At 39.1% G+C, this 121,270-nt stretch overlaps 2 protein-coding genes and 1 long non-coding RNA gene across 3 annotated transcripts; all 3 read right to left on the reverse strand.

Moving 5' to 3' along the window:
• Window positions 1-8,070: 8,070 nt before the first annotated feature.
• On the reverse strand, window positions 8,071-21,650 carry LOC128318913 (receptor-type tyrosine-protein phosphatase eta). The gene is made up of 4 exons (XM_053237085.1): window positions 21,497-21,650; window positions 20,770-21,030; window positions 20,421-20,681; window positions 8,071-9,042 (listed from the first exon to the last, which is right to left on the reverse strand). The coding sequence occupies exons 1-4, from the start codon at window positions 21,630-21,632 to the stop codon at window positions 8,720-8,722; spliced, it is 981 nt and encodes a 326-aa protein (XP_053093060.1). The 5' UTR covers window positions 21,633-21,650; the 3' UTR covers window positions 8,071-8,719.
• Window positions 21,651-21,795: 145 nt separating this feature from the next.
• On the reverse strand, window positions 21,796-112,962 carry LOC128318745 (receptor-type tyrosine-protein phosphatase eta-like). Its single transcript, XM_053236575.1, has 16 exons — window positions 112,255-112,962; window positions 104,545-104,581; window positions 102,776-103,036; window positions 101,996-102,256; window positions 94,758-95,024; window positions 93,135-93,395; window positions 91,498-91,758; window positions 87,076-87,336; window positions 28,812-29,072; window positions 27,258-27,518; window positions 25,654-25,914; window positions 24,085-24,336; window positions 23,526-23,786; window positions 22,922-23,182; window positions 22,573-22,833; window positions 21,796-22,106 (listed from the first exon to the last, which is right to left on the reverse strand). Exons 1-16 carry the CDS (start codon window positions 112,306-112,308, stop codon window positions 21,796-21,798), a joined length of 3,792 nt encoding a protein of 1,263 aa, XP_053092550.1. The 5' UTR covers window positions 112,309-112,962.
• On the reverse strand, window positions 31,727-43,879 carry LOC128318914 (uncharacterized). Its single transcript, XR_008302341.1, has 3 exons — window positions 43,682-43,879; window positions 32,796-32,832; window positions 31,727-31,850 (listed from the first exon to the last, which is right to left on the reverse strand). It is a non-coding gene; the product is annotated as an uncharacterized LOC128318914 (long non-coding RNA).
• Window positions 112,963-121,270: the final 8,308 nt, after the last annotated feature.

Raw genomic sequence — 121,270 nt, forward strand, 5'->3', positions numbered from 1 at the left:
ATTAACATTTCTAGTTAATGATCTGGTGAGTTTTCAAGTTCCCTTGCAAAACCTCACATGACAGCATGAAAAAGGAAGAAGCATTAGAATAAGTTTTGTTCTATATTTCCTGGTGGTTTTGGTGGTGAAAGGAAGTTAATTTTAGATGTGTTAACACCCTGACGCAGCTTAATATTACATGCTAAAAATGGCTCTGTAAAAACCAACCCAACCTATTAGACAGAACACACACAGGATCAATTTTACCTTATCTGATGGGTATTATTATTATTATTATTATTATTATTATATTTGGGTCATTATTTTGCTTACTGTAATGCTTCTAAAAATGTGGTTTAATAATGGCTAAATAGTATATAATAAAATATATAGTAGTACATTCTATATGCATATGCAAACTGTACATGCTAAATCAGTAAATAAATAAATAAATAAATTCTGTAACACAGACAAAAGAAACCTTTATTATGAATAAACTGATTTTAAAAACATTGAAACATGAATGAATGTAATAAGATCATTTTTCATGATATGAATTCTGAATATAAATCATAATTCTGAAATAATTTCACATCAGCTTATATTAGCCATATAGATAGTACATTGAGGTCTTGTGAAAAGAACTTAAAAACTTAATAATTCCTGTCAAAATCAGTAGTCAGGTGACCGTGAATGTGAGAGTGTCCATAATGGCTGTGACTTGCCGTCCTTGGCAGCCATGGTTGTAGGCTGTACTCTGGGAGTTGTAGTTTAACTATGATTCTGGTGTTGACCTGACACATTAGCTCATGTTAGATGGTCATAATGCTCAGCTAATATACTTACTAGTGTATTTAGAGAGGAATTTTTATATTTAATGATTAACTAGATTTATATTTTCATAATCAGTGTGTTTCTGACTGGCTGCAGTTGAGAAGATGATGATTCTAACTTTAAGTTTTGAGTCCCAGAGATGTATACAGTGCATTCAGAGAAACAATTTGGCATTAGGTTGTTGCCAGATACCATAGCATTCTGACTGGCTATTCAAAACAAATAATGAAAATTAGAAATAATACAGGGCTGCTTTCAGATGTCAGTAAGGATCTTCTGGCAGAACCTGCATTTCCACTGAGTTCCAATATTTGCATGTTATATTAACATTGTGGTTACAACATTTGATTATGAAAGCACTTAAATGGTCCGTGTGATACATTATGTAGAATAAATAACCAATAATATACTGCAATGATAATATTGATCCATGGTTCCATACGATGCAATACAATATTAATATTATGCAATAGAATTAAATAATTAATAATATACTGCAATAATCATTCATCCATTAAACATGTGCTGGCAGCAACGTCTATTACAACTATGTTTGTTATAAAATGTATTATTATTATTGTATTACTTTACTGCAATACTTTGAGCACTAGTAAAAACATCTATTATTAAAGCAAGTATTTCAGTCTGAAGGAATTTAGCATTACTGGTTACTAGGAACTGGTATTACAGACATGTTAAAAGGAAGAGGAAGTATTTAATGCTGTGGCCCAGGAAGTGCCTGTCAGGATATAAAAAAAAAATAATCATGAATCCCAAAAACAATTGTGGTATGTTAACTAGCCAAAAACAACTATCTAAACAAACAAACAAATGAATAATACAAACAGCTCTTATATGACACGTTTAAGCTTTTAAGCCCTAGAACAAACCAGAAGTGTTTTAATTGAACACATGCCCTAACCTATGATAGCTGCTTTTACAGTTATATTTTCACAACACGTTGTAGACAACTAAACATTTTAAACATTACTACTGCGAGCAGAAGTAAATTTACTGATGCCAACCTGCCATATACTGCTGTTTTTCACTCACTCTTTCAACAGGTTCCTGCCCTGTGCCATCTGGATAATTCGTGTATGTACTCTATATGCTGTATCTGATTGTGTATTTACTTACATGCAAGCAATCTTGTGAAAAGAAGTTAAAAACTACTCTCATAACTCCTGTCAGGTTACCTCATGTTAGCTGGATGGCTAGCACAAGTTGGGTTGTGAACATTACTGAACGCTTTAAAATCATTTAAGAACTCCTGTTAGATTAGCTCATGTAAGCTGTAACCAAGTGGTGTCAGCAATGAAGATTATAATTATTTATATAATAAAAACCTTTCAGTAAAATACTGTCAGGTTTTCAGGTACGGACGAAAGAGCAGGTATACAGAGCTTTATTGAACATAACAACCAAGGCAAATATGTTAACCAGAATCAAGGTCAAGGCGCAGGCAAGGGTCAGGAGATCAACAGTCATCATGGACTAGGGCAGAAAAGAGCAAGTCGAGAAAACCAGAAACGAGATCAGAAACCAGAAAGACAATCAATACACAAAGGCTTGGTATTGACCGGTGTAACACCACAGAGCACATACTTCGCAAAGTGAAGGTGCAGTGAGGGTGCTTATATGAGTGTGTAGGTAATAGAGTCCAGGTCTGAGCAAATCAGTAGTCAGGTGCCCGTGAATGTGAGAGTGACTTGCCGTCCTTGGAGGCCATGGTTGTAGGCTGTACTCTGGGAGTTGTAGTTTAACTACGATTCCGGCGTTGACCTGACACATTAGCTCATGTTAGATGGTCATAATGCTCAGCTAATATACTTAGCTATCTAAAGATGAGAAAACCTGACAGCATTTCTAAAATGATTTACAACATATTCATATACACCAGTAGTATGTCTACAATCTTTACTTCTAACATTAGCAAGCTAAATTTTACATTTTAGCAAGGCACACTGTATAAAGCACCTAGCTAAGCTAAAGCCAACTAGGCAAACAATTATGGAACAGTATTTTGTTTTCTAAACATTATGTTGTTGTCTATAAAGAAACGTCTTTCTAGTTAAACAAAAGAGAGTATACCAATATTTTGACCATTTTGGCACTGGATCTGGATCTTTGCTCTCAGTAAGAACGAGTCAGGGAAACACTACTTATTGGCTCATTCAAAGATTCAATAGGCTGAACACAGGCTCAAGCCAGTGTTTGGGTATAAAATAACCTAGTGTATTTAGAGAGGAATTTTTATATTTAATTATTAACTAGATTTATATTTTCATAATCAACGTGTTTCTCACTGCAGTTCCACTGAGTTCCAATATTTGCATGTTATATTAACATTGTAGTTACAACATTTGATTATGAAAGCACTTAAATGGTCCGTGTGATACATTATGTAGAATAAATAACCAATAATATACTGCAGTGATAATATTGATCCATGGTTCCATATGATGCAATAGAATATTAATATTATGCAATAGAATTAAATAATTAATAATATACTGCAATAATCATTCATCCATTAAACATGTGCTGGCAGCAACGTCTATTACAACTATGTTTGTTATAAAATGTATTATTATTATTGTATTACTTTAGGGCAACACTTTCAGCACTAGTAAAAACATCTATTATTAAAGCAGGTATTTCAGTCTGAAGTAGTTTAGCATTACTGGTTATATGCTGTATTTGATTGTGTATTTACTTACATGCAAGCATTCACACATCACAAAACATGACTCTACCTATAGAAAGTGCTGTCTTACAGACTTTGTGGTATTTCATAGAAGGACTGAGATATACACTACTTAGCCACTCATTAGAAATAATTATACATTAATAGAGATGGAGAGCATGCCTGGTTGTTTATACAGACTATTTCTTTTTCCTTTTTCAAACTTCCAAGAAATATTTTGCTGGGGAAAAATGAATAGTTTGTCCTGCTGCCTAGTGCATTACTTAGTCTGTGGTCTTGTATAGCTGAGTTTTCATCCAGCACTTTTCCTGGTGAAACATAAAGCAAGAATTTGACATTCTTGAACATTGTAGATTGCAGTACAGTCAGGCAGAGTGTTTAAGAGTGAAAACTGCAGGCGTAGTTTATCAGCAGTAGTAGCAGTGAAACGGCCTGTCTTTTGACTGACAGCAGGAATTGGTTGCTTCTGTAATGATAAAGTGTGTGTGCAACTTAGTCTTAAAGCCTTAATGTATGCTCTTTAACTAAAACCTGCCCTTTGATCAAACTCATGAAGAAGGTCAATAAAAATGACATAAGTTATATATTAATAGAAGACTATATTACAGTCACTGAATTGATTTCTAACTTGTTGCCAAAATATGTAGATTATAATTTACAGCTGCCTGTAGGATATTCAGTTTTGCTAGATATGTGCGCATAATGAATTCCACTTGGTGTATACACTATTAAAAAATAAATAACACCATTAAATAAAGCTAAAAGAAAAGCAGGTGATAATCAAGAAAAATCGGTGAGACGTATTATTATTATTTATGGTCTTAACAAATGAAAAATGAAAAAGTAGTAGCAACTGTAATAACCTTGTAATAAGATCTTGCCTATAGAAACATTTGATGTAATTAAAATGTGTGCGTCATTGCCTAGAGTTACAGACATTACTTCTTACAATAAGACGAATAGTAAGTTTATTATTTTATAATGTTCCCATACACATGTACATCATCCACAACTTTTAATGTCAGCTAATCAAGGCAACAGACATCCACAGAGGACCAGTGAAGAATAATTTTGAGTAATGAAGTGACAATAAAAACTTTTTTTTTTTTTTAAAATGTAAGGAATAAGAAATCATCTGCAAAAGCTCACTATTTGTAAATATGGCTGAAGTTTACTTTTTTTACTCCTTGAAGCAAACATTTCCTCTCTCTCTCTGTTTGTTTTTTTTCTCTCTACAATATTATTTTGAAAACTCTCTTGTTAGTGTCTTGTTAGTGTTAAAGATTGGCGGCTTTGAACATGACCAATCGTAGTGAAGCATTTTCCCAAACCACGCCTACATCATGACCACGCTGTCAGACTCTCAGTTACGCAAAAGTACATAATGTGGAGCTGATCACACAAGAACTGCAATATAAAGTCCTCACATGCAATTTAAAACACGTCATATACAATCACATACAGTTTAAAATCCTCTTAAGAGTACAGGTTTGTAATTTGTTTGGTTTTTAGTGTGATGTTGCTATCTGTCTGTCCTCATGCAGACATAAATGCTATCTCAGGGTTCTTTAAGTTTTCTGTTCGTCTTCCTCAAGTGGCAACATCTCTCCAGCAGATGGCGGTAGATGGAGATTTGCACTGATTAGTAGGAGCATGCCTGAGATCTGAGGCCCTGTGCACACTGGAAAATCATGCTAGAGTGTTAAATATGGTCATTTATACTTCCCGCCTCTCCAGTGGTAATTATGAGTATGTCGTGTTCATGTGCTTTGTTGTCGGAAAGAACATGAAACACGACGCCAGGTTCATTCGCACATACTTCTTTTTTCTTTTGCTTTTAGTTTGACACCATAACACATATTACTCAATTGGGCACTATGTCAAAGCTTATCTAAACACCTTCGTCTGAAAGTAAGATTTACAGCATGAAATTTCTTATTACGCTCAGACTAATAGACTACACTCCTAATATGCCTTTCAGAGGGCATGTAGTGCCATATGTACAGCAAAACTATAAAATACAAATGCAAACATAACTAAAACAAAGAAGTCACACTCACATTCAGTCTTGTGATGCCTACCTGTGCAAATGGAAAGGCCAACCAACCTCCCTTCTGTTTTATTATCAGCAGCAACAGCTGACACTGTAAATGTGTAATTTGTTCTAGGTTTTAGGTCAGTGATGTTAAAGGCAGTTGCAGGAGATATTGTACTGCTCTTTATCCAAGTCACTCTAAAGAAAGAGCTCTCCCCTAATGGTTTAGCCCAGTCCAGAAATACAGATGTTGTTGTGATTTCAGAGGCTATGAGATTCCAGATGATGTCTGGCTCTATTGGAAGAGTTGTGTGTTACAGAAGAAAATAATAAATTCACAGTAGAAAAATAGGAATAATTTCTGAATATTAAACTCCAGGAGGTTATAGGAAGCCCCACTGGTATAGGCAATCTGAATCACACTCCATTCTATTTTAAAGTAATATCTGTCCTATGTACAAATTGTGTGATTTCAGAAGCAATAAAATTATGAACATTAAATGACCCTGCTTACTGCTGTCTGCCAGCTTGTCCTCATCCCCCATCAAAACACGGTACAGGTGTGCAAATCATCAAAGTTGTTAAAAGGTAATAGTAATTTAAAATTCCATGTGAAATATTCAAAATCATAATAAGGTTAGATGTTGAATGTTATTTCACTGCTTTTTAATTTTATATGTATTGTTTACAGTTTATTTGAATTTATAAGAAGAATTAATATGCAGGCTTTATCCTTGACTCCAAAGGTTACAGCCTGTGTTTTCCCTACATTTAACGCTATTTAAATATTGTGAATGTTTCTTTTGTTTCAATGGTGAAATCCATCTAACTGTTAATTTCTATTTCTATTAGCAGCTTTGCTTCAAGAGAATTCATGAAGTACACTCACTGTATTAGGAACACCTGTACATATGCATATTCATGCAGTTGTCCAATCAGCCAATCATGTGGCAGCAGCACAATGCAAAAAATCATGCAGATACAGGTCAAGAGCTTCAGGTAATGTTCACATCAAACATCACAATGAGGAAAAATTGTGATCTCTGTGACTTTGATCGTGGCATAGTTGTTGATACCAGAAGGGCTGGTTTGATTATTTCGTAAATTGCTGAGCTCCTGGGAATTTCACACACAACGGTCTCTAGAGTTTACACAGAAAGGTGCAAAAAACAAAAAACATCCTGTGTGCTAAGGGTCTACACACTGTTTGAACTGATAGGAAGTCTATTGTAACTCAAATAATCACTCTTTACAACCACGGTAAGCAGAAAAGCATCCCAGCATGCACAAAACTTCGAACCTTGACGTGGATGAGCTACAACAGCTGAAGACCACATCAGGTTACCACATCAGGTTACACTCATGTCAGCCAAGAACAAGAATCTGAGACCATCATGGGCACAGACTCATTGAAACTGGACAGTTGACGACTGGAAAAAAGACCAGGTGATTTTTTTTTTCAGTCTTCACCTGTCCAGTGCTCATGATAGCCTGAGATTTCTGTTTGGAACCCCATGCAACCCAATATGGTCTTCTGCTGTTGTAGCCCATCCACCTCAAGGTTCAATGTTTTGTGTATGCTGGGATGCTTTTCTGCTCAACACAGTTGTTAAGAGTGATTATTTGAGTTACTATATAGTTCCTGGCAGCTCAAACGAATCTGGTCGTTTTCCTCTGACCTCTCTTATCAACAAGGCATTTCCACCCACAGAACCGTCACTCACTCAATGTTTTTTGTTTTTCGCACCATTCATCTATATATGATTCTGTATATTATATTTTGTATTTGGGGCCTTTGAGAGTGCCAGCTTTTGTTCAGTATTTTGTGAAATAATTTGATTAAAATTGAACAATGCTTTCAAAATACTGATGTTTTAATTGGAGGTGGGCTAGAAGGATGGAGTTTAGACATAGGGACTGGCAAAGGAAAATGTCGCATACATTGGTAATGGTTTTATAAATTTTTTGTCTGATATAAAGAAATTGTATGATTTAAAAAAATATGTTGAATAATACAATTGTTTAATGTATTCATCAAAAAATAGTTAAACAGCCTCTGAGCATTTGTATCTACACCTACCAACACCTGCCTGTCCCCTACTGCTCTGCTTATGCTATTTCCAATGGCACAGTTGATTTGCAACACCATATTTACATACTAAACTACCCTGTAATTTCCTTCTGTTTTATTATCAGCAGCAATTGCAAAAACTTTGAACATGTACTGCACTCCAGAAGTCAGATTATTTATGTGTACAGTCAGGTCTATTTGGACAATGGCAGAGTTTTTGTGATTTTGCCTTTATACACCACCACAATGGATTTGAAATAAAACAATCAAGATGTGATCGAAGTGTAGACTTTCAGCTTTATTTTAAGAGGTTCCACAAAAATATGGCATTTACCATCTAGGAATTACAGCCATTTTCGACAAAGTACCTCCATTTTCAGGGGCTCAATAGTATTTGGACAAAGTGACATAATTGTAAATATAACCATAATTTTAATACCTGGATGAAAATCCTTTGCAGTCAATGACTGCCTGAAGTCTGGAGCCCATGTTCTCAAAACTCAAATTCTGAGTTTCCTCCCTGGAGATGCTTTGCCAGGCCTTCACTGCAGCCACCTTCAGTTGCTGCTTGTTTGTGGTCTTTCTGCCTTCAGTATTGTCTTCAGTAAGTGGAAAGCATGCTCTATTGGGTTGAGATAAGGTGACTGACTTGGCCATTGAAGAATATTCCATTTCTTTGCCTTCAAAAAGTCTTGAGTTGCTTTCGCAGTGTGTTTAGGGTCATTATCCACCTGCACTGTGAAGCGGGATCCTATCAGTTTTGTAGCATTTGGCTGAATGTGAGCAGAGACTATAGCCCTATACACCTAAGAATTCATCTTGCTACTTCTGTCAGCAGTCACATCAGCAATAAACACCAGTCAGCCCGTTCCATTGGCAGCTATACATGCCCATGCCATAACACTGCCTCCACCATGTTCGACACATGATGTGGTATACTTTGGATCATGAGCTGTTCCTTTCTTTCACCATACTTTTCTCTTCCCATCATTCTGGTACAAGTTAATCTTGGTTTGACAATGATACGCCTACCTTCTCCAGAGTATTCTTGACTTCTCTTGATGTTGTGAACTCTAACCCTAACCCTAACTCATTACTGCTCAGAAATTCCTTTTGTCATCAAATGAGAATACAAGATAATTCTCTGAAACATACTTGTATAGACTGAAACACCAATTGCTTCTCCTTCTGTTTTATTATCTGCAGCAACAGCAGATATCAGGATGGTGTAATTGACTCCAGGATGGAGATTAGTAATGTTAAAGAAAGTGTTTGAGGTTGTTGAATTCAAACTGATGCTGTCATTGCTCCACTGTACTTTAAAGAAAGATCTTTCTCCTCTTGGTTTAGTCCAGTTCAGAAACAATGAGCTTGTTGTAATTTCAATCACAATCAGGTCACTAGCAACATCAGGTTCTGTGAGTACAGGTTAGAGGCTATTGTGTTAGGAAAATACATTAATCTACACAAAACAAACATTTAATAGTAACTTAGCAATGGTATACTTATAAAATCTTATATGACATCCGGCTCTGTGAATACAGGTTCGATTACATAATGGGAGATTTTCCCTATTCAATCAGTCCAGTACAATAATATTGAGCTTGTAACTGTTGTGAGATTGTTAACACAGTCTCTGAATTTCTCTGTTGAAAGGCACTTAGTTAAAAAAATTCACACAATTGCTGATATCATCAACTAATAATCCGTAAGCTTAAGCAACACTCTAATAACAAAACAATACAGAACTTGTGAATGCTGAGATCTGAGTTGGTTCTCCTCTAGTTTCACCATCTGCAGCAACTGCAGTAACAGTGAATGTGTAGCTCACTCCAGCAGTCAGACCAGTGACAGTGTAAGACGTGTATGAAGTGATATTGCTGTTATTCACACTGCCATCAGTCCAGTTTACTATAAAGTAGGACCAGTTCCCATGTGGCTCATCCCAGGTAAGAGACACAGATGATGTGGCTTTGGTAGAGACAATGAGACTGGTGACAACATCTGGCTCTACAAATCATAGACAGACAGACATACACACACGCACAAGTGGCAATTACTGACATCTGTATTTTAATAGCACAAACATTGTTTCAAGAAATGTGTCTAAATGTATGTATATAATTCTGAATCATAAAAACTCTGCTGAAACAAAATTAAGGCCCACATATACAGAGACACAGAAAATTATAATTACATAGAGACGTGTACTACTCATTTTGAGAATTTTGAGTAGGTTCAGATGTAATGAATAAAGTTCTTGCTGTCAGTGGTACAGGACTTACTTGTGAATACTGAGATTGGAGTTGGGGCTCCTGCAGTTTGTCCATCTGCAGCAACTGCAGTAACAGTGAATGTGTAGTTCACTCCAGCAGTCAGACCAGTGACAGTGTAAGACGTGTCTGAAGTGTTCTTGCTGTTATTCACACTGCCATCAGTCCATTTTACTGTAAAGTAGGACCAGCTCCCATGTGGCACATTCCAAGTTAGAGACACAGTTGATGTGGTTTTGTTAGAAACAGTGAGACTGGTGACAGCATCTGGCTCTGCAAACGACACACACACACAACTCCACAAATGTGTTAAATATTGACATCTATATATTTTAATATCTTAAACATTGTTTACAAAATGTGTCTAAATCCAGGTGTATACAATTCTGAATTATTGAAACTCGGGGTGATAATTACTGAAACATTACTAAGGCTCACACATACAGAGACAAAGAAAGATATAATTACAGAGAGAAAATGTACTATTCATTTTGAACAGTACTGTATTTTGAGTAGGTTCAAGTGTTCAGTCAGTACAATCTAATCTAAAATTTAATCTAATCAGTCTAATATATACTGCTGTCTTTATCAGCAATACAGGACTTACTTGTGAATGCTGAGATTTGAGCTGGTGCTCCTGCAGTTTGTCCATCTGTAGCAACTGCAGTAACAGTGAATGTGTAGTTCACTCCAGCAGTCAGACCAAAGACAGTGTAAGACGTGTCTGAAGTGTTCCTGCTGTTCTTCACACTGCCATCAGTCCATGTTACTATAAAGAAGGACCTGTTCCCATGTGGCTCATTCCAGTTTAGAGACACAGATGATGTGGTTTTGATAGAGACAGTGAGATTGGTGACAGCATTTGGCTCTGCAAATCACAGAAAGACACACACATACACACACACCAACACAAATGTGTTAATTATTGACATCTATATATTTTAATATCCTAAACATTGTTTCAAGAAATGCATCTAAATCTAGGTGTGTACAATTCTGAATTATTAAAACTCTGGTTCATGATTACTAAAACACTACTAAGGCCCACACATACAGAGACAAAGAGAGATATAATTACAGAGATGTAATTATTCGTTTTGCACTGTAGTGTATTTTGAGCAGGTTCAGGTGTTCGGTCAGTCCAATATGATCTAATATTCAATCTATTCATTCTATTATATAAGGCTGTCTTTATCAGCAATAAAGGACTTACTTGTGAATGCTGAGATTGGAGTTGGGGCTTCTGCAGTTTGTCCATCTGCAGCAACTGCAATAACAGTGAATGTGTGGTTCACTCCAGCAGTCAGACCAGTGACAGTGTAAGACGTGTCTGAAGTGTTCCTGCTGTTATTCACACTGCCATCAGTCCATTTTACTGTAAAGTAGGACCTGTTCCCACGTGGCTCATTCCAGGTTAGAGACACAGATGATGTGGTTTTGTTAGAGACAGTGAGGTTGATGTCACCATCTGGACCCGTAAGCCACACACACATACACACACATACAGATGTGATAATTAGTGACAATAATAATTGTAATATCTTAAACATTGTTTCAAATGGTCAAAAATGGCACATTCAGTTTTGGCAGAAAGAGAAAAAAGGACAAAGTTTTCTCCCTAAAAGATTAAATATCCCTACAACAAAGTGTCAGATCTCTTTACAAATAATGTTAATGATGACAATTAGAAAGCGATTAAATACGCTGTTTTCTTTTTTTTTTGACCAGCACCCTCCTGCCCTCTCCTGCTCAACACTTAGAGTACCGTCAACAGTGAAAATGTTAGCCATGTGGATATTAAACAACCAATTAGTAAAAGGATTATGCTCAAATGTACTGTTATGTTTTTGTTTTTGTACTGTTTACTGCATACTACTACAGAATCACTTAAAAATCCACCATTCAGATGAGTTTTCTCGATGGCCACATTTCCAACTGCACAGCTAATAATATTATGCCCTCCCATACACTCCTTCAACCAGAAATGGTGTGGGAATGCTCGTTATGGAAAATTATGAGCAGGGAAAAAAATCAATATCACACAAGCCCAGTGCCAATAATTCTGGAGTTGACTGTATATCCATTTATTTTAAATGCAACAATGTCAGCAGTACAGGACTTACTTGTGAATGCTGAGATATCAGCTGGTGCTCCTGCAGTTTGTCTATCTGCAGCAACTGCAGTAACAGTGAATGTGTAGTTCACTCCAGAAGTCAGATCAGTGACAGTGTAAGACGTGTCTGAAGTGTTCCTGCTGTTATTCACACTGCCACCAGTCCATTTTACTGTAAAGTAGGACCAGCACCCATGTGGCTCATTCCAGGTTAGAGACACAGATGATATGGTTTTGGTAGAGGCAGTGAGATTGATGACAGAATCTGGCTCTGCAAATCATACACACACAGACACAGACCCACAGACACACACAAACACACACACACACAGTATACACACAAATTAGAGTCCTGTAAAAATTGGATCAATAACGGCTGAAACAGTGTGGCAACTTAAAACATATATATATATATATATATATATATATATATATATATATATACATATACATACAGACAAAGAGATATAAACATATAAAAAAGAGAAACATACATTCACTTTATTAATAACACCTGTACACCTGCTCATTTATGCAGTTATCCAGTCAGCAATCATCATGTGGCAGCAGCACAATAACACATATAATAACACAGTAACATATAATCATGCAGATACAGGTCAAGAGCTTCAGTTACTGTTCACATCAAACACCAGAATGGGGAAAAATGTGATCTCTGTGACTTTAACTGTGGCATGCTTGTTGGTGCCTTCTATACTCAGACCAACCCATCTGACAAGTCACAGAGATCACACTTTTTCTTCATTCTGAGGTTTGATGTGAACATTACCTGAAGCTCTTGACCTGTATCTGCATGATTTTTTTGCACTTGAGCCAGAGCAATAACCCAAGAGTTGCTCTTATGGATTCTTGGACAGTGCATATGCATGTATGTTGAACCATGAATCTGCAAGAGATATGCATGGGTACTTACTCTACTACTTATTCTACTTACATTACTCTAGTTTTGCCGCCTCTTATAGTCCTCATGCCACACCCCTGACACCTCATAAATCATTTTCTAGGTCTGCCACTGTGTACGATGACAATAAAGAAATTCTATTCTATTTATTCTATATATATATAGAATAGAGGGCATAAACTAATGTGCTTTGCAATAGGGTGTGACTTGCAAAATTTGCTGACACATGCCATATAAAAAGATGCACACACAGCCATACTATTCTCTCCAGTTTCTTACAGTCCAGGTTCATGCATATTCACTATTTCTGCCACCCCACTTCAAAATAAATAGGCTTCATTCCACAAATACAAACTACATACAACAGACTTTGTTATTTTATCTGTAACAAGAACAAACAAGTCAGTTGTGGTCACACAGAAAGCTTTTACGAAGCATCTTTTAGCTCCAAACATGCTTATATTTTAAATAGTGTTTAAATCAGCACCAACTAGGAGACACTAATACTCACATACAGTAGATTCCAAAAATATACAATGTGCTGATAACATTATCTGCAGTACAGGACTTACTTGTGAATGCTGAGATTGGAGTTGGTGCTCCTGTAGTTTGTCCATCTGCAGCAACTGCAGTAACAGTGAATGTGTAGTTCACTCCAGCAGTCAGACCAGTGACAGTGTAAGACGTGTCTGAAGTGTTCTTGCTGTTATTCACACTGCCATCAGTCCATTTTACTGTAAAGAAGGACCTGTTCCCACGTGGCACATTCCAGGTCAGAGACAAAGATGATGTGGTTTTGTTAGAGACAGTGAGACTGGAGACAGCATCTGGCTCTGCAAACCACACACACACACACACACACACACACACAAAACCCCACAAATGTGTTAAATATTGACATCTATATATTTTAATATCTTAAACATTGTTTAAAAAATCACATCCCATCTTCATAACTACTTTCTTTGTTTGGAATGATTACACATTTGGTTTACATTAAAAAAAGAACACAACCTGTGATTATTCACCTCTATTATTAAAACTATTGTATAACAATGTTATGTGAAGGACAGGACTTACTTGTGAATGCTGAGGTTTGAGTTGGTTCTCCACTAGTTTCACCATCTGCAGCAACTGCAGTAACAGTGAATGTGTGGTTCACTCCAGAAGTCAGATCAGTGACAGTGTAAGACGTGTCTGAAGTGTTATTGCTGTTATTCACACTGCCATCAGTCCATTTTACTGTAAAGTAGGACCAGCACCCATGTGGCTCATTCCAGGTTAGAGACACAGATGATATGGTTTTGGTAGAGGCAGTGAGATTGATGACAGTATCTGGCTCTGCAAACCACAGACCCACACAGACACAGACCCACACAAACACACACACACAGTATACACACAAATTAGAGTCCCGTAAAAATTGGATCAATAACGGCTGAAACAGTGTGGCAACTTAAAACATATATATATATATATATATATATATATATATATATATATATATATATATATATACATATACATACAGACAAAGAGATATAAACATATAAAAAAGAGAAACATACATTCACTTTATTAGTAACACCTGTACACCTGCTCATTTATGCAGTTATCCAGTCAGCAATCATCATGTGGCAGCAGCACAATAACACATATAATAACACAGTAACACATATAATCATGCAGATACAGGTCAAGAGCTTCAGTTACTGTTCACATCAAACACCAGAATGGGGAAAAATGTGATCTCTGTGACTTTAACTGTGGCATGGTTGTTGGTGCCTACTATACTCAGACCAACCCATCTGACAAGTCACAGAGATCACACTTTTTCTTCATTCTGAGGTTTGATGTGAACATTACCTGAAGTCCTTGACCTGTATCTGCATGATTTTTTGCACTTGAGCCAGAGCAATAACCCAAGAGTTGCTCTTATGGATTCTTGGACAGTGCATATGCATGTATGTTGAACCATGAATCTGCAAGAGATATGCATGGGTACTTACTCTACTACTTATTCTACTTACATTACTCTAGTTTTGCCGCCTCTTATAGTCCTCATGCCACGCCCCTGACACCCCATAAATCATTTTCTAGGTCTGCCACTGTGTACGATGACAATAAAGAAGTTCTATTCTATTCTATTCTATTCTATTCTATTCTAAAATGCAACACTATCAACATCTTTCAAGAGAATATGCAAAAAATGATCATAAAAAATAAATATTAAATATATAAAAAAAATAATAATTTGACTAGCATTTTCCCTGCACAAGCCAGGTAACTGTTATAAAAAATATTTAGCACATAAAAATACCATTAACAAAAATCAAAGGTAGAAATAATACAGTCAACAATCTGGAACAGGTGAAACTTTGCAAGGAATTTACATGATCATAAAAAGACCAAAGATCATTGCTATAAAATGTTCTTTAAAATAAACATAAAATTGCATAAAGATAAAATTGTGTAAAGATAAAATTGCATCACTTAAGAATACATTTTTACATATGTTTACAAATATTGGGCTCTATTTTTGTGCCAACGCAAGAAAAAATTACTGGTTGTATATATATATATATAAATATATATATATATATATATATATATATATATATATATATATATACACATAAACTAAACTAATGTGCTTTGCAATAGGGTGTGACTTGCAAAATTTGCTGACACATGCCATATAAAAAGATGCACACACAGCCATACAATTCTCTCCAGTTTCTTACAGTCCAGGTTCATGCATATTCACTATTTTTGCCACCCCACTTCAAAATAAATAGGCTTCTTTCCACAAATACAAACTACATACAACAGACTTTGTTATTTTATCTGTAACAAGAACAAACAAGTCAGTTGTGGTCACATAGAAAGCTTTTACGAAGCATCTTTTAGCTCCAAACATGCTTCTATTTAACTAGTGTTTAAATCAGCACCAACTAGGAGACACTAATACTCACATACAGTAGATTCCAAAAATATACAATGTGCCGATAACATTATCTGCAGTACAGGACTTACTTGTGAATGCTGAGATTGGAGATGGTGCTCCTGCAGTTTGTCCATCTGCAGCAACTGCAGTAACAGTGAATGTGTAGCTCACTCCAGCAGTCAGACCAGTGACAGTGTAAGACGTGTCTGAAGTGTTCCTGCTGTTACCATCAGTCCATTTTACTGTAAAGTGGGACTCGGTTCCACGTGGCTCATTATTCATGTCTATCATTTTAATAACAAACGTTGTTTACATGTGTCTGAATATACAGTATGTATTATATAACATATATATATATATATATATATATATACAGTTGAGGTCAAAAGTTTACATCCCCCTTTCAGAATCTGCAAAATGTTTATTATTTTACCAAAATAAGAGGGATCATACAAAATGCATGTTATTGTTTATTTAGTGCTGACCTGAATAAGATATTTCACATAAAAGATCTTTACATATAGTCCACAAGAGAAAATAATAGTTGAATTTATAAAAATGACTCCGTTCAAAAGTTTACATACCCTTGATTCTTAATACTGTGTTGTTACCTGAATGATCCACAGCTGTGTTTTTTTGTTTACTGATAGTTGTTCATGAGTCCCTTGTTTGTCCTGAACAGTTAAACTGCCTGCTGTTCTTCAGAAAAATCCTTCAGGTCCCACAAATTCTTTCGTGTTCCAGCATTTTTTGTGTATTTGAACCCTTTCCAACAATGACTGTATGACTTTGAGATCCATCTTTTCACACTGAGGACAACTGAGGGACTCATATGCAACTATTACAGAAGGTTCAAACGCTCACTGATGCTCCAGAAGGAAAAAACATGCATTAAGAGCCGGGGGGTGAAAACTTTTGAACAGAGTGGAGATGTGTACATTTTTCTTATTTTGCCTAAATATCGTATTTTTTCATTTAGTATTGTCCTTCAGAGGCTACAGAAGATAGTTACATGTTTCCCAGAAGACAAAATAAGTTAAATTTACCCTGATCTTCAAATTCAAAAAGTTTGAATTTCCATCAAAAAAAAAAGGCTGGAAAACCAAAGAATTTGTGGGACCTGAAGGATTTTTCTGAAGAACAGCAGGCAGTTTAACTGTTCAGGACAAACAAGGGACTCATGAACAACTATCAGTAAACAAAAAAAACACAGCTGTGGATCATTCAGGTAACAACACAGTATTAAGAATCAAGAGTATTTAAACTTTTGAACGGAGTCATTTTTATAAATTCAACTATTATTTTCTCTTGTGAACTATATGTAAACATCTTTTATGTGAAATATCTTATTCAGGTCAGCACTAAATAAACAATAACATGCATTTTGTATGATCCCTCTTATTTTGGTAAAATAATAAACATTTTGCAGATTCTGAAAGGGGGATGTAAACTTTTGACCTTGGTCTATATATATATATATATATATATATATATATATATATATATATATATATAAAACATTACAGTACACTGTATAACAGCACTCTTGCATATGCAATATTGCTTAAATATAATAATTTCTGCTCACTTTTAAAGATGGGTAAAAAAATTCTGGAGTTGACTGTATAACTATTTGACTCACAAAAAGAAGAAAACCCATGATTTTCATTTCTTATTTATTAAAAATATTGTATATTAATGTTATCAGCAGTTCAAGACGTACTTGTGATTGATGAGGTTTGAGTTGTTGCTCTTATAGTTTGTCCAGCTGAAGTGACTGTAGACTGTAGACCAGTGACTGCGGTAGACAAAGTGTATGAAATACTACTGGTGGTAGTTGAAGCTGAAGTTACTGTACAGGTGGTGTTTGGGATGAAGTCCCACGTTAGAGACACAGATGACATATTTTCATCACTAATGTTAAGATTCATGAAATATGCATTTAAACATTTAATAACAATGGCATTTACTTTACTATAGCCAGCCACATTCTCAGCTCGTACGGACGCTATTTGGCTTGTGTTTCCATTAATATCACCAAAAGGGGAAAAAAAAGGGGTCTGCATACTAATATTATAAAACTAATGAATTTGATGTTAAATAGGGCCAAATTCTCAAATTCTGAAAAGACACAAAAACAAGTGATCTCCTTGCATCCACGCAAGTCACACTGTCATTACGCACACATGAAATGCCAGAAGCAAAGAAAGTAGATCTTAATAAATAAACATTTTCTAGCATGAGCATATGCTAGTAAACGTTCATCTAGAGAGATTGCTTTGTGACAGTAGATAGCGCTGTTGAGCTTCATCAGGCTGCACCTGACGTGTGAGAATCAAGAAGCAGGAACATGTTTTAAATATGACTAATATTTTCTCCTCCTGGTACGTTATCTGCTTCCTTCACATTCCACAGTGTTCAATTTTATCCTCTACTTTAAGTTTACGTAGAGGCATACTATTGCAATCAAACCGTTTGAATAAATAGCCCTGGATAATCAGAGTGACTTGGTTGTCTTCTGACCAAAGATGCTCCACCACAAAATACTTTATTTTGTTAGGGTTTTGCTGGGAATCGAACCCGGGTCGCTGGCGTAGTAATCCAGCAAACCCCTACTAGGCCACCAGGGGAATGACAGTGTACAGAAGTGAGGCGAAAGTAGAGTAAAGGAAACAGTTTATTAATTAAGATCCAAAATCCAAGGCAAAAAATAACAAAAGTATAATCCAAACACTCAGAAGATACAAGGAAAAAATTTTTTTTTAAAAATCCAAAAGTGCACAGTCCAAGAAACCAAAAATCAGAAAAGAAGAGGCAAAATCCAAACGCTCAGAAGATCCAACAACGGCAAATTCAAAGTCCAAAAAGTTCACAAGAAAGCAAAGTACCAAAACAACACAAAGACATAGGTAAGGAACACGGAACAGAGGTTACTAGTCTTAAACATCACAGCACAAAGACTCCGTGACTAGAGGCCAAACTGAGGGGGTATAAATACACAAACAAATCAAGGGGGCAAACTGAAAACAGGTGTAAGTAATGAGGACTAGGCGGGGCACAAGGCACATGGAAAAACAAAAGCACATGGCTGTCAAAACAAAACACAAAACACAGAAGCAATAGCGGCCTCTAGAGGCCAAGATAGTCCAAGTCCTAACATATTTATAGTCTCCCATGATGTTTGTCTGACAGGAATACATCTCACTTATTTCCTGGCCCACTTTCCACTGAATGATGACTACAGCCCTCTGTCTCACACTGCAAAACTGATCTTACTGGCCTGATAGCTGTAGCTATCCTGGTCTGATTTCAAAGGAAACCTAAAAAAATAACTTCCTCCTCTTTCACATAAAATCCAATTGTATATATACAACAGACTTTGTTATTTTATCTGTAACAAGAACAAACAAATCAGTTGTGGTCACACAGAAAGCTTTTACGAAGCATCTTTTAGCTGCACACATGCTTCTATTTTAACTAGTGTTTAAATCAGCACCAACTAGGAGACACTAATACTCACATACAGTAGATTCCAAAAATATACAATGTGCCGGTAACATTATCTGCAGTACAGGACTTACTTGTGAATGCTGATATTTCAGCTGGGGCTCCTGCAGTTTGTCCATCTGTAGCAACTGCAGTAACAGTGAATGCGTAGTTCACTCCAGCAGTCAGACCAGTGACAGTGTAAGACGTGTTTGAAGTGTTACTGCTGTTATTCACACTGCCATCAGTCCATTTTACTGTAAAGTGGGACCAGTTCCCATGTGGCTTATTCCAGGTTAGAGACACGGATGATATGGTTTTGTTAGAGACAGTGAGATTGGTGACAGCATTTGGCTCTGCAAATCATAGACACACACACACCAGAACGGCTGGTTTGAGTATTTCATAAACTGCTGAGCTCCTGGGAATTTCACACACAATGGTCTCTAGAGTTTACACAGAATGGTGCAAAAAACAAAAAACATCCTGTGTGCTAGGGGTCTACACACTGTTTGAATTGATAGGAAGTCTATTGTAATTCAAAAAATCACTCTTTACAACCGTGGTGAGCAGAAAAGCATCCCAGCATGCACAAAACTTCGAACTTTGAGGTGGATGAGCAGGTTACACTCATGTCAGCCAAGAACAAGAATCTGAGGCCATCATGGGCACAGACTCATCAAAACTGGACAGGTGAAGACTGGAAAAAGACCAGGTGATTTTTTTTTTCAGTCGTCACCTGTCCAGTTTCGATGAGCCAGTGCCCATGATAGCCTGAGACTTCTGTTTGGAACCCCGTGGAACCCAATATGGTCTTCTGCTGTTTTAGCCCATCCACCTCAAGGTTCAATGTTTTGTGTATGCTGGGATGCTTTTCTGCTCAACACAGTTGTTAAGACTGATTATTTGAGTTAACAAATCTGGCCAGTGGACAGTAACCTGAACACAGCATGGAACTGTGGACACCATGCAATGCTACCTGCTGCACCACCATGCAGCCCTAATACCAAATTACTAATCATATTCACTCTATATTTCTAACTTATGTCTTACTTGTGTAGGCAGAAATGCAGATGTAATTTCCTTCTGTTTTATCATCTGCAGCAACTGCAAACACTTTGAACATGTACTGCACTCCAGGAGTCAGATTAGTTATGTCAATCATGGTGCGATCAGTAGTCTCATTGATTGGCGTACTGAAATTCTCATATTGGATTACATAATGGGAGATTTTCCCCATTGCCTCAGTCCAGTTCAGTAATATAGAGGAGGTTGTAACGTTAACTACTGTGAGATTGCTAACAGTGTCAGGCTCTGTGAAGGCAAAATAAGAGCATTAACATAAACATTGTTCAAAATATCCTTTTGTCATCAAATGAGAACACAATTCTCTGAAACATACTTGTATAGACTGAAACACCAATTGCTTCTCCTTCTGTTTTATCATCTGCAGCAACAGCAGATATCAGGATGGTGTAATTGACTCCAGGATGGAGATTAGTAATGTCAAAGAAATTGTTTGAGGTTGCTGAACTCAAACTGATGCTGTCATTGCTCCACTGTACTTTAAAGAAAGCTCTTTCTCCTCTTGGTCCAGTCCAGTTCAGAAACAGTGAGCTTGTTGTAATTTCAATCACATTCAGGTCACTAGCAACATCAGGTTCTGTGAGTACAGGTTAGAGGCTATTGTGTCAGTAAGTGACAAAAATCTACATGAAACAAACAGTTAATAATAAATTTCATGCATTCAGTCTTCTTCATTAAGTACTTTATCCTGGACAGGATTGGAGCTGAAGCTTATGCCAGGGAAAAAATGTGTACAAGACGGGAATACACTCTAGATTGGATGCCAGTCAATTGTAGACCACCATGCACACATTCACACACAGGGGCAATTTAAATTAGCCTGTCAACCACACAGCATGATTTAGGGAGATGGGAGGAAACAGGAAAACTTGGAAATAACCACGCAGATACATGGAGAACATGTATAGAAACTCTAAACAGACAGTAACCTGAACACAGCATGGAACTGTGGACACCATGCAATGCTACCTGCTGCACCACCATGCAGCCCTAATACCAAATTACTTATCATATTCACTCTATATTTCTAACTTATGTCTTACTTGTGTAGGCAGAAATGCAGCTGTAATTTCCTTCTGTTTTATCATCTGCAGCAACTGCAAACACTTTGAACATGTACTGCACTCCAGGAGTCAGATTAGTTATGTCAATCATGGTGCGTTCAGTAGACGTATTCATTGGCGTACTGAAATTCTCATATTGGATTACATAATGGGAGATTTTCCCCATTGCCTCAGTCCAGTTCAGTAATATAGAGGAGGTTATAACGTTAACTACTGTGAGATTGCTAACAGTGTCAGGCTCTGTGAAGGCAAAATAAGACCATTAACATAAACATTGTTCAAAATTTCCTTTTGTCATCAAAAGAGAACACAATTCTCTGAAACATACTTGTATAGACTGAAACACCGAGTGCTTCTCCTTCTGTTATATTATCTGCAGCAACAGCAGATATCAGGATGGTGTAATTGACTCCAGGATGGAGATTAGTAATGTCAAAGAAATTGTTTGAGGTTGCTGAACTCAAACTGATGCTGTCATTGCTCCACTGTACTTTAAAGAAAGCTCTTTCTCCTCTTGGTCCAGTCCAGTTCAGAAACAGTGAGCTTGTTGTAATTTCAATCACATTCAGGTCACTAGCAACATCAGGTTCTGTGAGTACAGGTTAGAGGCTCTTGTGTCAGTAAGTGACAAAAATCCACATGAAACAAACAGTTAATAATAAATTTCATGCATTCAGTCTTCTTCATTAAGTACTTTATCCTGGACAGGATTGGAGCTGAAGCTTATGCCAGGGAAAAAATGTGTACAAGACGGGAATACACTCTAGATTGGATGCCAGTCAATTGTAGACCACCATGCACACATTCACACACAGGGGCAATTTAAATTAGCCTGTCAACCACACAGCATGATTTAGGGAGATGGGAAGAAACAGGAAAACTTGGAAATAACCACGCAGATACATGGAGAACATGTATAGAAACTCTAAACAGACAGTAACCTGAACACAGCATGGAACTGTGGACACCATGCAATGCTACCTGCTGCACCACCATGCAGCCCTAATACCAAATTACTAATCATATTCACTCTATATTTCTAACTTATGTCTTACTTGTGTAGGCAGAAATGCAGCTGTAATTTCCTTCTGTTTTATCATCTGCAGCAACTGCAAACACTTTGAACATGTACTGCACTCCAGGAGTCAGATTAGTTATGTCAATCATGGTGCGTTCAGTAGACGTATTCATTGGCGTACTGAAATTCTCATATTGGATTACATAATGGGAGATTTTCCCCATTGCCTCAGTCCAGTTCAGTAATATAGAGGAGGTTGTAACGTTAACTACTGTGAGATTGCTAACAGTGTCAGGCTCTGTGAAGGCAAAAGAAGACCATTAACATAAACATTGTTCAAAATTTCCTTTTGTCATCAAAAGAGAACACAATTCTCTGAAACATACTTGTATAGACTGAAACACCAAGTGCTTCTCCTTCTGTTATATTATCTGCAGCAACAGCAGATATCAGGATGGTGTAATTGACTCCAGGATGGAGATTAGTAATGTCAAAGAAATTGTTTGAGGTTGCTGAACTCAAACTGATGCTGTCATTGCTCCACTGTACTTTAAAGAAAGCTCTTTCTCCTCTTGGTCCAGTCCAATTCAGAAACAGTGAGCTTGTTGTAATTTCGATCACATTCAGGTCACTAGCAACATCAGGTTCTGTGAGTACAGGTTAGAGGCTATTGTGTTAGGAAAATACATTAATCTACACAAATCAAACATTTAATAGTAACTTAGCAATGGTATACTTATAAAATCTTATATGACTTCAGGCTCTGTGTGTACAGGTTCAATTACATAATGGGAGATTTTCCCTATTCACTCAGTCCAGTACAATAATATTGAGGTTGTAACTGTTGTGAGATTGTTAACAGTATCAGTCTCTGAATTTCTCTGTTGAAAGTCACTTAATTCAAAAAAAAGTCACACAAATGCTGATATCATCAACCAGTAATCCTTAAGCCTATGCAACACTCTTATTCCAAAAAAGTACAGGACTTACTTGTGAATGCTGAGATCTGAGTTGGTTCTCCTCTAGTTTCACCATCTGCAGCAACTGCAGTAACAGTGAATGTATAGCTCACTCCAGCAGTCAGACCAGTGACAGTGTAAGACGTGTTTGAAGTGGTACTGCTGTTATTCACACTGCCATCAGTCCAGTTTACTATAAAGTAGGACCTGGCTCCATTTGGCACATCCCAGGTAAGAGACACAGATGATGTGGTTTTGGTAGAGACAATGAGACTGGTGACAACATCTGGTTCTGCAAATCATAGACACACACACACACACACACACACACACACACTCACAATTGGCAATTACTGACATCTGTATTTTAATAGCACAAATATTGTTTCAAGAAATGTGTCTAAATGTATGTACGTAATTCTGAATCATTAAAACTCTGCTGTATAACTGCTAAAACAAAATTAAGGCCCACATATACAGACACACAGAAAATTATAATTATAGAGAGACGTGTACTACTCATTTTGAGAATTTTGAGTCGGTTCAGATGTAATGAATAAAGTTCTTGCTGTCAGTAGTACAGGACTTACTTGTGAATGCTGAGATTAGAGTTGGGGCTCCTGCAGTTTGTCCATCTGCAGCAACTGCAGTAACAGTGAATGTGTAGTTCACTCCAGCAGTCAGACCAGTGACAGTGTAAGACGTGTCTGAAGTGTTCCTGCTGTTACCATCAGTCCATTTTACTGTAAAGTAGGACCTGTTCCCACGCGGCTCATTCCAAGTTAGAGATACGGATGATGTGGTTTTGTTAGAGATAGTGAGATTGGTTACAACACCTGGATCTGTGAACCACACACACACACACACACACACACACACACACATATTTTGTGTTCATTTTAGGAATGCATTTTTGAAGGAAAAAAAAAACCATTTGACTCAGGATACGAAAGTGAAAGTGAAGTGACGTGTGGCCAAGTATGGTGACCCATACTCGGAATTCGTGCTCTGCATTTAATTGCACACACATATTATGAATGTTTGGCAGCCAGGATGTTGATTCCACTATTCCACTATCTACTACAACTGAAAGCCAAAAATTCATCATTCATTGAAAGAAGAGCACTTTATATGATATTATATTATATCTGACATCAACATCTACCATGGAATTATACAGTCTATTTCATCCTACTATGTCTTTGATCAGTACTGTATAAAGCATTATGACCTAATTTCTCCCTCCGCTGATTATACTGCAAATAGACTATTTTCCATCACGCTGCAACAGGCTACAGATGTTTAAAGCAAAACTCTGTACAGTGAAAAACAGTACACCTAACAGTAGAATCTAACAGATGGCTTCCATCAAGCATGCATGATATTAACATGTGCAGAAAAAATGTTTATATTTAAGGCATCATGAAATAGCACTGGACACTACTGTTATTATCATGGCATAAGATCACTGCACAGGCAAGACAACAGGTACAAGGTCAAGACTGAATGGCACAAAGGCATATTTCCACTGAAACCCCTTCTGTGGTGTTTTTCATCATGCTTCACATAACAGATACACTTCCATTTATATTCACACCAGCTCTGTGAGACGTGATTTATTCACATAAAATGACAGTCTCTTGATTCTGCTGTGTGTAGGTTCTTATTTCTTTTTTACTTGTGCATAGGAGTAAACCAAAATTTCAGAAATTCATTCAGAGATCACACAGGGGTTGGATGCAACTACAGGTTTATTAAAAGAAAGGAAGCATCAGGTCAGGATGGGAGCAGTGGTGAATGCTTTTTGAAGTCTTTGAAAAGCTTGTTCACAGTGTGAATACCAGGCTAGTCTACATGTGTTAATTATTGACATCTATATATTTTAATATCTTAAACATTGTTTCGAGAAATGCATCTAAATCTAGGTGTATACAATTCTGAATTATTAAAACTCTGGGTGACGATTACTAAAACATTACTAAGGCCCACACATACAGAGACGAAGAGAGATATAATTACACAGAGAGAAATGTATTACTCTTTTTGCACAGTAGTGTATTTTGAGCAGGTTCAGGTGTTCGGTCAGTCCAATATAATCTAATATTCAATCTATTCATTCTATTATATAAGGCTGTCTTTATCAGCAATAAAGGATTTACTTGTGAATGCTGAGATTGGAGTTGGGGCTCCTGCAGTCTGTCCATCTGCAGCAACTGCAGTAACAGTGAATGTGTAGCTCACTCCAGCAGTCAGACCAGTGACAGTGTAAGACGTGTCTGAAGTGTTCTTGCTGTTATTCACACTGCCATCAGTCCATTTTACTGTAAAGTACGACCTGTTCCCACGTGGCTCATTCCAGGTTAGAGACACAGATGATGTGGTTTTGTTAGAGACAGTGAGACTGGTGACAGCATCTGGCTCTGTGAATCATACATATGGTAATTACTATCATTAAAATTAAAGACATAATAATTATCTATTATGGCTTTGATTCCAACCATTCAGGAGACACATCTGATTCCACTTGTTTAATCAGCTGATCATGGTCTTTAATTGACCATCAGGTACAGCTCCTGTTTGGTTGGAACAAAAACCCCGCAGCCACACTGGCCCTTTGCAGATAAAACTGAACTCTGCTGGCAAAGCTGCACATGTCACAGACCACACCATTTATTTTAGATGACACTTCAGAATGATTGACACCTTTCAAGAAAATGGGTAAAAATCATTGTATAAACTAAACATTACAATAATTCAAAATTTTCACTCTAACAAGTGGTGAAGCGAATTATCTTTCCACTAATGAAAATTATTCTCTTAAAAACCTTCTTTTTTAAATAATAGTATTTTCTCACAAAATTACTGATACCTCTAAAAGAAGAATTTAAATAAAGGCAAACAAATTATACAAATTGTCATCCTTGAAAAATCATGTTTCTTAATTTAAAACCTGTAAAACCCTTCTGTCAACCACTATCATGGAAAACCACAAAGTTTAATTTATTGCTGTGGTCAACTCTTATAGACCACCTGCATAACAACACTGTTTAGAAGGGTTGCATCAGTGAAGGCCTTTCCTACGAGCAACCCGCAAAATGCACTGCCTGAACTGCACCTATATTACTGGATAATACCAGTTCTGAACAGGACCAGTAAGCACTAGGGTATATTAGCCCAAAATCTGGTTGCTTTGGCCATCAGGTTAAGCTTTCAGGACGTTATAATGACATTAAACATGTATTTTCTAAATCAACACAGACACAAAAGTCACATTTTTCACTGGCCATCTCAGTTTTTGAATTCGAACCCTGTTAAAAAGCCACAGTGTGCATTAAAGACGACAGACCTGAGAATATAAAGAATATAAAAAATGTTTAAAATATAATGGTGCTTGAAATGTTTTTCATGGAGTAGAGTTCCCTCCAAGAACCCTCTGTAAGTGTTCAAGTGTCTCCGAACTTCATAAAATATTAATTGTAGGGTGCTGACAAATTTGAAATTAGTGTTTCCCAGAAAAAAGCACTATTTAATAAAAAAAAAAAAAATCAAGTCTGAAAAAACACGACACAGTATCCATATAAGTTTAAAATAAAAATTTCCTTCATTGCATGTTAGTCCTTTTTGCTTTTTTAATTTTCCAAATGAGTTCCAATTATTCTGTATTTACTCTATATCCATTTATTTTATATGCAAAAAGAAGAAAACCACTGAATAATCATTTCTGTTTTTAAAACAGAATAATAATGTGAAATACAGGATTTACTTGTGAATGCTGAGATTGGAGTTGGTGCTCCTTCAGTTTGGTTATCTGCAGCAACTGCAGTAACAGTGAATGTGTAGCTCACTCCAGCAGTCAGACCAGTGACATTGTAAGACGTATCTGAAGTGTTCCTGCTGTTATTCACACTGCCATCAGTCCATTTTACTGTAAAGAAGGACCTGTTCCCATGTGGCTCATTCCAGGTTAGAGACACAGATGATGTGGTTTTGTTAGAGACAGTGAGACTGGTGACAGCATCTGGCTCTGCAAACCACAGACACACACACACAAAACCCCACAAATGTGTTAAATATTGACATCTATATATTTTCATATCTTAAACATTGCTTCAAAAAATGTGTCTAAGGTGTATCCAGGTGTATACAATTCTGAATTCTTCTGAGTTTAAACAGGGTGCAATTCCCCCGCAGGAAGCAGGCTAGATACATGAAACACACCTACTGCTTCGGCTGACATATGTGCTTTAAACGATACTTAGGTTGAGCTTTTGAAAACAGTTTTTACCTTAACTGGGGTCAAGCAATAGCAAATGAGAGCCTACCTAACTAACACCTACTCCAATGTCCAGCATGTGCACCTAACTAACACCTACTCCAATGTCCAGCATGTGCACCATGCCTCTCTCATTCCACTCAGAGATGTCACACACCTCTCGACTAAATACATGTGAACACATTCTTGTTGCCCCATGGGCACACTCGAAGAGGAGGCCTCTCCATCTCCTGTGAGATGGCTCTGTCTATGCCTTAGGAAGAAAAAAAATATTTTGCAAAACTCCCACTCAGCAGCTAGATTGGAGACTAGCAACTGAGTCTGAGGACTAGCCGGAAGCTAGCTAACTCGTTAGCCAATTTGAGGTTGTTGTTTGAAACTGAGAAAATATGCTGTTTGGAGGCAACAAAATTCTGCATCCCCTAAAGAAGAATCGTTTATGGTGGAGAAACATCTCTACACAACCAAGTTAGGTTAAAACCTGGGGATCGGGTTTGAGTTGTGGACTGTTCCACTAAGTCCCCAAAGCAGCCGTGTAAACAGAGAGCATTCTCTGTAAAAGCGTGAGGGCTTGATGATGGTGCATTAGCCATTAAATAGGGGATAGTGGTCACTACCTGACTCATGTGTCCCCACTGTCGGGTGTATTGAAATAAGGCTTGCTGAGAACTACACAATAAGTGTGTCCCAAAGTGAGATACCAAAATGAATGATTTAAAAACCTGTCTTTTTCAATATACACAAAATACTAAAACTAAAAACAAAGCTTTTTTGTTTGAAAAGTATTGGGTTACAATAAAACTATATTACAGCTGTATTTTGTTATTAATTCTATATCTTTCACATAAATGTCAACTCAAAACAACACCAACTGCATGTGTTATTCTTTTCATATATTAATTTTCTCCCATTTTCAAGATAGGAGCCAATAAATGATCATTTTGAATAGTAATGTATTTTGAGCAGGTTCAGATGTTCACTCATCTACAATTCAGTCTAATCTGTCTAATGAATAAGGCTGTCTGTCAGCAGTACAGGACTTACTTGTGAATGCTGAGATTTGAGCTGGTGCTCCTGCAGTTTGTTTATCTGCAGCAACTGCAGTAACAGTGAATGTGTAGTTCACTCCAGCAGTCAGACCAGTGACAGTGTAAGACGTGTCTGAAGTGTTCCTGCTGTTATTCACACTGCCATCAGTCCATTTTACTGTAAAGTAGGACCAGTTCCCATGTGGCTCATTCCAGGTTAGAGACACAGATGATGTGGTTTCGTTAGAGGCAGTGAGACTGGTGACAGCATCTGGCTCTGTGAATCATACACACAGACACAGACCCACAGACCCACAGACACACACACACACACACACACACACACACAGAGTATACACACAAATTAGAGTTCCTTAAAGCTCTGATCAGTAACTGCTGAACAGTGTGGCAACTTAGATATAAAGAGATATAAACATATAAAAGAGAGAAACATACATTCACTTTATTAGTAACACCTGTACACCTGCTCATTTATGCAGTTATCCAGTCAGCAATCATCATGTGGCAGCAGCACAATAACACATATAATAACACAGTAACATATAATCATGCAGATACAGGTCAAGAGCTTCAGTTACTGTTCACATCAAACACCAGAATGGGGAAAAATGTGATCTCTGTGACTTTAACTGTGGCATGCTTGTTGGTGCCTTCTATACTCAGACCAACCCATCTGACAAGTCACAGAGATCACACTTTTTCTTCATTCTGAGGTTTGATGTGAACATTACCTGAAGCTCTTGACCTGTATCTGCATGATTTTTTGCACTTGAGCCAAAGCAATAATCCAAGAGTTGCTCTTATGGATTCTTGGACAGTGCATATGCATGTATGTTGAACCATGAATCTGCAAGAGATATGCATGGGTACTTACTCTACTACTTATTCTACTTACATTACTCTAGTTTTGCCGCCTCTTATAGTCCTCATGCCACGCCCCTGACACCCCATAAATCATTTTCTAGGTCTGCCACTGTGTACGATGACAATAAAGAAGTTCTATTCTATTCTATTCTATTCTATTCTAAAATGCAACACTATCAACATCTTTCAAGAGAATATGCAAAAAATGATCATAAAAAATAAATATTAAATATATTAAAAAAATAATAATTTGACTAGCATTTTTCCCTGCACAAGCCAGGTAACTGTTATAAAAAATATTTAGCACATAAAAATACCATTAACAAAAATCAAAGGTAGAAATAATACAGTCAACAATCTGGAACAGGTGAAACTTTGCAAGGAATTTACATGATCATAAAAAGACCAAAGATCATTGCTATAAAATGTTCTTTAAAATAAACATAAAATTGCATAAAGATAAAATTGTGTAAAGATAAAATTGCATCACTTAAGAATACATTTTATGTTTAATAATATTGGGCTCTATTTTCGTGCCAATGCAAGAATAAATTGCTGGTTGTATTTTTTTTTTGGTCATAAACTAATGTGCTGTGCAATAGGGCGTGACTTGCAAAATTTGCTGACACATGCCATATAAAAAGATGCACACACAGCCATACAATTCTCTCCAGTTTCTTACAGTTCAGGTTCATGCATATTCAGTATGTTTGTCACCCCACTTCAAAATAAATAGGCTTCTTTCCACAAATACAAACTACATACAACAGACTTTGTTATTTTATCTGTAACAAGAACAAACAAGTCAGTTGTGGTCACACAGAAAGCTTTTACGAAGCATCTTTTAGCTGCACACATGCTTCTATTTAACTAGTGTTTAAATCAGCACCGACTAGGAGACACTAATACTCACATACAGTAGATTCCAAAAATATACAATGTGCCGATAACATTATCTGCAGTACAGGACTTACTGAGGATGGACACTAAAATGGACACATTCCTAGGAAAGCCTAGGAAATTTTCTGTTGCTAACTCACAAGAAACTAACAAGAGGTATGACACAGTGTGCTATACACCAAGTTCTGTCCTTTGTTCAGTAAAGTTGTTAGTTTCAGTCCACTAATTTCATTGGACAAGCGCCGTTCCAAGACTGCTGATATTCAGTATAACAGGACTGGGATCACTGCATCACTCCGTTCGTCTGTGTTCGCTATGTACAATTCCTAATCTAGCAATAATTTGTTACATTTAAACTGTTACTACTAAGAACTGTCAGTCAATCTGTGTGTTACATAGCAACATGCAACTCTCTATCCAGCTGTGGCTTCTATTGGAACTATTTAATAAACAAAATATTTGGCCATATGGTGTCTGAACTGTTAGTTACTTGATATTAATTTCTTATTAATAGAACCATAAAATAAAACATATATATAAAATAAAAAATGTATACAGTACTGTGAAAAAAGTCTTAGGCACATGCAAAGAAGTGCTGTAGAGCAAAGAGGCCATCAAAAATAATGAAATTAAACGTTTCTACAAACAGTAAACATTAATAAATGAAACAAAGTCAGTATTTGGTGTGACGATCCTTTGCTTAAAAAAATAGTAGTCTCAGGTACAATTTGTGCAGTTTTATAAGGAAATAGCTGGCAAGTGTAACTGAGCATCTTGCAGAGGCAGCCGCAGTTCTTTGAATGTCACACTTGCTTCTTATTTTTGCAGCAACACCCAGCAGGCTTCATTATGTTTTTTGCCTGAAAATGGTGTCTTACATAATATGCTGCTCTCTTTACTGACATACATTTTTCTGTAAAATTTAATTTTGTGCTGGAAAACTAATGTTTGGAAATCTAAAATGTTTTTGTGCTGACTCGATAATGTAGAAGTCTGCCTAAGACCTCTGCACAGTACTACATATATATATATATATATATATATATATATATATATATATATAAAACATTACAGTACACTGTATAACATTTTTTTCATATTGTATATTAATGTTATCAGCACTTCAAGACGTACTTGTGATTTTTTTTTGATGAGGTTTGAGTTGTTGCTCTTATAGTTTGTCCAGCTGAAGTGACTGTAGACTGTAGACCAGTGACTGCGGTAGACAAAGTGTATGAAATACTACTGGTGGTAGTTGAAGCTGAAGTTACTGTACAGGTGGTGTTTGGGATGAAGTCCCACGTTAGAGACACAGATGACATATTTTCATCACTAATGTTAAGATTCATGAAATATGCATTTAAACATTTAATAACAATGGCATTTACTTTACTATAGCCAGCCACATTCTCAGCTCGTACGGACGCTATTTGGCTTGTGTTTCCATTAATATCACCAAAAGGGGAAAAAAGAAGGGGTCTGCATACTAATATTATAAAACTAATGAATTTGATGTTAAATAGGGCCAAATTCTCAAATTCTGAAAAGACACAAAAACAAGTGATCTCCTTGCATCCACGCAAGTCACTCTGTCATTACACACACATGAAATGCCAGAACCAAAGAAAGTAGATCTTAATAAATAAACATTTTCTAGCATGAGCATATGCTAGTAAACGTTCATCTAGAGAGATTGCTTTGTGACAGTAGATAGCGCTGTTGAGCTTCATCAGGCTGCACCTGACGTGTGAGAATCAAGAAGCAGGAACATGTTTTAAATATGACTAATATTTTCTCCTCCTGGTACGTTATCTGCTTCCTTCACATTCCACAGTGTTCAATCTTATCCTCTACTTTAAGTTTACGTAGAGGCATACTATTGTAATCAAACCGTTTGAATAAATAGCCCTGGATAATCAGAGTGACTTGCTTACCTTCTGATCAAAGATACTCCACCACAAAATACTTTATTTATAGTATCCCATGATGTTCGTCTGACAGGAATACATCTCACTTATTTCCTGGCCCACTTTCCACTGAATGATGACTACAGCCCTCTGTCTCACACTGCAAAACTGATCTTACTGGCCTGATAGCTGTAGCTATCCTGGTCTGATTTCAAAGGAAATCTAAAAAAATAACTTCCTCCTCTTTCAAATAAAATCCAATGGTATATGAAGGAAATCAAAGGTTAACAATATTCCAATTTACTTACCTGTACCTGCACTTTCCCCTCCTGTAGCAATTATGCTCTGGAAGAGAGAAAAAAAGGTCAACATAATGATCCAGAACACCAATGAGTGTAATCAAAAGGCAGTAAGCTTTAATTTAGTCTGAACTTAATATCTCAATATTTAAAGTAAACATGTAACATGTGAACTGCAGGACGTTACCCAGAGGCCTGAATGTTACATAAATAACAGTTCACCTCACGTTAGCAATTGTTTTGGACTGTTTAGTATGCAGCAGGAGTATAGATATTTAGACACTGTCGTTTACTGGAAACCAACTCATACAGATCAGTATTTGTTATTTGATTCCCGCCATCCACTGAAACACTGAGTGAATAGAATATTAAACCACCAGGATGAAAATGTGTCCATCAGCGTAGAGTCCAAGGTCAAAGAGTAAAAAACATCTGAGAAAAGCCCTAACACCTTTTACACCATGTTAGCAGTAACAGTAACATTCAACATTTACGTCTCTATTTATTATAATTGTGGCACACATGTTTAAACAAACACAGTGTTTTATAATTTTGGTATTTTCGTAAGAATCTTGATGCAGAGCAACACAAATGGAACAAAAGGGTTGGGTTTGAATGAATACATTATTAAGAGGTGTGGTTAAGCAAGCGGCTGCGATCAAATCAAGAAGTGTGCAGTGCAGCACAATGATGTTTTTTAATAACATCCTGTAGGATTATGATATAATTTATACATTTCATTTAAAATCTTAGTCGTAGAAATAACCAGCTAGCTGACATAATATACAACAAATGTGTCTTCAGTATTATCTGTCACTATATTTTATGGCAATATCTTAGTGGTAGTGTAATAGCACAAAGACTTCAGATAGATATATCAGGCTAAAGTGCAGATCTGGGGGCGAAAAAGAAAATAAAGCCATTAGAAAGCCATTTCTATACCATAAATTCTATAAAATACAATATTCCTCCTACATTGTGCAGTCTGGACCTACAAAAACCAGGATATGAGCTAGATTTAATACTTTATTTCCAAAACTTACAAACAACACATTTTCACTTTTGTGGTTTTAATAATGAAACTGCATATGTGCTAATTATGTCTGACCTCATTACAAGCAAACACATCTTTAATGATTTGAAAGATGAGTTTATCTTCAAAGCTCTATCTTTGCAATGTCTGTTTTTTTAAACAAACCACTGTGTTCCAGGAGAATTAAAGACCCATGACCAAGAGCTTTATCTAGATAATCTGCTTCATGCCATCTTCTACAGAGAAAAACAATTTCACACTTACAGTTTTATATATATGTAAGCATATGTATAGTTATTGAATCTTCCAAATATTTTGAGATCATTGAGAGACTAAACATAAAGCATCGAATGAAGATTGAAAGCACGAAACAATCTGGGAAAGGTGATACGAACTCTTGTGAGGCGCAAATTCGACTAAGTATGTTGTTTCATATCTTAAGAGCATTGATACTGCTTGTGGTTATGTAAATTAACTGGGTGTTTTAATGGAGTGACATTTTTTGAATGGAGCTGAATTTATTTCTATGGAATTTGTGTGACTCTGAGCACAAGTAAAAAATGCACTAGGATGGTTGAGTGATAGTTCTTACAGTGCATCTTTATAAACACTGGTTAAAAAAGCTCATGTGTGACTAAAAGAGTCTTCAGGGAAGCTTTTCATTGTACATTGTACAATGTTAACTGGAAAGTTGAGGACTTTCCTTTATTCGCTACCATTTTTAACCATTAAAATAATTCAGTAACCAAAAGTATTTGGATTAAGCAGCCTATTCATATTAAATGGGGTGAAATAGTGAACTGCCACAACACTGAGGTGTAAGAAAAGGGATTCTAGGCCTGCATCTGCTCTAAGAGGGGTTATGGAGGCCCGCATGTGGACCAACATAAGTTCGAAACTCAGACTGCACTGGCCAAATTTGAATGCCACACGCTTTTCCGCCATTCCACTTACTTCACCACAGCACATTTATTTGTGACCACAAAAGTACCAACATAAAACCTAGGTTTGCACCCAATTAAAATAGAAAACCCTCAGCATTAACCAGCAACACTTACACTTGTAACTAGAGCCTTAAAACCAAACTTACAATTCTGTAATTCTGGGGACAGAAATGCCAAAAATGATGACAGGGCAAAGGAAAAAGAGAATAATCTGTGTGATCACAACAAAGTGTTTCTAAAGGGTTTTCTGTCATCTGTACCAAGCATGTTGGTGTGTTATGCTGTGTCTGTGATTTTGGTTACTGTTTGCACTGTAAATAGCTTTTGTTTTCTAGGTTCTAGCTTTCCTTGCCTTGCTGTGCCTGGCATTTGCTTAGCCCTATCTCCTAGGAACAATGGTTTTTGTAGTGCTAGCTAGTTAGAACTAGCATATTACACTTTAAGTGTATTCAGCATAATAAATATGTTCATTAGAGTAACATAATTAACTGTACCCAGACGCTCCATTTTATAACTATCACACAAAGAATAGAAAGGCTTAGGAGCCCCATAATGACATTGTGTATTTGTAAAATTATCTATTGTTCTATTTAAGAAGAAATTAAAACTAGCTCTTAAAGTTAGCTGTATGCTAAATTAACATTGTGCAATGTTCTTGCTTTGGACAATCCTCTAACAGGCATACACTCACTGTCCACTTTAATAGGAACACCTGTAACCTGCTCATTCATCCAATTACCAAATCAGCCAATCATATGGCAGCAGCACAATGCATAAAATCAGATACAGGTCAAGAGCTTCCGTTAATGTTCAGATCAAACATCAGAATGAGGCAAAAATGTGATCTCGATGACTTTAACTGTGGCATGGTTGTTGGTGCTAGATGAGCAGTTTATGCATTTTAAAAACTGCTGATTTCCTCCCACATACAACAGTCTCTAAAGTTTACACAGAATAGTGTGAAAAATGAAAAACATTCAGCAAGCCCAAGTTCTGTAGGTGAAAATACCTTGTTGAGAGAGGTCAGAGGAGATTGGTCAGACTGGTTCCAGCTGACAGGAAGGTTATGGTAACTCAAGTAACCACTCTTTACAAATATGAGGTGGATGGGAAGGTTCCACTCCTGTCAGCCAAGAACAGGAATCTGAGGCTACAGTGGGTGCAGACTCACCAAAACTGGAGAGTTTGGCTATGTTTATCCAATCTTCAACTGTCCAGTTTGGATGAGCCTATCCCTAGTGTAGCCACAGATTCCTGTTCTTGGCTGACAGGAGTGGAACCTGACGTGGTCTTTTGAAGTTTTATTAGCCTGACAGATTGCATGACAGATTAGCTAGCATAGTTTGCATGTTTAGGGGGAAAATACCAACAAAGATTGTATTATTTGAACACTAAAACACTTTATTTACAGATTAGGCATATAGTGTCTTATTAGTGATTTTATAGACAATGCACTTGGTATTGCATTCATGTGCCACATAATGTCAGAAAAATGTGGATATTGTCTACTTTATTTTTGACCTTGAGGGCTGGGTTAAAAAAGGATCAAACCTCCTTTACTCTTCTATCTACACACCCTTCTACTGACACTACAATAATCACTTTTATGCAATCATCAAAATTCTGCAATGCAATGCACTTTTAGTTTTCTCACTCGCCCTTACACACTCACAGACGCACACACTTGTCAATTAGGAAGTTAGCATAGAGTAGTTACAGTATGAACTGTAACGACTATGATTGTTGTCTTCAGTAAATGTTTTTGTACTGTCATGGTGTCACTTCTATTTTTACAACATTACTGGGCAGGGGTGACAAAGTGCTATCGATATCATCATCATCACGTTTATAACACCGCTGACTCCATTGTTACGCCGTTGACTATAAAAACTTTTTTTTTAGCAGAATGTTTCAACTCGGCTTCAGTTTTTCACCAAAGTGCTTTCAACAAAAAAGCAGGGGTGGACAAATAATGAGTTCATTAGTAAGCAATAATAATAAGCACACAATAATAAGCACACCAGGAAAGTAAAAGCTCCAGCGCACTGCCCAGGTTTGCTTGCCCAGAAACTGACAAGATCGGTATCTAATGTAACATATGGGGAACTAGTTTGCTAGTTAATTGAATTAATACAGACTAAGGGAAACAAATGAATTCCCGGGGAAACAATGAAACAATGATTGTGTAGCCACAATCCTTATATTCTCCTGATAAAGTTTTTGATTTAGCACATCATGTTTACAACTTTGACAAAAAGTCAGCAAGTTGTTGACAAATATATTTTGACTATAAGCTATGATTTTCTCTCCACGCATAGCAAGTAAAATATTATTTGAATCTGGCTAGTACATTTATTCTGATTAAATGAGAAATGATCTACTGACCTGTTTTTAAACAGAGGCCAAAGTATCAAATTAAAACTTTTGTTTTGCAAAAGCATTTTTCTTTTTTTCTGACTGTTGAGCCTGCTTGTCTGCCAGACAACTATGAATAAAAACCAGACACAAAATCTGCTTGATTTGTCCATCTCAAAAAGAGACAAACGGTTGTCAATCAACACAAGTCAAGTAATGGATTAACTCCTTGCATCTTCCAGGAAATAAGGAGTTGGCGGTAGATGGACCTTTCTATGAGATAATAACCTTAAACATACATCCAAGTGAATACAGAAATGCTGGCATGGACACAAAATCAATGGTATGCAATGGCCATCTCAGTTTCTCAATTTAAAAGTGTGTGTTCTGAATTGAAGTGGAAGTCCAGGCATGAACCCAAGAATATACAGGAGCTTTAAAAGTTCTGTCTCTAGTGTTCTCTAACCTTATCAGATATTACAGGCAGAGGCTCAGTGCTGTTATTCCCTCCAGGGTGCTGATAATTTTAAAACTATTGTTTTTCAGAAATGGTAGCACTACTTATGTTTGTTAAAATATGGTGTTACATTAAAACTATACATCATACCCAATCATTTAAATTCAAAATATCACTCAGGTGTTATTCATTTTATACATAAATTATTGCTAGTGCATTGTGAAAATATCTTCTTGATATGATTCTTGCCATATAGCCCCTAACTTGTTATAACAAAAAAATCCCTCCCTTTTTTATTTGGGATGGGTAATGCATAACACATTACCCAGATGAGTGAACAGCCACTTCCTCAATTCCTGGCATGTGTTCACCACTGTGCATCGATGCAAATGTCTCTAAAAAAAGATCTTACTGTGTTTGTCAAACATGTCAAACATTGGATTTTGGTACTTACAACAAGGACAAATAATAATCTTTAATGTTTCTTAGGAATCCTAGCATATATATAAAATTTGCTCGGCCAAGCTTTTAAATGCTCACATTGTTTTGCAAATGCTGGTCTCCTGTCAGGTGAGAAACTAAGTGTTGTAGAATGGTGGTAGTTTACACCTACTAACTAGTTCTTATGCCAACACTCCATTTAAAGGTTCCTCACGGCTTCTTTGAACAGGTAAGAGTTCTTAGCATCTTCTTTGATATGGAAACGGTTGCAGGGTTCTTTAAGAAAAACACAAAATCTTTAAGGCTTGCCTAGAGGGACCACCAAAGAACCATTCAGTTCAGGATGTAACCTAAAAGTTGCAATTAAGAATAGCCAATTCACCTTTTGACCCTGGAGCTGACAGGCAGCAATACTACCCTGCAACACAGTGCCCCTTTAAAAGCTTTAATACATTCGACCAAAAAAAAAATAATAAAAAATTGGGAAGGTGCTAGATTGTCAGTAAAGTGAATGTAATTAATACAGTCACATTCCCAAACTGTCTGTCTCATCATTCTGTCAAAAGCAGAATGGTTCGGCCTACACAAATGCATCTGCCCTTCTCACGTTACGTTTTTGTATAGTGTGGCCAGAAAGATGAGAGAGGGAACATCATACAATTCCTTAAAAATTAGTCAACAATGGCTAAACTGTCTTTAATCTCCACAAGGTTGCACATTCTAAACAGCGAACCGGTTACAACCAAGGACTCTGACACATACTCCCAAAACAACCCATTACTGTGTATCTGAAATTTGTTCCAACTTCCTGGAAGAATTCAATACAGGTAAAACAAAGGCATGCCATTCTGTTCCACTTTGTTTATGGATAATCAAAAAGCTTCCTGGAGGAATCTACTCCACTGCTTTTGTTCGTCTCTCAGAAGCATGCAACACTCCCAGCAATGCACATACTGAACCTGTCAAACCTGTATACAATACAGTATAGCGGTGGCTCAAATATAAATGGAAACTGACACTGATATCAGCTTACTTATCGTTGTTTATCCAGTCCAAACTTAAAACATATTTACAGCGCCTTGCATACATATGCATACCTTGCATATCCATACTGAAATCCAGAATGGGATGTTCAACAAGCACATATGGGTGTGATGGTCAGGTGTCCACAAACTTTTGGCCATATAGTGTATATTTTAACAAAACATGTGTCACAATTATTGGCACCCCTGCATTTAGTACTACATATAACCTTCATTTGGCAACATAAAAGTACTGAGTCTTTTAAATATAATACTTGATGAGATCAGATACAGAATCTCTCCAGATCCTCCATGGAACTAGGTCCGCTCTTGTGGGCTCACCTTTTCAGCTCAACCCCACAGGTTTTCAATGGGATTTAGGTCAGGGGACTGGGATGGCCTTGTCAATGGATTGATCCTGTGGTGACTGAACCATTTTCCTTGGCAGCCAGATGTACATTTAAAATCTCCTTGTATTTCTTGAAGTCTATCATTTCTTACAAGGTTCCCAGTGCCTTTAGAGGAAAAGCAGCCCTACATCATGACAGATCCTCTACCAAAATTAACACCTTGAATGTAGGTTGTCAAAAACTCTATTTTTGTCTCATCTGAGCACAGAACTCCATTCCAGTAGTGTCTAGCAAACTCCAGGAACATTTGGCGATAGATGAAAGAAAAGGCACGTGCCATTAAAACCGACTGTTGGCATGGAGTTTATGCTGTCTAATTGTAGATTTGGAGACTTAGTGACCCAAAAAATGCTACAATATTCTGCCACTCTCTAACTGTGATCCTAGGAGAAATTTTCACCCCTCTAACCATCCTCATCATCTATTGGGGGCAAAATACACTTACAACCTCTTCTAAGGCAGATTCATTACAACTGTCATCAATGACTTAACAGTAGGTGTGAGATTTTTTAGATGTGTAGTTAACTTTACTGGCATTGCCTGATTTATGAAGGTCATACTTTAGCTGCATTTCATTTCGGTATTCTTTGATGATAAAGGGACTAACTGCATCACCTCATATTTATACCCCAGGGAAACACTTATGAGTTCCTAGACACTCAGGTGAACTTACAAAAGTAAAATAAAAGTGGAAACATGCTTCAGTTATATTTTGTTCATTAGAATTCCTAGGGACTCCAATAACTGTGACATAATTTTAAATATATTTTTGATATTTCCTTTCTTAGAATAAACTTACTTTAAGTAAAGGATATATTTATTTCATGCTTTCAGTGTAAGATTTGGCTAATTAACCATGTTTTTAACAATCACTTTTTCATAAACTTTATGAAGAGCACTAATAATTCTGGAGCTGAATGTATGTCACTATGTCTTAAACTATGTCAGCAACTTCAAGCCCTCTTTAACTTATATTTATGAACTTAACTTCTAAGAGAGATTTCAACGGTCCCCTGCTCACGTGTTTTCAGAAAAACATTTTTGGGACTCCAAACAATGAGGAAGTAAATGCCATCTCAACAAAACATGAAGGTTAGGCTACTTAAACCCACAGTACTACAAGACTCTTCACAAGTTTCTGATTCACAAGTTTTAAGTTTTGCTCTTTGCTCATCAGTTTTTCTGTCCAAGCAATGTTATTTCCAATATGTGTATCAGTTTAATTTAAATTCAAATTCTTTTAATGCAAAACCTCTTTAAAATTCAAAACTACTGCACAGTAGTGTAAAGAGTTTCATAGTATTGCCTTTAAAATAACCACATTGTAATTCTAAATTACAATTCTAAAAATGTAATTCTGATTTGGTCTCAGACATAGGCACTGTAAGTAAAGAAAGTGTGCCATTTATATTCATGTGGTGAGACTAAGCGCTACATAGCCATCAGTGTTTTAGTATATGCAAATAGCGTAAAAATAGGTATGGTCAGTTTCACATACAGAGAAGTAAATGAAGAGGCCCAACTCATAAGCTTCCTCATGTTACTGTAAACAGCATTGTTACTGGTTTAGTCATATAGACATTAGGCAAATAGTGAAATAGTGATACATTGATACATTTCTGAGAATGCATGTTGACTTAAAGATATAACCATAAGCACACATTTCCCTACATTAATGACATTGGATTCCATGTAAAACAACCTTTCACAGAGTTTTATGCAAAGCAGTGCAGCATTCTGTCCAACTTCAAATGGCCACATCAGGCAAATGCTAAAATGGAAATGGCAAGACTGCTTTGACTTCATCCTTCAAGAACAGATCAAACATGCATGCATCAAGACTAAACTACTGAAATTAGGCCCTGGCTGGTCTTCCTGTATGTGCCATTAAGTCCTAGCATCTGATACAGAAGGCCAGGTCACACCACTGCTGTGTTCAATTCACTTGCTTCTTGTCGGTGCCCAGATTTAAAACACTAATACTTGCTATCAAAACTAGAAATGCCCAGGGGATTCGTCTAATGCAGATTTTAGACCATCCTTTTGAATTAGCACCTGAACTGGCACTTAACATGCATATTAGAAATAACAGAAAGAGAACAAGTAAGTAAAAAACACATCATATTGTTCATTCGGTCATGCATTCAGGTCTAGTAAGCACTTAATCTTAATTAGCACTTAATTTGCGTATTTAAACACTTTACTGTACTAGTTCTGACTCCTGTTCCTAACATTGCCTTGTTAGTATCTTCTTAAGACTGAAGCTGATTTGCACTTGCATAAGCCTGTGTTTTCCAAGTAGACAAGCAAGTCAACAAAATAGCAAGTCTGCCAAGTAAATGTAAAGTGAGTCCTTGGAATTATAAGGGCATATCTGATTTTTCTGACAATAAAAGAGTTATTGTTTTGTTATTTACGAGACATGTGAGAAGTTTTACATCAAAAATTTGCTTTGAAGTTGAAAATCTTACCTGCTTTGACCTCATGAGAATCCAAAAATCAGATAATTGGCTCATGTAAATGAATTTAATGTTAAATGTAAATGTAAATGAATCAACATACCACATGATTTTGCTGCAATGGAAGGAATAGGTGTATTGAATTTGCTATATTAATAAAAGTGTTTCCATTGTATATAGTTCACAAGTAAAACAGAGCTAAAATTGAGGAAATATTCAGTTACACAAAGCATAATGATATTTGTCCTTCACCTGTCACCCATTAAAGGCCAACAAAGGCAACAATTTTTGCAGTCTTTTTACACCCACAAATGCACTTTGACATACTAAAGCCATTAACTTACAGGTCTCAGTGCATGCGCCTCTATCCAGCTAAGTGCCGAACAATCAAGCAGGAAAAGAATAAAAAGAAAAATGTAGACTTGAGATTTTATCACATATCCCAGTGACCCCAAATCATCTGTTCAGAGAGGTGCAGTGAAGGGCACTTCTTTCTCCTGAACTGACACAGTTTTGCTGGTTGTTCTTACATGTTTCAGAAGACACCTTTATCTAAAGTAACTGACAAAAAAAACAGGATACAAAGAAGGCATAGAGATGAGGGGCTGAGAGGTAAGGGCCCATTTGAACTCTTCTGATCATTAGATCAGAACCTAAAGCTGAAGCTACAACTGCTTTCTACGGCTTACTTACTTGACCGCTGCTACTTTACAGAAAACGCAAAAAGAAAATGTGTAGTTCTATGTGTTACTGTATCTTAGTTAGTTCAATGATGATGATGATGAATGTCAGGAAGGAGACCTATTCCAAACTTCTCCTTCAGTGGCAGGACATTCTTATTATGTTCTTGTTCAGAGTACCTATGTGACAAGAAATTCTTTTAGCTGACTATTTTGGCATAAAGTTATCCAATGATTACTCATATATTTACTTCGAGCAGGCCTTAATCCATGCTGCAAAAATCCTAGAGGCATACACCAACCACATACACGCAAATTCATGAAACACTTTCCCACCACAACTGATAACTCCAGTTATCATAATTTCAGGAACTCTATTCCTTTCAGTGCTTGCAGACTAAACAACCAAAAGAGTCATTTTGATTAAAAAGAATTATTTAACAAGAACGCCTGTACAACACAATCTGATGTTACTGGGAAATGATCATATACTCATTTGCAAGGTCAGGGATCGAAAAGCAACCGCTGAATTAAAATGTTTCAGTTCCCTTATTTCGAAGTGCATTTATATAACCTTCAACATTGGCCTATAATGACATGACCACTTCATATAACACTTTACAAGCCCTGAACCTAGCGTTTTACAAGTTCTATACATAGCAAAGCCTTTTAAAGTCATCAGCTTACAGCTGGGCTAAGCTGATGACTATTAGCTAGGGCCAAGCTAATAAGTACAGTTTCTGAAGCTGTTGCATTTACGTTCACTCCAAACTTTGGGTTACTTCACATGAAAACTGCTAACATCACTATGAGTTATTTGATTTGTTACGACTTAGTATGTATTGTATATGTTTGTGTTAAACATTTGATGGTTTTAAAACCTTAATATCAAGTGTACTGCTTTAACAACAGTGATTCGCATACTTTTCCAGTTACTTTTCCAAGCCTGGAACCTTTAACTCATCCAGAAACCCTGATGGAGTTCACACTAATCCAGCGCTCTACGTCGAGACGTCACTGTTCACTAGTCCTACATGGTCAAACCTTTACCCAAAAAAATAGCATCAGAAGTATTCAAAAATACTGATACCTACCTGAATAAGCAGACACAGGCTCAGGACAGTCGCAGGGAATAGTATTCTTAACAAGTGCTGTGTCATGATGCCTGTTCGGGTCCAGCTGAGCGGTGAAGCCTCATATGTCCTGTTAAAAGTTTGCTCGCGCAAGCCCAGCCCTCTCTCTGTGAGCACGCTCCGCCTTGAACGCGAGACAGTTCGAGTTGTGGTAATGCTTTAAAAGTTCACTACAGAAAGAAAAGAAAAGCAAAGAAAAGCAAAACTCGCCAAAGACCGTCTAGGAGGGTGTGAGATATCTCAGTAAGGTACAGTGAGGTAAACGAAGAGAGTTTTTGAATTTACAGTACTAGGTGGAGCAGCCATCGGGCACTAGCAGTCACTATTGATGGCCTAGTGCACTAGTTCTGCCTCTTCACTAGGCCTCCAGAGCTCACACCACAATCAGCGCACTCTCTCTCTCTCTCTCTCTCTCTCTCTCTCTCTAAACTTCACCACGAACAGTGTCTGTGGCTTTCTCACAGCTAAAAAGGAAGTTAGGGGAAAAAAAAAACATTCTTTTGAAAGCCCACCAAAAAGTGCACCACGAATTACCTATATTTCAGTGCTGTGTTTTTAATTTCATCCATATAGCATCTGATGGTTTAGTAAAGTCAGATGGGTTTTTAAACCAGCTAGCACCAGTGTTCACGGAGATATTCAACCTCTCCCTGGAACAGTAGACAATCCCCACATGCTTCAAGCAGTCCATTACTGTTCCTGTCCCGAAGAAACCCTAGCCTGCCTGTCTCAATGACTATCGCCCAGTAGCCCTGACCTCAGTTGTGATGAAGGGTTTTGAAAGACTGGTCAGAGACTTCATCACTTCTTCATTACCTGACACACTGGACCCACAACAGTTTGCATACCGTCCCAATCGCTCTACAGAGGATGCCATGCACTACCTCCTCCATACAACCCTGAGCCATCTGGACACTGGGAAGGGGAATTATGTGAAAATGCTCTTTGTTGACTACAGCTTGGCATTTAACACGATAATTCCCTCCAAACTCACCATCAAGTTGGAGGACCTGGGACTGAGCCTGTCTCTGTGTCAGTGGATCTCCAAGTTCCTCACAGACAGGACACAAGCAGTAACAGTGGGCAAACATGTTTCATCCTCCCTCACTCTCAGCACTGGAGCCCCACAGGGTTGTGTTCTGAGCCCCCCTGCTGTACTCATTGTACACATATGACTGCGTAGCCACTTCCAGCTCTACCACCATTGTTAAGTTTGCTGACGACACTGTTGTGGTGGGCCTGATCTCCGACAACAATGAGAAGGCCTACCTGGAGGAGATAACAAGCCTGGAGCATTGGTGCCAGGAGAACAATCTCCTCCTGAACATCAGCAAGACCAAAAAGCTGATTGTGGACTTCAGCATGAAGCAGGAGAGGAGCTACCAACCCCTCACGATCAACGGAACCCCAGTGGAGAGAGTGGATAGTTTCCGGTACCTTGGTGTTCACATCACGCAGGATCTGTCATGGTCTTGCCATGTTAACACCCTGGTGAAGAAGGCCTGGCAGCGTCTATTGAGAGACTTTCGACTGCCCTCTAAGGTGCTAAGGAGCTTTTATACCTGCACCATCGAGAGCATCCTGACAGGAAGCATCACTGCCTGCTTTGGGAACAGCATCCAGCAGGAGATGAGGGTTCTACAGAGGTGGTGTGTTCAGCTGAGCGTACCATCCATACTGAGCTCCCTGACCTACACTCTATCTATAGCAAGCGGTGCTGGAACAAGGCCAGGAAAATTGTGAAAGACCTCAACCAACCAAACAATGGACTCTTCTCTCTGTTGCGGTCAGGGAAACGCTTCCGCTCCCTAAAGGCCAATACAGAAAGGATGAGGAGGAGTTTTTGTGATTTTGCCTTTATACACCACCACAATGGATTTGAAATAAAACAATCAAGATGTGATCAAAGTGTAGACTTTAATTTTTATTTTAAGAGGTTCCACAAAAATATGGTATTTACCACTTAGGAATTACAGCCATTTTAAGCAAAGTACTTCCATTTTCAGGGGCACATACGTATTTGGACAATTGACTGACAAGAAGTTAATTGACCAGGTGTGGTCCATTCCCTCGTTACTTCAAGACAATTGAAGCAGATAAAAGGTCTGGAGTTGATATTAGGTATTGAGTTGGCATTTGGCAGCTGTTCGACTGGAGCTACCAATATGAAGTCCAAGGAGATCTCAATGCAATTGAAGGAGGCCATCATTAGGCTGAAAAAACAACATAAATCTATAAGAGAGACAGCAAAAACCTTAGGTGTGGCCAAATCAACAGCTGGGTACATTCTTAAAAAGAAAGAAAGCACTGGTGAGCTCAACAACATCGAAAGGCCTGGAAGACCACGGAAGAAAACTAAAGTGGATGATTGCAGAATCCTTTCCTTGGTGAAGAAAAACCCCTTCACAACATCAACAGAAGTCAAGAATACTCTGGAGAAGGTATGAATGTAAATACAGAGGGTTTACAACAAGGTGCAAACCACTGGTAACATTCAAGAACAGGAAAGCCAGATAAGACTTTGCCAGAAAACATCTAAAAAAGCCTCCTGTGTTCTGGAATAAGATTCTTTGGACTGCCGAAACCAAGATTAACTTGTACTGGAATGATGGGAAGTATGGTGAAAGAAAGGAACAGCTCATGATCCACAGTATACCACATCATATGTTAAACATGGTGGAGGAAGTGTTATGGCATGGGCATGTATGGCTGCCAATGGAACGAGCTGACTGGTGTTTATTGATGATGTGACTGCTGACAGAAGTAGCAAGATGAATTCTTAGGTGTATAGGGCTATACTCTCTGCTCACATTCAGCCAAATGCTACAAAACTGATAGGACGCCGCTTCACAGTGCAGGTGGATAATGACCCTAAACATACTGTGAAAGCAACTCAAGACTTTTTGAAGGCAAAGAAATGGAATATTCTTCAATGGCCAAGTCAGTCACCTTATCTCAACCCAATAGAGCATGCTTTTCACTTACTGAAGACAATACTGAAGGCAGAAAGACCCACAAACAAGCAGCAACTGAAGGTGGCTGCAGTGAAGGGCGGGCAAAGCATCTCCAGGGAGGAAACTCAGAATTTGAGTTTTGAGAACATGGGCTCCAGACTTCAGGCAGTCATTGACTGCAAAGGATTTTCATCCAGGTACTAAAATTATGGTTATGTGTACAATTATGTCACTTTGTCCAAATACCTATGTGCCCCTGAAAATGGAGGTACTTTGTCGAAAATGGCTGTAATTTCTAAATGATAAATGCCATATTTTTGTGGAACCTCTTAAAATAAAGCTGAAAGTCTACACTTCGATCACGTCTTGATTGTTTTATTTCAAATCCATTGTGGTGGTGCATAAAGGCAAAATCACAAAAACTCTGTCATTGTCCAAATACTTCCGGACCTGACTGTATATGGATGGTGGTAGCAGCAGTCCGACAGTAAATATAAAGTGCAGAATGTGTGCAAATGTGCATTATGCAAAATTTACAATACTAGAATAAATTATTGACATTATATATGTGGATGTAGGTGGATGTTGGGTGTCGTGGATGGAGAGGAGCGATTATTAGTCCTTGGTGTTATACTGGTTGAGGGCCCTAACGGCCTGTGGGAAGAAGCTCCTCCTCATCCTCTCTGTATTGGCCTTTAGGGAGCGGAAGCGTTTCCCTGACCGCAACAGAGAGAAGAGTCCATTGCTCAGTTGATTGAGGTCTTTCACAATTTTCCTGGCCTTGTTCCAGCCCCGCTTACTGTAGATAGAGTGTAGGTCAGGGAGCTCATTACGGATGGTATGCTCAGCTGAACACACCACCCTCTGTAGAACCCTCATCTCCTGCTGGATGCTGTTCCCAAAGCAGGCAGTGATGATTCCCGTCAGGTATAAAAGCTCCTTAGCACCTTAGAGGGCAGTCGAAAGTCTCTCAAGCGTCTAAGGTGGTATAGACGCTGCCAGGCCTTCTTCACCAGGGTGTTAACATGGCAAGACCATGACAGATCCTGCGTGATGTGAACACCAAGGTACCGGAAACTATCCACTCTCTCCACTGGGGTTCCGTTGATCGTGAGGGGTTGGTAGCTCCTCTCCTGCTTCATGCTGAAGTCCACAATCAGCTTTTTGGTCTTGCTGATGTTCAGGAGGAGATTGTTCTCCTGGCACCAATGCTTCAGGCTTGTTATCTCCTCCAGGTAGGCCTTCTCATTGTTGTCGGAGATCAGGCCCACCACAACAGTGTCGTCAGCAAACTTAACAATGGTGGTAGAGCTGGAAGTGGCTACGCAGTCATATGTGTACAATGAGTACAGCAGGGGGGCTCAGAACACAACCCTGTGGGGCTCCAGTGCTGAGAGTGAGGGAGGATGAAACATGTTTGCCCACTCTTACTGCTTGTGTCCTGTCTGTGAGGAACTTGGAGATCCACTGACACAGAGACAGGCTCAGTCCCAGGTCCTCCAACTTGACGGTGAGTTTGGAGGGAATTATTGTCCAAATACCTTTGAGCCCCTGAAAATGGACGTACTTTGCTTAAAATGGCTGTAATTCCTAAGTGGTAAATGCCATATTTTTGTGGAACCTCTTAAAATAAAGCTGAAAGTCTACACTTCGATCACATCTTGATTTTTATTTCAAATCCATTGTGGTGGTGTATAAAGACAAAATCACAAAAACTCTGTCACCATCCAAATACTTCCGGACCTGACTGTATGTATATACATACACATATTCTTATTCATTCATTCACTTATGTACATATTTTTCCTCATATATATATATATATATATATATATATATATATATATATATATATATGTATATATATATATATATATGATTTTTTTTTCTCTACGTTGGAACACTTGTACAAAGCATTTCACTGCAAGTCGTACTGTGTATGGTTATGCATGTGACAAATAAAATTGGAATTGTCAAATGTCAATTTAATAGTCATTCCTCTATATCAGGAGTTCTCACACTTCCAGGGTACAAGATTGACCAAAAACAACCCTCTGATCACAGCACATTTTATTTTTGTTTTAAGAACAACAGAGCAATTATGTACCAGCATAGTGTATTTATCTAAGCCATTAAAGCCTCTGAACTTTCCACTCATCTGGATGAGCTAGAATAACATGCATCATATTATCATCAAGTCCTGATTTTAACTTTAAAAATCACAGTTAGTGTCAAATCACATTCTTTATATAACTTCTGGTTCCCCCCTTAAGGATTTTCCTTTTCTTCAAAAAGAACTTATAATGGAATTCAGTAACTGAGGTCTAAAACAGGGTTAAATGTTTACTAAAATGTTTTACATTCAACTACTGGTGAGAGTAGTAGACCACTAAAATGAGTTCAGTTAGTTGTTGTGGTCTCCTGTTCATAGTCAGATTATATCTAGATCCTGCAGATCAGATAGCACCCCAAAACCGTTGCTATGTTCGCAGCGTTTCTTTCTGCAGTTTAGCAGCATACAGCACTTCCTGTTCCACTACCACTGCTGCTGGTCAGAATGATCCATTCTGATTGCTTATATAACCAGAGGTGGGTCGTAACGAATTACATTTACTTCGTTACATTTACTTGAGTAAATTTTTTGGGTAACTTGTACTTTTAGAGTATATTTAAATATGTGTACTTTTATTCTTACTCAAGTACATTTTTAGTGAAAAAATTTTACTTTGATGATAAATATGAGATTTTTTAAATAATTTGTTTATATGACTTGTTCGAAAGTCTCGCGAGACGTTGGTAAGGCTGCTTCGCGAGAGGCTGCTACGCATCTCCTGCTTACGTTTAGCGCGCATTTAGTTGGAAGATGATGGCTGAAGCAGAGGAAGACGTGCGCGAGACCTGTGGCCTCAAGTTCAGTCTTTGTTTTCACTCCAAGATGTCAAAAAGAATAGTTTCATAATGTGATGCATGATGTGCACACGTAGCGGTAAGTGTCAAAATTCTGCCTATTTGAACCCTATTAATGGTAATTTGGTAACTATGGGCACTACTGAAGCACATACTAAAGCGCAAACACACATAAAGAAGTTCATACACAAACATAATAACAAACACACACTCTGCACACACACCTTCTCTTTGGTTCTCTGTTAGCTTGTTTAAATGCAGATGCTGACAAGTTGTGAATGTGAAAATAAAGACAGACTTTACTTCAACCTAGGTTTTATATAAGTAGAACAAAGAGACTTTCAAGGAGAGGTGTGTGAAAGCTCTCCAAGTAGTTTGAAATTTAGGGTTTTCGCTTCATATCAATCAGATCAGAAGTAACTAGTAACTAGCTACTTGAGTAGTTTTTTCATTGGATACTTTTTTACTCTTACTCAAGTAACTATTAAGATTGTTACTGTTACTTTTACTTGAGTAAATATTTCCATAAGTACTTGTACTTTTACTTGAGTACAGATTTTGGATACTCTACCCACCTCTGTATATAACCCCACATACTGTACATAACTGCAGGAAACACTCCAAGAAAGTCCCATCAACTTAGCAGACATGATTACTCAAATGCTATTCATATTCAAAGATCACAGAAGAATTATGTAGGCGCAATTATGTTGTTTTAGATCTTTGTTTTTGACTTGTTAGATGGAATGAATGGTAAAATGCAATGTCCTTACGCTTCAATAAACATGGATATTCCAATCCATTTATTGTCCATTTCATTAACCAATAACCAATAAACTAAAGAAACAAATCGTCCATTTAACGCATCTTACCAATCAACTCAGGTCATGTCACAGTCAAAATAGTTTATTTGACCTTTCTTCACCTCGCTTCAGTGTAAACTTGAACTACTTCAATACATTATGCGCCCTCTATCGGCGTGAAAGGATTACATGAACCCAAAAACTAAATAATGGCTCCTACATACCGGCCCCTAACTTTTATATGACTGGAAGGAATAAACAATTCAATCAACACATTTACATAAGGAGCCATGAGTCATAATCAAATACATACACCAATTCATTTATCCTCAGTATTCAATATCTTCCACCTCTTTTTTACATGAACAATAACCCAACAAATAAATCATAAGTGGTTCTCTTTTATAAACTCTTCAAAAACTCATTTTATATTTCTACTAAAAGACAAAGTTTTGTTTTTGGTCTTGTTATGACGCATATTTTAGTTTGGATTTTTGCAGATCTAACTAAAGCCTTTTGATCTGAAAAGGTTTGTAGCACCTTTTCAAGCATCCAAGAATTACGAGGGGCTGTAGTGTCTGCAATTAGAACAATGTCACCTGGTTGTAAATTACGTCTTTCTTTAGTCCACTTTTGTCTCTCTCGTAGTAGTGGTAAGTACTCTTTTATTCACCTCTTCCAGAAGAGGTCTGAGAGGTATTGTACCTGCCTCCATCTTCTTTTTGCATACTGATCTTTTTCATCAAACAGCCCAGAAGGCATGAATGGTTTCATCTTCATAGTAAGAAGATGGTGGGGAGTGAGTGGCTCTAAATTGTTTGGATCTTCAGACACCTTGGTAATGGGTCGATCATTTAGAAAGGCCACAAATAAGTGTGTAATCTTTCATCATCCAGTGTTTGTTGATGTAAAACTGAGGATAACACTTTCCTTATTATTCTTATGATGTGTTCCCAAGCACCTCCATAATGTGAAGCCACAGGTGGGTTAAAGCTCCATTTGATGCCTTTGTGCACCAAGGTTTTCTGGATCTTGCTTTGATTTAATTCCTCAAGTGCTTTTTTCAATTCCTTTTCTGCACCAATGAAGTTTGTTTCATTGCCATCCTTTGCTCACCCAGTTTCCTTTTCTGTCTCCTGCAAAAAAAGACAACTTGAAAGGATTTTCCTGGCTGCTGCATTGGCGTGGGTGATCCAGTACTTTTTTCTTAATGTGGAAAGAATATGGTTTCTTCCACCATGGCCAATCTGTTCATGGATGTGCTTGAGGATAAGCTTGGAAATATGTTGATCTTTGGAGAGAATCACAGGATGTTTTACTTCATCCGGCATTGCAACCTTGCATAGCTGACCACCAACTCTCAAAAGCCTGTTTTCAAAAATGGGGTTTAGCTTATAAATAGCACTATCTCTTTTGATTTTTGATTTCCCAGATTCCAATGAAGCAATTTCCATACTGAAGCTTTCTCTCTGACAAAACTGGATGATAGCCTTTTCTGCTTCAAGAAGGTCATCAGTAGACCAACATTGTCCTCCTAATGAAGTTTTAACTTCTTGCATCTTTTGTTCTACTTTGCTTGGGTCATCTGATGCAGCAATAAATTGCTTTCTTTGGTGGCTCAGTTCCAGTAAGACCCTCTTTAATTTCAATAACCACGCTACTGCTACTTTGAGTCGTTTCCACTCAGAAAAGTATACAATTAGTCTATGAGTGCATTATTGACATTCTCCACATCTATACTATTTGTTGTGAGCGTTTTCCTTTTTTACTTCTGGATCCTCATCGGAAATACTTATCTCAATACTGTGGTTTCCACAGAAACTCTGGACCATTTAACCACCTTTTGCTGGTTATCAGCTTTTGTACAGTCATTCCTCTAGACACATCGTCTGCTGGATTTTGAGAAGTATGGATGTACTTCCATTGTGTCACATCCGAAGCCTCTCTAATAACAGATATCCTATTTGCCACAAATGTGCGAAACCTTTTGTTTTCATTCTTTATGTATTTTAGGACAGATGTGCTATCAGTCTAGAAACACAATTCCTTCAAATCAAGCTGAAGTTCTGTTTTAAGTATTTTCTAGAGCAGTGGCAGTTAGCTCTAGACGAGGAATGGTGATGGGTTTAAGAGGTGTCACCCTGGATTTGCCAAGAAGAAAGGAGACATGAACAGTGTTATGACTATTCTATAATCTGAGGTAAGTTACACAGCCATATCCCTTTTTGCTGGCATCTGAAAAATGGTGTAGTTGGGCTTGAACAGGCTGTCCAAAACCATGTGGCTTCAAACATTGATCAACTGTAAAAGCACTCAAGTGACCCAGATCAGTAACCCATTTGATCCATTGTTGGTCAAGAACTGGGGGAATCTCTTCATCCCAATTATAACTTGTCCTGCATAATTCCTGGAGAATGAGCTTGACAGGTAGTATCAGTGTTGACAGGTATCCTAGAGGATCATAGACTGAGCTGACTATTGATAAAATCCCACGTCTACTGTGCATTCGTTCTTTATAGACAGTTTTGAAGTCGAATGTGTCTGTTTGAACACACCATTAGAGTCCTAGGGCCCTTTCTACTGGCAGTTGATCACAGTCCAAGTTAAGCTCAGAATCTTATATTTTTGAATCTGTCCTGCTCTGGAACGAATTGCAAAACCTCACGGCTGTTGCTGACCCAATCCACCTTGATGACAAGGAGCAGCCAGATCTCTGGCCATCTGGATTGCTTCCTTCTCTGACGGTAGGCTCTTCAGACAATCATCCATATAAAAGTTCTTGTAGACAGTGTTGATTACCTCTAAATCAAAACTGTGCTGATTGTCATGTTTTCCTTAGAGCAAAACATGCACATCTTGGTGACGAAACTGCTCCAAATAAGTGAACAGTCATTCTGAGTTCAGTGACGTCCTGCGTTACGTCACCACTGGGCCACCATAAGAAACGAAGGAAGTCTTTATCTTCTTCGGTCACTCTAACCTGATAAAACGTTGCCTTAATATCAGTCATAAAGGCAACTGGTTCCTGTCTAAACCTAAGAAGAACTCCAATTAATGAGCTAGTGAGGTTAGGGCCTTGTAGTAACTGACTGTTCAAAGAGTTTCCCTTGAATTCTGCTCCACAGTCAAATTGATAGTCTGTGTATTCTTGTTGAAACTTTTCATACTTTTCAAATTTTTCATTATTCCAAGGAGGTGCTGCTTGGCAATACAGCGATTGTTAGGCATAGTGACATCTTTGCTTTTGAAAGGCAGTTTCAAACTGTAGTGTCCCTCCTTCAAGTTTACAGACTCTTCCATAATTTCCATGAACTTGGCATCTTCTCTGGACATTTCCTCCTTGTCATCGGACATCTTTTCATTGAAATCATGCTCATATTGCTTCTCCAATAGCAATTCCAATATTTTTACATCAGTTCTGTTTACTGTAGCAGCATGGCATTTACTTTCACGACCGCCAATGGAACCATTTATAATCCACCCCAATAGGGTTCAAATGGCATAAGGTCCATCTCCATGACTATTCACAACTTCCCAGAGCTCAAGCAATTTTGAGGCATTGGTACCAATCAATATCTCTACATCCGCTTGAATGCATGGAATGTGAACAGCATCAAGATATGGCCACTCAACTAAGTCCTCCTTTTTGATGATGTTAGCTGGGCTCACAGGCATCTTGCTTTGCGTGTAGACTTCTGGTAGCCTATAGAACTCTTTGCCAGTAAGGCCTGAAATCTCCAAATTATTCACAACATAGCTTGTGACTGTTGATTTGGGACTCATTGTAAGTAATGAGATTTTTGTCTTTCATCCATTTAAATTCAACCTCCTCATCAAACTCTCTGTACAGAATGTAGAAGTACTGCCTGTATCCAAAAAAGCATAAGCTAACTGCCGACTTAATTCATACTGGAAGGATAGGAAGAATGCCACTGTTACTTCCGGCCCCTGTATGATTACATGCCTGAGCTGACATGAGTGTGTTTACTGTTGGTACACTTGGCTCCACCTGGTGATTACTGCTTGTGTTAACAGCTTTATCAACTTTCTCTTTGAAGTCTATGGGCATAACACTGGGATGCTTTTGATTGCAGGTTTTGCAAGTTGTACACTCTTTGCTTCAATGTCCAATGTGTAGGCAACCAAAGCAGATAGCTTTCCCCTTTAGAAAGTTAACCTTATTTCTGTGCTTTGTCTGCTCAAACTGTTTACAATGTTCTAGAAAGTGCCTTTGTGAACAAAACAGACAAGTAATGGGGTTACTTGGATTAGTCTTAAATTGGCAGTTTGGATGTTCAGTTCTTGCCTTATCTTCCTCAGCTGTTGGTCTGTCAACACCAGAGATGCTACCAGCAAAGCTCTTTCCTTTAAGTTTGGGCTTTGATTGAGGTTGTGGTTTCCATTTGCCCATGTCCCTTTGCTTATTGATCTTTTCCTTCTTTACATTCTGTATGCACCCAAAGACTGGATCAGAAATGATTTTAACTTCATGCTCAATAAATGAGATGATATCATCAAAATTAGCTCTCTGCTTATGACATTCCATAAGATCACATGCTGCAGTTCTCCACTTTTCCCTTAATTTAAATGGAAGTTTTAAAACCACTGTTATCATGTTGGCTGGCATGTGCAGTTCTTGTAAATAGTCTATGTCCGAGGTCGCATTACAGCAACCTCACAGAAAGACTGCATAATCTTGAAGAGCTGTCACATCTTCTCCTTTAACCACTGGCCACTGAAGCACCTTTTCCATGTAGGCAGCAGATTTCACATGATCATTTCCAAAATGCTGCTTAAGCATAGCCTTAACTTTTAGGTAACCTCTGTCAGGTGTCATGTTCATACAGCTGTGAACAATTTCTTTTGGATGCCCTTCGGGACACATCAATGCAAACATTGTAAACATGGACAATATCAACCATAAACACCTGTAAACTTTCAAGTCAGTTTGATACCTTAATATTCCACCGTTTGTGAAGTTTTGAGCGTCCTTTAGTATACCTTTCCAGAAAATATAAGCAGTCTTCTTTGTTGTTTGTCTTGTCTTCCAGACAAAACTGAAAGGCTTTCATAAATGAACTGAATTGCAAAAGATCTCCTCCAAATATTGGAATTTCATGTGGTGGTAGGTGGCTAGCCTTTTGTTGTTGTATTAGCAATTCAGTTATTCGCTGTTGCTTTTGAAGCACACTTAGCATTGAAATGGTATGCTCACCTGCAGTTGAAGAAACCTGAGCTTCTATGTCAGGTCCACTGGGCTCTATATTACGTGTTGCAGTTTCTCTGCACACTGGAATACCAGCTTGAGCATCTTGCTGCTGTACACTTTGGAAGGTTGGTGGCAAAGGTATACCTTCATAGCTGTGTGATGGGAACTTTGACGGTTTATTTAAATCAGGATTGTGAAAGGAATTGGTTGATTTTGGTTTTCCTCCTTTGTTGACATAAGATTCCATCCCATCTGATATCATACTCTCAGTGGTTTGTTGCTCAAACACTTTGAGAACAGTTAACTTGGCAGTGGAAGCTGCTATTTCAGCATCAAGAACCATTTGTTCCTTTCGTTTCCTCAACTTTTCCACTTGATCATCAATATCATGCTTTTTTTTCAAAGATTCAGCACAGGTGACACGAGCAGCTCTTTGTGCCTCCACCTGAAAGCGCACACGTTGAACAGATGACTTGGATCTAGTTGAGCCAGATCTACTGTGTCAGCTCGATGTGCGACTGCACACCCGAGTTTCAATGTTGGAAACACTATCATTAGGGCTGATTTCGCTATCAGCACAGTGATTGTCTTCTTGACGTTGTTCCAGCCATCTTTTGACAATATTAGAGACCTCCTCAAACCACAGCAATTTGTCTTTAAACCACGTTTCATGTTCCTCTCTCTCTTCGTTGGGCAATAAAACAAGTAAAGACTCAGGAGCTTCTGTTGCCTCTTTGCATTGGTTTTAAACTTTTCAAACATACTTTTAACCTCCTTTTCAATATCAACATTAACCATAAGCTCTTTCAATATCCTTTTGAGTTGTGCTGCCCTTTCAAACTTAGATTTTCTTAGTTTTTGCAACGTATCAAGTTTAAACAACAACCCTTTTTTAATAGATTTAACCACGTTTTTTAACCGATTGGTCAACTTTACCATCACCCTCTGCATCTTGAGTATGAACCTCATTAGGATCATTCAATTTAGAACCATAAGCTTCACTTTCATCTGTCATTTTAAACACTCACTGCTTGATCACATCATATATATAAACAGAAGTTTAACACATCAGTGCAAACATTGTAAACATGGACAATATCAACCATAAACACCCCCTTTGTTTAAACCGTGTGCGCACACTTTTTTTTTTAGCTTGCTTTTAAGTGGCTATGTTATTAAGGTATCAAACTGACTTGAAAGTCAGTTTGATACCTTAATATTCCACCGTTTGTTAAATCCGTGGATGAAGAAACAGCAGCGTCCACGCGCGCTGCTCTTTAGCTCATGCGACTCCTCTGTAATACGTCCACAGCGGCGATTCAAAGCAATAATCCACAGCAGCGATTCAAATCAATAATCCACAGCGACGATTCAAAGCTATAATCTACAGCAGCGATTCAAATCAATAATCCACAGCGACGATTCAAAGCTATAATCTACAGCGAAATCCACGTCCACGGCGGCAATTCAAATCCAGACGCAATTTACAAACCATCCTGTAGCCTCCAATTTGATCCAATTCAGTCCGCTCATGTAGATTTAAAGCAAAACCATCTCCCGTTACGGCCAAACATTTTTGACTATAAAGCTATAGGTGCAATTATGTTGTTTTAAGTCCTTGGTTTTGACTCTTTAGACGGAATGAATGGTAAAATGCAAAGTCCTTACGCTTCAATAAACTTGGATATTCCAATCCATTTATTGTCCATTTCACTAACCAATAACCAACAAACTAAAGAAACAAATCGTCCATTTACCGCATTTTACCAAACTATCAACTGACGTCATGCCACGGTGAAAAAAAGTGTTTGACTTTCTTCGCCTCACTTCAGTGTAAACTTGAACTACTTCAATACATTATGCGCCCTCTAGTGGCGTGAAAGGATTACATGAACCCAAAAACAAAAAATGGCTCCTACAATTATTTAGTGTAAACAAACAAACAAAAACAGACAAAAATGCCTCTCTGGTTACTATAATCATGCATTAGAAGAGAATAAGGCAACGAGGACATGCACTTACAATTTATTTAAATTTTCACCAGAATCAGAGAACTGAGAATAATATTAACATTGCCACAATCACGTAGTAGGCGTTGTTTCATATTTTGGGATATTTAACTATTAATTATCTATTAAAACACAGTTATGTCTTTGTTAAGTAGCTATTAAGTAACTGTTAACAGTAATTGGGGTGGGAGGCAGGTGTGTGATTAAAAGAAAAAAAGAGAAAACTCCATTCGATGAGATTATTGTTTTAGAATTGTATAAAAGCATGAGCCACGACTATGTAAATCAGATGCTCTGCAGACCATCTCGGCTTTGTTGTTTGATTCAGTAAAGTCTGTTGATTTTTGGCATCCAGAACCCCTCGTCTTTGGAAGTCCTTTTTATTTTGAATTGAAGAAGTTTTTGCCACGACACATGACAGTCTTTTTAAACAATGGCTGGCTTTTGAAGGTTTGTGTGTGCAAGTCTTTGAAAAATTATTCATTACAATAATGATTATTATTACAAATTAGTAATTATGTTCTTGTTTTTGGAAACTTGACAGAATTCAATACATGATGACATTAGTAAATTGATAGAATATAATGGAGCAGGAGAAAAATCCTTTACAGTGGGGAATATACATACACTATATTACCAAAAGTATTCGGTCACCTGCCTTGACTCACATATGAACTTAAGTGCCATCCCATTCCTAACCCATAGGGTTCAATATGATGTCGGTCCACCTTTTGCAGCTATTACAGCTTCAACTCTTCTGGGAAGGCTGTCCACAAGGTTGAGGAGTGTGTTTATAGGAATTTTTGACCATTCTTCCAAAAGCGCATTGGTGAGGTCACACACTGATGTTGGTCGAGAAGGCCTGGCTCTCAGTCTCCGCTCTAATTCATCCCAAAGGTGTTCTGTCGGGTTCAGGTCAGGACTCTGTGCAGGCCAGTCAAGTTCATCCACACCAGACTCTGTCATCCATGTCTTTATGGACCTTGCTTTGTGCACTGGTGCACAGTCATGTTGGAAGAGGAAGGGGCCCGCTCCAAACTGTTCCCACAAGGTTGGGAGCATGGAATTGTTGGTATCCTGAAGCATTCAAAGTTCCTTTCACTGGAACTAAGGGGCCAAGCCCAACTCCTGAAAAACAACCCCACACCATAATTCCTCCTCCACCAAATTTCACACTCAATGCAGTCCGAAATGTACCGTTCTCCTGGCAACCTCCAAACCCAGACTCATCCATCAGATTGCCAGATGGAAAAGCGTGATTCATCACTCCAGAGAACGCGTCTCCACTGCTCTAGAGTCCAGTGGCGGCGTGCTTTACACCACTGCATCCGACGCTTTGCATTGCACTTGGCGATGTGTGGCTTGGATGCAGCTGCTCGGCCATGGAAACCCATTCCATGAAGCTCTCTGCGTACTGTACTTGGGCTAATCTGAAGGTCACATGAAGTTTGGAGCTCTGTAGCAATTGACTGTGAAGAAAGTCGATGACCTCTTTGCACTATGCGCTTCAGCATCCGCTGACCCCTCTCCATCAGTTTACATGGCCTACCACTTCATGGCTGAGTTGCTGTTGTTCCCAAACTCTTCCATTTTGTTATGATAAATATTCCACAGTTGACTGTGGAATATTTAGGAGCGAGGAAATTTCACGACTGGATTTGTTGCACAGGTGGCATCCTATGACAGTTCCACGCTGGAATTCACTGAGCTCCTGAGAGCGGCCCATTCTTTCACAAATGTTTGTAAAAACAGTCTGCATGCCTAGGTGCTTGATTTTATACACCTGTGGCCAGGCCAAGTGATTAGGACACCTGATTCTGATCATTTGGATGGGTGACCGAATACTTTTGGTAATATAGTGTATATGTACAGTGTTAAAGTCCAGCTGAACTCTCAGTGATGCCACTAGGGTTTTTTTTTTTCCTGAGGGGTATTATTATTTAAATCTGGTTGTCAGAATAGTAAGGCTTAGGTCTTGCTATAATTATGCCAAAATCCTATGGTCTGTGGATGACATTATGTAATACAAAATACAGCTAACCAGCAAACATGCATTGTCAGATTTAATACTGACCTCAACAACAAACTCTTACAACTGCTTTACTACAGTATAAAATCATATGTCCTGTATAAATACAGAAATGCCTTTTTTTATTAAACTTGATCATCCAAGTTCAACATAATTACTTCTTCTCGTGGGGTTCAGAATCCTTGTGCTGTCGTTTCTGTCCCCTGTGACTTGAGCTATTTACAGAGACTGCAAATCGTTCTAATTATGCACAAACAGCGGATATAGAAAGACAAACATCATGTATTTATATCACCATGTTGCTTTGTTGAGTATGTCTGAAGTGGCTCCTTATTGACCATCACCTCTCAGTCAGCACTGGACCCCTGACTGACCCCACAGATATGAGTGATGGTATGCATTGGTATTGTCACTATCCTGGTCCTCCTGGGCGAGGGTGCGTCTGCTCATGAGAGGTCATTAGCCTCCAATAAAGACCAGTTCCCCTCCTCTCTCTGCTGAGTGGGTTTTGTTGTAGCCAGTAATGAAGATCAAAGATCACTCCAGAGAGCAGAGGTCTGAGGCCATAGACTTAATTCTTTCAAAAAACAAAGCCGAGCAGTTCTCTGCAGAGAAAGCTCCCCAACTCTTCAGAGGGCCATTCTTATATACATTTACATGAAAAAAACTTCCACATCCAGTTTTTCACAAGACCCAACATTCCCGTATATGCTTATGTGTTAGTTAGTGTTTAAGGTGTCGTGGCAAAAACTTCTTCAATTCAAAATAAAAAGGACTTCCAAAGACAAGGGGTTCTGGATGCCAAAAATCAACAGACTTTATTGAATCAAACAACAAAGCCGAGATGGTCTATAGAGCATCTGATTTACATAGTCGTGGCCCATGCTTTTATACAATTCTAAAACAGTGATCTCATCGTATGGAGTTTTCTCTTTTTCTTTTAATCACACACCTGCCTCTCGCCCCAATTATTTCACTGTCCAGTTCAGTCAGTTTATTTTTTAAAAAAAAACAACATTAGCCTTCAAACACTAGCCTTCATCTTAAAAAACACCACCTACAAGGTCACACCAGTTTATTCTCACAGAAATATCCTTGTAGGATCATAGGCATAAAGTCACCCTTCTAAATGTACTAGAAATGGTACAGTGTAGTATATAAGTGAAGCTCTGAAAGTTAATACATGAGGTGATTTAAGGTCACTTTTCAATCCTGTTGAATAGATACTGATTGACATAATATTGATTGACAAATGATATTCATATAGATAACAGGAAAATTCTTCCATACGTCCCTCTTGTGGGGCTTATCAAGCCCCACCTACGTCAAGAGAGCAATCTCACAATCTGGTTCTTTCATATATATTAACTAGTGATCAATGCCTGATCACTCCTTCTTCTTACCAATAACCAAATCCTGAAACCGCTCTCTTGTGGAAAACAGGACCAAACATCTCCCCTCACACTTGACTAGAAAGGAGTGAAAGATCCTGTCTCCCTAACCTAACTGTCGATTAACAAATCAACATTGTGTTTTAAGCATGAGCATGCATTTGGTTCAGCACTTTCCCGTGTTTGTCACGGTTATGTAGAGTAATACTGATTGTTACATATTTCTCAAAATTGGTTATTGCTTAATCATATGCTTGAGTACAATAAAAATCAATCAACAACAATCAATATAAGCAGAATAAAAGCACAGTACAAGTCTTTCTTCAGATGACTTCTTCAACCCAGATACTTTGCGTATTGTAGAGGGTCACCCTTGGGGAGAGGTTAGGCTAGCACTTACACCCAGGGCATGGCTCATCACATAACTACTGCTTCTTCGTCCTCACTGGAGGAACTGGAATCCTCTTCTTCCTTCTCTTGCTCTGGAATCCAATCTGGCTTAGGGGGCCAGTCCGGAATACAGCCTGGACTAGTACCAGCACACTCACTTGCCAGTCCATCATCATCAAGCATAGGTTTGTTCATCAGAGTCATCTGTTTAACAGTTGCTTGAATGAGAAAAGATCTTAATATGGGCACAACACAGCAAAACAGTAGTCCTGCACAACTACTACAATTGCTATCATAACTCCCACTTTTGTCAATATAGCTCCCCAATGTCCAAACTGTGAAAACCAATCCCAAGATTACTGATCTCTCCCTGCATTTTCAGCTACTTCATGCCTTAACTTTTTTAACTTACGCATAGCTTCAGTAAATGCTCCCTCAGGGGCAGTGTTGTTAGGGATAAAAGTACAACATTGTTCTCCAAACATAACACACACTCCTCCTTTTTCTGCCAACAACCAGTCCAATGCTTGCCTGCTCTGCCATGTCATTTTACTAGTAGCATCTTACTGTTCACCCAATGCTGAGAGTGCCGCATCTGTATAATTAATGAACCGCTGTTGGTTGTAGTAAATGTAATTATTCCACTCTGTATTTTTGTTAGGATTTATCCATACCAAAATAGACTCAAATCCTGACATTATCTCATTTCTTGCTTTAAACTGTTCAGGTATTCCTCTAGGTTGACTTATTGAGTCTATGTACACCTTAGGATCTGTCTCATAAGCTCTCTTTACTCTGTGAGACTTTCTAGTTTTCTTAAGGAACTGATCATACTCTCAGTCAACTATCACAGTTCTTTGAATCAACCGTACTCTAGTGCAGATTCCCTTCCAATTTTTAGGTAAATTCATTCTTAAGCGTGTCCCTGCACAGAGCCAAAAATGATATGCTACTGCCTGAGACTGGTCAGTCAAAGCGAACCACAATGGTGGTGTTAGAGTTTGATTCATGCAAGTGTCATCTAAGTGAGTCGAGGCCGGTACTACTGTCATGCTGGTAGTTACTGCTGCTAATGCATGACCTTCAGACCACTGGATATATTCTGTACGTCCAAAGAGGCGAGAATCCATATGCCACATTACTGCACAGTTACCTTGGAATTTACCCAAATCATGCTTCCCATATGACTTATTAAAACATTCATACTCCAAAGTGTAATCTATGTTATACTGCTGTGATGTCTCTCTATGTTTTTCCTCTATTCTAACATCCAGTTGTGGGCACCACCCTTTCCAAGCCTCTGTGTTATGCATTAAACTATAAAGCGGGTTGCCTTAAACACTCGGCTGGCAGTACGAGTAGCCTGTTCTATTATCCCAGTTCTTCGCACAATACTGCCTATTATATTCTGCACAATGTCTGTAATCAAATGGGGTCGGTACCACTACAACTCTGCTCAATGGAGAAGGTGAACATACCAAACAATTACCCTTATTCAAACTACCAGCAGCGTATTCAGTCCACTTATACCACTTCTTATCTTGCGCTATGTATAACAATGCATCATTCTCTATCTCTTTTGCAGAGTCATTCAACATCTCATGTGTAACTCCTTGATGCACAAGGTTAACTAGTCTCTCATTGCCTTTACTCATCTGAGAGCCAGTCAAGGCCTGAGGGCCAGTCAAGTGCTGAGAAGTCAATTGCCGAGAATGTTGCTTGCTGACTAGTGGATGGGCCTGAATCTGTGGTAAGTGTAGCAAGAAACTCATCAAGATCACCAGGCTCAATTGCACTTTCCTGTTCAGCTGGAGCTGACAATGGCTCCTCTTCTTCCCCTTAAGCAGGCACAGCAGGCTCATCAGCTTCAGATGGAACATCAGATGCAACAGCTGGCTCATCTTCTCCTTCAGGTTCTGCCTGATTCGCTGTCTCCTGCATGACTAGGGCCTGCTTCTGGTTCTCTCTCTCCTTCATCTTCTTTTTCTCCCTGACTACTTTCTGGCGAGGCTGCCACTAAATCTTCCTCTTTTTCAGTGTTTTGAATATCTTCTTGTCTCCTGGGTCTAAGCCTAGGTATCCTTGTACAGTGATTCAAATGATACCAGGTAGTATTACCTTCCACCTGCACCGCTGTAGGCGTCACTCTTACAACTGTGTATGGTCCTTCTCTTCTAGGCTCGTTCAACTTTCATCTGAATACTCTTAGGTATACCTTATCTCCAGGAACAACTGGACATGGCACTTCAGCGTCTTCTCTTGGCTCCCTGCTTTGTTCCTTTGAATGGATAGCTTCATGTATTGTGGTTAGTTGACGCATGTAAGCTCTCAGTTCCATTTGTAACTGCTCCAGAGGTGGTCCATCATAAGAATCCCTCAAATATGGCACAGGCATGGGTCGACCCGTGAGCATTTCATGTGGTGACAGGTTAGTAATTCTATTGGTCTGTATGCGATAACTCATCAGAGCAAGAGGTAAAGCATCAACCCAATTCAGTTTTGTATCAGCACATATCTTATTAAGTTTAGCCTTAAGAGTACCATTCACCCTCTCCACCATTCCTTGTGACTGCGGATGATAAACACACCCCAAACGCTGTTTTATTCTTAACTGCTGCAGCACTGTTTTCACTGTTCTCTGAACAAATGCCAAACCATTGTCAGAACTTATCTGAGATGGTATGCCAAACCTAGGAATCACTTCTCTTGTCAGAAACTTAATCACTGTTCCTGCAGCCTGATCTTGTGGCACAGCTTCTACCCACCTACTGAACCTATCTATTATCACCAACAGATACTCCTACACTTCTTACCATGACTACATAGTCTATCACCAGGTGCTTGAATGGTCCTTCTGGTACTGGTATGTGCCCTATTGGTGCTAATGTTCCCTTCCTGCACAGACTTCACATTCAGACAAGAAATTATCTACCATCGCCTGTAGATGTGGAAACCAATAACCTCATTGTTTTATGTTGTGTAATACCTCCCCCCTTCCACAGTGGTCGGTGAGAAGTGTGAGAAGTGTGAGAAGTGCTGTGGGTGCAATCATAAGTCCTTCATGTGAGCGCCATATACCATTTACATCTCTAGTAGCTCCTCTCTGATGCCACACTGAATGCGAACAATATCATCCAAATTGGGCTAGGTTGAATGAGTAGCATTGGGGCCATTACTGCTACCTGGAGCCCTGAGGCTTTCTTAGCTTCTGAGTCTGCAGCATTATTGCCCTTGATGACAAAAATCATTTCCTTTCTTATGTGCCTGGCATTTGACAATTGCTAAATGCCTTGGATGCATCATAGCTGAAATCAGCTGAATTATTTGTTCAGCATGTTGGATGGGTGTCCCACCACTTTTCTTAAATCCTCTCTGCTTCCAGACAGCTCCAAATAAATGACAAACACCATGAGCATAAGCAGAGTCAGTATATATATTTGCAACTTGACCTTTAGCTAACTGACACGCTGCGGTAAGAGCTTTTAATTCAGCCAACTAAGCCGAACACGGTTGCTTACAATGCTGTGAAATTACCATCACCAAGTCCTCATTTTGTCTTCTCACCAGTGAAAACCCTGCACGATTGCCTAAATGATCTCTAAAACAAGAACCATCCACAAAATATTCAACATCTGCTTCTGGAATAGGTGAGGACTCTAAGTCAGGTCAAAGTCGAGTAAAAGCCAGTGAGTTTGCTACACAATCATGAGGCTGTCCTTCATGTTTACTGTTGTGCAGCGCTTAAGGGTAATGTCTGGGTATGTCAAAAGAGATGAGTAGGCTAAGCACCTAGCCTGAGTTAGAACAAATCTCCCTTGTTCTAATAATTCCACTACATTGTGATGTGCATAAATGATCACTGGATAACCCATAGTCACAGTAGATGCTTTTTCATACGCATAGTATAAAGCAGCCAATCCCTGTTGGTAACAAGGAGGATATCCCTGTGCTACACTGTTCAATTTAGTTCTATAATATGCAATAGGCTGTTTCTTTCTACCACTGCATGTTTCCTGCATTACTGCTGATGCATATCCATCTGCTTTGTTAGCTACATACGGATGAAATGGTTTAGTATAATCTGGAGTGGCTAAAGCTGGTGCAGCCTGAAGCTCCTTTTTCAATGATTCAAAAGCTTACAGTGCTTCACTGTTCCACACTAATGGTGAACACAAATTCTGATGCCCTGCTTGCTTCATGATTGCCCTCAAAGGTGCAGTTTTAATTGCATAGTCCTCTATCCAGTCAGAATTAAATCCTGTCATTCCTAGAAAGGTCATCATTTGCCCTACTGTCTGCGGTAGTGGCACTTTACTGATACCCTCTAGCTGGGCTGGAGCAATTGCCTTAGTTCTGTACGCAATTAGTCTTCCTAAATACTCAACTTGTGGCTGACAGTACTGTAGCTTAGTTTTAGATGCCTTATGTCCTCCTAGGGCTAATTTAGTCAGTACCTTAATGGAATCTGTGTGGCATTGTTCCAAGGAGGCGGAGCAAATCAGCAGATCATCTACGTACTGCAACGACGTGCTATCTATCATAAGATCTTCTAAATCAGCCTTAAGAACTTGATTGAACACATGTGGTGAGTGTTTGAAACCTTGGGGAAGCCTTGTATACATATATTGCTTCCCAGCATATGTGAAGGCAAATAAATGTCTACTTTCTTCAGCCAGAGGAACACTAAAAAAGGCAGAGCAAAGATCAATTACAGTAAAATATTTGGCATCAGGAGGAACATTTGTTAGCAATGTGTGAGGGTTGGGAACTTCCGCTGGCCAATCTTCTACCACCTCATCAGCTGCTCGCAAATCATATACCAAATGCCATTTTGATTTATCAGCTTTAATAACAGGCAATATTGGGGTATTACAATAACTCACTGTCTCAACTAAGACTCCCGCCTGGACCAATCCCTCAATAGTTTGTTTAATGCCTGCCTCAGGGCGTAGTGGATATTGTTGCTTTCTAGGTAACTGAACACCTGATTTAATTCTAATTCCGACTGGGCTAGCAGACTTCATTAGGCCTACATCAGTATCATGTTGGGACCACAAATTAACTGGTACCTGTTTTTCCATTTCTCTCAACAGCTCAGCTGTCTTGGACTCTGAGTTGACTTGCCTCACTTATGGACATCTGTGCTTTTTCAGTGATCACCACCACCTGTGGAATTCATGTCATGAGAGTAGTACACAAAATCTTAATATATGACTTATCTTTTGAAAGAAAAACTAAGGGATGTTCGGTAGCATCCCATTTACTTCTTTCTGCTTTTGCCATCATGGGACCTAAATCTTTTGATTCCCAAACTTTTCCCACATAAAGAGTGACATGGGGAACAGAATTAGGAACCTGAAACCGCTTGTCAATAAAATCATCATTAATACAATCATCACAAGAATTTATTTGCATAGCAGCTCCCTGTTTCCCAATGATTATGCATCTAGACACCAATGGAACTTTCTGACCTTCTGTTTCTCTCAACCACCTTTTTTCAAGCTCTGGTTCATTGTACAATGATACTCAGATTTAGGCATTATTGCACCTGGGATCTGTGCTTCAATAAATTTTCCCCCCTTACCAATTGCATGGTTTACTTCATTACTTATCTGTCCTAACCAATACACATTAGCTTTTGGTTCAGAAAGCACCATTTGAGTTTTTTACCCCTGTTACATCTACATAAACTCCTTCTGGAGAACACCAGATTTGGAGCCCAAGTTTACACAATGCATCTCTTCCCAACAAATTAACAGGAGTTTGTTCTGATACTAGAATAGGCAGTGTTACCTTTTATCTTTAGTCTGCAGACTAACTTGAGCTGTCACTGGAAATAGCTGCATTTGTCCCGAGAATCCTACTGTCTTTGCAAATTTTCCAGACATGGGGAGGTGAGAGGCATAATTTGGACTTACACAAGTGTAGGAGGCTCCAGTGTCTACCATCATGGGTGCTAATTTGTCCTCTATTTTAACCTGCAGCATAGGTTCTTGGTCAGCATCAGTTGTTAGAATTGGAAGCTGACCCTCCCCAGTAGGATTCTCTGGGCACCCCTAGTACCCCTGATTAGGCCCACCCCATGGGTTCACTGAGCCTTGTGGAGATTGTCGATAGGACTGGACCCAACCATCCCCTTCACCACCAGGTTGCTGTTGCCATAGATCGGTGGGGCAATCACGCCTGTTATGTCCAGGTTGTCCACATCCCCAACATATTCCTCGAGGACCAGAAGTGGGTCCTCCTCTTCCTCTTTCTCTTGGTGGTGGCCTTCTTTGCCAGTTCGTGTTATTTGGCTGCTGATAGACATTAATAATCGGCGCTGCAGGCTGTTGTGGAACTACGGGAGCAGCTGGCCAGCAGGTGGTGGAGGTAGTGGTAATGCATTCAAAGGAGCCATTACTGCTGATGAGACTTCCTCCACTTGGTCTTTGTCTTTCACAGGCGCTTGGACCTTTCTCTTATTCTTGTTTGTCAGCTCTTCAAGCTGCAGTTGTGCCAGTTTTCTTTGTAGTTCTCTTTCTTGATTCTTAAGCTTTTGTTCATTCCTTCTGTATTGTTCAACCGCATGAGTCACAGAATTCCTTGTGTGGTTTAGAATGTAGGCCAACCACATCTTCTAGCTTAGTTTTTACAAATGGTGGCATAGCATCAGGGGCATAACGGGGGGGAGGATTAGGACGATTCTAAGGGCCCTGGTCACACATGTGTGCCAGGAGCGTGTGTGTCCCCTTAAGACGTTCGCGGGTTATTCAGAAATGTAGCACTTCACAGACTGGTTCTGAACTTCGCGCATCATTCAGGTAGATGGCAAGACTCAAGAGATGGCGCAGCCAAAATCAGGATACCAAAAGAGGAAAGAAAAGCATTAAAAAGAGGAGAGAGCGAGACGAGTAAGACAGCTAGTCACCCAGTTTTTCCAAAAAAAAGGTGATTTATTGTTCCCCGTTTTATGTTATGATTCTGAAGCTAGTCTTTATGAAGCTGTTTTAAGTAACATAAAATAGAAATTCTCTCAGTTACTCACCCCAATGTTTATCCACTGGAAGTTGTTTCCATAATATTTCCATGCAATCGAACAATACTAATGGAGCAGCATTCATAAAAAGATGAAAAATCACCAAGCAACAATAAAACTGCTCTAGTGATGTATATTCAAGGTTTCCACAGCATTGGAACAGTTTTCTGTGAGGAATCGATTGAAATTTACACTGTAGTCATGTAAATCTGCTTTAATTATCATGGGTGAGTTTATGAAATAAGCGTTGTAATAACGTCCGATTTGTGAATGAATCATTTGAGTTGGTTCGTTTCAATGAATTGGAGAAACCCACTGATAAAACTAGTCTGAATGATTCATTCACGAATAGAACAGATTTTTCTCAAGTTCAGTGATCCTGTCGCTGTTTGTGTGTGCTGGTGTGTGAAACTTATAATTCACTCGGTGAATAATAATATTAATAATAATAATAATAATATGTTTCCTTGTTCTTGTATAAGCTATTCCTTTACCTATGGGGCCTTGGGGCCTGGAGTACAAATTAGCCAGGGGGGCCCAGAAACCCTAGCGGTGCCCCTGCATAGCATCCATTATTGCTGTTCTGAACAATGATGACACCACAGGATCTGCCTCTGGATCCCTTTCCAGTTCTTGTCTCCATCTTTTTAGTTGTCTCTGCACATAAGTGGTGGGATGTTCTGTTTCTCCCAGCTGTTCCCCTTTCAGCAACTTTGGGTCTATGTCAGATGGATACTCTGCCCTCAGTGTTTGCCATAGGCGTGGACGATATTGATCAAACTGTATCCCATCCATTACTGGAGAGTTCACTGCTCTTTGTACGTTAGCAGCTGTGAAGATCTCTTTCATTCTTAATTCTCCTAAAATTTTGGCAAGGAGTTCTTTGATATCTCCAATTGCCAGCAGCTTGCCCATTGTCTCTGCTTCAAACACCTTAATCCACTTCCCAGCTCCTTCGTGGATGTCAGGGAGACGGGTAATCAGTCCATTGAGATCTTGTGTAGCCCAGGGTACATAGTGCCCTCTAGCACCCTTAACCAGAATAGGCAATTGAAGGTGACTGTCATATCTTTGTGGTTCTTGTAAGCGTTCACGTCTTCTGAGCTGTCTTCCTCCCTCATCTCGTGACCATGTTTGTTCATCTTCATCATCATTATCATCATCCTCCATGTATAATGTTCCTGTAACCCACTTTCTCTCACCCTCATCATACCTTTTTGAACTGTGGAATATCTTCTCTTACTTAATTGTCCTGCTTCATCCAAATATTTTTCTGCCCATTTTATTGTTGTGCGTACGCTTCTGTCCAATTTGTCCATCTCTGTTAACAACTTCTCCTGCTCCTCTGGGATATCTACAGGGGAGCTTTGCTTCTCCTCTTCACGATAACCACTTAAATCAGGATATTGGGCATAACTATCTACTTCCTGTTCCCTTGGTGTCTGTCTGCACTGTTTTTTGCCTTCAGGAGTCTTGTGGGCCACTTTAGAAGAACAAGTGGTGGGAGGTTCCCCATCTTCATCCTCCTCCATGTCTATCTTCCCTTCAACTTGTACTGTTCCTTTAATTATGGGAAGCTGATTTTTTGGAGGTGCATAAGGAGGTGGTTAACTGAAAAATTTTCTCATCTTTTCTTCTGTCTTCTCATTTTTTCAGCATTTTTCTGGCTTGTTTCATGTTTTTCCAAGAATTTTCTCCCCCTGCCTTAAAATATAATATAATAATAAACTTTATTTTATATAGCGCTTTTAAATTAGCATCTCAAAGCGCTTTACATAAATTAAAATACACTGAAATACAAATTAAAACGATACAATAAAATAAAATACAAACAGAGATAAAATACAAAGATAGAAATAAGAATCATTCTTAACAGAGCCAGTATAAATAACAGCAAATTAATCACATGGAAAAGCTACCCCAAAAAAGTATGTTTTAAGACAAGATTTAAAAACACTAAGAGATGCTGCACTTCTAATCTCAGAGGGCAGGGAATTCCACAGTTTTCGAGCCAATGAAGAGAAAGCCCTATCACCCATAGTTCTAAGACGAGTTGATGGTACAGTTAAAAGACCAGCTTCGGAAGAGCGGAGATCACGTGCTGGTATGTAGGGGGTTAACAGCTCAGACAAATATTGAGGAGCCAAACCATTCAGGGCCTTATAAGTAAGCATCAGAATTTTAAAATCAATACGAAACCTAACAGGAAGCCAGTGCAAGGCTTCCAGAATAAGTGTGATGTGATCCCTTGCACTGATCCTAGTCAGGATTCTAGCAGCAGAGTTTTGTACCAACTGTAACTTACTTACGGTAGCTTTTGACACTCAAGCCAGCAAAGCATTACAATAGTCAATGCGGGTAAAAACAAAAGTATTGATTAACTTTTCAGCCACCAAGAATGTCAGCATAGGGCGTAATCTAGCAATGTTTCTAAGATGAAAAAAAGATGTTTTGACAGTGTTTCGAACATGAGGATCAAATGTTAAATTAGGATCAAATATCACCCCCAAGTTTTTTAATTTAGTTTGAAATTGTAAAACAGAGCCGTCCACACTTAAGGTTAAAGGCTCAGCTTTGCGTAACTGGTGAGGTGAACCAATAAGCATCACTTCAGTCTTGTTACTGTTTAGACGAAGGAAATTTTCCGACATCCATTTTTTAATCTCAGAGATACATTGAGAGAGAAAAGGCACAGCTGCATTAACATCAGGTTTTGAATGTATATAAATCTGAGTGTCGTCTGCATAAAAGTGAAAGTTAAGACCAAGTGTTCTTAGAAGTTGACCAAGTGGAAAAATGTATATGCTAAAAAGTAAAGGGCCCAAAACTGATCCCTGGGGAACACCAGACCGGACCACACCAACCTCAGACCTGCAACCACCCATAAAAACAAACTGCTTGCGATTTAAAAGATAGGACTTAAACCAGTTTAATGCACAATCAGAGACACCAAAAACAGTCTCTAAACGATTGATTAAAATAGAGTGATCTACAGTGTCAAAAGCAGCACTTAGATCAAGAAGAATTAGTATTGATAGACAGCCAGAGTCAGAGGCAATTAACAAGTCATTAGTGACCTTAACTAAAGCAGTTTCAGTGCTGTGGAGTTTACGGAAACCAGATTGGAGAGGCTCAAAAAGGTCAATGTCAGTAAGATGTGACAGCAGTTGAGAAGCAACAATTTGTTCTAAAATTTTGGCAAAGAAGGGAAGATTGGAAGTGGGATGGAAATTATTTAGGTTATCAAAATCTGCATTGTTTGTTTTTGGTACAGGTGTGACAGCAGCAATTTTAAGTGCTGCTGGCACAACACCAGTGCACAGGGAGTCATTTATGATACCCAGAACAAGTTGGTAGAGGATCAACAATGGAAGTGGTAGCCTTCATTTTTGAAACCACATTACAGAGAGACTGGGAGTCCAGAGGTGAAAAATGTGAGAAAGCGGTACCAGAAAATTCAGAAAGGTTTAAGGGAGAAGCAGACGAAGTATGATTAGTGATAATGTGCTTATGTATATTATCAATCTTGGTGCTGAAAAACTCAAGAAACCTATTACAAAGGTGAGTTGAAGCAGGAACATTAGAGGGGCAGTGACTTTTAAGCAGTTTGTTAATTGAGTTAAACAATTGTTTAGGGTTACTCTGATTGCTGACAATTAACTGTGAAAAATAGACAGACCTAGCTGACACAATTAAAATTAAAGGGGGCGTTATTAAAATATGTGATTACTTTCAGTTCTTTCTCTCTCTTGTCCTCTCTCCCTTTACTTTTGTCCTTGGCTTTTTAGTTCTTTATCAGTGTTTCCATCTCCTCACACAGAGATACATCAAACGTTCCCTCCTCTGGCCACTGTGTTTTCTTGTTTTTAGTCCTCTTTCTCCACTTCTTTGAGCACTTCTCTATAATTTCTTTACATAAGGGATATCTGGCTTTTAACTCTAAGGGTGAGGATGCCATGATTGGTCCCTGTATTCTGCTTCTGCCTGTTGCCATCCTCCTTGGAGACGGTTCACTATTACAGTCTGGAATAAAAGTCACTAAGATTTGTCTTAGAGTCAGCCCTTCTACAGTCGTAGGTTCATGTGGCTCAATAACTCTTTTTGCAGAAAGCCAAGTAACTTTTTTTAAAACCACTGACACCTCAATTTCAGGGTTATTCAACTGTCTCTCAGTTACTCCTTTACCTCTTTCAACACCTTGTAGTTCTCCCCAGTCAAGATAAATATCTACAGGCAATGGTATTATTACCCAATGCAACTGATTTGACTCAGCTAGTTCTTCTAATGTGTCACCTAAAATGGATGCCTTCCAATTTCTTCCCACTATTTCTTCCCAATCTACATAAGGCCACTCTTCATTAACTTCCTCTAAATTTCTAAACTGTGTTATACTTCTTTACAATGAATTTTTCTTCTCTTCAGTCAAAGGATACCTCCCTAATAAATCCTCATACTGATTCTTCTTCCAAAAGTGTGTTCGAATTCCCTTAGCTTCCTGTAATATACGCACTACCCTCTGCTCCCTATTTTCTTCTCGAGGATTCATTCATTAAAAAAGATCTTACACAAAACTCACTATTTAATTCCCTTGCACTCTTGAGGCCCCCACTACTGGACTGTATGACACCCTACACTCAATATAATTGGGTATAATAGTTACTACCCACTCTCTAGTCTCTATAACGTCCCCTTCAGCTGTTCTTCTTCTATTTGTCTAGTGCGCTCTCCTCAATGCTGGAGCTATCTCAATAGCTACTTTGCCCAGGACTTTTCCAGTCACCTTTCCCTTTTTCAAAACCTCTCTCTTCTCCCAACCTTAGATAAGGTTCAACCAAAGATGTGATACTGCACCTGACAAAATGCAACAACTGACTTCTGTGACAGAATTCATCCAAACTATCCTGTAAGTTTTCTACTGTCCAAGCGTTCCCTATTATATTATTCCAGTTCACATACGGCCATTCAGCTTCAACCTCTTCTATATTCAATATTCTATTTATCCGTCTTAAATACCAGTTCTTTCTCTGTTCTGTTAATAGATAATCTCTGTCCTGAAAAATCTATGTAGAATGATTCTTTCCAAAAATGATTGCTAATTCCCTTTGTCTCATAAAGAACCTGATTTAATCCAACGGCCATTCACTTCTCTGAGCCTTAGTTCAATGTGCTGTCAAAACGAAAAGAGTAGCACTGCTCAAACAGCACGCTACGTCTGTACTGATATTTGCTCAGAAAACCCTGATGATGCCTATGGTGGTGCCCATCAAACTGAAGTTGTATGCGACAAATATTAATTCTTTTACCACTTGTAATCGCTTTTCTCAATATTCTGAATGTAAATGGAAAAAAAACTCCTCCACTGTTGGCCTTGTTGAAGTGTATACTAATCCAAAAAACAACCCTACAATTGACATCAAAGTATTCAGTTCCCAATAATGTGGCACTGAGAAATAGAATATGTGACACTTAGATGTCAATCTAGTGCGGCTCTCAGCAAGCTCATAATCCATTCAACAAAACTTAAGTTTCATACGTAACCTGGAGACTTTCCCCTTAAGGAACTCGAGCTGCATCGAAACGCTATGGGAACGAGTATGCCCACGCCACCAGACTTATAAATCCCTGCCTAGTGTGGAAGAGCACAGCTAGGGTGAGGGAACGAAAGCGCCGGGAGTGGCTTGCATGTCCAGGCCATAGAACCTGACGAAAGTCTGGGGCACGGACCAACCCGCAGCGTTGCAGATGTCCTGCATAGGGACACCAGCCAGAAAGGCCTTGGAGGCCGTCACAGTTCTAGTGTAGTGAGCCTTGACTCCCAAAGGCGAGGGGAGATCAGAGGACTCATAGGCCAGAGAGATAGCATCCATGATCCACCGGCTGAGGGTCTGCTTAGTAGCAGGAAGACCTCTCTTAGGGGGACCATAGCACACAAGCAATTGGTCCGCCTTTCTCCACGGGGCAGCTCAGCTCTCTTGAGAGAGGAAATCAGCAGAAGAAAGGATGTCTTCAAAGTGAGATGACAATCAGATATCTCTTCTATAGGCTTGAAAGGAGGTTTACAGAGAGCCTCCAGCACCACAGCCAGGTCCCACGGAGGGACACGAGATCGTACCAGAGGCCTCAGCCTCAGCGCACCGCGGATGAAACGTAATGGCCGCCACGTAGACCTTCGAGGTGGATCGGGTCAGCCGGGCCTGTAGGAACTCCAGCACTGTACCAACAGGGCAGTTAACTGGGTCGAGCTGGCGGTCTCCGCACCAAGAAGTGAAAAGTTTCTACTTCAAGGTGTACAGTTTCCATGTTGAGGGAGCTCTGGATTGGAGAATGGTCTTGACAACCTCGGTTGAGAGATGGGAAGCTACGAGTTGTGCCCCATCAGAGGCCACAAGAAGAAGGGAAATCAGGTCAGAGAACCATACTCGGCCCGGCCAGAACGGGGCTATTAACCACAGACGGACCCCGTCCTGGCACAGTCTCTCCAGAATTCCCGGGAGCAGAGTAATCGGGGGAAGGCCGTACAGCCGAAGCCTCGGCCAAGTCCGAGAGGAGCTGGATGAATGAGAGAGAACCGGAGGGAACAGTGTGACATCTCCTGAGTCGCAAACAGATTCACCTGAGCCTGGCCAGACACTCTCCTTATCTGCCTCACCTCCTCGGGGTGAAGCCTCGTTCCCCCCGGCCTCGGCCCCTGCCTCGACAGGATGTCCGCTCCCATATTGAGATGTCCAGGAGTGCAAACTGCTCTCAACGGGAGGAGTTTCCCCTGGAACCACACAAGGATCTGGTGCTCCAGCCTGTAAAGGGGGCGTGAACACAGACCTCCCTGGTGGTTGACATAAGAGGTCACCAGTGTGTTGTCGGTGCGCACCAACACATGGGATCTCTTTGGTCCGGGAGAAAGTGTTTCGATGCCAGAAACACGACCAGCATCTCCAGGCAGCTGATTTGCCACGTGAGTTGGCGCCCGCTCCACAGGCCGATGGTCTTGAGCCACCACTGTAGGGGTCTTATGTACAGCAGGCCAAAATGTATCACGTTGGCCATCAGACCCAGCAGTCTCTGGAACTGCTTTACAGTGAGTGACCGGCCTTCTCACACTCTCGTGACTGCTGTGAGGATCGACTCGATCTGAGCAGGAGACAGACGTGCCTGCATCGTTGTCGAATCCCCACCACGCCCAGATAAGCAGTTCTCCATACTGGAGAAAGCACACTTTTCTTGGCGCTTAGTCTTGACCCCAGCTCTGTCATGTGGGCGAGAACGACATCCCGACACCAAACCGCCGCCTGCTTTGATTGAGCTAATATAGAACAATCGGCAATATAATTCAGTATGCAGATGCCCTGGAGTCGCAGAGGAGCCAGAGCAGCATCCACATACTCCATGAAAGTGCGGGGTGAGAGTGCCAGGCCGAACGGAAGAACCCGATATTGGTAAGCTTCGCCCCCGAAAGCAAACCTCAGGAACTTCCTGTGTCGGGGAAGGATGGAGATATGGAAATATTCGTCCTTTAGATCGATCATGACAAACCAGTCCTCAGACCTGATCTGAGACATGACTTGATTGAGCGTGAGCATCCTGAACATCAGTGGTATGACTGAGCGGTTCAAATGACGCAATTCTAAAATGGGACACAACCCTCCATCCTTCATTGGAACGATGAAGTACCGGCTGTAGAACCCGGACTCTCTGTCGTGAGGAGGGACCACCTCGATGGCCTCCTTCCTCAAGAGAGTGTTTACTTCTGATTCCATTACCAGAGCCTGCTTTTTTTTTTTTTTTTTTTTTAAGGGGAAAGGATGCGGAGCATGAAAGATGCACATTTGTATCTGCTAGCACTCTGCCTTGTGAGCCTCTGGGCCCCCCCGAGTGGGAAGAACCCCGCAGAAACGAGGCGGTGGAGAACCGGATTGGATTCGGTAGTCTCTCTCTACAGTATGCCGGACCCATTGAGACACATTTGGCAGAAGTTAGAATGTGTGTAACTCCACACAGGCAACAACCCAAGCTCAGGATTGAAACAGAGACCCTGGAGCTGTGAGACGGCAATACTTCCCGCCTCTATGAGTTGGATTCTATTCCCACGTTGACAAATAGTCTACTAAGGGAATCAGTCTCTTGAGACTGACCTCTGGTGTAATGAGAGCGGCTAGCTCGGTGCCCTGAAGCTGCAGACCGAGGTAGCGAGCCTCCCAGTACCGCCACACTCCCGGGCGGAAACTGAGAGAAGCGCTCGCCAGAGACCGCTGCGCCCCGAAGCACCATGGGTGGCAGGGTTGGCAGACCGATCTCCTGCGCTGAGGAGAGATGGGCACCGTGTGATGAGGTGTACACCGCTCTTCCCCAGAGGGGCCTGCTCTCATAAGTCCTGGGCCCCAAGTGTCAGGACTTCCTGGCCGAAGTCTTCTTAGACTGCAGAACGGTCTGCAGATCCAGCCTCACCCTAGAAGACCCCGGCTTAGAGCGTCACTGGGGCTCTGTTTTTGAGCCTCCCAGTATGAGGAGCTGGTACGTGGAGGAGGTTGCTCCCGCCCAGCGGCCCCACGAGCTAGAGAGCGGTGAGGGAGGAACCGCTGAAACACCGCTGCTTGTGTACGGGCCTCCTGATACCTGTCGAACAGGCCAGAAGGTGCAAGCGGGGCGTCCATGTCTTTCATACCAGACAGGGTCAACCACAGATGCCTCTCTGCCGCCGCCAGTGCTGCCATGAACCGGCTGATAGCACGGGCGGTCTCCTTGGTGGCACGGAGAGACAAATCAGCGGTTCGTCTGAGCTCGGTGACATCCTCAGACTTAATCTCCCCGCCTTCGTCTAGCTCTCTCAGCAGAACGGCTTGGTAGGCCTGCAACACCGCCATGGTGTGCAGGCAAGCGCCAGCCTGGCCTGCTGCCGTGTACCCTTTGCCCACCAGCGCTGAGGTGGTCCGCAGCGGCTTGGAGGGCAATGCCGGAGCCTTCCGGGACGATGCGGTGCCAGGGGACAGATAGCTAGCCAGCGTCTGTTCAACTCGGGGCATCGCTCTGTAACCATGCTCACTCAGTCCCGCCACATTAGCCAATGCAATGCGGGCAGTCGGCTCCCTTGAGAGCCGACTGTGCGTGCTCCACTCCCAAGCAGACAATGCACAGACCGTGTGTATCCTCACCCGTAAAATAGCAAGGGCAGGGAGCCACACACAGCCTGAAATGCTGCCTGCTCTCGCCCCTATGTTTAGTCTTCGTGCTGGCTTTCGGCATGCAGCGAAAGTGAAACAAACAGTATAAAAGGACCGACACAGAGCGCGCGCTGAATGAATGAAAGCTGCCGCTGTATCCACCGCACATGCTTTTAAGCTTCCTGGTCGCTATGTCACCCCGCCCATGACGTCTCAGAGCGTGGTCACGCTGAAGGCATTTCCCATAGCATTTCGACACAGCTCAAGTTCCTGAAGGGGAACCAGTTTCTCGGAAGATTTTTGCTCCTAATCTCACCCTTTGAAGTACTGCTCTCGTTAATGTATCTTACACACACACGCACAAACTTGCACATACCCAAGGTCACAGAACCACACACTCAATCATGTGTAACTTCAGCGTGTCTCTATCTCTTTCCACTATATTAAACTTACTCGCCTTATTTAACCAAATGCACTGGTGCTGTATCTTTGGAACTATGATTTTATATGGTTGGACTGGGCTTATAGCACTATTAGTTGTCCAGATAATACTACCACCCAAATGAAACTCTATTATCTTAAAAGTGGTTGCAAACCCTTATCTTCTAGTCTCGCATGAGTTTTAGCCTTTACTATTATTATACCACAAGGATGTACAAATTTTCTACATGAGATCAAATGAACATGTATTCTACAATCTGAACTAGGACCTTCTTGTTTCCAGAAAATGTTTATAACTGACTGTAACTGTTCTTGTTTGGCTAATTCACTTTTCTTCTTCTTTCTATGATGATGTTTTTTAGGCATAAATGCTACTAAACATTTTGATCCACACTGCAACAGTTACAATTAGGAAAATGACTAAATAAGTTGTAAATCCAACTTTTGTTATGAGTGCTTATGCACAGGCCTTTGCCCCGGGGCATAGCGATAACGATTGGGCAAATGTCCAAGATATTCACAAGCTGCTCATTACTTTTCCACACACACACACACACACACACACACACACACACACAGCTGCTGTTCTCTCTCTCACACGAGCATCTTCCACATGATATGCACACACATACAATTTACACCTTCACTTTCTGTCAACTTAATCTCACTCACTCTTATGTAAACAACAAAAACTCCCTATATTAGCACTACAGGTGAATTGTCCCCACCCAGTGGAACCCGTCAAACAAGGACACCTCTCCCACACGCTCCCAGTCAAAGAACTGCAGTGACTCTAATCACTGTACACCACACTTACCAAGTGCCACAAGACCGAGATCCCTGACACAGAGAACGACACTCAAAACAGAGCAACCAGTGCCCAACCAAATGTAACACTGAGTTGATAAATTGGAGCGTTCACTGTAGGATCTATGTGGCACCTGTGATATGCCTGATCAGTGACAGAGGGCTTACAGAGCACTTACAGCCAGCACTGTGAGTGACATGGGGTCAGATTGGCCAAGTTCAGCAGGAACTACTTAAGACATCAGAAAACTTCAACAAATAATACACAGAACAAGTAACAAATAACATGCAAGACATACACCCCTATTTTTGTCTTTTTCTCTATAATTCACACTCCTCTTGAGTGTACACACCTCTTGCGTGACCTGCCCATACAGACCTTCTCCCAGTGCAGTGCCTACTGCTAAATCTCTGCCTAGTCCTTTACCACTAGCACAGCAGCACACGATCTCATTGTTTTGATGCAGTGCCAGCCGCTAAATCTCTGCCTAGTCCTCTACCACCAGCTCAGCAGTATGTGGGCTCACTATGTTACGCTTCAAACCAGATGGTGAGAAGCGGTATCCGCAGGATTTTGAGTGCTCCTTCTCTTATTCTCTTATCTCTTTTGTTTTTAACTCTATCTCTTTACTCTGTACTCTGTGTCTCTTTTACTCTGTAATCTTTAACTCTTTACTCTTTACTCTACTTATATATTACTGTTATCCATCAAGTTCCACTTAACAGCAATATATTCTGCATGCAGTTGACACCTTTTTGAGGTCAAAAACCCCTTGCTCAATTTGGTTCTTTAATTTGGTGAAGCCTAAAAGAGTGTCCTTACCGCCCCAGGCCGATCTGCAGCAGACCACACAAACAACTTAAACTAAAAGCAAAAATGCTCACCTTCATGCGGCCAGTGTTTGTGCAGTCCGATCCTGGCTCCTTTCCAATCCTGCCAACTATGCCAGTGAATTATGTCGTGGCAAAAACTTCTTCAATTCAAAATAAAAAGGACTTCCAAAGACAAGGGGTTCTGGATGCCAAAAATCAACAGACTATTGAATCAAACAACAAAGCTGAGATGGTCTGTAGAGCATCTGATTTACATAGTCATGGCTCCCGCCCCAATTATTTCACTGTCCCTTTATCTTAGTTTTAACTGTGGTGAGAGTTCAGTCAGTTTATTTTTTTTTTAAAAACAACATTAGCCTTCAAACACTAGCCTTCGTCTTAAAAAACACCTCCTACAAGGTCACACCAGTTTATTCTCACAGAAATATCCTTGTAGGATCATAGGCATAAAGTCACCCTATAAATGTACTAGAAATGGTACAGTGTAGTATATAAGTGAAGCTCTGAAAGTTAATACATGAGGTGATTTAAGGTCACTTTTCAATACTGTTGAATAGATACTGATTGACATAATATTGATTGACAAATGATATTCATGTAGATAACAGGAAAATTCTTCCATAAAAGCAGGCTTTTTCACTTAAATTTACAGCTTGTTCCTGCTCTCCCCACTTAGCAGGATACCAATGCCTATGTAAGGTAATAAACATCTCTTTCAGGCCTCTGTGTCACCTTGTGCACTACACTGGTTCCATACATCTATAACATTGAGGATTACATGTCATCAAATATGAGTACACATTTCGTGGTTAACATTTTATGGTTACAATATTTCTATATATTGTATATAGTTTCCTATAAACAGAGACCTCAGGCACAAACGCCATACCAAAACACAAACAAACCAGTGGTTCTAGCACAGTTAAAATCCAGACTGCTTGAACTCTCATTGCAATCCTGCTGCCTAGTGCATTACTTAGTCTGTGGTCTTGTATAGCTGAGTTTTCATCCAGCACTTTTCCTGGTGAAACGTAAAGCAAGAATTTGACATTCTTGAACATTGTAGGTTGCAGTACAGTCAGGCAGAGTGTTTAAGAGTGAAAACTGCAGGCGTAGTTTATCAGCAGTAGTAGCAGTGAAACGGCCTGTCTTTTGACTGACAGCAGGAATTGGTTGCTTCTGTAATGATAAAGTGTGTGTGCAACTTACAAGTCTTAAAGCCTTAATGTATGCTCTTTAACTAAAACCTGCCCTTTGATCAAACTCATGAAGAAGGCCAATAAAAATGACATAAGTTATATATTAATAGAAGACTATATTACAGTCACTGAATTGATTTCCAAATTGTTGCCAAAATATGTAGATTATAATTTACAGCTGCCTGTAGGATATCTGGTTGTACTAGATACGTGCGCATAATGAATTCCACTTGGTGTATACACTATTAAAAATTAAATAACACCATTAAATAAAGCTAAAAGAAAAGCAGGTGATAATCAAGAAAAATCGGTGAGACGTATTATTATTATTTATGGTCTTGACAAATGAAACATGAAAAAGTAGTAGCAACTGTAATAACCTTGTAATAAGATCTTGCCTATAGAAACATTTGATGTAATTAAAATGTGTGCGTCACTGCCTAGAGTTACAGACGTTACTTCTTACAATAAGGTTACGCAAAAGTACATAATGTGGAGCTGATCACACAAGAACTGCAATATAAAGTCCTCACATGCAATTTAAAACACGTCATATACAATCACATACAATTTAAAATCCTTTTAAGAGTACAGATTTGTAATTTGTTTGGTTTTTAGTGTGATGTTGCTATCTGTCTGTTGCTATCTCAGGGTTCTTTAACTTTTCTGTTCATCTTCCTCAAGTGGCAACATCTCTCCAGCAGATGGCGGTAGATGGAGATTTGCACTGATTAGTAGGAGCATGCCTGAGATGTGAGGCCCTGTGCACACTGGAAAATCATGCTAGAGTGTTAAATATGGTCATTTATACTTCCCGCCTCTCCAGTGGTAATTATGAGTATGTCGTGTTCACGTGCTTTGTTGTCGGAAAGAACATAAAACACGACGCCGGGTTCATTCACACATACTTCTTTTTTCTTTTGCTTTTATTTTGACACCATAGCACATATTACTCAGTTAGCTAGCTTTTTCAGAGTGTAAAAATGTACAACATGCATAGAATGGTTGCTGATATAGTACATAAATGAATATGACCAAAACGGCAAGCACTAACAATTAGCTGCGTTTAGAAAAATGAACAAACCCCGTCAATCAGTACAGAAACTATACTCTCCTCCGCCATGATGAAAGTTTAGGACTGCTCATCTCAGAAACAGGGGTATCCAAATTATCTCTGAGTAAACAGGAACACATTGATGACCGCTGATTGCATTCTCATTATTATTATTATTATTATTATTATTAATAATAATAATAATAATAATAATAATGCTTATTTGGGATAATATCATAAAGTGACTATTGTTTATTTGCGATCATATTTCTAAATCCACAGCCACAGCTGTTTATATTGATACTTTTATTCACTCACTCAAATTTCGCTTTATCCTGTCAGGGTCGCAGTGGATCCGAAACATATCCCAGGAACACACAGGCAAGGTGGGAGAATTCACACCAGATGGGATGCCAGTCCAATCAGTCAGAGGTCCATTTTTATAATCTGTATTACTGATTACATCTGAGTCATTGTTATTTCCAATTTTAATCATAATCATGTTGCCTCTGTATTGTAATTGTATTGTCATTTAATTTTAAAACAGTGAGATAAGTCTTGGTTTTCCCCTGTATCCAATCATTATAGGTCCTTGTTAGGGAATTCCTGGAGATATTACCTGAAATTACATTCAAAGCATTCTTGTTATAACAAATGTTCAAGATATCATCCTTCTATATGAAGCTCAGTAAAAAAATGGAAAAAGGTTCTACTTTGATGGTCAGTTGACAGCAGAACACCATAGGCTTCAATTGGTCCATTAGTACCATTCAGAAGACTGGCACTGAATTGTAGCTCTACTCGTATTACTACAAAGTGTGCCACTTTCACCACATCCATGGGTTGAAATAATCACAATGTAAGTGCTGAAGTATAGGAGGTTTTCAGAAAAATTGTGGTTACAGAAAGGATTGCAAGATGGAATGAAGGCACTGAGTGTTTGAGACTGATGCTGAATCCTTGGTTGTTCCTCAGAGGATTCTTCCATTTTAAGTTCAGCAAAGCTTTTGCAGCGTGATTTGGTCCTTCACAGATTATGTCAAAGACAGGACTTGCACCTTGAGGAGTCAGATAAAATTGTTACTAGATTAGTAAAATTTAACACAAATACAAATAAGACATATGATATCTATCACACAATAATAGCACCAACAGCAGTCCATCTACCAGTAATGCAAAGCCAACCATCTTTCAAATACTTATTAAACAAACAAAAAACTTTCAGTAACTAAGGAAAGAGCTTGAGTGAAAGTGGCTTCTTCATATTTTATGCATCTGCCCTTCTTCATATTTTATACATCTGCCCTTCGTTTAGAATGTTACCATTTTCAAAATCAAAATGTTATTAAAACTTTTAAGATTATAACATGGGCACTATGTCAAAGCTTATCTAAACACCTTCGTCTAAAAGTAAGATTTACAGCATGAAATTTCTTATTACACTCAGCATAATAGACTACACTCCTAATATGCCTTTCAGAGGGCATGTAGTGCCATATGTACAGCAAAACTATAAAATACAAATGCAAACATAACTAAAACAAAGAAGTCACACTCACATTCAGTCTTGTGATGCCTACCTGTGCAAATGGAAAGGCCAACAGACCTCCCTTCTGTTTTATTATCAGCAGCAACAGCTGACACTGTAAATGTGTAATTTGTTCTAGGTTTTAGGTCAGTGATGTTAAAGGCAGTTGCAGGAGATACTGTACTGCTCTTTATCCAAGTCACTCTAAAGAAAGAGCTCTCCCCTAATGGTTTAGCCCAGTCCAGAAATACAGATGTTGTTGTGATTTTAGAGGATGTGAGATTCCAGATGATGTCTGGCTCTATTGGAAGAGTTGTGTGTTACAGAAGAAAATAATAAATTCACAGTAGAAAAATAAGAATAATCTCTGAATATTAAACTCCAGGAGGTTATAGGAAGCCCCACTGGTATAGGCACTCTGAATCACACTCCATTCTATTTTAAAGTAATATCTGTCCTATTTACAAATTGTGTGATTTCAGAAGCAATAAAATTATGAACATTAAATGACCCTGCTTACTGCTGTCTGCCAGCTTGTCCTCATCCCCCATCAATACACGGTACAGGTGTGCAAATCATCAAAGTTGTTAAAAGGTAATAGTAATTTAAAATTCCATGTGAAATATTCAAAATCATAATAAGGTTAGATGTTGAATATTGTTGTACTGCTTTTTAATTTTATATGTATTGTTTACAGTTTATTTGAATTTATTTGAAGGCTTTATCCTTGACTCCAAAAGTTACAGTCTGTGTTTTCCCTACATTTAACGCTATTTAAATATTGTGAATGTTTCTTTTGTTTCAATGGTGAAATCCATCTAACTGTTAATTTCTATTTCTATTAGTAGCTTTGCTTTGGAGAAGTCATGAAGTACACTCATTTTATTAGGAAGTTTTATTAGGAACACCTGTACACATGCATATTCATGCAGTTGTCCAATCAGCCAATCATGTGGCAGCAGCGCAATGCAAAAAATCATGCAGATACAGGTCAAGAGCCTCAGGTAATGTTCACATCAAATGAGGAAAAATTGTGATCTCTGTGACTTTGATCGTGGCATAGTTGTTGATACCAGAAGGGCTGGTTTGATTATTTCGTAAACTGCTGAGCTCCTGGGAATTTCACACACAACGGTCTCTAGAGTTTACACAGAATGGTGCAAAAAACAAAAATATCCTGTGTGCTAAGGGTCTACACACTGTTTGAACTGATAGGAAGTCTATCGTAATTCAAATAATCACTCTTTACAACCGTGGTGAGCAGAAAAGCATCCCAGCATGCACAAAACTTTGAACCTTGAGGTGGATGAGCTACAACAGCTGAAGACCACATCAGGTTACCACATCAGGTTTACACTCATGTCAGCCAAGAACAAGAATCTGAGGCCATCATGGGCACAGACTCATCGAAACTGGACAGTTGAAGACTGGAAAAAGACCAGGTGATTTTTTTTTTCAGTCTTCACCTGTCCAGTTTTGATGAGCCTGTGCCCATAATAGCCTGAGATTTCTGTTTGGAACCCTGTGGAACCCAATATGGTCTTCTGCTGTTGTAGCCCATCCACCTCAAGGTTCAATGTTTTGTGTATGCTGGGATGCTTTTCTGCTCAACACAGTTGTTAAGAGTGACTATTATAAATTTTTAAAGATGTCTGATATAAAGAAATTGTATGATTTAAAAAAATGTTGAATAATACAATTGTTTAATATATTCATCAAAAAATAGTTAAACAGCCTCTGAGCATTTGTATCCACACCTTCTACCAACACCTGCCTGTCCCCTACTGCTCTGCTTATGCTATTTCCAATGACACAGTTGATTTGCAACACCATATTTACATACTAAACTGCCCTGTAATTTCCTTCTGTTTTATTATCTGTAGCAACTGCAAAAACTTTCAACATGTACAGCACTCCAGAAGTCAGATTATTTATGTGTACAGTCAGGTCTATTTGGACAATGGCAGAGTTTTTGTGATTTGAAAAAAAAACAATCAAGATGTGATCGATGCTTTATTTTAAGAGGTTCCACAAAAATATGGCATTTACCATTTAGGAATTACAGCCATTTTCGACAAAGTACCTCCATTTTCAGGGGCTCAATAGTATTTGGACAAAGTGACATAATTGTAAATATAACCATAATTTTAATACTTGGATGAAAATCCTTTGCAGTCAATGACTGCCTGAAGTCTGGAGCCCATGTTCTCAAAACTCAAATTCTGAGTTTCCTCCCTGGAGATGCTTTGCCAGGCCTTTACTGCATTTCAGTTGCTGCTTGTTTGTGGGTCTTTCTGCCTTCAGTATTGTCTTCAGTAAGTGGAAAGCATGCTCTATTGGGTTGAGATAAGGTGACTGACTTGGCCATTGAAGAATATTCCATTTCTTTGCCTTCAAAAAGTCTTGAGTTGCTTTCGCAGTATGTTTAGGGTCATTATACACCTGCACTGTGAAGCGGCGTCATATCAGTTTTGTAGCATTTGGCTGAATGTGAGCAGAGAGTATAGCCCTATACACCTAAGAATTCATCTTGCTACTTCTGTCAGCAGTCACATCAGCAATAAACACCAGTCAGCCCGTTCCCTTGGCAGCTATACATGCCCATGCCATAACACTGCCTCCACCATGTTTGACACATGATGTGGTATACTTTGGATCATGAGCTGTTCCTTTCTTTCACCGTACTTTTCTCTTCCCATCATTCTGGTACAAGTTAATCTTGGTTTCATCAGTCCAAAGAATCTTATTCCAGAACACGGGAGGCCTTTTTAGATGTTTTCTTTTAGAAGTCTAATCTGGCTTTCCTGTTCTTGAATGTTACCAGTGGTTTGCACCTTGTTGTAAACCCTCTGTATTTACATTCATGAAGGCGTCTCTTGACTTTAGATTTTGACAATGATACGCCTACCTTCTCCAGAGTATTCCTGACTTCTCTTGATGTTGTGAACTCTAACCCTAACCCTAACTCATTACTGCTCAGAAATTCCTTTTGTCATCAAATGAGAACACAAGATAATTCTCTGAAACATACTTGTATAGACTGAAAGACCAATTGCTTCTCCTTCTGTTTTATTATCTGCAGCAACAGCAGATATCAGGATGGTGTAATTGACTCCAGCATTGAGATTAGTAATGTTAAAGAAAGTGTTTGAGGTTGTTGAATTCAAACTGATGCTGTCATTGCTCCACTGTACTTTAAAGAAAGCTCTTTCTCCTCTTGGTTTAGTCCAGTTCAGAAACAATGAGCTTGTTGTAATTTCAATCACATTCAGGTCACTAGCAACATCAGGTTCTGTGAGTACAGGTTAGAGGCTATTGTGTTAGGAAAATACATTAATACACAAAACAAACATTTAATAGTAACTTACCAATGGTATACTTATAAAATCTTATATGACATCAGGCTCTGTGTGTACAGGTTCGATTACATAATGGGAGATTTTCCCTATTCAATCAGTCCAGTACAATAATATTGAGCTTGTAACTGTTGTGAGATTGTTAACGGTGACAGTCTCTGAATTTCTCTGTTGAAAGGCACTTAATTAAAAAAATTCACACAATTGCTGATATCATCAACCAGTAATCCTTAAGCTTAAGCAACACTCTAATGACAAAACAATACAGGACTTGTGAATGCTGAGGTTTGAGTTGGTTCTCCTCTAGTTTCACCATCTGCAGCAACTGCAGTAACAGTGAATGTGTAGCTCACTCCAGCAGTCAGACCAGTGACAGTGTAAGACGTGTCTGAAGTGTTCCTGCTGTTATTCACACTGCCATCAGTCCATTTTACTGTAAAGAAGGACCAGTTCCCATGTGGCTCATTCCAGGTTAGAGACACAGATGATGTGGTTTTGTTAGAGACAGTGAGGTTGATGTCACCATCTGGACCTGTAAGCCACACACACATACAGATGTGATAATTAGTGACAATAATAATTGTAATATCTTAAACATTGTTTCAAATGGTCAAAAATGGCACATTTAATTTTGGCAGAAAGAGAAAAAAGGACAAAGTTTTCTCCCTAAAAGATTAAATATCCCTACAACAAAGTGTCAGATCTCTTTACACATAATGTTAATGATGACAATTAGAAAGCGATTAAATACCCTGTTTTCTTTCTTTTTGACCAGCACCCTCCTGCCCTCTCCTGCTCAACACTTGGAGCACCATCAACAGTGAAAATGTTAGCCATGTGGATATTAGACAACCAATTAGTAAAAGGATTATGCTCAAATGTACTGTTATGTTTTTGTTTTTTTTACTGTTTACTGTATACTACTACAGAATCACTTATAAATCCACCATTCAGATCCAAGTTAGAGATACAGATGATGTGGTTTTGTTAGAGATAGTGAGACTGGTGACAACACCTGGATCTGTGAACCACACACACACACACATTTTGCATTCAGAAATGCATTTTTGAAAAAAAAACAAAAAAAAAACACTAAAGTGATCATTTTTACAGGGTGACGCCAGCTTTCTGTCCATGAATCCTTAAAATGCCCAGATAAATCAGCAATAGGCACAGTTCATAGCCAGTTATTTCTCCAGCCCAAGGATTCTATGAGACTCAGGATATGACTTAATATTATGAATGTTTGGCAGCCAGGATGTTGATTCCACTATTCCACTATCTACTAAAATTGAAAGCCAAAAATTCATCATTCATTGAAAGAAGAGCACTTTATATGATATTATATCTGACATCAACATCTACCATGGAATTATACAGTCTATTTCATCCTACTATGTCTTTGATCAGTACTGTATAAAGCATTATGACCTAATTTCTCCTAATTTATAGACTATTTTCCATCAGGCTGCGACAGGCTACAGATGTTTAAAGCAAAACTCTGTACAGTGAAAAACAGTACACCTAACAGTACAATCTAACAGATGGCTTCCAGCAAGCATGCATGATATTAACATGTGCAGAAAAAATGTTTATATTTCAGGCATCATGAAATAGTACTGGACACTACTGTTATTATCATGGCATAAGATCACTGCACAGACAAGACAACAGGTACAAGGTCAAGACTGAATGGCACAAAGGGATATTTCCACTGAAACCCCTTCTGTGGTGTTTTTCATCATGCTTCACAGAACAGATACACTTCCATTTATATTCACACCAGCTCTGTGAGACGTGATTTATTCACATAAAATGACACTCCCTTGATTCTGCTGTGTGTAAGGTCTTATTTCTTTTTTACTTGTGCATATTTCAAAATTTCAGAAATTCATTCAGAGATTACACAGGGGTTGGATGCAACTACAGGTTTATTAAAAGAAAGGAAGCATCAGGTCAGGATGGGAGCAGTGGTGAATGCTTTTTGAAGTCTTTGAAAAGCTTGTTCACAGTGTGAATACCAGGCTAGTCTACATGTGCTCTCAGTTGAAGTAAGGATATGAGAGAAGCAGTGATGGAGCTAAATCCACAAATAAACCTCCTATACAAATTCGCAAAGCCCAGGAATCTTTAAAGGTAAATAAGGTTTGTATGTCAGCCATTCAGTAATGGTACTTGCTTTGGTTTCATCCAAAATCATCCCCTACTTCCCAATGACAAATCCCAGGGAGAGGCACGTGAAATTCATTCTTTTCTTCTTTGACAAAAAGCTTGTTCTCCAGTTGTCTATGCAGGACCTTCCTAACATGGTGGACATTAGTCTCGAGTGAGGGGAAATAAATAAATATGCAATTTATTCAGTGACAAACTTTCCTAGAATGTTTCTGAGGATGTTGTTTGTAAATGCTTGGAATATGGAGGGGGCTGACAAATCCATATTGTATTAGATAATATTCATAGTGGCCAGAGGTGGTGCTATACATGGTTTTCCACACATCCTGCTCCCAAGTGTGTATCAGGTTGTGGGTGCCCCAGAGATCAAACTTGGAAAGTATTGCCATTTCTTAGCTCCAATGCAATTTGCAATTTAAAAACAGCATCCATATAGGTAAGCATTGCATAAAACAAGGAACCATTTACAGCATTTGACAGACACCCTTACCTTAAGCAACTTACAGAAGTGAAAGGACATTACATTTATCTCATTTATACAACTCAGCAGTTGAGGGTTAAGGGTTTTGTTCAAGGGCCCAGCAGCAGCACCTTGGCACTGCTGGGATTTGAACTCACAACCTAGCAGTAGTCTGATGCCTTCACCACTGAGCTACCACTAAGAATCACTATTTGCCCTTATCTGCTGTGACTAATTACCATAGATGTTATATCACATGACCCTTACACATGCATGCATGCATTACAAAACAAAAAAGGGAGAAGCAATGATGAAAAAGCTAATCTGTGACAGAAGGGGGTAGCATACCAGCTACCAACCCGGGGAGGGTAAAGACTAAAATGTGCTTCCTCTGAGACAGATGAAGCCAGCCAATTACATCTTTTTGAACTGCTGTTCATGCAGCATCATGGGTGAAACACTGTAAGACACTCAGAGGAAAATGCTATCTGCCATCTTTGGCTCCATAGACCCCCGGCCATGGATGGCTGTGGCATCACACTCATGATCTCCCGAATGACAGGGTAAATGCTTTTCTGCTGCACCATTCAGGACCCTCCAGATTGAACAAATTTATTATAAACAAATGTTTAATATTATGTACTGAATATCATATTCCTGATTACTAAACAAATGACAAAATATATATAATAAATGAATGAGGTGATTGAGTCATGGCTACATCTCAGTAGAAACTGGTCAGTGATGCATTATGCATATAACACATTTATCAAGACCAATTTTCATGCACAAGTAGTTTATGAGTTCCTAATAGCAGAGGAACAGAAACATTGCCATGACTAATTATATAACCAGCAACTAATCTTGCTTGTGGTTTCCTTTTAACTTTGGAAGGCACATTCTGTCCTTAGCACCCTAATATGATAAAAGTTTTATATGAAATAGCCAATATTTTTGTTCAGGATGTAGGCTATTGTAATACAAACATGCCAGTAAACCAGTAATTCATAATGCTAACAAGCAGTCATTTCCAAACAGTTGCTATGAAAATGTAGTTATCACGATCTGCTACAGTAATGTAACAATTTAATAAATACACATATCATTCTATACAATATTGGTCAAAGAACTGTGAAGTTAATTCCAAGCATAAAAAAATGAATCATGATTTATATTTAATCAAAACTGTACAGTCATACTTTATTTGGACATTTTGCTGATTCTATTAATTGTATAGTGTTCTGTGTAATGATGCATCACCTGTCTCACAATTAACAACTTTTTATTCTTATTTATTACAAATGAATTAATGTAGTCAGTTGTTTTTGGTTAGCAGTTGTAGAGAATGGAACAGACATTTTAAGTCTGTGCTTTATTCAGTACTGGATCCTGACCTTGTAAGTCAGGAAATACTATTTTGTTTGTTCTAAAAGGGAGTCATGGTAACACAAGCACATTTTGGACCAAATTGAATTTGAAAATACTACTGTACCATGGATTCTAAATGTTACACCTCTTGCTGTGCAGCTCCATGTTCATTTCTGCCTGAGAAAAAAATGGCTACCAGGTGCATTCTATTTCTATAATGTAATTCAACAATGCAGATTATTTTTAACATGGTGTGATACTAATATGTTACGCATGTGCTATGATACTAGTATGTGCTAATAATTAAATCAATAGACTGTTTGCTTTTCGTAACAAGATCATGACAAAAATAGAATATGCTGTCTGGCATAAATTTTAACAAATGTATTTTCTACTTAATCCCCATCTTGGCAATAAAGTTGTAATTAGTTTTGTTAGACATACTCACAAAATAACCTGATTGACAGTTTTCAACTGAGCTCCTTCTGACTGGTTGTGGGTAGAATAATTCAGTAGCTTTCATTTAGTTAGTAGGTTGGTGAAATAGGGTCATATAAAGAGTGTATACACATTTAAAATGCAATTTAAAAATGGTTTATACCCAACTGAAGTAGTAGTAGGCTGGTGCTACTCAGAAAATTAGATTTTCATAAATATGAAAATAAAATTAATTACATGAAGTACAGGACTTACTTGTGAATGCTGAGATTGGAGTTGGGGCTTCTGCAGTTTGTCCATCTGCAGCAACTGCAGTAACAGTGAATGTGTAGTTCACTCCAGCAGTCAGACCAGTGACATTGTAAGACGTGTCTGAAGTGGTACTCTTGTTATTCACACTGCCATCAGTCCATGTTACTGTAAAGTGGGACCTGTTCCCATTTGGCTCATTCCAAGTTATAGACACAGATGATGTGGTTTTGTTAGAGACAGTGAGATTGGCAACAACACCTGGCTCTGTGAACCACATAAACACACCCACACACAGAGAGTGCGAGAGAGAGAGAGAGAGAGAGAGAGAGAGAGAAATGCACAATATTATACTTGGTGATCGAACTGGACTGCAACCAGAGCAGCAGCCATTAAGCCTAACAGTCTGAGATACAGTTTGAACAGGGTGCAATTCCCCCGCAGGAAGCAGGCTAGATACATGAAACACACCTACTGCTTCGGCTGACATATGTGCTTTAAACGATACTTAGGTTGAGCTTTTGAAAACAGTTTTTACCTTAACTGAGGTGAAGCAATAGCAAATGAGAGCCTACCTAAATAACACCTACTCCAATGTCCAGCATGTGCACCTAACTAACACCTACTCCAATGTCCAGCATGTGCACCTAACTAACACCTACTCCAATGTCCAGCATGTGCACCTAACTAACACCTACTCCAATGTCCAGCATGTGCACCATGCCTCTCTCATTCCACTCAGAGATGTCACACACCTCTCAACTAAATACATGTGAACACATTCTTGTTGCCCCATGGGCACACTCGAAGAGGAGGCCTCTCCATCTCCTGTGAGATGGCTCTGTCTATGCCTTAGGAAGAAAAAAAATATTTTGCAAAACTCCCACTCGGCAGCTAGATAGGAGACTAGCAACTGAGTCTGAGGACTAGCCGGAAGCTAGCTAACTCGTTAGCCAATTTGAGGTTGTTGTTTGAAACTGAGAAAATATGCTGTTTGGAGGCAACAAAATTCTGCATCCCCTAAAGAAAAATCATTTATGGTGGAGAAACATCTCTACACAACCAAGGTAGGTTAGCACCTGGGGATCGGGTTTGAGTTGTGGACTGTTCCACTAAGCCCCCAAAGCAGCCGTGTAAACAGAGAGCATTCTCTGTAAAAGCGTGAGGGCTTGATGATGGTGCATTAGCCATTAAATAGGGGATAGTGGTCACTACCTGACTCATGTGTCCCCACTGTCGGGTGTATTGAAATAAGGCGTGCTGAGAACTACGCAATAAGTGTATCCCAAAGTGAGATACCAAAATGAATGATTTAAAAACCTGTCTTTTTCAATATACACAAAATATAGTGAACTAAAAAAAAAGCTTTTTTGTTTGAAAAGTATTGGGTTACAATAAAACTATATTACAGCTGTATTTCGATATTAATTCTATATCTTTCACATAAATGTCAACTCAAAACAACACCAACTGCATGTGTTATTCTTTTCATATAATAATTTTCTCCTATTTTCAAGATAGGAGCCAATAAATCATCATTTTGAATAGTAATGTATTTTGAGCAGGTTCAGATGTTCACTCATCTACAATTCAGTCTAATCTGTCTAATGAATAAGACCGACTGTCAGCAGTACAGGACTTACTTGTGAATGTTGAGGTTTGAGCTGGTGCTCCTGCAGTTTGTTTATCTGCAGCAACTGCTGTAATAGTGAATGTGTAGCTCACTCCAGCAGTCAGACCAGCGACAGTGTAAGACGTGTCTGAAGTGTTCTTGCTGTTATTCACACTGCCATCAGTCCAATTTACTGTAAAGTAGGATCTGTTCCCATGTGGCTCATTCCAGGTTAGATACACAGATGATGTGGTTTTGTTAGAGACAGTGAGACTGGTGACAGCATCTGGCTCTGTGAATCATACACGTTAATTACTATCAGTAAATTTAAAGACATAATAATTATCTATTATGGCTTTCATTCCAACCATTCAGGAGACACATCTGATTCCACTTGTTTAATCAGCTGATCATGGTCTTTAATTGACCATCAGGTACAGCTCCTGTTTAGTTGGAACAAAAACCTGCAGCCACACTGGCCCTTTGCAGATAAAACTGAACACTTTCCTGCAAAGCTGCACATGTCACAGACCACACCATTTATTTTAGATGACACTTCAGAATGATTGACACCTTTCAAGAAAATGGGTAAAAATCATTGTATAAACTAAACATTACAATAATTCAAAATTTTCACTCTAACAAGTGGTGAAGCGAATTATCTTTCCACTAACGAAAATTATTCTCTTAAAAACCTCATTTTTTAAATAATAGTATTTTCTCACAAAATTACTGATACCTCTAAAAGAAGAATTTAAATAAAGACAAACAAATTACACAAAGTGTCATCCTTGAAAAATTATGTTTCTTAATTTCCCTCAGTTTTTCTAACTTTGCACACATGTAAAACCCTTCTGTCATCCACTATCATGGAAAACCACAAAGTTTAATTTATTCCTGTGGTCAACTCTTCTAGACAACCTGCATAACAACACTGTTTAGAAGGGTTGCATCAGTGAAGGCCTTTCCTACGAGCAACCCGCAAAATGCACTGCCTGAACTGCACCTATATTACTGGATAATACCAGTTCTGAACAGGACCAGTAAGCACTAGGGTATATTAGCCCAAAATCTGGTTGCTTTGGCCATCAGGTTAAGCTTTCAGGACCTTATAATGACATTAAACATGTATTTTCTAAATCAACACAGACACAAAATTCACATTTTTCACTGGCCATCTCAGTTTTTGAATTCGAACCCTGTTAAAAAGCCACAGTGTGCATTAAAGACGACAGACCTGAGAATATAAAGAATATAAAAAATGTTTAAAATATAATGGCGCTTGAAATGTTTTTCATGGAGTAGAGTTCCCTCCAAGAACCCTCTGTAAGTGTTCAAGTGTCTCCAACCTTCATAAAATAGTATTTGTAGGGTGCTGACAAATTTGAAATTAGTGTTTCCCAGAAAAAAGCACTATTTAATAAAAAAAAAAAGTCAAGTCTGAAAAAAACATGACAAAGTATCCATATAAATTTAAAATAAAAATTTCCTTCACTGCATGTTAGTCCTTTTTGCTTTTTTAAATTTTCCGAACGGGTTACAATTATTCTGTATTTACTCTATATCCATTTATTTTATATGCAAAAAGAAGAAAACCACTGAATAATCATTTCTGTTTTTAAACCAGAATAATAATGTGAAATACAGGATTTACTTGTGAATGCTGAGATTGGAGTTGGGGCTCCTGCAGTTTGTCCATCTGCAGCAAGTGCAGTAACAGTGAATGTGTAGCTCACTCCAGCAGTCAGACTAGTGACAGTGTAAGACGTGTCTGAAGTGTTCCTGCTGTTATTCACACTGCCATTCAACACTGTCCATGTTACTGTGAAGTAGGACCAGCTCCCATGTGGCTCATTCCAGGTTAGAGACACAGATGATGTGGTTTTGTTAGAGACAATGAGACTGGTGACAGCATCTGGCTCTGCAAACCACAGACACACACACACACACACAAACAAAAACGCACAAATGTGTTAAATATTGACATCTATATATTTTAATATCCTTGTAACGAATCCGGCCTCTGTGGTTCCCCCTGATCGTCACCAGAGGTCACCATCACCCGAGTATTGACTTTCCCCTCGAAACTACATTTCCCATCACCCCGCACCCAGCACTGATTACGAGCTCACCTGCAGCCTATTACCGGGACTACTTAAGCCTCCGCCTCTCGCTCACTCATTGCGAAGTCTTGTTTTGCCCCGGCTAACATTTCTGAGCGTTTATATCTTCTCTGTTGGATTACTGTGTTTGACCTTGGACTGTTTCTTCTCGTTTCTGATTCTTTGCTGCCTGCCCTGACCTCGGACTGTTCCTTCTCGTTTCTGATTCTTTGCTGCCTGCCCTGACCATCTGCCTGTTTGATCACTCTGCCTTTGTTTTGCCTCTGATTACCCTGTTTCGCTGTTGCCCGACCACGCCTGTACGACTGTGTCTGCCTTTTATTAAAACGCTGCTAATGGATCCCCATTCTGTTGACTCCTCGTTACAGAAGACTTCGCCACCTCTCGATCCAGCAGCGGTCTACAGACTCTCTACCGAAGTCTCTGCCCAGGCTAACGTACTAGCCGCCCATCAACAACAGCTAGCACGTCTCACATCACTCACGGAGGAATTAGTAAAAACTTTGCAAGCGATACGGCTACCTCCTTCCGAATCTGCCTCACCGTCGCTAGAGCCAGCACCCCAAGCACCTCCCCCGAGTCATGCTACGGCTAGCCCTCGCTTAGCTTACCCGGAAAAGTTCGACGGCACACCGGCGAAGTGTAAGGGCTTTCTGCTCCAATGCTCCTTGTTTGTCTCGCAGCAGCCGGTGCTATATCCCACGGAAGAGAGTCGCATCGCTTTTGTCTGCTCTCTCCTGTCTGGCAAGGCGTTAGACTGGGCCACCGCCGTGTGGAATTTCACTCGACCAGCCTTTTCCTCGTTCGAGGCGTTTTTGCAGCGATTCCGAGAGGTGTTTGATCTGCCCGAAGGAGGAGACGGAGCCGGTGAACAAATTCTCAAGCTGCGTCAGGGGGAAAAAACAGCGGCGGATTTTGCCCTGTCATTTCGCACACTGGCTGCACAAACCGGATGGTCTGATGACCCCTTAAAGCTGCTTTTCCGCAAGGGTCTAAACCTGGAGCTACAGGCTGAGCTCGCCTGTCGAGATGAGGGCAAGACCTTAGATCAGCTGATTAATCTTGCCATTCGCATTGACAATCTAATTCGCTCTAGGAGACCCAGCAGGGGTTCGGCGCTTCGTTCACCGAGCCCTCCGCTAATGCCTGAGCAAGAGGCGATGCAGGTGGGGCACGCTCGTATCTCCCCTGAGGAAAGAGAACGCCGTTTTCGTAGAAACCTCTGCCTCTACTGCGGCCAAGCCGGTCATGTGAAAGCTTCCTGCCCCACAAGACCCAAGCTACACGCTCCCTCTGCGGTGAGTCAATCATCTCATATTTCAAAGTGTATTAAGGTACCTGTTAAATTAGCCTTTAGTAATGGGATGGTAGAGACAATGGCTCTAATCGATTCTGGAGCAGCAGGAAATTTTATTGATGCGGGTTTCGCCAAAGCTCATGACCTCCCTCTCATACCTTGTAAATCTCCTTTGGCAGTGGCAGCGTTAGACGGAAGACCTCTGGGTGCCGGTCAGGTCCTACACACCACCAATGACATCTGCCTGACTACTGGCGCCATGCACTCAGAAACCATTCGTTTCTTCATCATACAAGCTCCCAATAACCCAGTTATTCTTGGACTACCCTGGGTTCAGCTCCACGAACCACAGATCTCATGGACTGAGGGTCAAATCATTCACTGGTCGGCCAAGTGTTTTGTACAGTGTCTTCAGACCCTGGAACCAACGTCACTTAAAGCAGTCATCGTTAAGAAGGACCCTCCGCCCTCAGCCAACCTTCCTTCGGAGTATGCTGATCTAGCTGAGGCATTCAGCAAGTCCAACGCTGCCCAATTACCGCCACACCGGTCTAGCGACTGCGCCATCGAGCTGCTCCCTGGTTCTACACCACCCAGAGGTAGAATCTTCCCTCTTTCGCAACCAGAGACTGAAGCCATGAAAGCCTACATTGAGGAAGAACTGGCTAAGGGCTTCATCGTTCCATCTACGTCTCCTGCTTCCGCCGGATTCTTCTTTGTCAAAAAGAGAGATGGGGGTCTTCGGCCCTGTATTGATTATAGAGGTTTAAACGAAGTAATTGTCAAGTTCCGGTATCCCTTACCTCTAGTTCCACCGGCTCTAGAGCAGCTTCGCTCCGCCAAATACTTCACCAAGCTCGATCTGCGCAATGCCTACAATCTGATTCGCATAAAGGAGGGGGACGAGTGGAAGACCGCCTTCTCCACCACTTCTGGGCACTATGAGTACCGGGTCATGCCGTTCGGCCTCGTCAACAGTCCCTCAGTCTTCCAGGCATTCATAAACGATGTATTCCGTGACATGCTGAATAGATGGGTCATCGTCTACATGGATGACATTCTCATCTACTCCGCCTCTCTTGAAACACACATTCACCATGTCAGAGCCGTACTACAACGTTTGATCTCCCACCAGTTATATGCTAAAGCAGAGAAATGTGAATTTCACCAGACTTCCACCACGTTCCTGGGATATGTGGTCAGTCCTGAGGGAGTGGCGATGGACGATCGTAAAGTGCAGGCCGTCCTGAACTGGCCCCAACCTACGACTGTTAAGGAGATGCAGAGATTCCTTGGATTCGCCAACTTCTACAGACGATTCATCAGAGACTTCAGCTCCATTGCAGGCCCCCTGACTTCAATGACCAAGAGGAGAGGAGGACGCTTAACCTGGTCGCCCGTAGCCGACAGAGCCTTTAATCACCTCAAGGAACGGTTCTCTACTGCACCTATACTCCATCACCCTGATCCTGAACGCGAATTCATAGTGGAGGTAGATGCCTCCAGCACAGGCGTCGGGGCCATTCTTTCGCAACGTCATGGCAGTCCACCCAAACTCTTCCCCTGTGCCTACTTCTCTCGCAAGCTTAACCAAGCGGAACAGAATTATGATGTGGGGAACCGCGAACTATTGGCTATGAAGGCGGCGCTGGAGGAGTGGCGACATTGGCTTGAGGGAGCCAAATTTCCCTTCTCGGTTCTCACCGACCATCGCAATCTGGAATATCTCCGCTCTGCAAAAAGACTCAATCACCGACAGGCTAGGTGGGCGTTGTTCTTCACACGTTTCCAGTTCACAGTAACTTATCGTCCAGGTTCCAAGAACACCAAAGCAGATGCGCTTTCTCGCCAGTTTGAGTCTGCTTACGAACCCCTTTCTCCCGATCCCATCTTACCTACCACTCTCATCGTGGCACCAGTGCAGTGGGACATCATGACCGAAATTGCGGAGACACAGGGCACCGATCCCATACCGGCTGCATGTCCTCCTAATAGGACCTTTGTACCTCTTTCCCTGAGGAACAGAGCTATTCAACTGGCTCATGACCTCCCCGGCTCCGGACACCCCGGAATAACGGCTTCCATCCAACTCCTCACCAACAAATTCTGGTGGCCCTCACTCCGTTCTGACACCATTGCATACATTAAGAACTGTGTAATTTGCAACGCCACCAAATCCTCCAAACAGTTACCGGCAGGTTTGCTCCAGCCTCTACCCATCCCTCAGAGACCCTGGTCCCACATCGCCATCGACTTCGTCACCGACCTCCCCAACTCCAGAGGCAATACCACCATTCTTACTGTGGTTGACCGCTTCTCTAAGTCCTGTCGCCTAATACCCTTACCCAAACTACCCACAGCCCTAGAAACAGCAGAGGCTCTGTGCAGTTATGTGTTCCGCTTCTACGGACTCCCTGAAGATATCGTCTCGGACAGAGGCCCTCAGTTCACTTCTCGCGTATGGACAGCCTTCTTCAAACGTCTCAACATTAACATAAGCCTTACCTCGGGCTACCATCCTGAATCCAATGGGCAAACCGAGCGGCTCAACCAAGAGATCACCCGCTTCCTAAGATCCTACTGTCACCGCAACCAAGCTGATTGGAGCCGATATCTGTTTTGGGCAGAATACACGCAAAATTCCCTGCGCAAACAATCCACCGGGCTTACACCCTTCCAATGCGTGCTGGGGTTCCAACCACCTCTCTTTCCCTGGTCCGGGGAGCCCACAGAATTACCTGCAGTTAATGACTGGTTCAGGAGGAGTGAAACCACCTGGAACGAGGCCCATACCCATCTCCAACGCGCCATCAGGAGACAAAAGGAACAGGCAGATCACCACCGACGTCCCAACCCTGAGTATGTCCCGGGATCATGGGTCTGGGTCTCCACTAGAGACCTCCGGCTCCGACTACCCTGCCGCAAACTCAGTCCCAGGTACGTGGGTCCTTTCAAAGTCATTAAACAAATAACCCCTGTTTCTTATCGTTTGGCTTTACCTCCACAATATCGTATCTCACCCACTTTTCATGTCTCCCTGCTCAAGGCCGCTGGTGCTCCGAGAAGGGCGGACGACCTAGATGAGGCCCGGAACCAGGGACCCCCTCCCCTCATCATCGACGGTGAGGAGGCGTATCAGGTGCAGGAAATCTTAAACTCTCGGCGCCGGGGAGGAGTCCTGCAATATCTCGTGGACTGGGAGGGGTACGGACCGGAGGAGAGGTCCTGGGTCGATGCCAAGGACATTCTTGACCCGTCTCTTACTACTGACTTCCACAGGACCCATCCGGATAAACCGGCCCCTCGTCCTCGCGGAAGACCCCGGCGTAGTCTGCCTTCTCACGTCAGGAGCCGCTCGCAGGAGGGGGGCTCTGTAACGAATCCGGCCTCTGTGGTTCCCCCTGATCGTCACCAGAGGTCACCATCACCCGAGTATTGACTTTCCCCTCGAAACTACATTTCCCATCACCCCGCACCCAGCACTGATTACGAGCTCACCTGCAGCCTATTACCGGGACTACTTAAGCCTCCGCCTCTCGCTCACTCATTGCGAAGTCTTGTTTTGCCCCGGCTAACATTTCTGAGCGTTTATATCTTCTCTGTTGGATTACTGTGTTTGACCTTGGACTGTTTCTTCTCGTTTCTGATTCTTTGCTGCCTGCCCTGACCTCGGACTGTTCCTTCTCGTTTCTGATTCTTTGCTGCCTGCCCTGACCATCTGCCTGTTTGATCACTCTGCCTTTGTTTTGCCTCTGATTACCCTGTTTCGCTGTTGCCCGACCACGCCTGTACGACTGTGTCTGCCTTTTATTAAAACGCTGCTAATGGATCCCCATTCTGTTGACTCCTCGTTACAATCCTAAACATTGTTTCAGAAAATGTGTCTAAATCCAGGTGTATACAATTCTGAATTCTTCTCACATTGAGATTGGTGACTACACCTGGTGCTGTGAATCACACACACACACACACACACACACATAAGAGAATGGGCAAAATGATTGTATAAAACAGACATTAAACAATGATTCATATTGCAGAAACTACTTACCATATTTCTGACAAAATTGTCCTCATAAAACATTTTTCGAAATAATAGTAAATAGTTGTAAATACTAAATAATGGATATATAACATATTTTAACACATAAAAATACCATTAAGCACAATCAGTGTAATTTTAAAAGGTTTCAAAAATCTAGACCAGATCTACTCTTAGGCCTGTTTCACAGTGGATGCGTGAGCAGAGCAGAAGCAGCACATATTTTTTTTTGGCGCAGATGTTAACAGGTTAACATAGCATGCCAAGGTAGTGCGGCAGCACGTACAGGAGCAGGAACAGAGCAGAGCAGAGCAGAAGCAGGAGCAGAGTAGAGCAGAAGTAGGAGCAGAGAACAAGCTGAAGCAGGAGCAAGAGCAGGAGCAGGAGCAGACAGTAGTAGAGCAGGAGCACAGCAGGGAAGGAGCAGAGCAGGAGCATAGCAGAGCAGGAGCAGGAGCAGAAGCAGCAGTGACAGTGCATTGTTCCTGGTCAAAATAAACATGGGTTGACATGAAAAATTAGCAGTTTCAAGATAAAAGCATATAAATGATGTCTACTGTGTTTCACACATTCACCATATGACTTTCAGCACCGTGAAAACTAAAAAAAAAAAAAAAAAAAAAAAAAAAAAACGAAAACACACTATTGCCAGGAGGTTTTTTGCCCAAACCACAAAAGCATGTTTAAGTGATTTAAACTACAAGTCTAGCTGAAGTTGAAGATTAATTTTATCATATAAACTACATATACACAGCATGTTACTGCTCCGGGTTGAGCAAAACTTCAAAGTTCTGTCACACTCCCCCTTCATGTCCTCCTCTGAATGTGGATTTTTTTTACATAGCACAGAATATTGTGTTGGCTGCTGCTACTTAAAACAATTCTCTTCTACTACTCACACTACACGGAAAACAAAGAGAATGAAAACAATGTGGATGAAACAAATCAAAGTTATAACTACGTCAATAGTAAAATAAGCCTCTGGAAGAGGTTTTCCCACTAGATATATTAACTTTAACACTATTTGCATTTAAAATCAAAATAAAGTAATGTGCATTCTTGTATTTGCGGTACACAAGCCGCGGTTCAGCTGCGTGATATAATCGCTGCCAGCGTGAAAGCACAATGGGCGCATGCTGCTTACACACTGCTTACACGCTGCTTACTTATCCAGTGTAAAACAGGACTAGTGCTCAGTGAGGAGGATGGAGAAAGAGAAACAAAAAACAAAGAATACAGTTTAAAGACTGTACAGTTTAGTGGATTCTTGTCATTCAAAATCAACTATCACACCCCACCTTCATAACTACTTTCTTTGTTTGGAATGATTGCACATTTGGTTTACATTAAAAAAAGAACACAACCTGTGATTATTCACCTCTATTATTAAAACTATTGTGTAACAATGTTATGTGAAGGACAGGACTTACTTGTGAATGCTGAGGTTTGAGTTGGTTCTCCACTAGTTTCACCATCTGCAGCAACTGCAGTAACAGTGAATGTGTAGTTCACTCCAGCAGTCAGATCAGTGACAGTGTAAGACGTGTCTGAAGTGTTCCTGCTGTTATTCACACTGCCACCAGTCCAATTTACTGTAAAGTAGGACCAGCTCCCATGTGGCTCATTCCAGGTTAGAGACACAGATGATGTGGTTTTGGTAGAGGCAGTGAGACTGGTGACAGAATCTGGCTCTGCAAATCATACACACACACACACACACACACACAAATTAGAGTCCATTAAAGCTCTGATCAATAACTGCTGAACAGTGTGGCAACTTAGAGATAAAGAGATATAAACATATAAAAAAGAGAAACATACATTCACTTTATTAGTAACACCTGTACACCTGCTCATTTATGCAGTTATCCAGTCAGCAATCATCCTGTGGCAGCAGCACAATAACACATATAATAACACAGTAACACATATAATAACACAGTAACATATAATCATGCAGATACAGGTCAAGAGCTTGAGTTACTGTTCACATCAAACACCAGAATGGGGAAAAATGTGACTTTCTTATTTTATCTGTAACAAGAACAAACAAATCAGTTGTGACCACACAGAAAGCTTTTACGAAGCATCTTTTTTCTATTTTAACTAGTGTTTAAATCAGCACCAACTAGGAGACACTAATACTCACATACAGTAGATTCCAAAAATATACAATTTGCCGGTAACATTATCTGCAGTACAGGACTTACTTGTGAATACTGAGATTTGAGCTGGTGCTCCTGCAGTTTGGTTATCTGCAGCAACTGCAGTAACAGTGAATGTGTAGCTCACTCCAGCAGTCAGACCAGTGACAGTGTAAGACGTGTCTGAAGTGTTCCTGCTGTTATTCACACTGCCATCAGTCCATGTTACTATAAAGAAGGACCAGTTCCCATGTGGCTCATTCCAGGTTAGAGACACAGATGATATGGTTTTGCTAGAGACAGTGAGATTGGCAACAACACCTGGCTCTGCAAATCATACACACACACACACAAATTGTTAATTATTCACGTCTATCATTTTAATAACAAACATTGTTTACATGTGTCTGAATTGTGCTACATGCACACAGACATACAGAAATATAGAGAAATAAAAAGAGAAATTACACATTTTTAGAACTTAGATAATTAATTGTAGATGGCAAATAAATTATAACAAATAAGTCATCTCCAAAATTATTGATCCCACTTTCTTTTTTTTGTTTTTTAAATATGATGCAAATAGCTCTGGGTATAGATACCAATTTGACAGTGGCACACATTCCTAGGAAAGCCTAGGAAATTTTCTGTTGCTAACTCACAAGAAACTAACAAGAGGTATGACACAGTGTGCTATACACCAAGTTCTGTCCTTTGTTCAGTAAAGTTGTTAGTTTCAGTCCACTAATTTTACTGGACAAGCGCCGTTCCAAGAGTGCTGATATTCAGTATAACAGGACTGGGATCACTGCATCACTCCATTCGTCTGTGTTCGCTATGTACAATTCCTAATCTAGCAATAATTTGTTACATTTAAACTGTTACTACTAAGAACTGTCAGTCAATCTGTGTGTTACATAGCAACATGCAACTCTCTATCCAGCTGTGGCTTCTATTGGAACTATTTAATAAACAAAATATTTGGCCATATGGTGTCTGAACTGTCAGTTACTTGATATGAATTTCTTATTAATAGAACCATAAAATATAAAAAATGTAAAAAAGTACTGTGAAAAAAGTCTTAGGCACATGCAAAGAAATGCTGTAGAGCAAAAACACCATCAAAATTAATTACAACAGTAAACATTAATAAATGAAACAAAGTCAGTATTTGGTGTCTGAAAAGACACAAAAACAAGTCACACTGTCAGTACGCACACGTGAAATGCCAGAACCAAAGAAAGTAGATCTTAATAAATAAACATTTTCTAGCTTGAGCATATGCTAGTAAACGTTTATCTAGAGTGATTGCTTTGTGACAGTAGATAGCGCTGTTGAGCTTCATCAGGCTGCACCTGACGTGTGAGAATCAAGAAGCAGGAACATGTTTTAAATATGACTAATATTTTCTCCTCCTGGTACGTTATCTGCTTCCTTCACATTCCACAGTGTTCAATCTTATACTCTACTTTATGTTTACGTAGAGGCATACTATTGCAATCAAACCGTTTGAATAAATAGTCCTGGATAATCAGAGTGACTTGGTTGTCTTCTGATCAAAGATGCTCCACCACAAAATACTTTATTTATAGTCTCCCATGATGTTCGTCTGACAGGAATACATCTCACTTATTTCCTGGCCCACTTTCCACTGAATGATGACTACAGCCCTCTGTCTCACACTGCAAAACTGATCTTACTGGCCTGATAGCTGTAGCTATCCTGGTCTGATTTTAAAAAAAAAACCTTAAAAAAAAATAACTTCCTCCTCTTTCACATAAAATCCAATTGTATATGAAGGAAATCAAAGGTTAACAATATTCCAAATTACTTACCTGTACCTGTACTTTCCCCTCCTGTAGCAATTATGCTCTGGAAGAGAGAAAAAAAAGGTCAACATAATGATCCAGAACACCAATGAGTGTAATCAAAAGGAAGTAAGCTTTAATTTAGTCTGAACTTAATATCTCAATATTTAAATAAACATGTAACATGTAAACTGCAGGACGTTACCCAGAGGCCTGAACGTTACATAAATAACAGTTCACCTCACGTTAGCAATTGTTTTGGACTGTTTAGTATGCAGCAGGAGTATAGATATTTAGACACTGTCGTTTACTGGAAACCAACTCATACAGATCAGTATTTGTTATTTGACTCCTGCCATCCACTGAAACACTGAGTGAATAGAATATTAAACCACCAGGATGAAAATGTGTCCATCAGCGTAGAGTCCAAGGTCAAAGAGTAGAAAACATCTGAGAAAAGCCCTAACACCTTTTACACCATGTTAGTAGTAACAGTAACATTCAACATTTACGTCTCTATTTATTATAATTGTGGCACACGTTTAAACAAACAGTGTTTTATAATTTTGGTATTTTCGTAAGAATCTTGATGCAGCAGCACAAATGGAACAAAAGGGTTGGGTTTGAATGAATACATTATTAAGAGGTGTGGTTAGGCAAGCGGCTGCGATCAAATCAAGAAGTGTGCAGTGCAGCACAATGATGTTTATTAATAACATCCTGTAGGATTATGATATCATTTATACATTTAATTTAAAATCTTAGTCGTAGAAATAACCAGCTAGCTGACATAATGTACAACAAATGTGTCTTCAGTATTATCTGTCACTATATTTTATGGCAATATCTTAGTGGTAGTGTAATAGCACAAAGACTTCAGATAGATATATCAGGCTAAAGTGCAGATCTGGGGGCAAAAAAGAAAAATAATGCCATTTGACAGCCATTTCAATACAATAATCATGCCAAATTGTGCAGTCTGGATTTACAAAAAACAGGATGTGAGCTAGATTTAATACTTTGTTTCCAAAACATGACAAACAACACATTTTTCACTTTGTGGTTTTAACAGTGGAACTGCATATGTGCTAATTATATCTGACCTCATTACAAGCAAACACATCTTTAATGATTTGAAAGATGAGTTTATCTTCAAAGATCTATCTTTGCAATGTCTGTTTTTTTTTTTAAACAAATCACTGTGTTCCAGGAGAATTAAAGACCCATGTCCAAGAGCTTTATCTAGATAATCTTTATGCAGATGTCCCTCCAAAATTTACCAAAGGCCAAGACAAAAAAATACCAGTGAGGCTGCCAAGAGACCAATGACAACATTAAAGGAGGTGCAGGAATATCTGACAAGTTCTGATTACTCTCTGCATGTGACAACAATCTCTCATATTCTTCACATGTCTGGGTTATTGGGTAGGGTGTCTAGACAGAAGCCCTCTCTCACACACAAAAAAAAACATCCAAGCCCAACTAAATCACACCAAACCATTTGGCAAAATGTGTTATGGTCTGATGTGACCAATTCCAAAAGGTATAATAATTCCATAATTCCAAAAAATATGTTTGGTGCAAAAAAGCAAATCAGCAAAAGAACACCATACCCACGGTGAAGCATGGTGGCGGCAGCATCATGCTTTAGGGCTGTTTTTCTTCAGCCAGACCTGGGGCTTTTATCAAGGTGAAGGGAAAGACAAATAGCTACAAATAACAGCCAATTTTAGTGAAAAACCTTCGGGTGACTGCTAGTAAGCTGGATATGAAAAGGAATTTCACCTTTCAGCACAACAATGACCCAAAGCATACATCCAAATCAACAAAGGAATGGCTTAACCAAAAGAAGATCAATGTTTTTGAATGACCTAGCCAGAGCCCAGACCTGAATCCAACTAAAAATCTCTGGGGTGACCTGAAGCGGCCCGTGCATAGGAGATTCCCTTACAGTTTGATGGATCTAGAATGTTTTTGCAAGAAAGAATGGGAAAATATTGCCAAGTCAAGATGTGACATGCTGATAGATTCTTATATAAAAAAAGACTGAGTGGTGTAATAAAATCAAAAGGTGCTTCAACAAAGTATTAGTTTAGGGGTGTGCACACTTATGCAACTAGGTTATTGTAGGTTTTTTATTTTTCTTTTTTTCCCTGTAAAAGTTTCTGACTGTTTTTCCCTTTATTTGTACACTTTGCAATTGCAAAGGATGAGAAAAGATCTGACAATTTTTTTTGGTGTCATTCTTTTACACAAAACCTGCCATTTTAACAGGGGTGTGTAGATGTTATATATCCATTTTTCTTCAGCCTAATAGGATTTTACTAATATAAATAATGCTGATGAGACACTCATCTAAACATATTTAGCAAAACTGAATACTTCAATGAAAGCCTGAAGAAAAACCCAGTGCACTGTCAAAATAAAAGTAGTTTCCAAGCAGAAGTGGTTGTGTATAAGCTACCTTAAGCACCCATATCAAATCTTACTCAAGTCACCTCTTCATTTAGAGTGCCTTAATATGCACATGCAATAGTACAACAACTTTGTTTCTACAAGGTAACAATAACTGTTAATAACTGTTTACATTAACTTTGCCTCCTTGGTGGTATCTGTGTTGTCATGTCGCTTGCTTTCTCCATTAGGTTAAGATTTTGTAACAACAAATACTGTATTGGCTCCCATGTGCAACAAACTTGCAAAAGGAAAAAAAAGATATTTGAGTGATCAGTTGGTCACCCAAGACCATGGTATTTGCTATGAATCACTTTTTGTGATTATTATGGCAATTATGGCATATTAGTGCTGATAGAGAAGCTAAAGTGTTACACTGTATAACCCACTCCAGAGAGACAGATTAAATTTTCATAGCAAGATACAACAGCTTCCTTGTTGTGCCCCTTCCAGTAGGGACACTCCATGACCTTAATTATTAATAAGAAATTGGCTGGAAATGAATGATCAATATAAACTGTTCAATATAAACTGTTTAGTAAACTGGTAAATATTCAACCAGTCCACCTAAATTACACTCAGTTTTGTTTTCAGCAGAATACAGTTATTGTATACTTCTCAGAGCCTTAAAATTAGCAGAGGTATACAACATACTGTAGTGGCTTCAGATATGTAATATCTCTCATATGATGGTAGTAGCGGACTTACACCCTTATCACTTAAAGACAGCTCCCCAGCTGGGAGTATGTAAAAGGTAGAGCATGATTTAGTGGGATTTGCACCAGAACGTTATTTTCCTAATCTTTATTTATATGATTTGTTTACTTGCAGTGTGGTGTGAGCAGTTGGACAATTATTAGCTGAGCCACAGTAGAAATTAAGCTGGGAAACAAGAAAAGGCATCTGGAAAGCATCTTGCTACTCTGTTTTGTTCATTTATGTTGTAAAAAAAAAAAGTAATAAAAAAAGTAAAATAAATAAATATTTAGCATTCTCAGCTGTCATGGTAACCTGGGTCTGTTCTGTTTTCTGGGTGACAAGTCTCAAAAATCTGCTACACCCTACACTTCAAGCACTGATAGTAAGGTTTCAGACCTTTCAGACTGTTAGTAAGGTTTCAGACCAAAATAAACTCAAGATGTAATAAGCATAAAATAATGTGACTTTTACTACCTAAAGTTATTACTTTAGGTATTAAAGGTCACATTATTTTATACCAAGGTTAGCTTCCATCATCTCACAAACTAATAATTTATTCGGATCCTGCTTTTTTATGTATGGTTATGTTAGGTATTTTTTATGATTATGTTGAGCCATCTAAACTAACACTGTGAATTCTATGTCCACATTATTTTCATGCACAAGAGTTTGGAGTAATGAAGCCAAACTAGTTCCAGCTAGTTCGAACTTTTACTAGTACCAAGTTCCTTGTTCCTCTTTTTTACTAGTACCAAGTTCCTTGTTCCTCTTTTTTACTGTGTTCCTTTCATACTTTGGTCAACTCTTTCCAGTCTGTTTGAATCCTGGTTGTGGATGTTTATACTAAACCCTTTCTGATGGTTTTCTGATGCAGGCAATGAACTCTGACTATCAGGAAAAAATACAAATAAAGAGAATACATCCTGCTTTCAACTGGGCCACATTCGGCTCACAGTAGTTTTGCAATAACCATGACCAGCCCTTTTGTATCTAAACTGAATGGAGTTCAACCATTGACAGTTCAGCCCAGATTGACATAGCCCTGCGTAACCCAATTAAGATAGTTGTTATGGCTTCGTGGCTTTATGGGAAATCTTTTGCATTTTCCACTAAGTAGGAGAAAGCTAATGAGATTTATACTATGGCTGGGTTCCTTGTTTCTCCCTCTCTTTTCAAGCTCATTGTCCCTTCTTTGTTCCTTAACAAGTCTTGTAGTTATAAAGCTGTGATATTGAGCTGTGGATCTGTGTAATTTACTTCCTAGTTAGGTAGGTAGTGTTTTACCTCCTAATAAGAGTGGATCATTTTTTAGCAAGTTTGTCCACAATAAAAAGTTTTAGATGCCAATTTGACAAGACCAAAATACTCCCCTTTTTAGGGTATATGCAAAGAATTTTTATACTGCTGCACAACATTTGTGTTCCCCACATAAGAACTGTCTGTTGTTTATACAAACCCTGGCAAAAATTATAGAATCACCACACTTAGAGGATGTTCACCCAGCTTTTTTTACTTTATAGCAAACAAACAAATCACAGATATGACACAAAAATAAAAAAAATTACTGACTTTTTTTTTATTAATGTCTTTTTCCAAATCAAGTAGAGGAAAAAATTATGGAATCACTCAATGTTGAGGAAAAAATTATGGAATCATCAACAAAAAAACACAATTCGTACTTTGTTGCTCCTCCTCAGGCTTTTATGACAGCCTGAATTCTTTGAGGCATAGACCTCACTAATGAAAAACAATATTCCCCATCAATCTGGTTCCAGCTTTCTCAAATAGCAGTTGACAGATCAGCTTTGCAGGGTGGAGCCTTAACATGGACCAGTTTTTTTTACTTTCCACCATAAATTTTCAATTGGATTGAGATCCGGACTGTTTGCTGGCCATGTCATTGAGTTGATATGCCTTTCCTGAAAAAAAGCTTTAAAACTGTTTGCTCTGTGGCATGATGCATTGTCATCCTGAAAAATTATTTCATCATCACCAAACCTATTTTCTATGGATGGAATGAGAAAATGTCCAAAATTTCACTGTACAACTGTGCATTGACTGCTGAGGTAATGACTGCCATCTCCCCTGGTCCTTTACCTGACATGCAATCCCATATCATAAATGAGTTGGGAAATTTGATTGTTTTCTTCAGGCAGTCATCTTTATACGTTTTGTTAGAACGGCACCAGACAAAAGTTCCAGCATCATCTCCTTGGCCAATGCAGATTCGTGATTCATCACTGAATTTCACTTTCATCCAATCATCCACACTCCATGATTGCTTCTCCTTAGCCCACTGTAACCTTGTTTTCTTCTGTTTTGGTGTTAGTGCTGGTTTTCTTTTGGCTTTTCTATATATAAATCTCATTTCATTCAGCCGGTTTCTTACAGTTCTGTCACAAACACTGACTCCTGTTTCCGCCCATTTGTTTTGTTGTGCATTTTCTATTTTCAAGGCATAGTGCTCTGAGTTTTCTATCCTGATGCTTTGACATCTTCCTTAGTCTGTCTGTATATGTACCTTTCATAACCTTCCCATTAAGTTTATATTTGCAACAAATTTTAGACACAGCTGACTGGGAGCAGCCAACCTCTTTGGCCACACTCCATGTTGAAATTCCTTGTTGAAGGAGTTTTATAATCCTTTCCATTGTTTCAACTGACAACTCTCTCGGTGGAGCCATGTTTCCTTTCAATTAGCCAAGTCCAACAGCTCGTTAAGGTGTGTAAGCACTCCCTTTTAACTGCTGACTTATTACCCAGAATACCCAGTATTTGTTTTAGAAATGGAAATTAAAAATTGATTCCATAATTTTTTCCTCAACATTGAGTGATTCCATAATATTTTCCTCTACTTGATTTGGAAAAAGACATGCCATTAATAAAAAAAAATGTCCTTGAATTTTTTTTATGTATATTTCACAAACCAGAATGTTAAGCTATTGAACAAAACCTTTTTTGTGTCATATCTGTGATTTGTTTGTTTGCTATAAAGTAAAAAAGCTGGGTGAACATCCTCTAAGTGTGGTGATTCCATAATTTTTGCCAGGGGTTGTACTCATTCAATGTGGAGAAAGAAGGAAACTGTCAGGGTTCATGGGTTCATCGGCCTCTTCTGGCCATTCTGTGTACTACCGTTGATTAGTTCACTAGTTTCAGCTGCTACTCATTTACTGATCTATTTAAGCTTCAGTGTTTGTCTTGTCTTTGTCAGATCGTTGTTTCATATCTGTGTTCTGTGCAGCACCTGTGGTTAGCTCTCTTTTCTGGTTCCCTGCTCTCTGGTGGATTACTGTCGTTTGGTTTTGGATCATTGGACTGTTTATCTTCCGTTGCAGCCGAGCGCTACTGAGGAAGCCTGCCTTCACCGCACCCACGACTTCCCGTCCACAGTAACCCTGTTTGTCCAGTTTACACCACCTTACTTAATAAAGCATCAATTGAACTCGCACTTGAATCCATCTCGTTACTCCTGACAGAAACAGGAGGAAACATCATTTTAAATGTGCCAGTTAGGTCTATATTTAACTGCTTTGGGTAAATTTTAAACAAATTCCGTTATTTAATTATTAAATGTGATGGGCATGTTTGCATAAAACAACTGCACTGGACTGTTACAGTAGTGAGATCAAGAGACCTATATTTTACTAATGTCATCAGTAAGGCTAGACTTAAATTTGGGTTGAAGAGGATTGTTACCTTGCCTATTCTTATGTTCCATTTCAGTGGATTTATACCACGGTTAACTACATAACCGTGTGATATCAGTGTGTGAAGGACAGGAGCACATAACGTGCCCTTAAATCAAAAACACTGTATATGAAGTGTCACATTCATAAAAGTGACAAATCTGTTGTATAAAACATTTATTTTACTGATGCAAAGTACCTCGCATGAGACACTCTTCAATTCAACAGTAGTTCAAATAATAAATTCATAATATACTCCATTATGTAAACAGGAATCTGTCCAGTTTTGTCCTAGCCCATAAAAATACAGGATTCCAGACCCAATGTACCCCCCATTTTTATTTTTATTAAACATACAAACCACCTGATGGACCAAACTCAATGATCAAGAAAATTTATGTACAAAACCAAAACTTAAAACATCTTATACTACTTTTAAACATCAGTTACACTATTATAATTCTCAGTACATTTAACAAAACATGGTTGTTGCAAATAGTTCATTCAGGTTTTAAAATGGTCTCATATTATTGTCATAAATATTCAACCAGATATGATTAAAATATTGCTTTGTATTCCTATTGAGTAAACCAAATCACTGTGAAGTTTACTGTGTTCTTGGCATTTTCATGAGGTCAGATGGAAAAAAATAGCCTGTACATTTAAAAAATATTATAAATAATTTTCATTTGTAGCTATAACTCATGTAGGTCTATTAATTAATGTAACAACCATAACATCTAATCATAACCATAATATCAAACTGGGAGGGTGAATCTAAGTCATGAAAAAACAAAAACAAAAAAATAAAAAGTTGTCAAAGGTAATCCTAGCTATGAATAACGTTTACCCCCAAAAATGCTGTCAAATTTTTACTAATGAAAAAAAACCCTACCTGAAACAGAAGCATACTCAGGAGAGTCGTTTGGATGTTTATATAGCTTCTCATGGTGCTTGGTGAGTCCTACTGACTGCTGAAAGTTCACATGTGCTGTTTAAAGTTTGAGAGCCTGTGTGTGAAGGAAGTAAGGTCTCTCCACCTCGAGCTCGGATTGGCCGTCAGGAGAAACTCCTGTTTTGTTATTTTTTTTTTTTAGCTTTTATTTGCTTTTCTCATAGTTGTAGTAAGAAAGCAGTGTTAGCTCTACTGAATACTACCATCCAAATTTGACTGCTTGTCACTTGCTTCTGTGTGGCACAAGATTTAACCACCCCACCAAGTCATTTGGGTTTTTACTGCCACTATCAAATCTTTAGGACCATGGTGCAACACATAATGCAGCAGCACAGGACATCATGAAGTAAAATATAGGACAGTGTTATAGAGAAAATGCAAGGTAATTTTAAGTAGCTAGAAGTTTGGGGCTCTGTATTATAATAGATATGCTACAGTGCAAAATTAAGTAACTTAATGTTAACTGTAAATACATAAGTAAAAAACTGTTTTAGAATTTTTCTTACAGAGAGTGTAATTTGTCTAATTGATTACAAGAAACCATATTTTCCCCTCAGATAATTAGCTAGCGTACTTTTTGTCAGCTGACTAACATTTGTCAGCTGCTAGTAAGTTATTGGCGTCATAATGTCTAGTTCAGTGTTTCTCAACTGCTGCGTCGCGGACTGCTGGGAAGAAAAATGATGAAACATAACAAAACGGAAAACCGTAGAAAAATATGACAATAAAGCAAATCATAGTTTCAAATAACAACAACAACAATAATAATAATAATGTCTAGCTATGCCCATGTTAATAAGGGCCAATTTGAATAAATATCCACTGTGTTGAGTCACGTGGGGCAGCAACCAAAATGGCCGCAAGTTAGAGAGCTCCTTGCCGCTCAAGAGTTAATTTACACTAATTACTGGTAATCCTACGAATTTAAGTGGTTGTACGCTCACCGCAGTTTGTTAAGAAACTGGGGCATTCAGAATTCCGAGAAAGCACACAGAAAGATATGGCTACATCAAAATATTTTAAAGCTTCAAGCCGCCCGTCTTCACGGAAAGCTCCAGCACACGAAACTGAGGACGATACCTGAGATACGCCCCGCAGCCCTAAAGATTCGAACGAAAGACTCGAGAAACTGTTTGTGGAAATTACTAAAATGAACTCTACACTGTCGACCGTCGTGACCGATGTTTCAACTTTTAAACAAACCACGGCAGAATTGAAAGCAACAGTGACGGCTATTCAGGAGAGATTGGAGGAAACAGAGGAGCGCATCGCTCATCTGGAAGATTCTTCAGAGCGATTGGTGAACGACAGTAGTGCAAGAAACAAACAAGTTGATGCGCTGTGGAACCGACTACAAGCTCTTGAAAACCAGAGCAGACGAAATAACGTGAGGGTGGTGGGCCTTAAAGAGACTTTTGGTACTAATGGGACTCGGCTAACTTGCGTTCAGAAAATCCTGAATGAGGGCCTCGATATAGACATAGACGGAGAGGTCGAGATTGAGAGAGTGCATCGGCAGTTGCCTCCCATGCCGAATCCTGACCAGCCCCCGAGACCGGTTTTGATCCGCTTCTTAAGACAGTCCGCGAGAGATAAGGTGATTAATGTGGTGAAAGAGAAGCGGGGGATTGTCTGGGAGGATTATCGCCTCTCCTTGTTTCCAGATATGTCGAAAGAACTCGCTGTTCTGAGGAAGACCTTCACCCTGGCGAAACGGAAACTCCGGGAACTCGACGTAAGATATTCACTTACCTTTCCAGCGACTCTGCGTTTCAAGTGGAACGGGAAGAACGAGAGCTTCACAAATGCGGAGGCAGCTGAAAGATTTATCAATGAGCACTGTCACTGAGGAGGTGGGCCCGTTATTGTAAACATTTATATTCAGGTGTAGGTATGTAGAAACTGAATGACAACTCCCGAGTGGCTTAGACAGGAACGGCCAATAAGACAGCGAGCACAGGAGCTGCGATAAACTTACGGACCGAAGGGTTTTTGTTTTTATATTTATTTTTTCTTTTCTATTACTTTTCCCCCTCTTTCCCCTTCCTCCATGGTGAGAAAGTTTGGATGCCTGTAAAAGAGGGACGGGGAGTAGTCGGACTTATTTTATTTTTTATTTTACTTTTGATTTTTTGCATTTGTTCTGGTTCACATGTTTCAAAGTTCAGAATGATTGTAATAAGTTTTCAAAGATCAAACTCAGGAAGGTTTTGGGTAACGGCAAGTGTTCATTTGCAGGGGTTTAAGTGTTTGAAGTTATTATTACAGGATAAGCTGTTAATGGTGGGCACAGACTTAAGAAAACAGACAGTCAGTTAGCAATGTCCGGGAGACTCGTTAAATTTATCTCATGGAACATTAATGGGTGTGGAGATCCAGTGAAAAGAAAAAAGGTGTTGACATACTTGAAAAACAATCAAGCGGATATTGTATTTATTCAGGAATCTCATTTGAAGGGCAAAGAGGCAGAAAAATTTAAAGTGGGGTGGATAGGTCATGTTTTTCATAGTTCATACTCCAGTAAACATAATGGAGTGATAATTCTTATCCATAAGAATATAAGTTTTGTTCTGTTAAAACAAAGTAAAGATTCAGAGGGCCGGATTTTGTGAATATATATGCACCTAACAAGAGTGACCCATCTTTCTTTCACGAGCTTAATCACATGTTGGGAAATTCTGATGGTCAAATAATTCTAGCTGGAGATTTTAATGAAGTAATGGATCCACTCCTTGATAAAAGTTCACGTCAGACTCATTGACAAAGGGAAGAGAAGCATTGCATACGTTGTGTTGTGATTTGGGCCTTACAGATATATGGAGGCAATCCAATCCAAAGAATAGGGACTTCAAGGATCAATTATTATTATTTTTATTTATTTATTTTTTTGTATCGACCCCTTTGACTGCTCAGGTAGCTAATTGTGTCATAAAGACAATATCTTTTACTGACCACGCACCAGTAGAATTACTTCTGAAGGTAACCAGTGATATAGAGAAACGAGGAAGATGGAGAATGAATACTGCACTACTGTTAGATCCTCTCTTCCAGAATGCTTTAGAGGAGGATATAAAATTCTTTTTAGAAATAAATTTAGGGAGTACAGAAGACATTTCGGCAGTCTGGGAGACCTCTAAGGCGTATATAAGAGGAAAACTCATAGCTCAGGCTGCAAAAAAGAAAAGAGAAAACTTAAATAGGATTAAAGAGTTGGAAAAGGAAATTAAAAATAGGGAATTACAATTGATCAGTATGTTTTCAGACAATCAGTATCAAGCGCTCTGTAAGCTAAAATATCAGTTGCATGAGATTTATAATAAAAAGGTGGAATATGCTCTGTATAGATTGAAAACAAACTTTTATGAAGGGGGAGGAAAAAACAGGGAAATCACCTGCTAGACAATTGAGAGAAAAAAATACTTCCAACACAATACCAGTAATTAAACAGGGAGAGAGACAAATTTTTGTGGCCAAAGACGTAAACAAAACATTCCAGCAATATTATGAAAAATTGCATACTTCTACAACACATATTAAATTCGTTCAAAATGAGATTAAAGATTTTCTGTCAAACGTCGAAGTTTTTAGATTGCAGCCTGAGCAGTTGGACGAGATGGAATCGCCCATATCATTAAGTGAGATAGAAGAAGTAATTTCATCAATGAAAACAGGAAAATCACCAGGCGCCGACGGCCTGCCGGTTGAGTACTATAAGGAATTTGTAGATGTCATAGCCCCAATACTTAACGAGGTGTATCAAGAAATGTTTAGGAAGCGGCGGGCACCCCCGAACACTTAATGAGGCTCTCATTTCTTTAATTCCTAAGAAAGGTAGAGATTTAACAGAGCCCTCAAATTTTAGGCCTATCAGTTTGTTAAATGTTGATTTGAAAATTTTGACAAAAATTTTAGCCATTCGCCTACAGAAGGTGTTACCAAATATTATTCATCCCAACCAAGTAGGCTGTATGAACAATAGAGCCTCTTCAGACCATATAAGATTGTTGTATCATTTAATTTGGACGTGCCAATCCAAAAATACTCCAATAACAGCAATTTCTCTCGACGCAGAGAAAGCCTTTGACAAGGTGGAGTGGCAATTTTTATTTGAAACCTTGTCACATTGGGCAAAATTTTATTTCATGGGTTCAAATTCTATACAAAGAACCAAAGGCAGCAGTGATAACCAACAGAGTTGTATCCCCCTCTTTTAACCTTTCCAGAGGAACACGTCAGGGGTGTTCATTAAGCCCACTCTTGTTTATTATTTCTTTGGAAATACTGGCAATTATTATTCGAGCACACTCCGGGATTAGGGGGGTGAAAGCAGGAGATAAAGAACATAAGCTCTTACTATATGCAGATGACATTTTAGCAGTCATAACTGATCCTCTGACCTGTTTACCACATCTAATGGATGTTATTCAATCCTTCTCAAAATTGTCAGGATATACAGTCAATTGGAATAAATCTGAAACTGCCCCCCTTTCCAATTCATGTGTATCAGTTATGGTAGAAAAGTTTAAATTTAAATGGGTCCCCAAGGGAATGAAATATTTGGGAATAAAACTGTCCTGCAATATGGAGGAAATAACAGCACTCAATTTACACCCACTACTACAGAAGTTTAAAACTAACCTGGAGAAGTGGGAGAAAATCAGTATTATTAAAATGGTAATAGCCCCCCAACTCAACTATGTACTAATGATGCTTCCGATTAAAATACCAAATTAATTTTCTAAACAATTTGATCTAATGAAACATTTTTTGTGGGATGGGAAAAGGGCAAGAATTAATCTAAACAAGTTAATTGCCCCTAAAGAGAAAGGAGGGCTGGGTTTTCCTGATTGTAGATTATACCATTTGTCATTTGCTTTGGCAAAAATAGCTAAATACTGGAATCAGGAAAAAGATACAACTGATTGGATGAACGTTGAATATAAAATATGTTCACCCTTTACCCCCATTGAAGTATTTTCTCAGTCTGCTTGTAATAATACAAACCCTGTTCTTGTTCATTCTAGAGATGCTTGGATTAGAATTCATAAAATATTCAAATTATCTCATAATTTACAGAAATATTCTTCATTATGGTTTAACCCAGCAATCCGCATTGGTAAAAAGATGGTTTACTGGAAGTACGGGCACCAGCAGGGTATAAGCTAATTGACGACTTATATGAGGATGGGGTGTTAAGGTCATATGAAAATTTAGTTAAATGTTATAATCTTGTAGGAAAAGAAAACTTTTGGAAGTTTCTACAGTTACATAATTGTATATTGTCTAAAGGTGGCCCTGTGGTCGACAACCCTATCTTAAGATACTTTAAAAAAAACACAAGAATCTCGTAAATCCTCACAATTTTATAAAACAGTAAACACTTTCAGAAGCAGTGAGTTGGGAAATTTAAGGACCATATGGCAGAGGGACACTGGCGAAGAAATTGACCCAGAAAAATGGTCCAGCATCTTGGTGGGGTGTGGTAAATATATAAAAGAAGCAAAGGGGAAGTTCACTCAATATAAGATTCTTCATAGATATTACCACACTCCAGTAAGACTTTACAGGATGAAACTGATGAAAGACAATTTAGGTTGGAAATTATGTTGGAAATATTTAAATTTATATTGGAAAAAGGTACCTTTTTACATTGTATTTGGGAATGTAGTCTTGTTAAACCATTTTGGAAACATGTTATGGATGTCTTAAGTTGCTGGTATGGCTCCGAAATATCTTTAACCTCTAAATTGTGTTTACAAGTCTCAAATACCTAATGTTTCAAAGCGTGTATTTTCTGTTATTATGGTATGTATTACAATGCCAAGTAGGATTATTTTGCGACACTGGAAGACAGTGAAAGCCCCAGAATTGAAAGAGTGGGCCAGTGCAATGGTAGAAATTGCATCCTATGAATCCAAGCTTAATCGAGTAAATGGTGTTAGAGAGGAGGGGTTGTCTCCATGGGAAGAGTTCTGGACATATATTAAGGTCTCAAACTGAATAGACAACTACTTTGTGTTCTGTCTTGTATTTTATTACATGGTCAAAATGTGCCTGTAAAAATCTGTAACCTTGCATAATTATGGTAATGCTGTATTTCTGTTATCTATCAGCCTTCCAAAAAAAAGCAGTAAAAACTTTAATTAAAAAAATATATATATATCCACCTGTGTTCATCATCCTCCTGCTCCAGTTGTTGATGACTCTTTCAAACAGCATCATCACAAGTCTAGCTTTCATCTTCTCACAAAGTTATTTCTTTATATCCTTCTATTTTAGGCTGAAGCAAGCATGCTGGAGTACATCAACAAGCTAAAGCCATATTCCTAGAAGTTATTTATTTACTTATTAGTTTAATTATTTGCATTAGATAAAATCTTTACATGTATTACTGTAAGGAAACCATAATAATAATAATAATAACCCATATAAAAAGCAAAACAGAAGAGGAACTTGCAAACATTGACCTCCTCATTTTCAGCACTCTGGTAATAGTTTAGAGTGTTTAGAGAGGCTAAAGATCAGCATTTCAAAACACAGGAAATGTGCTGTTCTATCTGGTTTGCACTTTAGACTTTAGGATTTGGTGCAACTTATAAACTAATTGACTTTTTACTACTTTTTGCAGTAAGTGCATACATAAATTTTTGTTGACAGCCACATCTTATTGGAGGCTTAGCCTTAGAGTTTTAACAATGACATGTAGTTTCTGGAAAATACAGAACTGCACTTCACAACTCTAAAGTCATCCAACACAATGGCCTTTTCTCCCATTTTTATTTTATTTAATTAGCCTACTGTTTCGCCAAAAAAAAAAATATCCCCTCTTCAGTGAAAAGAATATCAAACTTTGGGATACTGGGTCAGTTTTATATTTAACCGAAACATGATGCGTCAGCAGAAAACATCAGTAGAAATCAATTTGTAATTTGCAATTTGTATTTTAAAACATACCTTTAGTAGATGGATTGTGATAAGCTATCTGTACTGACACTGGGGAATTTTCAGTTTGTTCTAATGAAGTCGAGTTAATGCTGATCATGTAATACACTGTTTTGATGCAAAGGTAAAGTGCAGGGTTTCTGAACATATTAATTTTAATATCTTTGGGATTAGGCTATCCTATAACAATTTTGACACTAACAAATCAGTCATTCATAAATATCCCAACAGTGCTTTGAAAATTCATTGACACTAAAATTACTAAACACTAAACAAAGTAGCTTGAAGATGAAGGAAAGATGAGAAATTGTAGATTGTCAGGCTATAAGCTTCTCATGATTTAAAGCTGCAGAGTATCTACTGTAGGGTCATTCTCCATTTTGAGTGGGAATTCAGGTGGATAGGTTTTTTAAAAATCAATTTCCCAAAACTAAACAACTTTGATATGTTTATTAACATCTCCTAATAGCATATATGCAAAATGGAGAGCTTATTTCTAAATGTATTTTAATATATTTTAATGTAAAATGCAGCATTTTGTTCAATTTGTCTCAAAATGAAATTTATTTAAATTTCAATGTAACTGTATTTAATGAAGAAATTTGATTTGAATTATCATGTTACCAAAGCTCTTTTATATACATGTACTAAACGAAATACAAAAATATACAGGTGTTTATACATTTTAAGAAACCTCCATATTGTATTTTGGTTAAAAAAAAAAAAACTGAATAACATTTGTACAATAAACATGAAAGCTGAACTACTGGGATAAAAAAAATAAGTGCAAAAATGAATTATGCTAACATTTCAACAAGTAAGATACTCTTAATAAATACATTATTTAAAAGTAAATAAAAAACTGAATAAATACATTATTTCATCAAAAAGAACTAACGCCTTATCATAACAAATCTGCATTAACAGTGACACCGTGTAACGCCAGTGACTGAGCAAGCCATTTCACTGAATACACATCAAGTAATACATTATAGAATGAACAAAAACATGAGAAAACAGATCATGTTAACCATGTAATTCCTGTAAAGTTCCTATTTTATCAAAAAGGGAAGTGCATGTCTTGTCAGATTACTTAACCTAACTTTATTATATTATTTATTACAATAAAATTTCCCATATTTAATGAAAGTCATCAAATGTAATGAAAGTCATCAGATTTTCTCATAAGAAATGAATAGATAAATAAATTTAATGCAAAACCCCCCTATATATTTTTGCTTTCTTCAGTGAGGAACAGGGCTGATGAGTGAAAGGGGTTCTACACGTGCTCCTCGAAACAGAGCCAGATTAGACCTTCCCTTGGGCTGGGCCAGAAGAATTTATTGAGTCCATTCTTGTGCAGACATTTTACTTTTATGTTGTGTGCCTCAACTTCAAGAATGATGCCAGGATAAGGATCTGCATCGTAGTTTACTACACACCACTGGCCAGTGTGCACTTTAGAGACTACATCTGGCCAGAGTGAAGAAGGAGCAGGCTTTTCAATGGTTTGGGCTTCTTGTTGATGTTCACTTCCTTGCAAAAGTGTACTCTCGCTTTATCTTTTGACAACACGTCCACTTTTGTATTGTAACTGCGTTCCATCCATTTTGCTGCCATCTATTGAATAAAAAAGAGCTTAGTCAGCTTTAAATGCAAACAAAAGATTAATTCAAACTTGATCTCAGCATGTTTCCTCCTTTATTTAGCAGTAGAAGATTAGTCCAGAAAGTTATTATGGCCTTATGAACTTGTGGGTCGTGGGCACGCGCGCACACACCATACACATAATGTATGGTGGTAAAAAAAAATATAGTAAAAGTTACAATAAGAAATTACACTATAACTAAATACTAATATAGTGTATAATACATACACTGCATAGTCTCACAACTAACCAATATCTGGGGTGGTTGGGGGAGTTGGAGGTGGAGTCACAGCGCACTCTATGCTTTGCCTGCCTTTCTTGCCTGATCTTTTCTTTCCTGACATTTCCCTCTCTCTGAGAGATCCT

This window comes from Pangasianodon hypophthalmus, chromosome 9 (assembly GCF_027358585.1).
Source record: "Pangasianodon hypophthalmus isolate fPanHyp1 chromosome 9, fPanHyp1.pri, whole genome shotgun sequence".
NCBI lineage: Eukaryota > Metazoa > Chordata > Actinopteri > Siluriformes > Pangasiidae > Pangasianodon > Pangasianodon hypophthalmus.

What these genes read in the sequence shown, in the direction of transcription:
- LOC128318913 (XM_053237085.1), bottom strand. Translation starts at nt 21,632, where the DNA reads ATGAATACGTCTACTGAACGCACCATGATTGACATAACTAATCTGACT. An exon ending in CTGCATTTCTGCCTACACAA is followed by an intron (nt 21,031 to 21,496) that starts GTAAGACATAAG and finishes CTGTACTCACAG; the next exon opens with AACCTGATGTTGCTAGTGAC. An exon ending in TGGTGTTTCAGTCTATACAA is followed by an intron (nt 20,682 to 20,769) that starts GTATGTTTCAGA and finishes TTGCCTTCACAG; the next exon opens with AGCCTGACACTGTTAGCAAT.
- LOC128318745 (XM_053236575.1), bottom strand. Translation starts at nt 112,308, where the DNA reads ATGAGAAGCTATATAAACATCCAAACGACTCTCCTGAGTATGCTTCTG. An exon ending in TCCAATCTCAGCATTCACAA is followed by an intron (nt 87,337 to 91,497) that starts GTAAGTCCTGTA and finishes TGTGGCTTACAG; the next exon opens with GTCCAGATGGTGACATCAAC. An exon ending in TCAGATCTCAGCATTCACAA is followed by an intron (nt 23,183 to 23,525) that starts GTAAGTCCTGTA and finishes CTGTACTCACAG; the next exon opens with AACCTGATGTTGCTAGTGAC.